Consider the following 126,437-nt stretch of genomic DNA (forward strand, 5'->3'; position numbering starts at 1 on the left):
CTATCACAAATGGCATTTCATTACTCCCTCCCTCCCTTGCCACACCCCATGCCTGCTCCAATGTGCTGCTGCTTTTTCATTATGGCATTTCTGTGACTTTTTTATTGTATGATCCATTTCAGTTAGGGATCACACTGTGATATGATGAAACCATGGTGCCACATAGCCAATCAGATTTAGCTACAGGACAGTGTCACTGAGAGCAAATGGATCCCTCTCATTGTCCTCACTCAGAAGGAGACAGGAGAAGTTTTCCTGTTGCACAGATTGCTAGGGAACACCCTCTGTCCTGCTCTACCATGATGTCAGTTTCATTCATAGCATCACCAGGAAAGTACACAGCAAATTTTCACTTTCTAATCAGACCTAGTTGCACATACTGGTAACTAGTTGGGGAAAATGAGGGTGGCCATGTCCATGCAGATGCCTATGCAGATGTACATCTAAATGCATTCTCCATCAGCATTCTGGTCTGTTGCACATGTCTGGGTGAGAGAAAGGAATTCTGGATTTGCTTTGCCAATGGCGACATGTTCCTCATCTTTCTAGGCAGCCACCCCTCGCAGATAGTTTGCCACTCTTTCCCAAAGATATGTGGGAAATGGCCAAAAAATGGACCTGATTCACAATAAACTTTCATAAAAGCACCCCTCGTTTCTGTTCTATATTTCCCCCTGCCCAAGAAGTCTTTTGCTATTGTAAACTATGAGACCTCATTCCCTCCCTGTTTTCTGTTTTCCTCATGTTTGTCTGCTGCTACCTTGGGACATTGTGGGAAAAGTAAATGGTGGGTGGGGGCAGGGGCATGTTATCCAGGACTGGCATCAGTAGCGAGTCCTGCAAGGAAACAGCTGCCCAAGGATACCAGGTGCTGACACTAACTTGGTACCGTCTGCCAGTCACATAGCTGTTAAACGTATATGGGCTCTCTAGAAGCTGGCAATCCTTAAGGTGCATTTACTCAAAACCCAACTGTTGTCCTACAAGCACCTCTGACACAGTGCACCTTTTCCTTTCCTGTTGAACATTATCTGGACATTAATGGATGATCTGTTAGAACTGTTGGGAGACAAAACAAGAGGGTAGGATTTCTATAGGATGGTGGTGAGTGACGAATGCCTCCAGTGCCCTTTGATTTAATTCCAATTTTAATTCTGCATAAGGTGGCCAGATGCCAAGGAGAAGAGCTTCCTTTATTGCAATGCATGTGTCAGTCAAAGGGCAGAATGATGTTCTTCTACTTTCTAAAGGAAGGCAAGATGTAAAATGGCAGGAGAGACCTTTGGACTGTCTTTCATCAGCTGCTGTAGTCCAGCATTAACCAAGGGAGAACACCAGTCCTCACGTAGCCCTGTTTGGAGCTTTGAACCTCCTCCCATGGAGAATTCCATAGATGTTTGAGGACTACTGAGCAACTAGGCTTCTGGAATCTGATTTCAAACATGGGAGGGGAGGCCTTTGCCACTTCAGAAGGTATTGACTTAACTGAGCATTCAAAGCTCAGCAGTTCCAAACTGAGGAGAGTCAAGTGAGTTCTGTAAGGAGATGTTTGCAAATTTTAGTTTCAGTTGAACATTCCAGTCTGGGAACATTGGCCCCACTTTTGACAGGCCTATTGTGTACCAAGTCACCATCCTCCTCTTTGGAACGACCTAACAATTAGTGACAGATTACAGCATGAGGAGAACACAGTCTGATTTCTATTCAGGGTGAGGCAAAGGTTGGGCATTTTCTGTTCCAGGAAAGTGGTTTTGAGAGGGCAGCAAAACATGAATGGGCTGGGACAGGTAGTCATAAGAAGCTTGCGAAAGGGCCACTCGCCCTCTTAGAGAAGAAAGTGTTTGTCAACACTGGCAGGGCCGCGGTTTTACCGTAACACGGAATGCAAAGCACTTCCTTTTGGCAGAAAATTCTAGAGGAGGGATTACTTCCCTACCTCCGATCTTTTTATTTTCCTTCTGTGGCTGGATGGCTGCTTACCTGGGATATTGTAGTCTTACACTGGCCCCATCTGCATGAACAATCATGGGGTGGAAATCAACTTTGAGCTATGATGAATGTTCCAACTGTGCAAGCATTGCAGCTTGCCAGGGTGAATGATCTGCCCTCTCTTTCCCCTGTGTGCTATTCTGGGAGATTCTCCCAACACCCTTTAGCCAATTTCGGGGGGCACATATAGGGAAGAGGGGACAAGCAGGGCTTCTGATCATGGGGCTCGTTAGATGAATCTCACCCATAGCTTCCTCTAAAGACTTCTGAGAACTGTAGTTTGTTAAGGGTGATGAGAGTTGTTCGGAGACACCTAATCACAAAGCTACAGTTCCCAGAGTTCCCTGGGAAGAGGAATTGGCTACTAAACCACTCTGAGAACTGTAGCTCTGTGAGGGGAATAGAGGCTTCCTAACATCAGAAGGTCAGAGGTTCGAATCCCTGCGATGGGGTGAGCTCCTGTTGCTCGGTCCCTGCTCCTGCCAACCTAGCAGTTCGAAAGCACATCAAAGTGCAAGTAGATAAATAGGTACCAATCCGGCAGGAAGGTAAACGGCGTTTCCGTGTGCCGCTCTGGTTCACCAGAAGCGGCTTAGTCATGCTGGCCACATGACCCGGAAGCTGTATGCCGGCTCCCTCAGCTAATAAAGTGAGATGAGCGCCGCAACCCCAGAGTTGGCCACGACTGGACCTACTGGTCAGGGGTCCCTTTACCTTTAACAACTCTCAGCAACGTTAAGAAACTGCAGTTCCAAGGATTGGGAATTGGTATGGTGTTGTTTTAAATGCACAGATCAGATGGGGCCATGGGAGCTGGATTGCCATTGCTCAAAACGCTAGATTAGATTACCTTTAAGGTAACTTCTATGATTTATTGATGTGAAATAATTTCTATGGCCAACACTGAAGGCCAGCCAGGATTTTTATTTATTTATTTTTTAAAGTAGATTTTGCTCCTGCACAAATTCTCCCACAAGGCACTTCACACCGAAAGTGAAGAAAAGCCAAATGAACACAAAGTGTGCTGGGGTCCTTGCTTGCACTCTGCGTTGGTGCTGCTCCACCCTCAGGCAGCAAGCGCTGAAGCAAGATTCAACTGCCCATCAACTGTTCCTGTGCATGGAGTTGGTGGGGATGACCTTGTCCTTCCTCTTAATCAACAAAGTACGGTACCTTGGGTCAGCCTGACTCTTACATACTTAAATCAGGGGGATGTAGATTTGGCTTTCCCCATGAAAGTTTGACCCAAGAGAATTTATTTACCACTCCCCCCCCCCAAATAAATGCTTTTAGTTCTACTTAATATCAGAACTATTGGGGGAAGGCTAAGGGGGGGAAAAAAAGAACAAACACCTCACAGGTTGATTCAGAATTAATAACCAGGTTTCTGGATGAGCATGATACCTGGTGGGAGATGAGACGTGACTGCTTTCTGAGAGATCTCTGCCAGCTAAGAATATGAATTGCATGTTGCCACGGCATTCCCCATATTCAATTGCCTCGGGACTTGTCTAGGGTGTGAAAATATAACAAGGGGAAGAAATGCATCTATGGCAGAGGAAGCATAGATTGTAATCTTTTTGATTTATGCACATGTACTGCTATTTAGATACTGCTACTTCTATTTAATTTGATTAGGTAGCAGCAGTAAGTTTGTCACTAAACAGAAACGGACCCTGCCCAGATAAATTACAGTTGGGAACATAAGAAGCTGCATTATAGCAAGCCAGGCCAGTATTGGCTCAGTATTGCCTACACTGGAAATGGGGAGTCTTTTTCAACCCAGGGGGCATGTTTCTTTCTGGCCAACCCTGCAGGGCCCACATGGTGAGTGAGGATTTAAAGTGGCTTGGACAAATTCATGGAGGAGAAGGCTAGCAATGCATCCTAGCCATAATGTCTATGCTCTCTGCCTTCATGGTTGGAGGCTGCAGTGCTTCTGAAGACCAGTTGCTGGAAGCCACGGGTGATGTTGTGCTCAAGTATTTCACACAGGAGGGTGGAACACAGGGCTGGTGGGGGAGATGGCCTGGGGAGAGAAGGCCAGAGAAAGAGGTTCAGAGGGCCACCTTGGTCCTGAGGTTTCCAACCCCCTACTCTACACTGGCTGGCAGGGATTCTGCACTGTTTCAGATCTTGCACTGTTTCAGTAATTGTACTAAAGATCTTCTGCATGCAGAACAGATGTTCCTTCAGTCAACTATGAACCCTTCTCACCAAGTTGGTGAGCATAGCGTTGCATGCCTAATACAGAACTAGCTAGACTACCAGTACTGGGAGCCACAATAAACTTGTTTTCATCCCCTTTCTTGACAGTTCAGCGAAGCCTCCAGCCATGGGTGCAGGGCACCATTGCAGTTACTGTCTTCTTGGTTTTGGCAATGGTTGCCTTTGTTGTCAATAGGTTATGGTGCCAGGACAACAAGTAAGTACCACCACCACTGTCATTATTCCAGCTAAAGATGGTTGTATAGCTTCTGTGTTGATGTATCGGGCCGCTTTGGGACAAAATGAGATGCGATGTCAGTAGATACCTGACTGGATTGCACCCTTTTAAAAATATGTAAAGCAAGTGCATTTACCCCTCTCCCCTCAAAAAAAATGGGTTGGGACTGCAGTGCTGGTGGAGTAGGGTTGAAAACTTCCTTCTACTGTCCCCACTATGTTTAAATCACACCAACATTTATATTGGTTCTTTTGGGAGGAAGGATGAGATGAAAAGTTAATAAATAAATTATAGTCAAATGTTTTCTTCCTTAAGTACCCCTTACCAGTCTGTCTGTATACTGAGATATTCCTCTGATACTTTTCTTCAGTAGCCCATGGCATCCAAGCTGAGGTGGGCAGTTACGTGGGAGAAATACTTTCAAGTGATGGCCCCTGGCCTGTGAGATGCCCTCCCCAGAGAAGGAAAAATCTTTTCTACTTCGCAAGCCTTTTTAACCTTGATGTGTTCTTATACTGATGATAGTGTGTTTTCATTGCTGTGCCTTATTGTGATAGCTGCTAGACTTTTATTGTTGTTTATCATTATTTTATTATAATGGGGGTGCTTTTGGGTCCTGAAGGCACAGGTTATAAATCTGAGAGAGAGAGAAAGAGAGAGAGAAGGGAGGAAAGAAAGAAAGAAAGAAAGAAAGAAAGAAAGAAAGAAAGAAAGAAGGAAGGAAGGAAGGAAGGAAGGAAGGAAGGAAGGAAGGAGAGGCATTCAAGTGTAGGATCTATGTGATTGAATTGAACACAAGACCTATCCTTCTGGTCTCCTTCTGATTATTTCCACAGTGATTCCCTTGAGGAGAAAAACAAAGCAATCTCCATGAGCAGCAACAAAGAAGAGATGCCCGTTTCAAATGGGTCAGAAGGGAGGTATTCAACAACTGCAGCGGACTTCAGGTTAGTTTCATATTTATATATATCAAAAAAGCATAACTAACTAAAAGCGGGATTCAGATTACTCCTTCCCCACATTTACAGATTGCATGAGGAGAGGCCACAGGGTCACCAGAGCGAACTCCTCCACCACCAATGCATGCAGCAGCCACACCCTCTCTCTCCACCTGTACATTTTAACAGCATGTGGAAGGGGTCTATGCACACGCTCATCACCTTCCATTTGCATGCAGCCTTTCCATAGCAGACCATGCTCACGGCAGTTCATGGCATCAGAAAGCGTGCATAATTCACTCCCAGTTACAAGATGTAACGTCTTGCAAATAGACATGAAAAACTGGCCTCTAAAAATGCTCCCCACCTTTCCACTCCGAGGTGCCACCCATTCCCATCGTGCTGCTGAAATCTCTCCACTGATCCTAATTATAACCCTCCTGGCTCACTTCTGAGCACCTCCTTGGTGTTGACAGCTCTCCTTTCCCTTAGCTCCATGAAGCTCTCAATGGAGGTTTCTGTGTGAGGCCATCTTCGTTCCCTTGCACCTAGTGTGGTGCCCGAGCATGACAAAAGGAGTACTGGGAAACACAGGATGTTTCCCAGGGTCTCTGGTTTCTGGGATACTAAAGGACCACCTTCCCCTACACAGACCCAGTAATCATTAAGCTCATCAGAGGAAACCTTGCTAATTACACTGTGTCTTACTGAGTGTCGTGCGGCAAGTGGAAGTGGCCCTCCCCATGCTGGTGTCTGCCTCTGAACATCCTCCCCACTATTATTCAGAAGACACAGGCTTCCACTGTTTAATAAAAGCTATTTTGTTGTTCAGGCTTTCTTGGAACTCTAGCACTGTACCCTTCTGCCCTATTATCTCTGTGTTGGTTTAATATGTATTTTACTTCTGCAAACAACTCTGAGAGTTCTTTTAATTAAAGAACATTATGTTAAAAAAGAAAATCCCCACGTGTCACTGCTTTGTCTTTCAAAACTGTGGCCTCCTCTACCCTGCAAATCTGAAACAGCTCTGTAATCCATGTTGCCTTTCCCAATAACAAATCACCACACCTTTCCTCATTCTCTTGTTTCCTTGACACGTGCCCTGCCAGTTTCAAGAACATGGAAGGAAAGCACATAGTATCAGCCACTGCTGACTCATTTTCTCTCTCTTTGTAGCCTGACTCCATTGGTTGACTCTGGACATCTGAAAAGAGTTTGAATAGCTTGGGGTGCAATAGGGGTGCCGTAGGCCACACTGGAAGTGGAATCCCAAAATGCATTGCTTGGCCTATGAGCCTCTTGTTTGACAGCCCTGCATTGGAACCATTGTTTCTAAAAAAGGATGAGTGTGCATAGCCATCCTTAGTGCATCTGTGCATCAGGCTTCAATTTCATAAAACAGATGCTTCAAACATCATGAAAACCACTTTTACTTGGCTCTGACTTGAGATGTAACAGTTACTTCAAGGGTTCAAATCCCTGCTCTGCTAGAAAATTTAACTGTGTGAACTTGGGTCTGCTGGGATCTTTCAGCCTGACTGCACAAAATTAGGATAAAAATAAGGAAAAAGAACCACGCGTACTCTGCCATTCTCCTTGGAAGCTGGGTATGATGCAGTGAAGTATATAAATAATATGTGTTTTCTGTCCCTTAATATTTCAGGAGTGAAGAAGGCCCACATGTTTATGAAAACAAAGTCGAGTTGGAGTGCAGAAACACAACTGAATGTCATAGTGAAAACAATATTCAAGTTCTTACCACTTGCATGTAGCATCTTTATCACCATCATCCTCACTCCTTGGTCTTTTCTTATCCTGCCCATATTATAGACTCCATACAAGAGACCAGTTCTGCACATCTGTTGTTGTGCATGGATTTAATCACTTTACTACAAGGCATTGGCTGCTGGCTGAGTGAAGCCCATGTTTTATTTCTTTTTATGTTAAAACTTTTCCACACCAGATTTCATGTTGCTGTTATAGTCCTGTGTTAAGTTTTGAGGTCATCTGTGCACCTCTCTGGGGCGGTGGGGGGTGGAATAAACTGGCACACCATGTCGAGTCCAACATCAGAATCTTTACCAAAGCTGATTGCTAGTATCATTCCATAATCACCACAGACATTGGGGGGGGGCTGAAACCAAGTCTCTTGCACTAGGCCCTGGATCTTCTGCCCCTCTCCCTTTTGAGCCCCCCCTCCCCGCAAAAAAACCCAAAAACCATTTAGCTTACAGGGCACCTAGTTGTGCTGCAAAGTCACTCACCATCATAATCTGCCCAGAAGATCCTGCCTGGAAACCCTTAGCACAAAGTAAAGGGCTGTGAAAACCAGTCTGAATTTGCATCTAACACATGCAAACTTCATACAGACTTTTGCCCCAAGTCTTCTAAGTACCCAGCAATGCCCCTAAGATTAATTATTATTTCTTCTTAGCAGCTCTTGCTGGATTGCCATAGACAGCAAACACAGACCTCCTTGAAAGTCCTCTGTAGCCCACTGCTATGTCCCACCTGGAAATTTCCTGGTGAGAAACTACTCTTTCTTCACAATAAAGCATCTACATGGGAACAGTAAATACTGTAGGTATTATCAACTCAAGCCTGTAATGCTCCACCAGATTGCTTCATTTGATTCTTGCTCTGCTATGGAATTGCCACAAGGACACACCAGCTACTAGGGCATGAATAAAGCCTATGTGGCTCAGATGCAAGCCTTAGATGTGAATCATCTGCTTTTCTTTCCATGTATGTATCAAATGAGCAGAGGATTTGTTACCTGCAAGTGAGTGTTGGCTGATACTTATTGATTTTTTTTTAAGTCAACAGTTTTATTGTGGGAACAAAATCCCAGGTATAATTTTCCAATGTAAAATGGATTACTGTGTGTATTTTTAATTGTTTAAATAATCAATAAAGATATTTTTAATTACAGTATGGGTGTTCAGCTAGTCACACCAGCTAGCCTGCAAAGCAGGATGTAACAAAATCCTGTTTTTCAAAAGTTCGCAGGATTTCTTTCACCATTTCTTCCCCAGTGATTCAAACCCAAACCTAGTTACTTTTCCTTCCTCAAATGACTACAGTGCTGGCAACCCTACCAGATCATTGCTCTTTGGGTTGTCTCCAGGTTATCCCATAGTATGGGTGAGTCTCTCTTCCTTAAGACCCGAGACTCTGTTGGTGCTGGCCACTGCTTCTATCCTTGAGTGAGGCTGGGAGAGAGGGCATATAGATGGAGATGATGGACAAGGCTGCTGCCCATTCATAATGGGGACTAGAAGTGTCCTTAAAGCTTCTTTCATTCAAATTTTGTGCAGCTCAAAATGCAGACAATGCATGCTAGAATATGGGAAAGAACTATTTCTAAAGTCAAAATCACATTGCATTTGAATTAATGATGTGGAATCTATTAAAAATTGTGGGGGGGGGGGCTTAAAATAGCTCAGGAACTACATTCCTGCTCTATCCACTCCTACACTATAGCCTTTTGAAGACACAGTATGTCCCATTTTATGGGAATGCATGACCAAGATTCACCCTCAACTCATAGCCTGCAATTCAGCAAATTCTTCTTAAAGTGTGTGCTTAGCTGCACTCTGACTCCCCTGTCCTCCCTTTTGTTACAAAAGTAACATGGGATGATAGGTGAGAGCCAGAGTCAATTGCTGCAAACAATTGATTTCTGTTTTGGCAATCGACACTTTTATGTAAGAAAAAATGTTTCCAATTGTACTGGGTTAAAAGTTACACTTGGAAATGTTTCAATGGTGCACGCCAAAGCGTCAAAAACCCGACAAGCGGTAGATGGAAGAGAACTAGATGCTCTAGAGTACTCAGTTGTTGATTTGGATGGGAGGGTAAACAAGGTCACATTTTCTTACATTCTATATATTATTGGTGGTGAACAAGGGTGAAAGGATCAGCCTATTTTCATTCCATGTCAGTTTTACACATACCAAATCATGGGTCCTTTGATACAATTTTTGTGGATTTTTTTTAAAAAATGCATTTAAATCGCATCTGATAAATCTGATAAAAAACATACTTTTGCATTCTTTGCAGTCATAAAATGTGCATTTTGTGCACACTTTAAACACGAAACACATGTTTTTGGGCATATTTTTAGAGGGATCCAAAACTGCATCACACAATACAATGAAGTGCATAAGCCAACTGATAGTTGCATCCCAGTCTACTGTACATAATAAGTTTGCGACCAGGACATCTGTTTGGCTTGCTGCAAAAAGTGGGCAAAACAAATTTCTCCTCCATCCCTAGCAGCATGACTGACCTTTCCCCAGTCTCTGGAGTTTCTAACAAGCACTTTCTACTTGGCTGTTTATTAACCAGTTCTCCTATGTGAGAAGTTTTATTGAACGTATTATGCTCAAGGACATACTAGACGTGACACAATCCTGGGACTAGAATTCCCAATCTTTTCTCTTGTCCAAAAATCAGCTGCAGGGACCCAAGATTTGCACCAGTACAAAGGAAATGGGTAACCCAGGGGCATAGCTAGCTGCTCCAGTACCTGGAGCTGCAGGAGTGGGGTGAGCTGCCCACGGGGGCACCGTGGTGATCCATGACGATCCGCCCAGGGAGGTGCCATGACGAGCTGCTCATGGCGGCTGCCCGTTTCGGGCAGTGTGGGGCCCTGAGCCACCGCGTCACCCCCTGCAGTGTGCCATTTTGTCACCCCCTCAGGCATGACACCCGGGGCGGGCTGCACCTCCCCGCACCTCCCTTCCTACGCCCCTGGGGTAACCTTGAGCTCCTATGGAAATCAGTCCCCAAATCTGCAAAGGGGAAAATATACAGGCACTTCCTGTGTCTCTGTGTGATCTATATATCCGTATCTTCATTGTGAAATTGACAAAGGAAAAAAAAGGTTACCCCCCACATGCTCTTCACCTAATTCAAAACAGTGAATTATGTGATATTTCATAAGCAATTTCAAAAAAATCCACAAACTTTGTGCACATCCCTGCCAGTCAATATTGATGGCCTTATTCTTCATGAGTCTGTTCCTCTGGCATTCCATGGGCATGTTAAGATTTTTCAGCATTTTTCTGATGCTACTTTTAGTTTATTGATTTGATTTTTATTGTTCTAAACTGCTTTAATTGCCTTGGTGCTGTTTTGCCAAAAGGGACATACAAGTCTGTTAAACAAGCAAAAGAGTACTCTTCTCTAGCCCATGAAGTAGTTGGTTCTACTCTAGAGAAAGGAGCTGGATAGACAAAGAGGATGCAAGTACCAAGGTGAGGTGGGATTTCCATCACAAATCATCAACTTTCATATATTTTTAAAAAATCCTTTCAGTAGCACCTTTGAAGTGTGCACTGAAGAAGTGTGCATGCACACAAAAGCTCATACCAATAACAAACTTATTTGGTCTCTAAGGTGCTACTGGAAGGAATTTTTAAATTTTGTTTTGACTATGGCAGACTAACACTGCTACCTACCTGTAACTTTCATATATTTAGTCAGTTATATACAGAAAATGAACTGTCACGTGAAGCTATGAAAAAGCCACTCTGTAAAACTTTCTTAATTTTTTTGTAATCCTATGAGACAGAGTGGGAGGAAGTCCAAGGTTCATGGATGAAAAAACATAAATATAAAGAATATTGGGCGGCCCCAGCGACAACACCCAGAATCTTAAAAAGAGTGGGAGTGCTGCCCTCTAGAGGTCAGAAGGGTGACTGAAATATCAAGGGTGTTGATAGATAACATAGCTTATAAAAGTCACAGGACTGAGACTAGGTAACCCGAAATGACTGATCATATATATAGGTCAATGAGAAGGCAAACTGTGGGCTGGGAATCTAAGTAAGTGTGAAGTGTGAGTTCATTGTCTGAAAGCCACATGCATGAATTTTAACTAACCAGCCAAGGTATTTGGCTTCAGGATTGATCTCTCTATCACTGCTCTCTCGCCACAACACGTCTTTTGAGTGGGGGGTGATTCCATGCCATTCCCTCATGTGACTCCATTCCCAAGCATTTCAGAAAGTGGAAGCCAATGCTGCAATGCAGGTTAGGAACAATCAGAGTGGATCACACAACATAGATACATTTACTTGGGGAGCTGGGAGAACTTGGCACATAACTGATTTTAGGCACCTGAAGTCATTTAATGGCATTGGTCAGCAACTACATACATATTGCTTTTCTTTTTCTTACATTTAGATGAAGAAGCCATTTAAATAAAGAGGTCACAGACAGACTTGCATGTATGTTATATCACAACTACAAATGCCACTTGAGGACTGTAGCTAGAAGCAGTAAAAGCAGTAAAAGACAGCAGAACTACAGCAGAGCCACACTCCTCTCATCCCAGTGCTGTGTACCAGTTACTGAGAAGAGAAAGGGGGAAGGCATGTGAGGTTGCAGCACTGAAGCCAATCCTATGTTCCTGATGCTGTGCTCACGGAAAGCCCACGCCCCTCCCGTTTCTTAACTCCCTTGCCCTTCCTCCTCTTGGTAAAAGGCAGTGGTCCTTGGAGGGCAGGAGAGCCAGGCAGACCCATCCATGCAGCCCTGCCTGCTGCTACTGGTTGGAAGCAGGGATGAGGGAGTAATTTGCATTCTCAAGTGAACCCTCCTTACCCACACTTCCAGAAACAATGCCTGGACCAAAATGCAACTATCCTTTGAAATTCACACTTCTCCAAATTTTGCAAAGCAGTTCCCCGACCAGATAGCATACCTATAACAATGCTAGCTTAATTTTTTTACCTTGCTTAATAGGAGAGAAATTGGTTTTCAGGGATAATTGGTGGTACAATATTGGGGCATTTTCTTTTTCTTTTCTCGAAGATGTCTTCTGCCATGGCTAGGATTTTACATGCTGCTATACCTTAAAGCAGCTGCCGTTTAGAACATCCCTCTTTTGTCCTCCACTGCAGTATTTGTAGACATAATAATAATATAATAATAATAATACTGTAATAATAATTTATTTCTACCCCGCCCATCTGGCTGGGTTTCCCCAGCCACTCGGGGCGGCTTCCAACAAAAGATTAAAAATACATTAAAACATCAGTCATTAAAAGCTTCCCTAAACAGAGCTGCCTTCTAAATGTCAAATAGTTATTTCTTTGACATCTGATGAGAGGGCATTCCACAAGGTGGGCACCACTACTGAGAAGGCCCTCTGCCTGGTTCCCTGTAACTTGGCTTCTCACAGTGAGGGAACCGCCAGAAGACCCTCGGTGCTGGACCTCAGCGTACAGGCAGAACGATGGGGGTGAAGACACTCCTTCAGGTATACCGGGCCGAGGCCGTTTAGGGCTTTAAAGGTCAGCACCAACACTGTGAATTGTGCTCGGAAACATACTGGGAGCCAATGTAGGTCTTTCAAGACCGGTGTTATGGGGTCTTGGCAGTCACTCCCAGTCACCAGTCTAGCTGCCGCATTCTGAATTCTGAACCCATGGGGGACATATTTAAGAGGTGGGGAGAGCCCTAATATTGTACCACAGATTTCCTATGGAACCCACAAATCCAACCAATCATTCATTCACCAGATTTGTAAGTTGAGAGCTTTCCCACATTTTAAAAACAGTTAATTTAATATTTTAGTGGAAAACATTCAGGTGGTAACTGCCTTATCGCCAAAATGTCATGTCTGCCTACCTAGTCTTAACACTGTGCTACCTACCAAGCATGGAAGATCCAATTGTCTCTGGTACAGCAAATAGGAAAATCAGTTTGAACGTTTGCGTCTTCATAAAGAAAAAGAGCAGTTTTGCAGCTGTGTGTGGTTGCCACTTTGTCAGAAAGCCTCTGCTGCTGGAGACACATGAATCGCTCCCCCCTGCCCAATGCCATGGAAATGGGCAAGCCTGCTGGTGGCCCAGGTGGTCTCTGGGCAAGAACTTGGCCAGCAGCAGTGTGTGTTTACAGACACAGAGTGGGCATGAAAGTTTTCCTAGTTTCTGCTGGTGCCAAGGAAAGACAGAAATAAAATGCCATCCTTTGTAGTTTGTACACCCAAAAGCAGTCAAACAAACATCCCCTGAGCCTCTCCTTATCACTTTATTACACCTGCTAGAATGAATAGATTAAAAGGCAGTGGAGGGAGTGGAGGCATAAGAATCCTGCAGAAAGACTGGCTTTTGGGATTGTTAATTATTCTCTGGGGTCTCTAATCTTTAACTAGCAAACAGCATCACTAACTGTCTTAAACCTCCTCCTGGAAGAGACTGATAATAAACCATCTGCATGAAGGCACCCAATTATCTAGCCCTCTGCAGCCGCGTCTGACATGGCTGCAGCAAGAGATAATAAATGCACAGTATGTAATAATGACACGTCGCTGACGATTATCTCACTGATACACGACCTTTTAGCTCTATTGTTTGCACTTCTAAAAAAATGCGAGAGAGAAAGAGAAAATTTGGCGCTAAGCACTCACATGCGCACATCCATCTTCCTCAATCCTGTGATGTAACCTTGTCATGAATGCAACTGGAACCTAGCAGGCTTGTTTAGCTGGATTTATGGCCCATCCCCTCAGACCTCTGTGAAAAATGGCTGCTGGAGTTGCAGCCATCGTTACCATGGTGATGCAGGGAGAAGGCGAAGAAGGTACAGAAATAGCACCAACCATGCTAAAAGGAGCCATTTGGGCCTAACACTTGAGTGATTAAAATTAGATGTCTATCTCCCATTCCAACCACCTCAATCTCTCACCCATTCCTTGCCCACAATAAGCATAAACTTTTCACTCAATTCTATGAGAGGGAAGGGGAAGGAGAGAAGCCTTTTTATGCCATTTCTGGGAGCAGAGGCTAGACCTGACAATTGCCTCGCTCTCATAAATGCTAGACTTTCAGCAAGGTAGTAGTAGTAGTAATAATAATAATAATAATAATAATAATAATAATAATAATAATTTATTTATTCCAGGTTTAAAAACCAGGCTCAGGGCGGCTAACAGCAAATATAAAACATTGATTAAAATGTGACTTTAAAACAGCATAAAACACAACATAAAATGTAGCATCTATATCAATAGAATTCAAAAATTCAGGGGTCATTTTTTTGGGGGGGGGGGGACGGGGACAAAAACCAGTTAGTAGACATCAAATGATCACCAGGGCTAACTGCCAAGTTAGTCCTACTAGGGCCAGCAAGGAGACCAGGGAAGAATTTAAATGTGGGGTCCCAGAAAGGGTTTATTCATAGAAGAGGAAAGGGAAAAGAGAATAGAGGATCAGGCTATTTCAAATTGAAGGCCAGGTGGAATAGCTCTGTCTTACAGGCCCTGCGGAAAGAGATCAAGTCCTGCAGGGCCCTAGTCTTGTGGGACAGAGCATTCTATCAGGTTGGAGCCGTCACTGAAAAAGCCCTGGCCCTGGTAGTCTGGCTTCCTTAGGGCCCGGGACCTTTAAGCTATTATTATTCATGGACCTTAGGTGTCCTCTGCAGGACAAACCATTTCCTAATGGAAATGACCCTCAGGATCCTCTAGTCTAATGCAGGAATATCCAGCTCTCCCATTACAGAGATCAAACCTACAACCTTGGCTTTATCAGCACCACGTTCTAACCAACTGAGCTTGGGTTGCTCAGGTATATATATATATATATTATATATAATATATTATATATATATATAATATATATATAATATATATATTATTCTCCATCAACTAATGAGAAAAGACTCAGCCAGCCAATGGCCAGGTATAAAAGCTAATTTCCTCATTAGATAAAAGGTATGGATGCACAATATATGGGTGAAGGGCCACAGCTTGGCATCTGCTTTGCATGAAAAAGGTCCCAGGTTCAACTCCCAGAGTCCTCAGCGAGGGCGTGCCTTAAACCCTGGACAAAGGCAGGTGTTGCCCACTGCATTTTGTTAATCTCTCTAGTTTATCTTCTGTCGTACTGCCAAGAGGTTGCTTTGCTTTGTAATCAGAAGAATGATGAAACCACCGCTTCCTCGGGGTGAAAGAGCAACAAAAGCTCGATCGTAACATTCTCCTCGTGATTCATTCCTAAATGGAAGGTTACGTTTTGCAAGTTTTCTCTTGCATCATGTCAAAGCTACTGACATCCTAGACATTAATGTATGAGATGCAACTTATGGGGAAAACACAAGAAGATGTGATAGATTTGGCCAGGGATCGGGAACCAGAGCCCCTTAGGATGTTCTTAGGGGGTAAAGGGGACCCCCGAACATTAGGTCCAATCGTGACCGACTCTGGGGTTGCGGCGCTCATCTCGCTTTATTAGCCGAGGGAGCCGGCGTACAACTTCCAGGTCATGTGGCCAGCATGACTAAGCCACTTCTGGCGAACCAGAGCAGCTCAAGGAAATGCCGTTTACCTTCCTGCCGGAGCAGTACCTATTTATCTACTTGCACTTTGACGTGCTTTCGAACTGCTAGGTTGGCAGGAGCAGGGACCGAGCAATGGGAGCTCACCCCATCACGAGGAATATTCTAATGCAGTACAATCCTATGCATCTTTATTTAGAGGTAAGTCCTATTGAGCTCAACAGGACTGATTCCTAATAAGCATTTTTAGGATTGCAGCCTCAGCTGAACAGTGTATTCTAGTGGGTTGAATCCAGAGATCTAGTGACCAGGGGGAAAGAGAGATTTTGGCCAGTCCCGTTTCCCCAACAGTCACTCGGTGGCTGCCCTAGGGAGCTGAAAGGGCAGCAAATTATTATTTAATTTGTTGGGAGAGGTGCTTGTGGGATGTCCTGCCTTGGGTGCCGAAGCAAATAAGCCAACCTTGCACTGTTATTTGTGGGGTGGGCTGTGATTCTCCGCTCTGCCTCAGGGAGCAAAATATCTTGGGACAGCTCTGTTTGATTGACTAGAAATGAAAATGTAATAAACCCAGTTCCTCATTTGCATAGGTTTGCTTGGATTTGTCACTTATTAAGAGATCCAAACCACTGTCAGATTATAATATTAATGCTACAAAGAAGCAGCTGAGTTTCCTCTGACTGCATTTCGAATGTACATCACAGGATTGTGCATTTTTAAGATGGCTGTATGTATCGTATTCCTTCTGATCAGATTTTTAAGGGTGCTGAGAGTTGCTGGGAGACCCCTATTCCCCTCACAGAACTGCAGTTTCCATAGTTGACTGGGATGAATGATTGGCTGCTAAACCACTCTGAGAGTTGTAGTTCTGTGTGTGTGGTGCAGAAGGGATCTCCTAACAACTCTCACCACCCATAACAACTACAGGCCCCAGGATATTTTTGAGCTTGCCAAGCCATGGAAGTGTAGAGCATTTAAACCTCATTTTATGCATGCATGCATGCAGGTATGTATTTATTTAGAGCATTTGTGCCTTGCTCTTCAGCCAAAATGACTCTCAGAGTGGCTTACATACAATAAAAACATACTAGTATAGTATAGTATAGTATAGTATAGTATAGTATAGTATAGTATAGTATAAACCATGGGTAGGCAAACTAAGGTTCGGGGGCCAGATCCGGCCCAACTGCCTTCTAAATCCGGCCCGCGGACGGTCCGGGAATCAGTGTTTTTTTACATGAGTAGAATGTGTGCTTTTATTTAAAATGCATCTCTGGGTTATTTGTGAGGCATAGGAATTCGTTCATTCCCCCCCCCCAAAAAAAATATAGTCCGGCCCCCCACAAGGTCTGAGGGACAGTGGACCGGCCCCCTGCTGAAAAAGTTTGCTGACTCCTGTACTAACTAATAGTATATATGTTAGTAAATAAACACAGAACAGATACAGGCAAGTTAGAAAAGAAAGCTAAACCTCAGCATTGGAGAGAGAGCGAGAGCGAGAGCGAGAGAGAGAGCGTGCCACACACCCTGACAAAGAAGGCTGAGAAATGAAAATGGTTAGCCACATGGTTAAGGATCATTGCAGGAAGGAAGCAGACATATTTAGGTGTTTACTTAAAGTATTTTAAAGTCCAAATTTAAAAGATTATAGCAGCGTTCCTGCCGGGATTTTGAGGTTAGATAGGAACAGCAGTCCTAACTATTAGGGCGAGAAGGAGTGGAGTCTCCATCCTTGGAGGTTTTAAAGCAGAGGTTGGACGGCCATCTGTCATGTATGATCTAGTTGAGATTCCTACATTGCAGGGGGTTGGAATAGATGATCCTTGGTATCCCTTCCAACTCTACAATGCCATGATTAGCCTGGCTATAAAAAAAACAAGTCACATTATTTAGCACTACCTGTATCTGAAAACAGGTCGGAGTTTTCCAAGATTAACATATCAAAGCATATTATATAAAACTTAACTTTTTTAAAAATTGCACTGCCAGCTGGTGTGTGTATGTTGATAATGAGTGTAAATAAAAGCCATGCAATTTACAATCATCTTTGTTTATGGGGCTTAACTGGATTTTATATAGCAGTTATTATAAAATCTAGCCCAGAATTCTTTAAGGGGGAAAGAAAGGTGATGTGTGTGCTCATTGTATGGATCAGTCCAAATAATTTGCACAAACAGCAGGAGAGATATCTTCGTGTCTATACACAGAGAGTGGATGCAACAGAACAAGATTTCTCTTTATAAAAGAACTATATGTCAGACCTCTTGGGCTACATTTCCCCTCCAAAGCAGCTCAGCAGGAATATATCTTCAATAGCCCGCAGTAACGGAAATCAGTTGCCCATGGCCTCTGACTATGAAGTTCTTTCAGACACCTATCAGCCCCATTCTGCCTTGCTGCAGGAGTTGGGTACCATGAAAATGAACCAGGGAGGGAGGAGGAAGAAAAGGAGCAGCAAAGCCTGCAATTGGTCATTCTGTCACCAGGGAAACCACTACCATGTTATCTGCTGAGTTCAGTGTGTTGGAGAGTTAACACACTCATGTGGCCAATCTGAAAACAGGGAAGGTGGTAGGAAAGGGTGTGTGTGTGGGGGGGGAAATAAGTACCGGTATGCAGTGCTGATATGAAAACTCTTCTCAGTCTGAATAAGCTAAGAGCATCTAGACCAGAGGCCAAGATGCGATGAGAGGGCTGAATCAATTCTTCACTGGCAAGATGAGTGATGTGTCAAGCCACCGCACAGGAAAGCTGAAGTGAGAACCTTGGTTCCAACCTCAAGCTCTGTCTCTCAACTAAGCCTGAGCTGCAGCCAAAGTCTTGGTTTATGGCTCCTGGTTAATCTGGGAGAGCTAAATCACAAGCCCACATTCAGATGACAAGCCATGGATTGACTCAGCTGACCAGCAGAACAACTGGGAAGGAGCAAAACGGCCACGATCCCCCACACCTGGAGAACCTGCCGTATTTTAGTAAGGTGTGAACCAGGCCACTATCTGATTGCTTCTTTAGTTTGTATCTAGCTCAGGAGCAGCGAACTTCTGGTCTTCCAGGCAGGGCCCAAACATAATTTTGTGTGAATACTGTTACGAAAAAGGAGCAATGCAGAAGCGAGCTCCAGGTGGCTGGAATGCAAAACAGGAAGCTGCTGTTATGGGACTGTACCGTGGGAACCAGGGACAGTCTATTCTGTGCACTGAGCGCTGGATGTTAGCTCAGAGTGGCACATGACCCTGTACTGGAAGTACATGGGTGGAGTTATTCTCTCTCTGCAGCTGGTGATGAGAGGGTACAGACATGATTTCTCTGTACTGCTGGAAAGACAGAAATAAAAGCATGTAAATATATTTCTGTCTGTCTCTATCCCCTCCCTGGGAATGGGAGGGGAGGAATGGTGTGTTCTTCTTCACGTTGGGAAGAATCGCCGATAAAGACCTCGCCCTGATCTTGCCGGGAGTCGCAGACAGGAGGTCAACAAGGATTCAAGCCGGGCACCTGGAGGGTGGCCAAATTCCTCTGAGCTCCGCTGGCTCTGCTGGCTTGAATTCGACATCTGGTAGCAATTTGCCGATGGTTATCTGATCCATGAGAATCAGCCTGAGAGGTGAGAGGTCGATGAATCGTTGCCATCCTCTGCACCTAAGGAGATAAAGGAAGCGTCTGCCTGCAGCCAGAAGCTGAACAGACAGCTGGACACCGAGAGGAGTGTTTTCAAGGCAACGGAGCCCCAAAAAGGTATGCTGAATTTTGGGCTAAAGAGAGTGAACGCAGAAAGGTTTAATTCTCTGGTTCACAAAAAAGAGCTACGTTTGAGAAAAACAGCTCTGAAAGCAAGCCTGCATACCAGGAATTCTTGTGGCTGATAAGATTTCCTGTCCCTAGAAAGGTTGCTAGGCAACGACCGTCAGTGCTTGGAAAGTTACTGACAAATGGGACTGGCTCAGAAAGAGCGTGAGAAGTCAAAGTTTGTTTTGACTACCTATGCAGCTGTTAAACAGCATGCGGTTTGCCTGCCAGTGAAGCAGTAAACAGCCACAAGAGAGACTTTTGGATTTTACTGGCTTGAGATTGAAAGCTGACACTTGGGTTCACAATGAATGCCAAGAAGGGGGGAGGCTTACCTTATCCACCTCCCCTGAGTGCCGTGGTTCTGGATGAACACAACCGGCTTGCTGCACTGGAAGTAAAGGACAGGGGGAGGGAGGAACGGAGTTCTAATTCCCCCACCGATGAGGCTACTGGAGAGGATGCTGTAGCTTTGAACGTTGTCCGATGTTACAATTGTGGACAGGCTGGGCATCTTCAGCGGAACTGTAAGAAGCCACGTCAGCCAAAAGGAGCGATGGGCCGCTCAAGAAAGCCTGAGGCGTCAGGCAAAGGTCATACCAAGCCTATGGTGAAACCTGCAAAGGCTTTGATGGCGAAAGGAACCACGCCAGATGTTGGCAACTCGTTTGTAATTGACACTGGGGCCACGGTTCATATGTCCCCACACCGAGAACTCTTTTCAACGTTTAGGAAGCAAAGCTTCGCTGTGAAACAGGCCAACGGTCAGGAGCTGGAAGCGACCGGGATAGGGACTGTGTATCTTAAGAGTCTGAACTTGACTACAAACAATGTTTACTTGGTTCCTGAATTGAAGTTCAATCTGCTGAGTGTTTCGCAGATTGCGAAGAGAGGACTGAGACTGTCCTATGATGCTGAGAGCTGCAAGATCTACAAAGATGGAGAGTTGTAACTTTCTGCCAGACAGAAAGATGGACTATATTTGTTGACTTTTGACCAAAGTGATTACATGGAATGTAATTCATCTGTGTCTAACCTAGTTTCTCTTGCAGGTGTGACCAAGAAGAAGACTGGGGTCAACAGAGCATTTCAGCGGGTGTATGCTGATGTGATTGGTCCTCTAGAACCATCTAGAGGCAATGCAAGATATTATCTTGTGTGTGTGTGGATCATTTCTCTAACTTTGTCTGGATTTATGTGTTGAGAAAGTCACACGAAGCCTTAGAGAGGTTTCAGGAGTTTTGTGACAAGGTTAAGAATATGCACGATGCTAACATTGATTGTCTATTCACAGACAAGAAGCAGATTTTTCTTTTACAGGATTTCCAGAGGTTCCCGCAGAAGAAAGGGATAAGACATAAGGTTGCTGTTTCAGCGGAAGCATGGAACAGGGGTATCTGTGTACAGGTGAACAAAGAATTGCAAAAGGGAATGAATGCGCAATTGCTTAGTTCACATCTGCCACATGAGTTCTGGGCGGAGTCATTAATGTCGTATAATTATACGAAGATGAGAAAGGTTTCAAAAGAGTTGGGAAGTTCTCCTTTTGAGAAACTGTTCCATAGAAAACCTTCTGTTGCCCATTTCAAGGTTTTTGGGTCTCATGTGAGGACAGAAGCTCCAGGTGGAGTAAAGAATGCCAGAGGCATTTTTGTGGGGTGTGAAAAGGGTCTCTACAGAGTAATTTTGTCTGAATCTGGTCAGGTGATTCTCACAAAATTTCTAGAGAGTGCTCCTGAACAGGAGAGAGTGATAGTACACACATTTCCCACTGAGGACGATTCAGATGATGATGATGTTGATTTTACAGAGTACAGTGGTACTGAGAGTGATGACAGTGATAGCTCGGAGAGCTCAGTTGTCACAGTCATTGAGAGGAAATCTCACACAATGGATAGGCCTTCACAGGTGAAGGATGAACCACTGTTTACCATTGGAACTGGTTCTCCAAAGAGTCCAGTGAGTCCAGTGAGCATAGAGGATCAGCACCTCATACGTAGGTCTGAGAGAGTTACAAAGGGTGCACCACCCAAGAGGTACTCAAAAGAGTTTGCTAACTTAGCTGTTGCATGTGTTGCTGTTGTACACAACCGAGGACAGGTTGGAGCTGTGTCTAAGTCAGAGACAAAGACACAACAGAGAGTTGCTAGCCAAGGTAATGCAGATGCACTCATTCCTTGGAAGCCAGAAAACCAGAGAGGTACACTGGGGAAACCAGTGGCGGGGAGTTCCAAGGGTGGAACTGAAACAACAGGGGAGTGTTATGTGTATAACAACTGTTTGTTTTCTTCTCTGGATCACGCTTTGCTTGCCGCAACACGCATTGATTCTTTTGGGGGAGGATGTTACGAAAAAGGAGCAATGCAGAAGCGAGCTCCAGGTGGCTGGAATGCAAAACAGGAAGCTGCTGTTATGGGACTGTACCGTGGGAACCAGGGACAGTCTATTCTGTGCACTGAGCGCCGGATGTTAGCTCAGAGTGGCACATGACCCTGTACTGGAAGTACATGGGTGGAGTTATTCTCTCTCTGCAGCTGGTGATGAGAGGGTACAGACATGATTTCTCTGTACTGCTGGAAAGACAGAAATAAAAGCATGTAAATATATTTCTGTCTGTCTCTATCCCCTCCCTGGGAATGGGAGGGGGAGGAATGGTGTGTTCTTCTTCACGTTGGGAAGAATCGCCGATAAAGACCTCGCCCTGGTCTTGCCGGGAGTCGCAGACAGGAGGTCAACAAGGATTCAAGCCGGGCACCTGGAGGGTGGCCAAATTCCTCTGAGCTCTGCTGGCTCTGCTGGCTTGAATTCGACAGAATACTTCTGTTTGAGGGCTGCTACCAGTCTGAACAGACAATACTGTGAGAACCTGGTTACTGGGCAGCTTGCTATGTTCCACCATCTCTTCCTCTTCCACCCATCTACACAGTGATTGTAATTAGGAATGGCCTAACATGCCAGATTTTTGTGGTGTGACTCAACTTGCTAAGATAAGGCTTTGCATGGGGCTAAAACACACAGAGGAGATGTCCATTTCTAGACTGCCTCTGTTCTTTGATCTGTGCTGCTGACCCTCTTTCCTTTGAAGTAGAATGGTACTCTCAGCTTGCATCTCTCTTCACTGCCAAAGCCCTCCTCACTTCTTCATTCAGATCTCGAGATGAGAAATTGTCTTGGGGACAAAAGAGCAAGAATGGCTTCCTTGGATTCTGGCTTAACAGGTTAGCTAAGAAGCAGACACCTCTTTCATATCCAAGTTATGCATTTCCTATAATAAACATATTTGTTACCTTCCCGCCTACTTTTCCAGATTCACAAGCTTATAATTTCCTGTTTCAATGGCTCAGTAGCAGTGCAGTTTTCTTATAACACTCTAACTCCTACATTATTTTGGGAATGACAACGGGATGTTGTTACAGGAAAAGCATCTTACTCTGTCAAAGGTTCTGGAGTTAAAGAATAAATGAAAGGTAGAATGCAAACCCCAAATATATTTTAGGCTAGGGCACAGAGCATTTCATCGCCTGGCTTCACTAAAAAACCTCGTATATTTTCGAAATCCCTTTGCTGCCACCTTGTGATTTGATTGAACATAACCACAATTCTACCAGCTGCTGGAAAATTAACTATGAAACTGAAAATTTGGGATCTCTACTGCCCCTCCTTCCTTCTCCCTCTCTTTTTGACAGGAAGAAACATAGAAAGCTGCTTTATACTGAGTCAGATCATTGGTCCAGCTAGTTGAATATGGCACACAGCCTGGAAGCTATTTTTCAGGGTTTCGGACAGGCGACATTCCCATATCTATGTGGAGATGTTGGGGATTGAACTGGGAATCCTCTACATGCAAAGCAAATGCTCTGCCCCTGAGCTACATCCTTTCCCTCCGTTGACCTGGAGCACATTCACACAGAACTTTGGAAATGCATTGTTCTGAGCACTCTCTGAATTGCTTTAAGCTATTACAGAGTGTGAAAATGCAACCTTTACATGCTTTCAGACTGAACTGAATAAAAGTAAGATTTATTGTGGGAGAGAAACAAAACAAAGAAGTTGTCCCATGTGAGCTGACCCTTAAGTTTTCAAAAGCAGGCAGAAATTCCATAGCATGACAGGGACACACCTTTTCCCCTCAGTGACCTAGGATCCTATGAACAAACATGGGGGTTTCAAACGTGTGGGGCTGCCAACCCTCTTCTTTGACACCTGATCAACCCCTCCTCTCGTTCCACATGTCTACCATTTATTTATTTATTTATTTATTTATTTATTTATTTATTTATTTATTTATTGTTATATTTACATCCCTTTTAAACCGATGACAGCCAATCAACTGACAGCACATTACTGCTGAGTCTTTCTGACTCAGCACTTCCATAGACAGTATTGCAGGCTGATTGCATCAGCCAGTTGCATCTGCTAGCAAACCCAAGCCTGCAGACTTACTATCTCACACAGCATTCTGTGAATCCCGACAAAGTGGCCCAAGGTCACCCAGTGAGTTTCATGGCTGAGTGGGGACTTAAACCTTGGGCTCCCACATCCTAGTCCAGCACTCCATCCATTACACTCAACTGGCTGAAGTGCATTTGCTGGATGTACAGAAAGCTTCCTCCTCCCCGACACCTTACATCTCACACCCAGCTCTGGTTTAATCCTTCATTAAATGACTTTCCCCCATATTGCCTTCTAAGGAGCTATATTCTTCTCTTGCCTTTGATGAACAGACTTTTTAAAAACGTTTTAAAAACAGGTGTGCCAAGTATTCCAATAAACTGGATGAGTAATGCATACAGGGGTGGAGGCTTGCTTGGAACAAAGCCACATTGACAAAATGAGAACATCAACTTTCACCTAGAAGAACATGAAAGATACATTGATGTATGACTATAGTGGCTTCACCACAGTATCAGGGACAACCTAGGGACATGGACAAACCGTGCACTGGGCATATTGGCTTAGATGGCTATAACAGGGAATTAGACAAATTCATGGAGGGTAAGTCTATCAGTGGTTAGGTGTCATGATGGGGTTTCCAACTTCAGGTATGCCACTAAATATGAATTGCTAGGGAGCAACAGAAGAAGTAGGCTAGTGCTGTCATCTCCTGCTGGTGGCCTTCCCAGAGGCATCTGGATGACCACTGTGGAGAAATAGGATACTAGACGAGATGAACCATTGGTCTAATCCAACAGCGCTTTTCTTATATTTTTATGTACTCGTTCTTACAGCCACATCGTAGTGACTGTTTTTGCACTGGTAGATTAAAATGCATTTCACATTTAATTAAGTGCACCAGTTCCAGGATCAATACTGTAGATTGACTCAGCAACCCACCCACTTTGGAAGATGAGGAAACACCACACTTTAGTCTTCTTGATTGTTAATCAAGATGCTAATTATCATTATGTGAGCATGTGGACTCCACACAACCCAACTGTTAGGGCTAGAAGAGTTGGTTAATTTATGAAAACAGAAAATAGAGTTTGTGGAATCGAGAAGGTACTGGTATAAGTGAAAATTGTACAAGGCCCTTCGTATAAACCCTCAACAACATGCAAACTAATTGTGGGTCAAGAAAGACACTGGGAAAACAGGCATGGAAAGGAATGTATATAAATTCATGCTCTGTTTTTGCAGGACTCTGCTGATTTCAAACAACATCTGATCTTCAGGATCTTCACTACAACAATAAGCCCTCATAGTACCATCAGCTCTGTAGCATGAAGGAATCACAGCTGATGCAATGCTACATTTTGTCAAGTTACAAATAAAGTAGGGCTGTGTACTAGATTGGGTAAGGGAAGCTGGATTGGGTAAGGATGCAGATTGCACTGTGGTCTAAACCACTGAGCCTCTTGGGCTTGCCGATCAGAAGGTCGAGAGTTCGAATCCACGCGATGGGGTGAGCTCCTGCTCTGTCCCAGCTCCTGCCAACCTAGCAGTTCGAACGCATACCAGTGCAAGTAGATAAATAGGTACTACTGTGGCGGGAAGGTAAACAGCATTTCTGTGCACTCGCCATGGTACTCCATGTGCCAGTAGTGGTTTAGTTATGCTGGCCACATGACTTGGGAAGCTGTCTGTGAACAAGGGCCGGCTTCCTTGGCCTGAAATGTGGGATGAGAGCTGCACTCCATAGTCACCTTTGAATGGACTTAACCATCCAGAGTTCCTTTACCTTTTACCTTTTACTCAAGTGGGACAAAGCTGGAATCCAAACTCAGTTGGGGGACGCAGGCTTGACCTAAGTTGGGAAGGTGCTGGTGAAGGAGCAGGATCAAATCCTCCTCACACCAGCCGGCGATTGGACGATTTGATCCTGCAGGCTGCAGTTCCTTGGCTAGGGCCTTCTCCATTCACCAGTCTTCCTTCTGTGAGAAAGAGAGAAAAAGGCATGAAGAAGCTTCTTCCCATCCACACCCCAGGTAGCAGCTCTCTTTTGCACTAGGACGAAGGGGGAGTCATGGCAGCACTTTCCTCACTACAGAAGCTCTTTTTGCTTAGGTTGTTTCTCACCTCAGAGTCACTGCTGTCTTCCTAACAGAGCCAGGCGTAGGAGTGGTCTGATTGTGCAGGGTGCTGCTCCTCCACATGGAAGGTGCTTGTGAAGGAGCAGCACCCTACAGGATTAAACCCTCCTGCTCTTAGTTGGGTGGGGTAGGGGGACAAAGGATACACAGGGTCTCCTCCTTCCCCTGCTACATCCTGACCGCATGTTTAATTAGGGTTTTTAAAAACCCAACTTAAACAATTAGCCTTGCTCCCAAATTGATTCAGGCCTGTTCCATGTGTCAGCTGGTGGACAGCGACTCCCAGGAATGAGCATGTTTTGCACTCCAAGGAAGGACCATGCTTTCCCCTTCCCTTTGCAATGGATGCAAATGCACAAAGAAACTCTGTATGTGTCTCAGGGTGACTCAGCGTAACAGATTAATTCAGGCTCACTACACACATGCCTCATTTGTGGTTCTAGGAAAACAAGCAACCCAAAGGTCAAATGCTGCAATTTTCCTTTAAAATCCTGACTCAGGTGGAATACTTATTGGAATACTTTCTTGCAGTTGTTTATGAGCTGCTTTCCCACAGTTGTAATTTAAATCCTATGCAATGGAATGAAAGTTACACAATAATATTATTATTATTCAAGCCAACACAAGATCCAAGGTTGATCCTTGGGTTGATCTCTCTCTCACGCACTTGCACACACACTGATTTCATATATACCTCTTCAAATGCTCTTGAGCCTTTCCCCTCAGTTAGTGTGCAGGTGTGAAAGACATAATGATCCTGTTCAGTTTTTTTACTTCAGTTTCTTTTTTAACTGAATAATGGCTGTAAAGAATGTTGGCTCCATAACCCAGCTGCAGCCCTCCTGCATATTTTGTGTCACCCATGAACAGATGCATTCTATCCGAAGCACATTTTTAGTTTTCCAGCCATCGTTTTTCATGTGGCTTTTTCATGTCTTAATGTTGTCTTCCTTTATAGAAATATATTTAATTACCACTGCTAACAGACAAATCTACTTTACTCAATTTCTCCTTCTCTCCCCTGAGCATAGCTGCCAGGGCTGGTTCCTTTACCACCACCAACTTCCCCTTTTTATGGTCTCCTGTGCAATTGACAAGGTTGGAGAAAATGTCTGTCGATTTCACTGACAATATTTTATTATGTTTTTAGATATGTTGGAAGCCACCCAGGCAACCCAGATAGATGGGTGGGATATAAATAATAAAATTATTATTATTATTACTATTACTATTGAATAGGACACCCCTGTTTTCATCAGAGAAATGTTGGAGGGTATGAGTTCTGGCAAGCAGAATTGAAAGCAAAAAATATTTCCCCCAAATCAAAATATATCTCAACGCAGCACTCTTTACTGTCCTCAAAACACTCACACCCTTCCATCTGAAATTAGAGAGACTCCTGGAGATATCTGAGACAATTTCTTTTGGCTAATCGGCTTTCTGTACCACTCAAATGATCCCAATCCAAAAGTATACTAATATGGCCAAGAGGTGCACCCTATCTATCTCCAGACATTAAAAAAAACATTTCCAAAAGCTTGGAAATCAACACCTGTTCAGGACTGCAGTGTATCAGTGCTATGTTCCTATATACTCTCACCTGTGTGTAATTCCAGTTGAACTGTATTTTGAGTAGACATTAGTATGGGGCTGCACTGTAAAACTACCACCCTTAACATACTTATAGTGCAGCCCATATCATGTCTATTCAGCGTTGTTGAATTCAAAGCAGTTTACTTCCAGATAAGTGGATTTCAGCCTTACTAAGGAATATGTCTCATGGAAAACAGTGGGAGTTGCTTCCTTTAAATGAACAGATAAGGGATTATGCTGCAAGGCTGAAATCCTATGTACAGTTACCTGGAAGTAAGTCCCATTGAAGTTACTCAGTTAGACATCTCAAGCCACAGTGTGAGACAGCCAGTGTGGTGTAGTGGTTAAGAGCGGTAGTCTTGTTATCTGGGGAACCGGGTTCGTGTCTCCACTCCTCCACATGCAGCTGCTGGGTGACCTTGGGCCAGTCACACTTCTTTGAAGTCTCTCAGCCCCACTCACCTCACAGAGTGTTTGTTGTGGGAGAGGAAGGGAAAGGAGAATGTTAGCCGCTTTGAGACTCCTTAGGGTAGTGGTAAAGCGGGATATCAAATCCAAACTCTTTTTTTTCTTCTTCACAGATCGAGATGCTTAAATATTTCAGTTCAATTGATTTGCAGATTGCACCCTTTAAGTATTTCCCTAGGGTTAAATAACCACCTACTTATTTCATGCAAGTCATCACATGGGTGTCTAAACAAAGAACAACTGTTTTGACTATTGGACACACTTGTATGAATCACCACTTTCTCAGTGTTATTACTTCAATGAGTTGCGGGTACAGGTTGAAAGGCTATATCAGAAGGCTATAAAGATAGGCCCATATACCTGTGGTTCAGGGTTGTAAGGCAAGATATATGGGCCTATCTTTATAGCCTTCTGATACTAAGTTATTGTGACACATAGACTTCTTGTTTATTGAAACCCATGGTGTGACTGGCAAGCAGATCTTTTGCTTGGAACATATCGTCTAGAGCACAGAGATGAGTTGTTACCTGCCTTGGAAGTTATGGCATGAAGGAACCAAACCATGTTGGCCACTTTTAACAAGTTGGATGTTGGAGAAGTAGCTTGCAGGAGTCAGGACATGGGCTTATATTACATTTCCAGTGAAACACATTCATAGAAATGAAGCAAACACATCAAAGGGTTGTGAGACCTAATGTAAAAATCTTCCTCTGTCACTGGCTTATTGTATGGTGTTGGACTCATTATTCTAGTACCCTTTCAATCCAAACTACCCAATAGGCTCGAGGTTGCCCACCAGTGATCCAGATGTCAGACAACAGGAGGTAGGGGATGATCCTTGAGCTGGCACCAACCCTCAAGCAAGGACCAGAAATACTGTGAAATGGTTTATCCTCTGCCCATTCCCATCATGAGAAAGATATCCTTGATTATCAAGTATTAAGCACAGCTGAAAGGTCTACCAAACCAAGAAGGAAGTACTCTCCATGTTCAGATCTCTTGGTGTGTATTGTCCAACAAGGTGACCAAAGTTTATGTTAGTCCCCAAACCAAATCTGAATCCCGATTGAAATGAATCTATATGCTCAGCTTTCACCTGAGATTAAAATCTGTGACCTGTAAGAAGCCAAGGGAAGCTCAGTATTCCAACTGGGTGAAGGAGCTCCTTGTGAATCCTAGAATGTGATTCATAACCATGGAATGTATACATAATTTTCTGTAATTGATATCCAACATACAGTGAAGTTTCACCCTTACTCTAGTTAATAAACTCTCTTAATTAAAGCAGGTCAAAGGCTAGATGAGATAGTAAACTGAAAATTTTCCTTCAGGGCTTCTTCAAGTCAAGTATTATGAATGGGGTGATTATTATGGCAGAAACAGCAAACAAGGTTGCAACAGGAGGCTTATGCAATAGCAAGTGTGAGCTTGTCATCTCTCTGACTATTGGCTACAGCAACTATTCTTGGAAGAATAAAAGGAGAAGGTGACACAAGACATCTCAAGCCACAGCTCTAGAGACGCTACCATCATGGTATTCACAACAGAGAAAACGGCAAGTCTCACTTTCCAGATCGTGCAACTATGTGCTGGCTTCTGTCTGGTTTATGTGGTGATTAAATCCACCCAGTTATATTTCAAGAGACAAAAATTGCTCAAAATTTTGGAGAGTTTCCCAGGTCCTCCCAGCCATTGGCTCTATGGTAATACCCATCAGGTAAGCAAAAAGATACAGTATATGTGTGTGGATAATTGAGCTTGGAAAAGATGCTAGATTTGGGTGAAATTTGAGTATAATGGGGACACAGTTTGACTTGTGTTTTAAAGACTTTTAAATTGGTCTCTTTTTAATGTATTTTTATTAAAGATTTCTTGGTTTACAAAATATGTGCAATGTCTCTTTTTACAAGTTACATTTTCCGCAGGTCAGTTTCATCTGTTGAGACATTAGTGTTACCTTAGGAAGAAAAGGGGGGAAGAGCTGGAGGGGGCCATGGTGGGTGGGGGTGGGCAATGTTTCTATTTTAAATTGGTCCCTTACATTACTGGAAATGTTGTTTGTGAGTGGTTGTGGCTTCCCTGAATCTATCAAATGGACAGGCTTCTTCAAACACTAGCAAGCATTTATGAAAAGCAAAACCTGTATACGGAGAGACTGTGCATGGAAACTGGCAGACCTCTTTGAGATGTGCTTGGTACCCCATTCATTTCCTACTGAAGAGAATTAGGTAGATGAAAGTTCTCAAATCATTTCCCCAGCTTAGGTCACATGTGACACTTGAAAGAGATGGGAGTGCAACTAAAAATGGAAATCCTATCACTGCAGATCACCAGTCATGCAGAGGACCAGAACATGATGGAGAAGTGGGCTGAAAAATTCCCTTACGCTTTCCCCAGATGGTTTGGGGGTTTTGTTCCTGCTGTAGTTATCACTCACCCTGATTACGCCAAAACTTTATTTAGCAGAAATGGTAAGTGTGTTTCATTGAGGATAATTCATTTTTTATATGTAGGGTAGCCATTTATGCAAAAACAAAAATGAGGAGATGCATAAAACTTGCATGTGCAACTTTAGAAATAATTACTATAATTTAAATAGAAATACATTTTGCCATAGTGGGGGAAAATTGTGACCAGGTGAATTATGTGTCTGCTCAGTCTGCTATCTGGGTGCCAGCTAATTGCTAACTTCCTGCTCTCCCTTCTCAAGATTCTTTGTCCTTAAACCACATTTGGACAAGAGAGCTGTTTAAATAGAGCTTGCTTTCAAATAGAGGACTATCCTCTGTAAAGGTCCACGTGGCCACTTTATTAATAAGTTTTAATGTTGGTTGTTTTTTATTATTATGTTTTTAGTATTTTGTTGGAAGCTATCCAGAGTGGCTGGGGCAACCCAGTCAGCTGGGTGGGGTAGAAATAATAAAATTATGATGTTGATGATGATGCACCTATAGATATAGAATGTTCTAGAGAACATGCTCCAGACTCTGCTTCATTTTATGAACATGTGTCTATTATACTAATACTAATAATTAATTTATACAGTAAACACCCCATTTATGCACATTTAATATGTGTGCAACTGTGCACATGCACACTGCACTGAACCCAGAAGTAACCTGAGACTATCACAAAACGGTCACAAAAGGGGTGGTGTGGAACGGGGTGTTTGCTGTTTCAAATGTACACAATTTCACTTAATTGCACAATGCCTTGGAATGTAACCTCCATGTAAATGGGGTGCTTGTGTGTGTTTTGCCTGTACCCCACCTTTTCCACTGATCAGTAAGTCCAAGGGGACTTACTGATGAAAGCAAAAACCTATATGAATCTTAATCACAGATAAAAGATTTCTAAAACCTTTATGTGGTTAGATTAATGGATGTAGAATTGCCATGATAAGGAAATGTCTCACAAGGCAAAGAATGAAAGGTCTATAGTTTCTTATGGTATCACAGAGGAGGAATACCACAGGCCTTAGACATGGCTTGCCATAGCATACATACATCTAAAGAATACTGATTGCCATGCGTAACGTGTAAATTTTTGTGGCTGAAGTTTACTGTGTCTCTCATCTTTTCATAAAAAAACACACAATTTAACAGATTTCCAACATGAGGGCTGAAAATGTTAACTCTTGCTGTAAATTTAAATTTGTGACACTGATTGATGTGTTTGACTTTTCTAATTTTCTAGATCCTAAAGCTAAAGATATCTATGAGCCCTTGCTTCCTTGGATTGGTATGTGTACGAGTTACTTGTCTACGCATCATTGTCATTTACAGAATACAAGGGCGTTGCAATCTTAACTGTCACCCAAGCCTTAACTTGATTTAATTTTGGAGAGTTTTAATTCTCCTTTCAGGAGGAATGGCTGGGAAAGTGAAGCATTGCCCTCTCGACAGCTGTGTCACCACCACTTAGGGGTATGGTACCATGGTATGGGGCATGGCGATGGCATTGTTTGGGTTCTATGGGTGTTCCTGCTGGTCTGGCTATGCAGTATGAACTTTACTACCCCGTGCCTTGTCCCCATCCCAGTACTGTCCCACATGACAAAGATTTTAGTCATATGGTACTGATTTTATGGGCAGTTGCACCTAGGTTTGTAATGTGCTACTTGTCTAAGGGATGAATTTAAGGATTATCCCATATAGCCCAATGGTGGCCATCAATTTCATCTGAATTAATTTTATAATGAAAATATTTTAGAATGTTGTATTATTTTATTGTTGTTAGCCGCCCTGAGCCCGGCTTCGGCTGGGGAGGGCGGGATATACATATATTATTATTATTATTATTATTATTATTATTATTATTATTATTATTATTATTATATCATGGCACCACAGCCTAACATTAGCTAATACCAATCCATTCATCTCTTTTTCCGCATTTTAATAATAATAATACCTTTATTGTCATTGTACAACCTGTGTACAATGAAATTAAACGAGCCTCCCCCCCAAAAACACACAATCTCTTATTCAACAACACACCACCTTACAAGTCAATTTCGCTATGTTATTTTTCATTCAACAGCCTAACAGCCCACGGATAGAAGCTATTTTTTAGCCTGATTATACTTCTACATCTCCTGCCCGAGGGTAGAAGATTAAAGAGGTGATGGCTGGGGTGTGAGTCATCCCTGAGAATTTTTCTCGCTCTCCTAAGGCAACGATCCCTTGCGATGTCATCTAGCGGACTCAAGGGACAGCCCATGATGCATTTTGCATAGAACATAATGGATTTATGTTATTTGGATACTATCTCTCTATTTATATTTAAGTTTAAAGTATCTCTTCTCTGCAATTTTTTGTTTCATAGCTCTTATTGGTATTTTGACGACAAACCTAAGTTTCTTTCTTCTGGCATTTCCTACATCTCTTGTTATTGCTGTTACACTGTTCTTGGAGTCATTGGCTTTTTCCCACTGATGAATTCTATAGTAATTAAACAGTATTCCACAGATCAGTGGGAGGTTCTTGCTACTTAGTACTATGCACTGCATAAAGGTGCAAAGGAAAATGACAATTTCTTTATGTTAACAAAGTTGACTAGAATCAATCTGTGAATATGCTTCAGCCCACAAATTGCTTTCTTAGGCTGTGATCTCATGCACATTTCCCATGAGTAAGACCCACTGAACACTTTGAATTATGGCACTGGAGGAGAGTCCCATTGACTGCAAGAAGATCAAACCTATCCATTCTTTCCCCCCCCTTTTTTTCTTTTTTTTATTGGAAAAAATGCTATTTAATTTACACTCATTTTCATGCTATATGGCAGTGAATCCAACCTCCATGCCTGTTAATGAAGAGGAAGCAGATGAGCTGTAGTCATGAACTAAGAATGATGAGACACCATTTCTTTTCTCCTGATTGTGAGAAGTTTGACACACATGATCAAGGAAAGAGGCATGGGGAGATTTTTTTTTTTTTAACTTACCAAGATCACTGGAAACTCTCACAAACTGGCTGAGAGCAGCTCCTGCATTTGTTGAAAGAAAAGTCTCATCATCAGGAGTCAGCTTCTCCCCAAGCTTCCTGAGAGCGGTGAGAATTTCCACTTTTTGCTGAGTATAGACGTCCCGTCCCAACTTTCCAACAATCAGATCTCTGTCCATCTCTGCCAATCTTGTCCGCAGCTGCCCTGGATGCTTTTTGGCAAACATCCTGATGACTTCGGGGGTTTTAAAAGCCTGGCTGATGGCCGCTTGTATAGCCAACTGCATCCCACTAAGTTCGTCTACCAATGTCATGTTTCCAGACATGATCTTCTTCAGGGAATCATTGAACTCACTCAGCTGCTCAAGGGTTTCTTTCTTGGTCTCTTCATACTCATCTGCACCCAGATCATCTCTACACTCCTCCAGATCTTGCAATTGCTGCATTAGTCTATCCAGTTGCTCTTCCAAGTTCTGTTTCAACTTACTGGTCTCAATTGCTCCCCTTGAAGCCATTTCAAATTTTGTGCATTACAGACCACCCCCAGATAATCCACACTCCTTCAGCCTTCTAGAAAACCTACATTCCCAACTCCCCCAATCACATCCTTTCTTCAGGCAATGGAGTCCTCTCAAACCTATCCATTCTTAAGGAAATCAGCCCTGAGTGCTCACTGGAAGGACAAATCCTAAAGCTGAGACTCCAACACTTTGGCCACTTCATGAGAAGAGAAGACTCCCCGGAAAAGACCCTGATGTTGGGAAAGATTGAGGGCACAAGGAGAAGGGGACGACAGAGGACAAGATGGTTGGACAGTGTTCTCAAAGCTATTGACATGAGTTTGACCAAACTGTGGGAGGCAGTGGAAGACAGGAGTGCCTGGCGTGCTCTGCTCCATGGGGTCATGAAGAGTCAGACATGACTAAACGACTAAACAACTAAACAACAACAACAACAACAAACATACTGAGCTTTGCACTGTGCAAATATCTTTGCAAGAGGATTTGAAAAATCAAAGGGAACAAATCAGATATGGCAAGAGTGGGTGTAATAACATGAATCCTCTGCTATGTACACTCTAACTAGTCTATTGCTATTTGTACCCATAGGGAGAGGACTGCTTATCTTAAATGGACCCAAGTGGCACCAGCACAGGCGACTGCTAACACCAGCTTTCCACTATGACATTTTGAAACCCTATGTGGCAAAAATTGCAGATTCAGTCAAAGTTATGCTGGTAATTAACCTATTCTCACATTGCAAAAGAAATGATATTATAAACACTCAATTCTGTATCAGTTATTACTGGGAAGAATTACCCCAGTCCAGTTTGTGTGTGCATTCAGCCAAATGGTAGCATGTCATTCAAAATACTGTCAATGAACTAATGGAGACTATGCCTTATCACTTCCATCAGTTCTGTGCCCAGGCACCTTAGACATGACCCACATTTCTCTACATGGTTGCCAGCAGAGAAGTCTGTCTTTGGTTTGAATTTCCAAAGACTCATCTATACCATGTGTGTTGCATGATTCCCTCCCCCATACATTTCATATACAGTACAGTAGCAATTTGTGCACAAGTAGCCCCATGGTCATCCTGAAACATAGTTGCACAAAAGAACATAGAAATCTGTTGCACACATATATAATGAGAACTCAACATATTGCATTTTTAAAGCATTAGGAATTGCATGCCATGAGATTACCTTACAGTGCTCCTGACATGATATATATTATCATAGCAACCACTAGTCACACTCATGTGTGGCACAAATTCAGTGGCATTGCTGTACACTAGTGCACAGGCGCATGGCTTGGTGCATGTTGCACAAGGGCACTTCACATTGCTACACAGGCGCAATGAAACTGAAGAATGGATTTGGGAAATATCAGATATGATGCTTTCAAAGCACTTCCACCTTTAAGGAAAAGATATAGAGCTTTCAGGTGGTGGGTGGTACTCAATGGAGTGCAAAAGCAAATATTCTGCCTACACAAGGATTTCTCCTAGGGCAATGGAACGTTCTCATCCTCTCCACCCCTGCCTTAAATTCCCCCAATCATTTGTAGCAGACTTGGGGATGATTCAGGGAATGCACAGGGGGAGGAGAGTAATCGTTGTTCTAGCATGATTATTTACTTGAATACTGCCCAAAGCAAGCAACTTAAGATTCTTCACCTGTTTCTCACATCAGGATAAATGGGAGAAGCTGATTGCAGAGGACCCCACAAAGTCTTTGGAGATGTTTGACCATGTCAGTTTAATGACTCTTGACAGCATCATGAAATGTGCATTCAGTTACAAGAGTAGCTGTCAGACAGACAAGTTAGTACTGTCAAATTAATATTATTGAAGGTTCTTGGTGGCATGGCCCATATCTGTTTCTCTGAAATATTCCATTTTTCTTCTCCTCCAGAGAGCAGGATTATTATGTCAATGCTGTGAAAGATATGACTCTCCTAGTGTTTCAGAGAGTCACCTCAGCATTTCTGCGGAATCAGCTCATCTATTCATGCACCCCGTCAGGACGGCGCTTTAAGGAAGCCTGCAGCTTGGCGCATCATCATACAGGTACCTTACAAACATTGGCAGATTCTTCTCTTCTTCCTATGCAAGCTTTACCGAAATGGACTACTGTAAGCAAGTCCTTTGGTTCAACAGGACATCTAACTAATAATGAGTGGCATAGGAGCCAACTCCTAGGAGCTTCCAATGAAATCTCTGAGGGGGCTCCCCCACCAAATACATAGGCATTGCCATTCAAGTGGTGTGTGTGAGCCACATCATGTGACTGATTACGTGCAGCGGGGCTTACCTGTCCACCCCACCAATATTTTATTCAAGTTGGCGCCCATGGTGAGTGGTGCCGAGGGTGGTCCCAACTGTGCAAGAGCTAATAGTTCTGTCCTTTATCCATTGCTTGATGTTGAAAATCGGTAGTGTTGGGATTCAAGCAAACCTGCCTGAGAGCATCTAAGCTGAAAGTTCTGGAATCTCTTTCTCAAATACTCTTTCGTACAGGGTCACTAAGTGCAGGAAAAGGGTCTCTGCTGGTGTTCAAGAGCACCTCTTCATTGTTGCTTTATAAGTTCTCCAAAATTATGCAGAAAGACAACTCAACCTTTGTAACCAGTATAAATTATGCAATTTAAGGACATTGCCATATTTTAGCATAATTTACACTGCAATCCAGTACATGTCTACTCAGAAATAAAACCCATGGCATTCAATGGGATACTATCAGGTAAATGAATATAAGACTGCAGTCTTATTTTCCTTCTGGTACTCATGGGAACAAGCCTTGCTACTCCTCGAGCATCTAGCATCCTCTGTCCAGCCCTAATAAGGCTTCAGTGTCCAGGGAGATTATCTACAATCAGATGGCACCTGCTAAATTACAGTTGGACCTAATGCAACATTTTAGGGTGCAATCCATACCCTCATGCTGGGAGAGCTGGATAGGACAGAGGTCTCCCTCCACCCTTGAAGGGGTGTAAGCATCACTCCACTGGTATCCACAGGATCCCATGCCAGTCCCACTTGATAGCCTCAGGCCCAGTCACTGGGTCAACTGCAGTCAGGTGTAACCCAAATCAGGCTTCTGCCTTGTGCTTGAAGGACGGCTGTGGATACCATGGTGGCTACATGACTCTCTCATGCCCCTCCATTGCCTGATTGCACTGCCAGTTGTATATTAGCTGCATTTTAAAGTAACCTTCATTTTGGATATTTTAAAATATTTGCCACCAGCCCTGAACTCAAGGGGTTAAAGAAATAATGAGAAAGAAATGTGATATGCTGATGTAATTTTATTTTGTAATGGTAGAAAAAGTAATTGCAGAGAGGAAGGAATCACTTAAGAATGAAAGGGAACTTGAAAAGATCCAGAAGAAGCGACGCTTGGATTTTTTGGACATTCTTCTTTGTGCCAAGGTAAGTATTTATATGAAGCACTTTAGCATCCTCTACCTTACACATCTTTTACAACTGGCTCACAAAGCAAACAGCTGGCCAGATATTTGTTTAAATATAGTTCACCTTGATCTTCTCTTTAAGAATTGCACCGAAAGGACATTTTTACCAGGTCCATTACTGTAGTACTAATGATGGGAAAAGGTGACAACTCTGCCTCTACTTTTCAGGGGACTACAGAAGTGTCAGCTTCCCCTTTGTCATCCTTTTGTATCATTTTGTGGGCCTTTTGAGTCCACAAGAGTTACAGATTAGGGGGGAAATGGACAGTGAGGTTGAACTGCAAAATTGTTAATCATGGCAAAACCAGATGGCTGTGGTCTCTTCCTGCTCAAGACATGGAGGAATAATCCACTATGTGGGCCACTGAAGCAGAAGCCAATCTGTAGAACAAATCTAAAAATTCCATTACTGTGACACTTTTTGGTCTGGTTTTTCATTTACATTTCCTCTTCATGTCTATTGATATAAAACACAACCACACTATTTTTCTTTGAATTCTCGAGTTAGCTGCTGATTACCTATCCCCTACTTTGTCAGGATGAAAACGGAGTTGGGTTGTCTGATGAAGACCTGCGCGCTGAAGTGGACACTTTCATGTTTGCAGGCCACGATACTACGGCCAGTGGAATCTCCTGGATCCTACTTTCTATGGCTCAGCACCCAGAGCACCAGCAGAAATGCAGAGATGAAATCAAAGACATTCTTGGGGATCGAGAGGACATCCATTGGTGAGATCAATATTGTTTGTCTTTGATCCCCCACCCCCGAGTGACTTAAACTGAGGGCCAAACTTGAAAACCTTGAGAAGAACATTATGGAAAGTGTTCTTACTCTTTTTAAAAACAACAACAGCAACAACAACAACAACAACTGAAAAGCAGCTGGGAGAGGCTGCCCGTTTCAGAGAAGGAAAGTTGGGTGGGAGGCACGTCTTAATCCATGGGTGGGGAATTTCCCACCCATGGGCTTTCCAATTTGGCCCTTGAAGCCATTCTGCCTAGGCCAGATCAACCTGTTACTCACCTGACATCACCCCCCAAATCCCCAAGAACTCAACTAAGATATGTGATATGAACTCTCTCCAGTGACCACTTGAGTTAGTGGTTTTTATTCCCATTATACAAGGTGGTAGACATAGCTGCCAACTCCTTGGGGACCTGGGTGCCCGAGCAACCATAATATTCCCCATGAAGGTGCCAGGCACCCACAAATTTCAGTGCTAGGGCCATGCACGCTGCATGACACCCATGGCCCTTGGCACCTATGGTCACGGGGCCAAGCTGCCACTCCTGGTGGTAGAAGGGAAAAGAAAACCCATGCCTGGACATTTGATAAGGTTAACAGAATGCTTTCCAGATATTGCACTGCTATCAACACCCAGTGTTTTGCCAGCAGAAAGATGAATGGCTTTATTTGCAACTTTCAGGGATGATCTTGGTAAGATGACCTATACTACAATGTGCATAAAGGAAAGTCTCCGACTGAATTCTCCAGTTCCAGTAGTGTCCCGACAGCTGAGCAAACCCATTACTTTTTTCGATGGACGCACTTTACCTGAAGGTTTGCATATTTTCTTTAAGAGCAAAGTACTGTTTTTCATTCCCTTCTACTCACTGTAGAACCCCTAACCCTGAAATTAGATTGCAGCTCAGAACTTCAGTATAAATGCAGGGTGACTAGACTGTGAGCCTTCAGATGTTGCTAGACTGCCAACTTCCATAAGCTGCATCCGTTATGGCCAGCCATGATAGGGGTTGCAAACCAACCAGAACCGGAGGACCGCAGATTAGCTACTACTATCATAGTAATACTGACTGAACTTCAGCAATTCCAGCTGATTTCAGATATCCCCAAGAAGCACCAAAAGAGGAAGTGCAAATAAATATAGATCATTTCTTCAATCACCACTTGGTTGGTAACATAGCAATGGACAACTTGTCTAAGTCCCTACCAGGGACTGGGCAGAGGAGGAATGGTGGAGACCACTTCCCCATCCTGACCCTTCCAGGGAGGAGGAAGAGGACGACAGTATAGATTTACAACAAGGGTTTGAGGGAGATCGCAACTAAGAGGCAGATGATGGTAAAAGTTGGGAAATCATGGGAAGAGCCAGAGCAACACCCGGCTGACACATTTTCATTAGAAAGCATTCCAGACCCACCATCTTCCATAACCTGGCAAGCCTTAAAAGTAGGAGAGCAAAGAGCTCATAGAGGAGATGATGAGAATGACAAATGAGGAAGTGGGAGAGACCGGTGGGGTGGGTGGGGGAAGAGTCATTCGGGACACCGCCATTATCCAAGAGGCTGGGTTCTATAGCCTCTCTCTGTAAAGATTGAAATAAAAAAGTTCTGTAAGAAACTTCCTCTTGTTTTTATACTTTCCTGGGCAACCAGCTGGGAGCCATTGACAGCATCCTGACAGTCCCTTGCAGGGGATATGTGCACATACCAACACAAGGGCAGAAGAAAGGCAGCAGAGGCGGGTGGCTTCCTTTCCCTGGAAAGGGGCGGGGGTGCCTTCAGCTACACCAGCATCCTCCTTGTGAGGAACCATATATGTGAAGCACAATAAAATGAGGTTTACCCGTATTTGTTAGTTTGCACTTTGATTGCAGATTTGCTAATTAACTGCTGATCCTGCAGTTTGTATGGGAAATCCATTGCTGAAACCACTGTATGCACATATAACCATCAACAACAGAAACATAAGCAAGAATCTGAAGAGCAATTTTAATTAAGCCCCTCGATGGTACAAGGTCCAAAACTCCTTGGGTGCATTGAATTAGTTGTTGGTTTGTGATCTTTTGGTGAGTTCCAGCTCACTACCAATTCTAAAATGTTGTAAACACTGTATTCTCCTGTTCTTTCTTTTACAGGATTTAGAGTTTCAGTTGCCATCCATTGTGTTCATAAAAACCCCAGTGTATGGCAAGACCCTGAGGTAAATAATTCCTTTTATATAAGGGAAAAGAATAAGCACAAAACCTGCCAATGTCCTGGAAAAAAGGAGACATCTTGTTTTTCCCTGCAAGAGCACAGCGGCCATTTTGGGCGTCATGATCTCACACCATTTCACCCTGAGATCTTGCACCAAAGAAGCATTTTGTGGGGCTGTGATCTTGTGTGGTGTCCTAAAATGCATTTTTGGGGAGCTGTGAGAGCACAGCCCCCCTGAAGCACGTCTTTTGGGCTCCATGGTCTTGTGAGGGTCATGTGACATGCATGGGAGCATGCCCTGGTTTGGGGTCTCAACCTGTTGGAGGGTATGTAACTATATAGTTAAATTCAAGCATCCAACTATGTTCTGAAGTTCTACAAGGCTCTAGGATGCACATGGGCCTCTATGTGATGCGGCAAATGCCCATTCACATAAATCTTCTTGTATAGTTTAATTGCGGATGGTTTGATTTTAATGTATATATAACTGGCTTTTAGTCTCTGTAAACCATATGGAAGCCTATATTGCCATTAAATAGTGGGCATGTATTTGGTATCTACGTGCATTTCAAACTGCACTTCCCACAAGCTTGCTCTCAATTCTTTTTAAAAGTAAAGGTAAAGGGACCCCTGACCATTAGGTCCAGTCGTGTATGACTCTCGGGTTGTGGCACTCATCTCGCTTTATTGGCCGAGGGAGCCGGCGTACAGCTTCTGGGTCATGTGGCCAGGATGACTAAGCCGCTTCTGGCGAACCAGAGCAGCGCACGGAAACTCCGTTTACCTTCCCGCCAGAGTGGTACAGTTGATCACTAAAACAATAGGTATGCTGCTGTGATTAATGAAACAGATTTATGTGGCAAAACATTTTGGCTTCCACCTTAAGAGCTGACAACAGCGGAAGCATTTTGCCACATAAATAAACCTGTTTTGTTAACCACAGTAACATATATCTAGCTGTGGATATAGATCATCATAATGATGGGGAAGTTCTGCATGCTTACTAGCTTTTCAGATCAATAGATCTTGCTCTTATTTTAGGAGGCTCCAACAGCTGCCTACAATGGTGCAATGGAAACCTAGAGGATGCAAATATATACACTTCCCCATCGCACTTGGAACAATGGTGTTTCTTTTTTATTGTTCCCTGAACAATATGGGTTGTTTAGCTCTCCTATAAATCCTTCTCCTCTTGTGTCAAAAGTAATGCTGCAGTTTAGCAAGCATAAACCATTAAAAAAGTACCTAAAACCTTGTTTACTTTAGGTATTTGATCCTACAAGATTCTCAGCGGACAACCCATCTCAAAGACATCCTCATTCATTCATCCCTTTTGCAGCTGGATCAAGGTGAGTCTGAAACACACCCTTTTTAATAGCATTGATTTTTTTAAAAAGGAGAAGAAAAGTTTGTGTTTTGTCCCCAGGCAAGGTCTACCGAGCATGACTTTAAGAATTATAGGAAGAACATGAGTGCGACAAATATAGAGAACGTTTTGTCTTTCAGAAGGCTGTACAATTCATACAGCTCTTTTCTCAGGTTGTGTGGGATTCGCAAGTTAGGCAGAAAGTAGGTGTCACCCATACTCAGTGTGCAAAAGATCACGGACTACTACTTTGACCTCATTTAATATAGACAGAGATGCATTTGAATTTGATCACTTGATGATATTCATAGCCACTTTCCTTTCCCACTCTGATTAGGAACTGTATCGGGCAACAATTTGCTATGAATGAGATGAAAGTAGCTCTTGCTCTAACGCTGCTTCGCTTTGAAATCCTGCCAGACCCATCAAAGGTGCCCATTCCTATCCCTCAGATGGTCCTGAACTCTGAGAATGGGATACACCTCTTCTTGAAGAAACTTGACTGATATATCAGAGAATTCTATCAGGAGGTGCTTCTTCCCCCCCACCTTAAAAATGATCTTTATTTTCCAAATTTCACCCTCATAATACATAATACGTACCTTATTTCTTTTAACCTTAATACTTTAACTCTAAACAAAATTGTACTTCCCTCCCTCCTTCTTCTGGTTTCTCTATATTTTCTTTATATTTACACATTTGTCATGTTTACATTCTATGTATACTTAATACTATGGAATAATACTATTCAAAATTTCATTAATGAAACAAAAGACGAGGAGGTGAAATCAGTTATGATTAAATGGGCACAAGATATAGGCCATAACATAATGTTTGAAGATTGGGAAAGACTGTGGAAAACTGACTTAAAATTTACAGACTGCTTTTTATTGAAAGGATAAGGATAAGTGTGTGTGTGTGTGAGAGAGAGAGCTGCCAAATAGATACCTCCAACCCTCAACCTTTGCTACAATGCCGATTGGCTAAAGGCCAGTGGCATAACTGTGGCACCACTGGTTTGGAGCGGGGCAAGCCGCACCCACAAGCCAGTTGGGGAAGAGTTTCAGGGGCCAAGCACAACATGGACCCTCCGTTAGGAGGATCCAACTTATCTCCAGAAAGCATGGAAAGTAAACACAGTCTGGGGCCCATATACTGTAGATTTTTTGTCTGGTAATGGTGCTGAGTTCAAAAACCACTGAATCCCAAAGTTTGTTTAAGGTAAAGGTAAAGGTACCCCTGCCCGTACGAGCCAGTCTTGACAGACTCTGGGGTTGTGCGCCCATCTCACTCAAGAGGCCGAGGGCCAGCGCTGTCCGGAGACACTTCCGGGTCACGTGGCCAGCGTGACAAAGCTGCATCTGGCGAGCCAGCGCAGCACATGGAAACGCCGTTTACATACACACAATTCCACCACAGGTAGTAAGAGCCTTACATGTTGCAACCCCACCAACAAAAGGGGGGGCATCCTTTTGGCATGCGGGGTTAAAAACCATTTATGTATTGTTTTAATGAATTTTCCCTAAGCAGGGCTGAAACAGAAATAAATGGTTTAGAGGATTAGATTCTAGACCACTGAAGGATCAATCCCCAAGGCTCGATCAGCCTCCCATGCTAGTTGAAGGTTTTTGAAGGGGAAAAATTGCAAATCTAGAAACAGAGCATAAACTGCCCCTTCTGAGAACCCTTGGGCACCAGAGGTTCAAACCCATAGATTGGGTTGAGCATCTTCTAGTGAAGATCTTCTGGGTAATGGCAGCCTGACCCAGCATCTCCAATACCCATGCGGCTAATTTATAGTTGAATGACTGCTAAATAAAAGCATTCTCCTCCTCTAATTTGTCTTCAGAAAGGTAATGTCACAGGAGATGTTGGGTCATAAAAATAAGCTGGTTAAGGAAGATTTACAAGAAGCATTGGAAGCTGATTGCCTGGTGCTGTTTGAAGAGATTAGGAAAGATGACATGATGTCTGGCCTTCAGCATCAGAAAGGAGTGAGGAAAAATGGAGGAATTTATAAACAAATTAAGGAAGGTTTCAGCAACAGACTGGGCTGCAGCATTGCAGGTCTTAGAAGCTGAAATGGAAACTTTACCAACAAAGTTCTCACATACTGCAAATGAAGCCCTTAATATGACTTTATCTACTCAATCAGAATTGCAACTATTGCAAAAGGCAAATGAAGAGCTTGAACTAAAGTGGGAGGAACATTCAAACTGGGACGGAAGAGAAATTTTTCCTCTTTCCGCAGTTCCGGAACAGGAGGAGGGAGCCGACATGATTTCTTTTATAGTGGAATGGATAAAAAGTTTAAATACAAATGTATCTATTTCTCTGACTGATACAGAAAGAGCATACAGAAGAGGTGGGCTATGCGCTTCATCACTATTACCTAGAAACGCAGTAATCCACTTTGAGAAATACTTTAAACTTTAAAGCTATGCACAATTTCAGGTTTCTGAAATATGGCTTGGTCACCCTAGAATTGTTTCAAGATATCTGTCCAGAGACCCTCTCTCAATGGAAATCATTCCTTATATATTGCTGCTCTAAGACAATGGGGTTCCCTTTTAAGTTGCTGGTTCTAATAAATGGCAAATACCAGGCAGTTTTGATGAGCAACAAATGGAGAGCATATTCAGAGATCTGAATATCCCGATTCCAGAAGCAACACTCAAAGATGGTGCTGTCCCCACTTCCTGTTGTTCGGCAAACCCAAAGAGGCAAAGGCAAGTTAAAACCTTCCACACTTCAGGCCTGTAATAAAACCTGGCAAGACCAAGCAAATAAATAAATAAAATACATCAGTAGTCATTATAATTTTTCAACAAGACATTAGGCTACCTTAATGCACCCCTGGGGGTAAGGAGGGGGTGGAGTATGGGAACAAACCCCCACCTTTGCTCCCAATTTTGTTTCTGGTGCACCAGGGAGAAGGTTTTCACAGCCCTCCCAGCTCTGAGGTGTCGTGGGGCTATGCACTTCAGACTTTTTGTTTTGTTAAAGTTGTTACACTCTTTTAGTTTTGTAGCGTCCTCTTCAAAGCAGTATACCGTAATGCATCTCCCCAGATTCAGCAATGAAGTATGCAAAAAGTCAAAGGACTCATGTCTCAAATGCCAGTGATATTTGATTGCCTACCCTTTGAATAGTTTTGTCCTTCTGAATCAAGGCAATATTGAAATGTTCCCTTTTCAGTAAAGCTTCAGTTCTTGCTCTCTTAACTGGTGATCCTAAACTTCTGGCATTAAGTGACATATTTTTTTACACTCAGCGGCATTATGTTATATTGCTTTGAAGAGTTGTGCACTCATTCAGTTAATGCTCTTTTTTTACATCCTTCCAGCGTGCCTTGGATTCTGATGATAAAAGATGCATTGCATGAATTAATGTAGGGTATTACCGGTATCTTCCCATCCCTCCGACCCATATCCTTTCCCCCCTTTTGTATCAGTATGTTTGATGATGTTTGTATTTTGTCTTTATTTAATTTTTTTAAATAAAGTTTCTTTAAAAAAGAAAAAAAGATCTTTGTTACCTCCCTATAAGTACTGCAGAAGGGGAAAGGGCACTCAGTAAGCTGCCTTTCATAAATAATTACAACTGGTCAACTATGACTGAAGGTAACAGCTTAACACTGTGATCCATTCATTGAACATAAACTTACTCAAGTTGTTGATTTCTCAGAGGTCATCAGAATCTTTGGTACTGAAAAACACGTGCTAAGTAATTTAGTCATATGTTGATGCCATTTGATCTACTTGGATATTGCTCTTTTTCAGAAAGATATGGGTATTGCTGAATATTGCTTTATTCATAAAGACTCTTTATTTCCCTATATGAACCCAGTTTGAACAGTTTGTTTAGCTGCTGCTATCACTTTTAAATGCTACTTTAATATATAAATGTTATTAACAATAAGTTGTTATATGCTCATGGTTTTTTGAAGTATTTACATGAAAGGAAGGTTAAAAATTTGTTCAATAAATACATCTTAAATTAAGACTGCAGTTTCAAAATAACTGTCCATATTGATAATATATGAGGACAAATAGCAGTTTAGAGCCAGGGTGGTATTCACATTTCCCAAAACAAAATGCAAACCAGCAAACAGGCACTTGATCGAATTTTACGATGCAGTTCTTCAATTTAAAAAGATGTGCAGAAAATGCATATGGGTGCACAAAAGTGTATTAGCAACATGGTAAAACTGCCTGCAAAAATGTGTATATTACACAAAATTGCATATATAAAAATATGTGCACTAAAACGCTGATGAATTTTTGTGAGGACTTTTAATAATAATAATAATAACAATAATCATCATCATCACAAACTGGTGCAGAAATGTGGTGAAGTGGAAGTGACATTGGGAAAAAGAGAAAGTGATTGTCAACCTGCAAGTGAGACCCATTGAACTCAATGGGACTACATTTTTGAATGGACATGTCTAGGATTGTACTGCAGGATTAAAAACCTTTGCACACTGACCTGCCCATTTCTCCCTCTGAAGTGGGAATGAACATGCACAGCGCTGGTATCAGTTGCACCAAGTATAGGGGGTGGAGGTGTCACCAGCCCCTTCAATATTCCTTAGCAGGGGGCTTAGCTCCCTCATATTGAGGTGGCAGAGGAGTCCGAACCACCGAGCCAAGTGGCAGGCTCCTCCTGAGCATGAGATAGGACAAGCATGTGATCTGTGTCATGTGTGTGCCATCACAGGTGCACGTCACACATTGCGCATGCAACCTCATGCACGCGCCATGACATTGGCCCCTCAGTCTTCAGCTCAAAGCAGTCAGGTATCACCTTACCAACATAGGCCATGGTACGTAAACATTTGAAGTACCAGTGCTATTCCAACTCAGGATGTTTTCTGGATTAACTAGGTGAAATGTTGTGGAATCACCTTTGCCCCTCCAAACTACAGAAGATATTTTGCTACCTTGCACAATTCCCTCTCAAACACTGGAGGGAAGCACTGGAGCGTTCCAGCCCACAGTTGTTACCCAAGAAGTGCCTCTGTGTGCATGTTAAATAGGAGGTTTCTGGTTACTTAAAGGCAGTCTCTATTCATACACATAACAAGGCAACACAAAGGCTGCTGGGAAAGGGCAGAGCCTGCTGAAGCATTATGCTTTTTCTGCTGGAAAAGATGGATACCCACTTTCTACAGGTCTTGCATCTTTTTATAGGGCTCATTGTTCTTTTTGGGCTCCTGCAAATCATTAAGTTGTACCGGAGGAAGAAAGAACTTCTCAAAAACTTCAAGAGTTTCCTAGGACCTTCCAGTCACTGGCTTTATGGTCATAACAGGGAGGTAAGGAAGAAGGCTTGGAAAAGGGAGGGGGAATATTTATTTGCAGTTGAAGGGGCAGATGCAAACGAAGATGGGCTTTCTTTCTACTTGGCAGGCAGATATAGCTTTTCTCAGCCTTTAAATGGATGGGAAGCTTCACTTGGCAGAAGGAACCCCTCTCCTCCAGCACAAGTGCAAAGTCACAATCTCCCTTTGCATCTGATCACACTATTGGTGAGAATTCAAGGAGAATACTGTACTTTTCCATGTATAAGGTGCACGCCTTATACACGGGGGCGTGTTATATATGGGAAAATACAGTATTAGGTTAAAAAGCAGAATGAGAATTGTGATTGCAAATGTAAGAAGAGAGAGAGTGTGAGTGTGTGCATGTGCATAAGTAGAGTGAATAAGAGGTGACTCTTCTTACTGTCCAATTCTCCTTCTGCTTTTTCACTCAGTCAGAACAGGATCACCTTGAAACATTTCCAGGATATTCTCCTCGAATTCTCACCAGTAGTGTGATTACAAGCTAGTTCTGGCTTTCATCAGATTTACTGAAAATATATTTCACTTGCCACCCATTTCTCTGTGCTTATGTGTCTGATGTGTGTTTTCTTTTGCTTGTATTGGTGCGTAGCTATCTTTTGTTTCTTCATCTTTGTCTTAAAAACAACAACAACCCTTCCTCACACGTAAGTTGTGCAATATGGTAGATGAACACCTTATAAAGGTGGCAGGAGGGGAAGAGGGAGGGCAAAACCAGCACCACCCAGAAGAGGTGACCATTGCAAGGTCATGTTGATAAGATCTTCAGTGTACTTTCTGTGAAAATTTTGACTACTAATCTTACATGCCATGCAAGTACCTTATTGTAGAACTCTCTTCAGAAACAAAGTGAAAGATAAATTCTCATTCACTGAATGAATGATTCTCTGGGATGGGTTCTCCGCCGTAACATCTACACACTCAGGACATGAATTAATAAACATTTTATATGGTTACTTTCTGTCATTGCAGATCCATCGAGGACAGGAACTGAAGAAAAGCTTGGAATGGGCAGAAAAATATCCTTATGCCTACCCTAGATGGTTTGGTGGCTTCGTGGCTGTTTTAGTAGTTAACCATCCAGATTATGCAAAAACTGTGTTTGGTCATGGAGGTAAGCTTACACACAGCTGCAAATTTCCCCTTACAGATGCCCCCAAAGCACAAATCCCGACTGCCACAGCCCACAGCTGCCTCATGCCCCATTCTCCCCATGGGGCCCTCAAGGGAAGCTTCCCGCTTTTCTTGAGGAGGAGCATTTTTCCAGCGGTAAATAGGCAGGACAAGTAGCAGAGGCTACACTCTTAACACTTCACAGTGAACTGGGCACAATATGCTTATTTCTAAATTGTACACTGATGCCTATTTCACAGAAAGCTGTTTGTTTATTAAAAGTGGTTCTTAGACTTTAAGGCAGTGTGTCAGGTGGCAGAGGAAACAACTCCCACAGCTGGTTGCCAGGAACGGATAAGACAAGGAAAAGTTCTTAAAATCTGCTTTTTTATTCAATATTTACAGCCTCTGGGAATAATGGCGTTGTCCCGAGTGACTCTCCACCCCTTTTTTCTCCCACTTGCTCATTCGTCATGGGTGGCGCTGAGGGCCCTTTGCTTCTGAGCCCTGTGCTCTCCTACTTTCACTGCTTGCCGGTTTCTGGGAGGGAGGGGTCTGGAATGCTTTGTAAAGACACAGTGTCTGTCAGCTGCCACCCCTCTGGTGCTTCTTCTTCCTCCTCTTCCATTATTTCTCAGCTTTCCCCCTCATCTGCCTCTGAGCTGTGACTTCCCTCATACCCCTGTTGTAATTCTGAACTGTCTTCTTCTTCTCTGGAAGGGTCGGGCTCCACCATTCCTCCTCTGCCCAGTCCATGACACAGTGGTTGGGGAGGGGGGGCACTTTCAGCCTGGAGGCCATATTTCCTTGTGGGTAAACTTCTGAACACCAGGTACCAGGAATGGAGATGGGGCCATGTGCAAAAGTAGATGGAGCAGCAAAAATTCCCCTATTGTAAAATAGACTGCATTCTGCACCCCCCTTCTATTCTCCATCCAGACAAGTAAGAGGCAAAAATACTGCAATTCAGGATCAGTGAGGAGTGTAACCAGGTGAAAGGGGTTGAGGCCTGGGGAGACTGAGATGCTACGAGGGCGCAGCCTGATGTTTCCACCCCTGCTTTAAGGTTTCAGTTGTGTTTCCTTTGTGGTTACATTCAGTTTTTAGTCCTATACGTCATGTCCTGAAACGGCTGGGCTGGATTTGCACCACAGCACCTTTCCCTTAATGATTATTCTTTTTGCAGCTCTGGATTTTGCTGGTCATCATGATTCTGCACGCTAGAGAGAGGCCAAAGTCCAAGCTAACTAGTAACAAGCTACTACTAGTGCTTGTGTCGGTGATGTAATACCAGCCTAGAGATATGAGAGCAGTCAATTGCGGCATCAAAGAGGGTGCCTTTCAAGCTGGATTTGGCAAGGAGCACAATCTTAAAGAAATAAACAGCACACTTGTCAGTTTTGTACAGGTTCATCAGTACCTCTTTGAAAACCAAATGCCATCTCAAAACAGATTGGTCTGCTTAAAATTTAAAAATAGCCAAAGTTTGGAATATTCACTACAGTTTGCCTTTGATTCCATCCTGTTTTTGTTTTTGTCTTGCTTTGAGCAATGAGCGTGTATAGGATTGCAACTTCAAAACAATATTTTCTGTTATATATATTTTCAGATCCCAAGGCTATGACGACCTATAAGTTCTTCCTCCCTTGGATTGGTAGGTAAAATGATGATCAGTTCAACCTGTCACCTGAAGTTGCTTCACATCAGTATAAGCAAAGGCAAAGAGCATTTATTCCATTTATCCCAGGTTTTGCTTTTAAGTGTGTCTCACACAGGATATGTAGTTAAATAGAGGGTGATGTTTTGCTCTTCTTTTTGTATAAAGAACAATCCTGTGCCTAAATATTTCAATCTCAAGCTTGCTTTATTGAATCAAGGTCAAGACCCACTATCCATAGTGCTTGTTCATATTATGCAGTTCCAAGCAGAATTTCATTCAGAACCTTTTACCTTGATATTTTATTTTTTTTAGCTGAATGGTAAGGTAGAGATTTTAAACAAATTGAACCAATCAGATGTGCAACTTGGAGGACCTTAGTTTTATAACAACAAGCAAAGAGAGTTCTCCTGTCCAAAATGAGCATTTTAAAGTGCTGTTGCTTTCTATGGAAGCATTTGTTGTTTAGTCGTTTAGTCGTGTCCGACTCTTCGTGACCCCATGGACCAGAGCACGCCAGGCACTTCTGTCCTCCACTGCCTCCCGCAGTTCGGTCAAACTCATGCTAGTAGCTTCGAGAACACTATCCAACCATCTCGTCCTCTGTCGTCCCCTTCTCCTTGTGCCCTCCATCTTTCCCAACATCAGGGTCTTTTCCAGGGAGTCTTCTCTTCTCATGAGGTGGCCAAAGTATGGAAGCATTTATCACATAGTTAATTCTCTTCTGTTAAATCAGTGAGACTTAGAAGTGCTTGACAGGATCCTGTCTCTGGGCTTCCAGTCCTCACTAAGGTTGCATTCCTAGCTAGTCTTACCTAGGAGTAAGTCCCACTTATTTTGGACTTATTTTTGAGTAGACATGGTTCATTCTTAGTCCTGTCAGAGAGATATGAAAATGTACAGAATGAGTCTCTGATTTAGGAAATATGGCTCTATTCGCCCCATGCCTGCCAATATTTCTGCCAGTATTCCCATTCTCAAAAAGCTATATGGCTCCTGAAATGGAACCTCTGTATATCCCCACCCACCCAACACCTTCACACAAAAAACCTTTCAGATTATGTAAATAGGTATTTTTGACTTGCAGAAATTGACATAAGAATAGTGCTGGTTTCTCCTTCTGCTTCTAGAGTAGCCCTTTTTGGAAAACCTGGTTGGACTCCAACTCCCATCAGCCCCAGCCAGAATGTCCAGCAGTCAGTGATGGCTGGCATTAGAGCAATATTTGGATGACCACAGGTTCCTTACCCCTGTTTAAATCTTGCATTCAGGTCTTTGTCTACCTATTGATATTTCCAGCACTTTGTCATTGCAAAGTCCTTCCCCAGTGGCGTCCTTCCCATTGCAATCCTCTCTGAATATGTACATGGATAGCTCAGTTGGTTAGAGCACGGTGCTGATAACGCCAAGGTCACAAATTTGACCCCCATTTGGGACAGCTGCATATTCCTGCAATGCAGGAAGTTGGACTAGATGATCCTCAGGGTCCCTTCCAGCTGTACAATTCCATGATTCTATGTCTAGAAACAGATGATTTTATTAGGAAAAGTCACATCCCAGAAATCCTGAGCTCTCTTTGGATCAACAGCTTGCTAAGCTCTGTAATGTTCTGAATGGCATCTTGTTCTTTGTGTCCACAGGAAAAGGACTTCTGATCCTGGATGGACCAAAGTGGTTTCAGCACCGCCGACTGTTAACTCCAGGGTTCCACTATGATATTTTGAAACCTTATGTAGCACTGATTGCAGATTCAACCAAAGTGATGCTAGTAAGTAGGATGGCTGATGCTGCTAAGGTGCTGAGATGCTGGTAAAATGTTGATGATACTAATGGGATAGTTGCCTCTCTCACAGTTAGGATTGGTCATAGTTCAGTGTAAGATGGAATAAGGGGCAGGTAAATGTTATGGTCTAATACTGGAATGCCCTGAACTTGAATGGCAAAATAATAACTGGCGATTTCTATATGCACTGAGTGGGCTCATCCAATCCACTCTTATCCCTTCAAAACAGAGAGGGCAAGTTCACATTATCCACTGATGGTTAGCAAGGATAAAGGTTATGGACACGTCATAAGTTTGGCCCTGTCTGCACTATACATTTAAAGCAGAATCAAAGTACTTTAAACAGTCATGGTTTCCCTCACATAAACTTGGGAAGTGGCGTTTGTTAAGGCTGCATAAATGTATAGTCCAGATGGAGTCTGCACTATAGAACTGTTCATATGATAAGAAAACTCTGATATTTGACCTGGGACAGCCATTCAGTAAAATGCTGTTCAGGATCTGGGAAGTTAACTCTCCTTATCTTTGATTTCTGTTCTAGGATAAATGGGAGAAGATGATTGACAAGGATGCCACAAAATCACTGGAGATGTTTGAACATGTCAGTCTGATGACTCTGGAAAGCATCATGAAATGTGCCTTCAGTTACCAGAGCAAAGGGCAGACTCACAGGTTCATGTCTTGTTTTATTTTTTATTCCCCCCCCCCCATAAAGCTGGTGTCAGGGAACTGCCATCAGAACGAGAGGAGGAGGAGGGGCTCCATGACGATGCTGGAGAGGGGCCAAGTAGGGAGAGAGGCAGGTCTCCTGTTGGGGAAGAAATTCAGCGCGACACCAGGGATGGAGGGGGGCCAATGGGGGAAGTGGAGAGCAGGCTCAGAGACTCTTCACTGGACACCAGCGGAGAGAGCACAGGTCCTCCGATACCCACGCCCACCCTGCGCAGAAGGCTTCCGCGCAGGGAGGCTAGGAGGAGACTGGGCATCAAACAACTTTTATGTTGGAAAAGGTTGAAGAAACGCCCACTGTCGGATTCTGCCAGCGACTGAGCAGCCACGAAGTGAGGGGCTGTCCAGCCAGGAAAGGTTTAACCAGGCCACCTACCCAGGAGTGGCGGCAACTTACGCACGAGCAACCCCATAACCATTAGAGCTGGCCTATAGTTTTTTTTTTTATGATGCCTATTTCCATTTAAACTGAAGGTGTTTTCACAAAACTGCACAACTGTCTGCAGCAGCAGCAACAGCAACAGCAACAGCAGCAGCAGCAGCAGCAGCAACAACAACTGTCTGCTTTTTCTTTCAGAGAGTTGGATTCTTACATAAAAGCAGTTTATGACCTGACCTATTTGGTGTCACAGAGAGTCCGTACCTTGTTGTATCGGATTGATCGCATCTATCAATGCACTGCAGCTGGGCGCAGTTTCCTGGAAGCCTGTAGAGTCGCACACCAACATACAGGTAACACCCCACCATCAGTTTCCTCCTTCATTTACAGGAGAACTAGCTAATGACAATTTGAGAGATATACTTTCCTCTAGCCCTTTGAGAAGAGTCACCATGGCTGCCTGGAGACAAAACACTCACTTGCGGAGACAGATGAACTTGACAGCAGCAAGACAAAGGAACAGTATCAGAAGGTTCTGGGGTTGGTAGTGAGCTCCTGGTGGGGCAAGGAGCCTTGGGACATGTCAGCTCTTGATAGAGGCCCTGAATCACTCCATATTTGTCCAGTGACTTCTGACATGTATGGAGTCTATCATACCCACCCAGTGTTTACTTCATCTGATTGTTGGGAACTTGGGGCAGTATTGCCTTTGCAGAAGTGTAAAGTCTCAGAGACTTAATTCCTTAATATTTGTCACACAGACAAAGTCATAGAAGAAAGAAAGAAATCTTTTAGGAAGGAGGGAGAACTTGAAAAAATCAAACAAAAACGGTACTTGGATTTTCTGGATATTCTTCTTTGTGCCAAGGTAAGAAACTTCAAAATGGCAATGCAATGGACAGTTTTTGCTATGTGGTATCAGTAGACACATGAATAACACTGACACTAACTATCCTGCAATAGAACATGAAGCATGACATCCAACCAAATAACAAAAGTATATTTAGAGATAATATTGAGAGCTAAAAGTTAGAAACATTTAGCTGCTAACCAGCTCTAGAAATAACTACATTGGCTTCCTTGTCTTCTACACTGGCTTTCTGGTCCTCCCTGTTCCCTTATAATCCTTGATGATGTATTAGTTTGAAGTAGGGATGCATCTGAAACTGCACCAATCACATAGGAATCTTCCAGACTGGTTGTTTACTGCAGCATTCCTCAACTTTCGGTTTCCAAATATTGTTAGCCTACAGCTCCTATCCCTCCAAGTTTGCTTAGCCATTGTTTGGGGATGACGGGAGTTGTAGACAGGCAACATCTCTGGGGAGCCAAGGCTGAAGAAAATTGATTTATTGAGCCTTCATGCTGATATGTTCACAGACAAAAAATAAAATAAAATAAAATAAAAGCTCTGTTATCCAGTATTATCTGTTTAATGGGCATTCATCCTGATAGGTTCATGTGGAGGCTATACGTCATTGCCTCCTAGTCAGGCTTTTGCAGTTTGAAACATTGAACCATAACATTGTAGAGTTGGAAGAGACCCTGAGGATCATCTAGTCCAACCCCCTGCAATGAAGGAATATGCAGCTGTCCCATATGAGTGACAGGATAGTTTCACCAGAAAGTGCAGAATAACTAGATTTTATATGAAATTTTTTTCCAACTGGAAGCACATGGAAAGAGTGTGGGGTATCTCAACTCTAGCAGCAAAAAGCATATGTAGGTGAAGAGTGATGAAGCCTTCCATCATCTGTGAATATTATACCCCTGATGAAGAAATAATCAAGTAAACGAGTAACAGGTTCTTTTTTTTTTTTTAAAAAAGAGTCTTAAGTCCTTTAACCATGGTAATCTTTTAAATCTCTAACCATTTCTAACTCATCAAATAGCTAATCTCCTTTTTTTCCTTCAGGATGAAAATGGTGTTGGGTTATCTGATGAAGATCTGCGTGCTGAAGTGGACACTTTCATGTTTGAAGGCCATGATACCACAGCGAGTGGGATCTCTTGGCTATTATATGCGATGGCCCAGAACCCAGAACACCAGCAAAGGTGCAGGGAGGAGATAAAGGAGACTCTGGGAGATCGAGACACAATTCAGTGGTGAGACCTCTAACTCTGTTTTTTCTATACTTGTATGGCCTGTTTGGAGGGGAAGGATAATTGCTTTCTCATTCTAGAATCAGAAGATCAGTTTAATATGCCAACCACAGAGATTCCTTTATCATTTCCTTTTTGCTCCTTTGTCTCCGACAAACACTTAGACCCCCAAGTTCTAAGTATGTTTACTTTCAAAAGATACAGGTGGGAGTTAGCAATTGTTGAGTTTTTCCATTATTTCACCAACCTGGTATTATTTTATTTTTTTGTCTATTTATGTACTTACATATTTATTAATTTTATATCCCGCCCTTCCTCCCATTATTATGTGATGAGTCTGCTGGGATCTTGCTTGTCTTCATCTTTTATGTCCTTCTGTTTATGTGCTTTCAGCTTTGATATGTAATGAAAAGCTTCCTTGTTTGGGGAAAAACTTGACTCATATAATTAGAATTCTGATAAAATCATAACATCTACTGAAATGAGTGGGACAAGTAAGTCATAACTAACTCAGCTCATTGATTTCAAAGGGACTAAAGCATCATTCCCCAACCAAGTGCCCTTCAGATAATCTGGACTACAACCATGCTAACTGGGGCTGGAGTTGTAGTTCAAGACATCTGGAAGGCACCATGTTGGTGAACGCTAGACTCAAGTATGACTAACTGACTTTGGATCCAACTCGCCATTTCCACATCTAGAGACCTGTTTAGACAATCAGTATCTGCTGGTACTGCAGTGGCAAGGGAGAGTCAAGCCCATGATTCCTCACTATTCCTCTCATCTGTTCAGTACACCTAGGTACCAAATATCTGAATAGGGCTTAGGTCTTCTAGCCATCAACTCTATTAGAGCAGTGTTGTCACTGGAGATTTGTGATAGAGAACGAGAACCAAGGTGTACAACACTGATATTTCAGACCCTTGCTACCTTGTTTGACCGGTTGCACAGCTGCTGAAAGATCCTATCATATTAGTTGGAAAAGTTGTTGCTCAAATGTGGTTTCATCTGAATTTTTCAGGGATGACCTGGGGAAGATTCCTTACACCACCATGTGTATTAAGGAGAGTCTCCGTCTTTACCCTCCAGTGCCTGGCATCTCCCGGCAGCTTAGTAAACCCATAACTTTTTGTGATGGACGCAGCTTACCTACAGGTTAGTTCAGATTGGGCCTTTTCTGTTGCCCATAGTCTACCTTCTCCTGTTGAAATCAAGGAGACTTAAAAATGTTGCATTGTATTCTTTGTAAACTGACTCAAAGTCAAAATTTGATGGTGAACTTCAGGTGTCAAAACCACATTCTAGATTACAGTAATGTTATGAAATTTTCATTTACAATGGAAGGTATTATTTGCAAACCAAAACGGAAAGGTTTGGAATATGTGCATTTGACCATTGTTTGCCCATTCAGAACTTACTGCAACGTCTCTTTCTAAATCAGTGTGGTGAACCTCTGGCCAGCAGAATTAATTAGGGCTATCAGATCCCAATTTGTCAGCGAGTCCACCTTTGCCAGCTGGCAGCCATGGCTTGATTCAAACCACACCTGCAAACAGGCTGCTGATCAACTGATCAGCAGTTACTGCAAGCCCATTTGAACTTTGACAGATGGGTGCCGGCTGGATCCAGTCCCCCCAAACCCCGTTATAAACAAACCCACTCTACTAGCTTCCTCCTGGCACCTGTGTATCTTCACAGAGAATACACTCAGTGCAGCTTTGAAATTAGTGGTTAAGATCACTCAGTTTTGAAATTAGTTTTGAAGTTAGTCGTTAAAATCTCTGTTTTGAAATGTTCAGTCCGCTATCTTGATTCAAAATTGCATCAAATTACATCTGGCACCCAAAATTTGGTTACTATATATATCTTAAGAGGCTCCATATGCAAAGTGAACGAACAACTTCCCAAAATATATAGAAGATAAGGATAACTTTCAGAACTCATGCCTGAGCTTGTTTTCCCCCTCTTCCCTCTCCACCCCCCTCCTTTCCTCTCATTTCATGAATTTATGAGGGCAGGTCTATGGATTTTTGTAAACTCTGGGAGCCTTTTCAATTAATGAACAGGGTAAAAATGCTTTAAATAACTAACACAGAAATGAATGCAACATTGACCCCATTTACTAATAGAAAGCAGCTTCAGAAAGTGCTCCTGTGAAGTGAAGCGAAGGCTACAATGGGAGGGTGCGCTTAACACTTTTCCTGCCACCATCTCTTGACTCTGAATTGCCCTCCCAAAATTTCTCCTCAGGTTTCCAAATATCAGGCTTGTTTGAGTAGAGTGCAATTTGGAGCAAAGAAGTGGCAAGACAGGAACATGTATATGTGTTGCAGCTTTATATTGCCTTTACTCAGTGTGGCTTTTTTTTGCAGGGGAACTATGATTATTGGTGTGTTGTGTAATCTCTAATTGTGTAAAATGTTTATGTGGGCCCTCTCAGAGGTGTGGCTAATATGTTCCATCAATTTGAGTAGGACATACATGCAAGTCCATTTAGCTGGATCAGAACCATAAGGTCCCTCTGCCCCCAACATTGCTTCTTTGTCTTCCTTCTCTGAGTTGAAATGTTAGCTCTGAGATAGGTCTTCGGTAATGGCAGTGCTTGGATATTGAAATTAATCATGTTAACACTTTATGTTACAGGTTCCCTGGTGGCAATTAATATTTATTGTATCCACCGAAACCCTAGTGTATGGCAAGACCCAGAGGTAATAATTTGTCGTTATAGATAAAGGCATGTGACAACATCTGCAACACATAGCTGGAATACATAGCTGGTGGATTTTAGCCAAACTGCATTTTTAAAAATAAAGGTGAAGTGATTGCATGGTACAGCAATTAGATAATCTCAGCTACTGAGGATGTTGCCCTTTGAGTCATACTAAGGGCTCATGCAGACTTTCCTTGTGCCACACTTTCCAGGCACAGGTCAGGGCTATAAAGCTCCATGTCTGTGTATGTGGTTTTTTGTCCTGGCGCTTTCCCTGGGAAAACCCATGTTTTACTGCTGAATTGAAGCAAATGGCAATCTGTGGGGAACCTGACTACCATTTCCTCCAATTAAAATGGTACAATGTGGGTTTTCTTAGGGAAAGTGCCAGGACAAAAAAAAAAAAAAACATCTACTCGGATACGGAGCTTGAACCCCCAGACCTGTGCCTAGAAACATGGCACAAAAGGATGTCTGGATGAGTACCAGTTGCTGGACAGCAATGGTGAGAGAGGGCTGTTGCCTTCAAAACCTGCCTGTAGGCTTCTCAAAGGCATCTAGTTGGCTACTCTGCAAAGCAGGATGCTGGATCTTTGGTCTGGTCCAGCAGGCCTTTTATGTTTTGAAAGCAGAACTCTAGCATGAATAAGGGAACAATTTGTAATCATGTTCCCCCCTTGCCATTTTCTGCTAAAAAGAATCGCTCCTAAATGCTTTTTGACTGTTGGTGTGAAATGGTGTGCAAAATATGTGTACATAATGATAATGCAGATAAATTTTCAAGAGACTCTTTTGTGTTAATGGTGTACAAATGTGGAGAACTAAACTTAAAATTGGGAAACTGAGAGAAATGGTAATGGACAGATTTGTCCATGCCTTCTCTTACACACACAAAATGTGGGTAGAATGGATGACAAGCAGACAGGATGCACCTGCCACTGCCCTGTTGCTTGCCACCAGAGGCAGATTTAGGGCTGTGAGGGTGGTGTGCATACACTGGGCACTGAGCTGAGGGGGCGCCCTCTCAAAGCCCGGTATGTGAGGTGCTGGGCTTTGGAAAATAAGCGTGAGACTCTTAAAGGGTCCTAGAGCCCCCGAACCTCCTTCTCAAAGTCAGACACCTCCTTATCTGCCTTTAGGAAGGCAGCGCTAAGGCAGGGCACCAAATATTGGCCTTGCACAGGGACCATAGTAGCCAAGTCTGCCACAATTGCCAAAATGTTGCTGTTGTTACTGTTGCCAAAATGTGGGGTGACCAGATGGGCATGCCACTGCTACCATCACCATGCTCTTCCTCTGCCACCACTGCACAACTCTACTTCCTGCTCACCTGCCAAGCCAATTGGGAGAACTGGAGGAGGTGGGTCAAAATGACAAGGAAAGGTGCAAGGGCCCTCAGCAGTAGTGACAGCAGTGGGTGGCCTGGAAATTGGGCCATTGGCCCAGAGACCTCAAGTTTGGATATTGTTGCATCCAAACCTACAGTCGAAATTCTGGCAACCTTATAGGAAGCATCAAAGCATTTTAAACATATATGTCTTAAGACTGGGCCCAAGATTATATAAAAGCTTCCAGACTGTGAAGCAAGACTATCAGTTGCTAGAGATGCTAATAAAAGACATCTGCCTTCTTTTCCTCCAGGTGTTTGACCCCACTAGATTCTCATCCGAGAAGTCATCTCAGAGGCATTCACATGCTTTTGTGCCTTTTGCAGCTGGACCAAGGTGAGGATATAGACAGTTGAGTGTCACGGTCTGATTTACTCTCGGCTTAATTAGGCAGCAAGCAGACACTTTCAGTGTTTCAAACAGTTTATGATGTACGGTAATTGCTCTCTGAGCCATTCACAGCGACTGACTGTCATTAACACATTGAGGCATCTGAACTATGTCCTCGCTTCCAACAGCATATCCTCCAGGAGCCCCCTCCCTCCCTTCTCTTTGATTGACACCTCTCTTTAACCCTCGTGAACCTATGAGCGTGAGCAGATTCATACTGATATACTGCTCCTTCCTCTGATGTATTTTCCTCCTTCTCAGTTGCTGCCTGATACTCCTTATCAGCGTCTGGGTTTTCTGCCAGCCCTGGCTCACTGTCATGAGAAATTGTCTCTTCCTCTCTGACATGAGAAGCCAAGGAGGATTGAGGGGGGCTGGATTCAAACTGCTGTGGAGGAATGAGAGGTTCCTTGCTGCCTCTCTGAAGATCCCTGTCTCTGCAGATCTCCTCTTCCTCCTCCCCATTGTCGCTCTGGGGCGCCATGTCTCTGACATTCAGGCCAGATGAGTGAGAGGTTGCTGATGAGCAATAGGGAGGAGAGAAAGAAGCTTGTCTTTGGAGTCTGGTGGAGAATCTGTTGCTGGGCTAGAAGTTTCATTGCCCCTGACCACTGGTCATACTGCTTGAAGGAAGCTGGAGTCTAACAACATCTGTAGGGCCACAGGTTCCCCACCAATGACCTAGAACATATTTGCAGGTGGCTACAGAAAGATTAGATTAATTGTCACATTTGAGTGATGTATTGCTACAGGAAGTAAAAGAAGTAAAAAAAAAAAAAAGAGCAGGGGCTTAGAAAGGGGCATGTATTTCTGTCCCACCCCTTCTGCTGGCTGGAGGCAATGTCCTCAAGAGGCTTGACTTGCTTTTTGGGAGAAACCAAAGCTATGATAATGGAGAGCCTATCGGGTTGCGGGTTGTTAGTGCTGTGAACCTTCCGCTATTGTAAAACACACACACACACACACACACACACACACACACCTCACATTGCAGAAGTGCCATAAGTATCCTGTGACCTTCATTCCAAGGAAACCAATCCTGGAGCACATTCAGGAACCCCTGAAATCTTTCAACACACTCAGGGATTGGGGGATGCATTCCAGCATGGATCAAGGTCCAAGGCTCCGAGAGGATTTGGGTTTCCTTGTTAATGGTTGGGAACCTATCCAGGCTGAAAGTTGGAATGAAAGTATTTTGACAGGCAGAGTCAGCATTTTCAGGTAACGCTCCTGCATTATGATTAACTGTGCTTCTTAATAGATTTTCCTGACTTTTCTCTCTTTCCTCAGGAATTGCATTGGGCAGCAGTTTGCCATGAACGAGATGAAAGTGGCACTTGCCCAAATCCTACTCCGGTTTGAAATCTTGCCAGATCCAGCAAAGCCTCCTGTTCCGATCCCCCAGGTTGTCTTAAAATCTCAAAATGGGATACACCTGTTGCTAAAGAAACTCAGCTGATAGCATATACAATTGTAGGGTTGGACAGGACCATGGGTCATCTAATCTAACCCTCTGCAATGCAGTAATTAATAAAATGGCATATTTAAAGGCAAGCTGTGAATCATTTGAAACTTCTTTGAGAGGAGTGTGTGGGGGGGGTGTCTGATGGAGCATATTAGTAAACGCTCAATTATGAAGAAGGAGCCCTGGGTCAGTCATGCCTCCATCTTCTGTCTCCAAAAACCCATCACCAGGACTACCTCCCAGTTCAAGAGGGCACCACTGCTACTGTGCCACTTCCAGGGGCATCAGACAGGTTCCCAGCCCCTCCAGAGTGTCTTCAGAACAGAGCTTTGACCCACCTAGACAGGAGTGGGTGGCATGGCAGTGCTGGGCTCTGTTGGGAAGAAGGGCGGGATATAAATTCAAAAAAATAAATGGAATAAATAAATGCAGTGGAGCTAGGCCGTAGGCTGAAACTCACAGATCATATCTAGTTTGTATCTTCGTCAAGAAAGTAATTGGCCATACCTGAATACAGGAACACTGCGAGATATTGTAGCTAAACATGCTGAGTAAGGTTTAATGATTATCCTAATCACTTCCATTACTCCAGAGCCATTTCAAACATGCCAGAAGGACACATGGCACATGCCTCATCTATTTGTGCCAAGGAGTGGTCAGCACAGAAGGGCAGTGCCACAAAGCCACCCTCACAACATACGTTTTGCTGCTACTTACAGGGCAGGGTTATGGCAAGGTTGCGAGTGTGCATCGTGGTGGGAGCAACAGATTAGCTCTGCCAATGTGGCTGCACAGTGCCAACCATGGTGCCTTCCTGCCCTGTCCAGGCACCATCCCAGGAAAGCATGCTATTTTTCTGGAAAAAGAGGTGCCAGAACTCACCATGAACAGGTCCCTTGTTTGCAATGGCACCCGCATGAGAAGTGCTGGAACAGAGTTCTGGTGAGTTCCAGCTGAAAAAAAGCCCTGCCACTAAGTGGCAGCAATACCAGAGCTGAGATTGGCAGCCCCATGGCCTTGCTCTATTCTATCAGCTACTCCAGCATATTTTGTAAAATATGCAAGGATTTATGTAAAATGAACCATGGAAAGAGAAGAAGGGAAGTCATTGATATCTTAAGGATGTAAAACGAGTATCTTAAATTGCAAAACAGAAAACTTGATAGAAATTATATACAGAATGGTAAAAAGAAAAAGAAAGAAAACAAGGAATAAAAAGTAAAAAAAAAAAAACCACATGGAGGCTATGCCAGCAATGATCGCTCCACCCTGCCATTCTCGCCTCCAGCTAAATTCTTTTCATTCAGGTATTTTACCTCTGCATGCATACTTTATTCATCATTGCCAAATACAGCTGGCAACTGGATTTACCCCTGCAAACATGCCCTGACAAATACATCTCAAGTTGTTCAATCAACAAAGAAGCAAAGCACTCTATGGACATAAAGGTTTCCAGTTTCATAGTGATTGCCCTACACTTTATTCACAACTGAATGGTGACTGGTAACACAACATTCAGTCAATTTTCAGTTCCTTATTGAGAAACACAGTTTTATAAAGAGACCCCCAACATCTCTCTTTTTTTTAAATAATATTTATTGCTTTTAAAGATTACAGGGGGAAAAAAGAAGAAAAGAGAAAATTTAAAGACAAACGAAGAAAGAAAAACAAAACAAACAAAAAAAATGAAAAAACACCACAATACAATACAGTATACAAATAATATAAACCCCAACCCAATCCCATTAAGCTAAACACATAAATCTAAACAAAACAGTTAAAATACATGTCTCCTTTTCCATATTCTATCCTTCATTTCCTTATTTCCTCGACTTCCTCACATCTCCCTTTTTGTATTCCCATTCTTCTAATTATTTCAGCAAATCCTTTCCATCTTTCTCTATTTTTTATCGTCTTGTAAATAACATATTTTTTAACCTTATTTGCCTTTAAGACTAAATTACTTATCTATTCTTAACTTCTTCTAACATTTCTACTAAATCCATATAATAACATTCCACGATTTTTCTAACAGTCATTAATTTTGCAAAATTTCTAAATATAAGCTTTAGCTTCCCAATCTTCCTCCACCCTCTCCTCTCCCTGGTTTCGGATTCTGCCAGTCCTTTCCGTCAAATCCATATATTCCATCAACCTGGAGATCTTATGTCCGAGGCTCTTAATTCTTTTCCAAGTCCCTTCTGCGGATCTTCTTCATATTCTTTGATGCTCAGGAGCAAATCTCGGGAAAACTCCAACCAAACAGAACTTTTGTTCCTTCTGAACAGCTCAGCCAAATTTCCATACTTGAAACTAAGGTCCATAGGGTATTTCAGGATGTATTTCAGGATCCCTCCAAGTCCATAGGCCCCCACAGCTTCAAGCTCCTCCAGGCCCCAACCCATGCCCCAGATGTCAGTTAATCCCTGGATGAAGGGGTCTTTCCAACTTTCGTTCTTCGGTCCAAGCCAGGGTCCCATCCTCAAGCTCTGGTTTTTGCTAAAATCAATCATGTAGGGCCTCCATTTGTAATCCTCGATTTGCCTCTGTAGAACTGAGGATCCTTCTTGAATTACTTTAAGTTTCACAACGGCATCTTTCTCCTTTTCCTCCACCATTTGTCTTGCCAAGATATTTTCCTGTACCAAGTCCATGTTGTTGTTTGCTTTTTGATTCAAGTTAGTCACTTTCTGTTCCCGGCTGTCAAGTTTGAAGATCATGTCATCTACATTTTTGTGCAGCTGTTCAAGTGAATGATTTATTTTGAGTAATGCAGTCACAATAACTTCTCCTATCAGCATTTTGAATAGTCCAAGGTCAATCTCTGATTCTCAGGAACTTTATCTTGCAGCTGGAGTTTACCCTGTTACACTCCTGTAACAGTTTCACATGCTCCCTCTAGAGGGAAGCAGTTTCAAATTGTATCAGTTCTTTCAGTCACAGAAACAGTTTCGATTTTCAGTTATTTTTCCTCCCTTTAATAAACTCAGAAGAGATCAATGGAAACAGTATCTTTCTAATTTTAAGTATCTGTCAAATCCGTTCTGTCAGTGAACCTTCCCCAAACGTCATCAGGCAGACCGTCCCCAGGTTCAAAGCAGTGGTAGTTTACTTTACCCTCTCTCCTGCAGGTTCTCCCTAGGCTTCCCCCCTCTTCTCCTGCTTCCAAGGGGGGTTTGATATTTTTAACCAGTGGAATTTTAATCCTTTATCCAAAAACTTTCAGAGACTTTAGTTTGTAATGCCTTTGCTTCAATCTATTTACAAAAACGGGAGGTGGACTTCCTGTTTAGAGCCTTCCCGCTACTTTGCCAAATTAGAATATTTGAAGATCCAAATTTTCCAGTCTACTCACGGGTAGTTGTTTAAAGTCCAATTGTCCACAGGAAAAAGTCAGCGCTCTCCGGCAACAGCAAAGCGGCTTCACTCCGTGAAAGAAGCAGTCGATTCAAAGCACCGCGCCACTCACCCCACATCGCTCCGGATCCCCAAAACAGGGTTTCCCCGCGAGTAGGGGAGGCGCAAGAGGTGCCAGCCGAATCCCAAGTTCACAGGCTTCTCCCGCCTGTGATTTCTGTGGGTCTCCGCCTTCGCCGTGGTGGTCAGACCCTGCTTTTCATGGAGCAAGTTCCTCCCGATCGGAGGAGCTCCGCCATTGCCGAAGGCATCAACCCGGAAGTCCCGAGACCCCCCCAACATCTCACTAGGTACCGTAAGTCAGAGAATCCCTTACCATGTGGACATGGCCATATAGTCAGTGGCTGGTGGGTCCTGGGAAACTCTTAAAACCCTTGATCAGTTTCTGCCTTGTCTGAAATAGCAGGATGGCTTTCAGAGCCATGCAGGTGAAGATCAATGCCACAGTCCAATAGAAAAACCAAGAGGGACTCACAGGTAGCCAGGACCATAAGGCATTGATTATAATTTCCATTGCCAGCTGCTTGCTGCTTGCTTTGCTCCAGCATCTAGAATAAGTCCTGAAAACCTTCTGGCTTGCTTGGCTTTGGTCTCTGTGCTGTGTCAAAATATCAGATCAAATCCTAGTACTGCAGGAATCTGGGAACTGCTTAAACCTCCACCCACACACTCTAAGTAGTTCCACCTGCTGGGCGCTGAATCTTCCCCTTTCCCCCACTTGGATCCAGATCACTGTTACTGGGAAATGTTTTAATTAACTGCATGCATCCCATCAGAAACTGAAGTCTTTATACCAGTAGCCTCAAAATCCCCAATAGGGATAGGGGACATATTTGATTCACTTTCCATTTAAATAAAAAATGACAAAATTCACAGCCTCTGAAACAATACAAGAACCGAAACAGACATACTTTGAAATTTGCCCTTTTCCAAATTTTACTGCGTAATTCTTCAGAATACACTGAGGCAAAGTGTGCATTAAAAAATGCATGTATTAGTGAATATAACATACAACAATATATTTTATTTACGGACATTGCTTTGCAAAAATGTGCATATTAGGCAAAATTGCATACTTTTGTATGCTAGGAAAAATGGCATGAAAATGATGGATTTTCATGAGGACAGAGTGCCAAGCTTCAACATTCTTCCACCTTGGGTCCACAGATGATGTTTGCCCACAGATGATGTTTGGAGAAAGTCCAAAAGATCAGGCTTTTCCCCGTACAATCCTTGGAACACAATAGTTATGACCTATTTATTATAAAGCTGACTAATGCATACTTTGTTTTACTAAAAACAAACAAACCCCATAGTATTCCTAGGTCTATAATATAAAACATATAAAAATTAAAATCCAGCCATATTAAGCCTTGATTTCAGAGTTTATATTGTAAATAACCAAAGCTCTGTAATGGGCATGTTCAATAAGCACAGGAGAGTTTGCCATAAAATCACAGAAAGATAGCAAATAATTCATGACAACTAAATACCCATTATCCCAACACCCCATCTGCCAGGGGCAAATACTCATCTGGAGCTCATTGTTATTAGCTCATCCTACTCTCGAGTAGGACCCTGGTAGAGACACATGCCTGGCTGGCATGTTCTCTCCCTTCTGGTCAATCGTTCGGGAGCTTCAAAAGCTTTCTTCTGCCCTAACATCACAGCGACTGATGCCAACAGACACCAGCACATTCAGGGATCCACAGAGTTTGTGCAGTCCGCATAACAGAACTCAGTAGCTCAGCATTTGGATAATCTACGTTTATTTATATATAAACACATATGGAGCATTCTGACTTAGCTCCTTCCTCTTTCTCATCAGATAGCAAAGAGAAAAAAACAATGGAAAATTGTAACACAAACATCCTGTCTCCGTCACTTCCCACACTGTGGAGTCAAAACATACACCGTTATGTGATAGACAACAATCCCATGACTGCAATCATGGAGCAGGAATTCTAACAATTAACAGGGTCATATATAGGTTGGTCTCACATCAGCTGTTCTGTGGGAAGGGTCCTGAACACTTTTTAATATGTCACAACTATCTGCTGTGTTTTTAAAATGTGTAATTTACCTGTAAACCTTCTTAGAAAAATATTTATTGGCAGGAATTGAGAGTCCAGAAGCAAGCATTACTACTCTGGTAACAGCAGCCATCAGTGGAGAGCCTTCAGCTTCAGATATATCCCATTTATGGATCGGGTGACAATTTGGGGCATGGGAATCGGGAGGTTGGCAGGATCAGGCAAAAGCTCAAAGCGCAGGAGTGTCAATGCAAGAGCAATCTTCATCTCATTCATGGCAAACTGCTGTCCAATGCAGTTCCTGAGTAGAATAAAGGGCAACATTACATTACAAACAGAAGAGCATTCTGCACATGGTCAAATCAGGGCCTTTTCGGTTGTTGCTCCTTCACTTTTAGATTTCCCTTCCCAGAAATGAATGTCTGGCACCATCTTTGTTCTCCTTTGTATGCCCTACCCTTTTAAGCTTTTGAGTATATATTGTTTTGTGCTGGCAGCTAATTCTGCCTTGCTGTGGACTCATTCACAATTTTATAAGCCTTGAACACAGTTGTGTCTTTCATGGAAGATTAATGTAAAAGTCTCCTTTTATGGAGGAAACAGTGCAAAATATAGGTGAGAAAATATTTACCTTGGCCCTGCAGAAAAAGGCAAGAAAGCATATGGGTGGCGATGCTTTGAATTCTCTGTGGAGAATCTTAGAGGATTAAACTCCTACAACAGAAATAAGTCATGGAATTTTGTATTAGAATGGCAACAGATATAGTGGCAAAAGAGCTAAAGGAAAAAGGGGCATTCACAAAAAAGAATACTGTTCTATACCCACTTACTGGGTCATAATGCCCACTGAGCTCCATGGGGCCTAGGTCTGTATAGGATTATAGGACTGCACTCTTAGCAACATGTTTTCCCCAATGTAATATGAAGGAAAATTCCTTCACATCTATAAATGCTTGGGCCAAATGAGACATGATGTTAATTGCATCAGTGTGCATGTTTTTAAAACTGTACACAGCCATTGGAGTGTCTGACCAGCAACAGGCCTGCAGGGGTTGGGAGGGAAATGCCAACCTTTCCCCCCTGCTGTGGTGCTGATGTTGCTCCTGAAGTTGCTCTTTGAATGGAGAGGGAAGCCTACACAGATTTTGTAAGCAGCACTTTAGGGACTGGTGGGTGGGTGGATTTTTGGCAGAATACTTCCATAGCTCCTGAGGTGGATTAGGAATGTTTTCTGGATTAGGATTCCACAGCAGCTTTGCCAATATATTTTTGCAATGATTTTCTTTTCGCAATAGATTTTTGCCATTTTGTAAGTGCATTAGCAAAATTTTAAGAATCATAACTACATAATATGTGGCCTGTCCTTCTACTTAATTAGTACAGTATCTTCCTCCTACTGTTCTTATCCAATTCTGTAGAGGGACACACTAAGCTAGATAGTTTGGCATTAGGCCATTGATATGAGGCAATGGACTAAATCAGCCTTTCTCACCTCCAAACTGGAATACTTCTGGATGTGTTTAGTAAGCTAAAACAAGCAAGAAACTGGTAAAACAAAACACTGGGATAAATCCACACATCTAGTCACACAGTGTTAGTGTGACAAACAATTGGCCTCTTTTCTTAAAGAAATTGTATGTGTCTATGGCACTTATTCCACCATCTTTTCCTCAAAACATGTCAACTTCTCTCAGTCTCACCAGAAAGGTCTTGCTTAGGCTTTTCTCCTTTTATTATTACCTCAGGATTGTCCCAAATCTCAGGATTTCTGTGAAGACCATAAACATCCAATGCAGTTAGAAAGCCTGTGGAAAAAAAGAGACGCATCATCTATTATCATTTCATCAGCAGTGGCATTTACCAAAACATTCATTCTCAATAACTTGCTGCAAAGACAGGCAGATTTTCAGAATTGTTGCACTGATAACCAGGATGATCCTGCACAGAGTACAGGAAGGCAGCTGGAAAGCATACGACTGTGCTTTCCTGGTCATGTAATATTTGTTTGTTTGCCCAAGGAATTCATTTAGGTGTAGGTGGGGCCTCAAGAGATAGTCCATCTAAGGCCTAGCAGCTCCAGAAATTGTCCATCTGAACACAGGGGCTGTGTACCTCTGTGTCGGCATGCACACCTGTGTGTGTCCTCCGCATATTCCCTGTGTGCACAAATGTGAGTGTGTGCATGCAAGAGTGTGGGGTGGCCGCGTCATAGTTGTCAGTAGCCCCACAAGGTAGGCCAAGGGTGAATGTGGTCCATAAAAGGTTAGAAACCCTTGATGGAAGTTTAAGAGACAGTGGAATTGAATAATGAGAACAGTGTAAGAATGAAGATGGAAGAGGATGAGGAAGGGACGAGTTCAAAGGAAGTCTGCAGAAGGGAGAGAGGGGAAGCCTACCTTTTGGTAAGGTTTGTCCATCAGCAAAAGTCACAGGAGAATTCAGTTCTCGTGCTATAAGAGGTACTGGAGGATAAAGCCGAAGGCTCTCCTTAATGCACATGGTGCTGTACGTCATCTTTCCCAAGTCGTCCCTTAAAGACACCGCCCAAAATGACTGGAGTTAAGTCGCATAACGTTTTATTAAGATGAAGGAAAAAGGAGACAGGGTGGAATCCAGTACCTACGCTTTCCTTGCTCAATACAAGTGTTGGGGAGAGGGGAGAAATTTGATTCAGTTCATATTTAAAGGTGAACGTACCTTACTCACACTTTCTGGAACAAGATGTGAACTGAACACAGCCACCCTTGAAAATTTGCACTTCTCCAGCCAAATAACAAGTGCAAAAATGCACATGCTAGCTTAAAGCATGCATAGAGATGCATATATTAGTGAAAAATGCAATTCTTTTAGCAGGGTTATGCAATCAAAAATTATATTGATTGTGGGGGTTTTAGGTTTATTTAATTTAACTTATTCTGTTCGACACCTTGTTTTGTTATAGTGTGAGAAAGGCAGTAAATAAGTTAAATGATTGATTGAATGAAATACAGCATACAAAACTGGGTTGTTGTTTTTTGTTTTTATGGGAAATTAAACCATGCAGGAAGTCTACCTCGAAAACAAATCATGCAGGAATCCCACCTGAATAGAGGAGGCTCCCCTCTTTAGAAGTTATCAGGACATTAGAGACCAGGAGTATTGGTGGGCTCAGTCCACAGCCCATCTGTTGTAACTGTGTTACCTCTTCATGCAAGTAATGGGTGAGGGTGGCTAATTGTGTCCTACTTTTTGAAGAGCTGTCTCTTTTTGATAATAGATTTTGATTTTTGCATTATTTTTGGCGATACAAGCATGACCACACTTGCTACAGTACATCCTTCAGCAGCCATAGCAGTGATTTAAATATAGAAATAGAAATCAGAGCTTCTTTTCCTACAGTATAGGTCTGGCCCATCTTCCCTGGAACTTACTCAACCTGAGGCATTGTGGTCAGACTACTATGATCCTAAACTACTCTGCAGTGTTGCTCTCCTTCAGAAACCTCATAACATGACCCAGGAAATAAACATTTAAAGTTGAACAATAATTTAGTCTGACCATTGTATCTCTTCCTGTTGCCCAAGAAGCTCCATGATCTCCTCTCTGCATCTCTGCTGATGTTCAGGGTTCTGAGCCATACAATAAAAGAGCCAAGAGATTCCACTAGCTGTGGTATCATGACCTTCGAACATGAATGTGTCCACTTCTGCACGTATGTCTTCATCTGACAATGGATTTCCATTTTCATCCTAACCGCACAGGGAACATAGTGTTTTATAGGATTAGTGAGATCCAATATTTAAAGTTCTTCAAGACCTCCTTCCTCTCCCAGCTCACATCAAAGAAGGGGGAAGTGCTTCAGAACAGTGGCGTAGCGTGGGTTGTCAGCACCTGGGGCAAGGCAAGTAATTTGTGCCCCCTAACCCGTGGATTTGCGCCCCCTAACCCTAACCCCCAGATGTTGCGCCCGGTGCGGCCGGCACCCCTGCACCCCCCACGCTACGCCACTGCTTCAGAAAGCAGTTTGCCAAACTGCTATCTGAAGCACCACCCCCTCAATTAAACAACTCACCTGGACCACCTGCCACCCATGGTGCTTGCTCACTCATGTGCCCACCATCCATTCTGCCATCATGCTGGAGTTGACAGGACCACCTGTCAGCAGCCACACAAACTGCAGTGTGATGACAGCCTTACAATTTTATGTATATATTGCAGACCATGGGAGTTTTGCTTGGGCTTTGTCATCTGAACAGAATAGTGATGGCTGGAAAAGCCCTTAGCAATATAGCATGGCAGGCATAGGTGCATTATTTTTACAGTGTTCACCTTTGCGCAAAGAAGAATATCCAGAAAGTCCAAATGCCTCTTCTTCAGAATCTTTTCAAGCTCTTTCTCATTGTTGAGGGAATCCTTCCTCTCTCTTATTACCTTCTCTGCATTGAAAACAAACAGTATGAAATGGATAAAGCTATACCCAAGAGGCAAGCAGATATATTCAACCTTTTTAGATTTCTCTAACTTTCCTAATAAGTCCACTGTGTTACTAATCATTTAACCCATATTAATTTTTTAATTTTTTTTTCTTCTTTTCACACCTACATTTTATATGCCCTTAGTACATCATACCAACACTTTTACAGTTTTTAATTTTCCTGATGGTACTGAAACATCATGTTTTTACTTTTGAATTTTCTATTATGAAAAAAAATTATATATTAGCTCAGAAGAAGAAGAGGAGGGGGACGAGGAGGAAGAAGAACTTGTTGCCAGGAAGTAAAAGATACATACCTGTGTGATGATGGGCTATTTTGCAAGCTTTGTAAAACTGACGCCCTTTGGAGCTCAACCGGTAAATGAGATCATTGTGATGCCAAGGTGTTTTCAGTCTCTGATGAACCATGAAGCTGAGATCAAATACAGTTTGAATGTAGGAATTGTCTCTGTGGACAGTAGGAAAGTGGAAACAAATATAAGCACAAAATGAAGACAAAAAAGGTTAGATGACATGTTTATTAAAAGTCCCATTTCTAGATCCATTTCTATTTGAGATTGGAGGCTAGGGGAGAGTGGCATTGTTTTGTACTAGTTCCACTCCTTCTTTGATGGTTGTTTACAGAGGGTGATGCTTGGGGAGTTCTTCTCAGCTCCATAGAGCCTTTAATGTGGGGTTCATCAGGTTGAATTTTATCCCCCACAACATCTGCATAACACTCCTGAGTGGAGTTATCCAGAGTTTTGGAGTATGTTGTCAGCAATATGCTGATTGAACACAGTTCTGCTTCTCCTTTACATCTGCAGGTGTGGCAGTGTTGGGGCATTAAATTGCCTTGGTATGAGCACCAAGAAATTGAAGCTCAATTCAGATAAGAGTGAAGCACTGTTAGTGAGTGGTTCCTTGGACTGGATGGATGGGAGGTTGCTTGCTCTTGATGGGGTTACACACCCTCTGAAGGAACGGATACATAATTTGGGGGTACTTCTGGATCATTTGCTGTCACTTGAGGCCTAGGTGGCATCAGTGGCAAGGAGTTCCTTCCATCAACTACGGCTAGTGGCCAAGCTGTATCCCTATCTGGATACACAACTTCTGTTGTGTATACTTTGGGAACCTCTATATTAGAATATTGCAACATGTTATACATATGTCTACCTCTGAAGAAAGCTCAGAAAGTTCAGCTGGTGCAGAATTCAGCAGCCAGGTCGCTCAAGAGGGCAAGATGGTTTGATCATGTTACACCTGACTGCGCTGGCAGTCTTATACTCTTATAATCTTATACTCACCTGTCTGTTTCAGCATTTTTCTGGTAGCTGAAGGCACATTTCATAATAGTATCAAGAGTCATCAGACTGACATGTTCGAACATCTCCACTGATGCTGTGCCATTCTTTGGTACCAGCTTTCCCCATATATCCTAATATTTTAGAAAAGGGACAGAAATGAGAAGTCTCATTCTGGGAAAGTCTCTAGAATGATTAGATGATTTGTTATTAGATACTGGAACAATATATGATCTGCTGTGGTCAATATATGAAAACTTTAGATTGTCCAGTATGTCAGTGACTGCCCAACTATGGATTTTGATAGTTAATTGCAGAATAAGTTATATTTATTTTCTGAGGTGCTTTGATTAGTTCTTATTCTGGGTCCTTTCATGTACTCACATCACTGAAGGTGAAATTGCACATTACAAGGTAATGACAGTGATGCTTACCCCATAATACTAAGGCATGGGATGGCAGAGAGCATTTCCAAAGGATAATCATTGGGTGAGAAGTACAGGTGCTTAACCCTTTCCCCATACATCAATTTGCCTAGACCCCTCCTAGCAGTGGAGGCTGGTTCATTGGGATGACTGGAGCACTGACCCCACCCACATGCCTTTTTACTTATAACCAGTCAAAGGCATTCCTGTGTCTTTAGCCTCAGTGTTGCATTTCTAGAACTCAGCATGGAGTAAGATTAGTTGGCTCTGCCTGTCATTTGCTCTGGCGCCACTTATTTTTGACCACCCTGCCTTCTACCCTCCTGGTCGCAATGTGCATCAGCCACCACTGTCTGCTGGGCAGTTTCCTCTACTGGCTCGTAAGCCTAGTTCAGGAACACACATAAAGCCTGTGGGGAGGAAATGTGGAGAAGAATGAAGAGGCGTGAGACAGAATTGAGCATTCTCCATGCTGCCCATTAACTTTCCCCTGCAAATGATCCTTGTATTTGGGAAATGGTTTTGCTAAGATTATGTGCAGCTGTCCTCTGAGAGAGACTCGACTGTGTGCTTCAGGATTGGGTGGCTGAATGTGTACCCTGAAACAAAGAAGGCACATCAGGAGATTCTCAGGGGCTAATGAACTGATCATTAATTCACAGGACTATAAAGGGTGATAGCAGGCATTCTAGTCAAAAACACTGTCTACAAATGTAAACAGGGTTTTGACATACAATTCTAGCTAATACAACACTGAACAACCCTTCAAAGTGATACATTTTAATATTCCACAAAGAAAGCTAATGGTAGTCAGCATCTGTTTATCTTGAGAAAGTGAATGAACTAATTAAGACAATATTAAGGTCCACAGGTTTATGAAGGAATTTTAGAATTCGATACTGCTGCAAACTCATTGCCTGAGACCCAAGAGGCTGCTAAACTAGCTTCACACTTTGATGGGGGCTTCTGACTCAAACTTCTCAAAATATCTTGGTGATATGTCAGAGGAGGCTTTCAGGTCAAAGAAAGCAAAAAATAAAGGCCCTCTGAGTCTGCTCAAAGCAGGACTGAGATCATGAAGGTGGATGAGCAACTTCTTAGACTGGAGCTGACCTCCTGAACATATCAATGGGGTTTCTTACCAGCATCTCCTTGACTGATTCTGCCATAAGAGTCACATAAGGCTTCAGAATATTGTAATGGAATCCGGGAGTCAGCAGTTTCCGGTGCTGCTGCCACTTTGGCCCATTCAGGACGAGAAGCCCCTTTCCTGCCAGGAAAAGGAAGGAAAACGAGGAACAGAAGCCCAAGATAATGTTGTCTTTCATAGGCACATACACCAGGGTCAGGGTCACATGGTAAATTATCCACCACAGATGACAGGGTTTACAGCACTATATTTGACCCATTGAAGTAGGCACTTAATTGCTGGAACAATTCAAGTTAAAAATCTATTTACCTACTAAAAGATTTCTGAAGCATGGAATGCAGTGTGTATATTTCCTTACAACCCGAGAAGTCCATCTTCTTCTTTTTTTTAATTTCTTTTTATTGAGTTCTTTTTTTTTAAGACAAGAAAACAGCATAACCAAAAACATACAAAGTAAAAAAACAAAAACTTATGAACGAAAAGAAAAAGACATTACATCCCATGAAAAAAAAAACATCACAAAACAAACCACATATCAAATTACAACATAACATTAATTGACTTCCCTCCATTTCAGTTATGAGCTATATCACCACATTATCTTTCTGCGGTATCTTTTTACAACCTCTATCTATACATCGCCGGTTTTATATTACACCTACTGTGATTTTATTGTTTCCTAAATTTGTTTCTATGTATGTTATAAATTTATTCCAATCATTAATAAATTTTACGTTTTTTTGCTGCCTGATTTTTTGTGTCATCTTTGCTAATTCTATAAATTCAAATAACTTGATTTGCCATTCTCTAACAGTTGGGATATTAGGGGTTTTCCAATTTTGCGCTAGCAATATCCTGGCGGCTACCGTTGCGTATTGGAACATTGTTTGGTCTTCTTTCCTAATCTCCTCTCCAACCATTCCCAGAAGGAAGGCTTCGGGTTTTTTGGGAAAAGTGTATTTCAGAAATTTTTTTAGTTCATCGTAAATAAGTCCCCAAAACCTCTTCACTTCTTCACAGGCCCACCACATGTGGTAAAAGTCACCCTCTTTTGTTTTGCATTTCCAGCAGGATTTGTCCCCGGTCTTATACATTTTCCCCAATTTCACGGGGGTGATGTACCATCTGTACATCATTTTTTCCATATTTTCTCGGAGCCCCACACATGCTGTGAATTTCATATCCTTATTCCAAAGTTTCACCCACCTGTCGTAATCTAGATTATATCCAAGGTCTATGGCCCATTTGACCATAACCTCCTTTATCTCTTCATCCTTGGTATCCCAATCTAATAATTGATTGTACATTTTGGATAAAAGTTTGGTATTTCCTTCTAATATTTCCACCTGATATCTGGACTTTTTCTCATTCATCCCTGTTTTTTTATGTTCATTCCATAAAGCATTAATCTGGTGAAATTGTAGCCAACCCGTTAATTTATCCTTTAAATCTTCATATGTTCTGATTTTCCATCCTTTATCTGATCTTACCAGGAGGTCTTCATACGTCCATCTTTGGCTTTCCATGTTTAATTTCTTAATTGCTAAAATATCGATTGGTGATAACCACCAGGGGGTGTCTTTTTCTATAAGTCTTTTATTTCTGTTCCATACCTCAAGCAACGCTCCTCTTATAATGTGGTTAGAGAATCCTTTGTGAGCCCTCTCTTTCTCATGCCATAGACATGCATGCCAACCAAATCTGGTGTCAAATCCCTCTAAATCCAACAAATCTGTGTTTTTCAATACAACCCATTCTTTGATCCAACACAGGCACGAGGCCTCATAGTATAATTTCAAGTTCGGGACGGCAAACCCTCCTCTATCTCTCCAGTCTGTAAGTAGTTTATATTTAATTCTAGCTCTTTTGCCCTGCCAGATGAATCTGGAAAGGGTTTTCTGCCAATCTTTGAACACTGTCGTACCTCTGATCACCGGAATGTTCTGGAATAGAAATAGCAATCTCGGAAGAGTACTCATCTTAATTGCAGCCATTCTACCCGACCAGGAGAGTTTTATTCTACTCCAGGTGTCTAGGTCTTTTTTAATCTCTCTCCAGGTCCTAGTATAGTTATCTTCTACTAAGTTTATGTTTTTTGTGGAGACCCAGATACCCAAATATTTCACCCTTTTCACCACCTTGATTCCTGTTTGTACCTCTAACTGATTTCTTAAATCTTCAGCCAAGTTCTTTGTCAGCATCTTGGTTTTGACTTTATTTAACTTAAAACCAGACAGTTTTCCGAATTCTTCTAATAATTCTAGAACTTTACCGATACCTTTAATTGGGTCTTCTAACGATATTACCAAATCATCGGCGTAAGCCTTTAATTTATATTCTTTTACTCCAATTCAGATTCCTCTTATTTCTGAAGTTTTCCTTATTTTATTTGCAATTATTTCCAGCACCATAATAAATAAGAGAGGGGACAGGGGGCACCCCTGTCTAGTACCCTTCGAGATCACAAACGAGTTAGTTAGATTATTATTGATAATTAATTTAGCCCTTTGGCTTGTATAAATCGCTTTTATACCTTCCATGGAGGGCCCCTCTATCCCTACCCTCCGAGAAGTCCATCTTCACAGACTCTATAAGGACAGACTTTTGAGATTGTAGGGAAACATACTATAGAGTCTGATTCCTGAGTAAAATGGGCAGAAATCAGTTGGCCAAAGGAGTAAAGCTGGCACTGAAGCCTCCTGGAAGGCACCAGTGGGGAAGGCACCAGCTTAACAAATACTAGCAGCTTCCCGTAGACCCAAAGGAACGTTGAACTTCGAAAGCTGAGAATATCTGTATATGCTCGATACAAGAATATCACAGAAAATATAAGGGTGCATAAAATTAGTGAGAGAAAATACATACCAATCCATGGAATTAGGAAGCTGTATGTTACAAGAGATTTAGGATCTGAATAGTTTGATAAAAGAGAGAAAATGAGCTTAGCAGGAGACGGTAAAAAACTATTTATGAGAACAAATTTAAATGTTTAATTTGCTGAATTGTACTCTGTTGCCTCAATCTAGGGGATTCCTATGGGCAGCCAGAGCTCCCTCACTTGCGTCTCCTTGCTTTTCAGCAGCCAGATCCAAGGCACAACCCCACATCTTTGCACATGCGAATTAAGAGGAACAACCTTTGCAGGCCCAGCTTACTCCAAGGTGTGACCATTTCCCTGACCAGCCTTGGGGACTCCAGCCATTTGTTGGGCAAATAGTTGTGCTTCCCCCAATTTCCAAAATGAAATATCCAGTTCTCTAATGTACCTGTTGAACTTTGTAGCCTGCAATGTGCCTTCTCTACCAATCTGATTTGAGCATTAAAGACGGGTAGAAGTAGAGCTGGGAGCTGGGAGTTCTTTGCCTGGGAGTGAGGGACTGATGAGAGTTGGAGTTCAAAACATCTTGAAGGCATCAGGTTGGGGTAGGTTGCTTTAGGATGCCCTTGAAATATGAATCACTTACATTTATTTCTTGGCTTACAAAGAGCAATGCAACTTACTGCATGAATAATTCTGACAGCCTCTAGCATACTCATGTAACTGCACGATGAGAGGGACATAAGATACAAATTTCTTACCGCCTCTGCTGTAGATGGCCTTTGCATATTCGGGGTGGTTGATGCACAGGAAAGCCAAGAAATTTCCATACCAACGTGGATAACAGTGCGGGTACTTTTCTGTCCATGCAGCTGCGTTCAGGAATTCTTCCTCAGGTTTCATCTGTATTGGTAACCAATTTACATCTTAGTTATTGTAATTATATGTTTAGTTCAGGATGAAAACAGATAATCAGGTAATGTAATAGTGTATAACTTTCAGCTGGGATGCATATGTAACAAAGGAATAATTCACCCACTTGGCTCAATTCTAAAACCACAGTCTTTTTAAACCTGTTTCTTTCTATTCTGCATTGGCCTCCCCTTATCAATTTCATTTCAGACTCTCAGGTGTAGAAGAACACACACTGGTTGAGCATGAATAAGCCTTTGAACTATAAATGTTAAGAAGAAAAAACAGCCACCAAAGAGTACATTTAGAAAAGCATTTTTTCTTGTTGGAATAAATTGAAACATTATACATAAAATTATAATATAATATTTATGCCTGAATCTGTGATTCATTCTTCAACTTTAGGTAAAATTGGATAAGAGAAACAGGTCCATCAAAAATGCAAACTGTTGCATGCCAAATATGGGAGTCAGGGAGTAGAGGTTGAATATGGAATTAGAGATCAGCATATTGGGGAGGCCACAATACGTGGCAATGCCCTGTTCAAAATTTCAGCACTCCAACAGGAAAATGAAATGGATATAGATGTGAACCAAAGTCCACCTACACCTGAAATCAATAAAGTTGTAGCCTTCCCCCTCCCAAATTGTTGTCTTGTCAAGTATGTTCCTTTACACCATAGCTATTGCCTTCACACAGTAGGGAGGGCGCTATGACTAGGCCAACAATGGCCGTGTACGCTGCTCCTAGTGGGCGGCAGTTGTGGCTTCTTGTTGGTGGCCTTCCATTCAGAAGGTGCCATGAGTCACGTCCCAGTGACTAGCTTGGCCAAATCTAAAATTCCAACAGTCCAATCATGTGCAGCCAATGTGTAGCCAACAGTCCAATCATGTGGAGCCCAGTCTGCTGAACCAGCACAGTTGCCAGCTGCCTTGCAGGTGCCAGGAGACTGAATGACAACATTAATGAAACAGCACATTTGATAGAAAATATCCTTTCAGAATGTGACATGAAGCTGAGAAAGCACTCAGCAAGAAATAATTATTCTGTGTCACATCATAAAGTTTAAATCCATTGATTTCATCTATCTTTCTGATATCTATCTTTCCTGATGTAGTCTTTGCATGCCAACAACAATAAAAACCAGATTTATCCTTGTTTATGGTGAGTCCCGCAACACTTCCCAAGTTTGTCTATAGCTTATATTGTGTTTTAATAGCTTCACTTCTGGGTATAAGAAAATAGCTGTATCATCAGTAAATGCAATTTTACAAAGAGAGACCCAACACCTCACTAGGAAAGTCAGATTCCCTTACCATGTGGACATGGCCATACAGCCAGTGGCTGGGAGGTCCTGGGAAACTCCTGAAACCCTTGATCAGTTTCTGCCTTGTCTGAAATAGCTGGATGGCTTTCAGAACGACGCAGATGAAGATCAATGCCACAGTCCAATGGAGAAACTGAGAGGGACTCGCCGGTAGCCAGGACCACAAGAGATTGATGACAATTTCCATAATCAGCTGCCTGCTGCTTGCTTTGCTCCAGTAGCTAGAATACGTCCTCAAAAGGTTTGCTGTTTTCCTGGCTTTGTCTTGTGAGCTGCATCAAATTACTAAAACAACTTTGTGGCAGGTGTTGCTGCAGGAATCTGGGAACTGTTTAAACCTCCACCCACACACTCTAAGTAGTTTCACCCGCTGGGTGCTGAATCGTCCCCATTTCCTCACTTCAGAGCTGTACCAGATCACTGTTATTGGGAAATGTTGTTTTAATTAACTGCATGCAGGGTAATAATGTACTTTATCAATGGGAATATTTGGTATACCCAGAATTCACTGATATTCAGAGAAGATATCACAGTGACTTCAAGGAGGACTGATATAGAGAAGGGCAATTGATAGAGAAGAAAATATTCTTTCGGTTTTACGTTTGCCTCTTATTTTGTGCAGTGTTTCTACTGAGCAATAGCAACTGCTTCCAGTTTGAATAAATATTGTCAGCCAACCCCTGCTTGAGTTGGGCTTCCCTGATCTGCATGGACTGAATCCTATACTTCTGGAAAAGGGTCTATCAAGCCAGAGGCATCCCATGAGCCAGTCTCCTCTCAGGAACTGAAGTCTTTATACCAGTAGCTGCAAATTCCCCAATAGTGATAGGGGACATATTGGATTCAATTTCCGTTTTGATGTTTGTTTTTTAAAATTCAAACAATAAAATACAAGAAACAAAGCACATTATTCAAGATTTCCCCTTCTCCGAATTTTGCGCTGTAGTTCTCCAACATACACTGCATGTATTTGGGAAAATGAAACCGAACAACACATTCTATTAATGACATTGCTTTGCAAAAATATGCTTTGGGTCCCCAGATGATGTTCGCACACAACTCCCATAATTTTCCACCATTTTAGTCAATGGTCAGGGATGATGGGAGTTGTAGGCCAACAACTCCTGGCTACCCAAGGTGGAAAAGAGCACTGCTCTGGGTTTGGTTGGAGGATGTTAGCAGCTTGGAGCTCTTCAAGGCCCTGCTACTGCACTAAGCCATGGGCTCCCAGCTGAGGTTAGGTTAGCTCAAGAAAGGAAAAAATACATGGGTTATATCTAAAAAGTGTCTCCTTTTCTATAAAATTATTGTTTTAGTCATATGGTAGTTTGTGTAAATTTAGATTGCTTAGTTAACCTTTTTTAAAAAATGGTTAATACAGTCATACCTCATGTTACGTCCACTTCATGTTACGTTCTTTCAGGTTACAGTGGTGCCTTGCAAGACGAAATTAATTCGTTCCGCGAGTCTTTTCGTCTTGCGCGGTTTTTCGTGTTGCGAAGCACGGTCAGTCACAACTGCACCTCTTCAAGTGGTTTTAAGAAAAAAGGAAACAAACTCGCAAGACGTTTTCATCTTGTGAAGCAAGCCCATAGAAAAAATCGTCTTGCAAAGCAACTCAAAAAACGAAAAACTCTTTCGTCTTGCGAGTTTTTCATCTTCCGAGGCATTCGTCTTGCGAGGTACCACTGTACGTCCCGCGGCAACCCGGAAGTACCGGAAAGTGTTACTTCCAGGTTTTGCTGCTCGCGCATGCGCAGAAGTGCAAAATGACATCATGTGTATGCGCAGAAGCAGCGAATCACAACCTGCATGTGCGTAGACACGCCGCTGTTGGTTGCGCTCTTTTCATGTTGCGAAGGGGCCTCCGGAACGGATCCCGTTCGCAAACAGAGGTACCACTGTACATTTCCGTAAGTTGTACAAAAAGTCAATGTGATATTTTTTCTTATTTGCAACTTCTAGATTTATTATTCATTCTTCTCTTATCACAGTAATTTATATTCCATAGTTCAGGAAATCAGTATTTCCAAGAAGGCTTACAATTAAATTACATATTTAATAGCTACAACAAATATTTGTTACATATTTAAAAAGTCAAGTAGAAGACATGTAAAGGTAGCCCTGTACAGGGAAGTTTTTATTGATAGATGTTTTATTATGCTTCTGTATATGCTGGAAGCTGCCCAGAGAGGCTGGGGTGACCTAGTCTGATAGGTGGGGACAATTATTATTATTATTATTATTATTATTATTATTATTATTATTATATAACCTTTGTGTTAGATTATTGTGACATGTTATATATAGGGTATGTCTCTGAATATAGTTACAGTACCTCACCAGGTTGCAACCATATTGCAGCAATCCTGGCCTGACTGCACTGGCTACCAATTAATTTGGGATTACCTAGTCCCTCCCAATGTGAGCTAAGCCTTGCAAGACAGCTAACATTATGGGCTTCATGCATTAATCAGATTTAAGCATGCTAGTTATATGAGGTTAGTCATCCCACAATAAGGACAAACAATTGGGTCCAGGGGCTAGAGGAAGGAACGTAGGGCCATCTATTGAAGCTGACTGTTGGAAGATTCAGCACAGACAAAATAAAGTATTTCTTTGCACAGTTAAACTATAAAATTTACTCCCCAAAGATACAATGATGACTGTCATTCTGAATGGCTTCCTTAACCATATGCAGGTTGCAGAGCTGACTGCAACTGTGGGTTTGCTTCTCATGCCTGCTGGTCCATGGCACAGGAAAAAAAGACTGTATCTGCATGGAGCTGCCACCTTGTCTAAAATAGGCATCTTATACTGACCTACAGCAGCTTCCTGTAGACCCAAAGGAAGTTTGAACTTTGAAAGCTGGGCATATATGTATATGCTGGATGCAAGAATATCACAGTAACTACAGGGATGCATAAAAGAAGTGAAGGAAAATATAGGCCAATCCATTGAATTAGGAAGCTGTATATTGCAAGAGGTTAAGGAACTGAATAGTTTAATGAGAGAAGATGAGGTTAGCATGACATGGTAAACAGTATTTGTAAGAACACACTTAAATGCTTTGCTAAATTGCACTACGTTGCCTCATTCTGGGCAATTCCTATGGGCACTCAGAGCGCCCACATTTGCTTTTCTTTGCTTTTCAGCAGCCAGATCCAATGCACACTCCCACATCTTTGCAAATGCAGATTAAGACAAACAAGCTTTGCAGGCCCAGCTTACTTCAAGCTGTGCCCAGTTCTTTGCCCAGCCTTGGGGACTCCGGCCATTTATGGGAGAAATAGTTGCACTCCCCACACTTTCCCAAAGGAAGTATCCAAGTCTCTTATGTACCTGTTGAACCTTGTAGCCTGTAATGGGCTTTATCTACCAATCTGATTTTGCTGAGCCATGGCAAGAATTGGAGGTGCAATAACATACTTGCCAGCAACAGAGGAGTGGCAGCCTCAATTACCTGGCTGGCAATGTAGCCGCATGACAATGAAAAGAACAGCAAAAGATTGCCCAACGCACCTGGACCGTGGCTGGCTAGGCTTCATCCACCAGAGAACTGAGTTTCATTACATTCTTAACTGGCTTTGATATTATTCTCATCCAGGAATCTTGGCACACTGGGGAGCTGTCCTTAAATGGCTCTCATACCTTCTCCCACGGGTTAGTAAAAAGGGGCAGATTTGGATGAGCAAGAAAAGGGCTCCAAATTCTCATTTATTTGACTTTACGAGTTCTTTTCTCCTCAGGTTTCATCTGAATCATTAATCAGATTTTAAACCTGCTTTCTTTCTGTTTCTTTCTGTTCTGCACAGTTTTACAATGGGAGACCAAACATATCACCAGGAAAGTCAGGGATTCCCTTACCATGTGAACATGGCCATATAGCCAGTGGCTGGGAGGTCACAGTCCAATAGAAAAACTGAGAGAAACTCCCCGGCAGCCAGGACCACAAGGGATTGATTAGATTCTCCATCACCAGCTGACTGCTGTTTTGTTCTGCTCACTGTCTAGAATAAGTCCTGAAGTCTTTCTGGTTCGGCTGGCACTGCTGGCTCAAAATGCCAGAACAAGTTTGTGGCAGCTGGAGCTGTAGGAATCTGGGAATTGCTTGGACCTCAGCCCCCAAATTCTATTTTGTTTCTCCCTGTGGGCCCAGAATCTTCCCCCATTCCCCACTTTAGATATTGATTAGGATCACTGTTATTGGGAAATGTACTTTTAACTGTCTTCGTATAAGATGCTTAAGATATTTTATCAGGGGAAGTACCTAGTATGCCTAGAATTAACTGATACTCAGAGAAGAAGGCCACAAGGTACAAAGGAGCACATTTGAGGCAGATATTCTCATAGGGAAGAAAATAGTCTCTGGATTTTTAAAAAACAGTTTACACATTTCCACAAGATGTAGAAGAAGTCAATGCATTTTTTTTTATTTGCAACATCTAGAGTTATTTATTTATTCTTCTCTTATGACAGTTATTTATATCCCAGAGTACAGGAAATAAATCCTTCCAAGATGATTTACAGGTAAATTACATATTTTAAAATACAAGAAATAATCGTGACATATTAAAAGGTCTTCAGGACTCCTCCCCCAGAACAGCTGATGTGAGAACATGGAGGGGGAATGAGAAAGTCTAAACAATCAGCCTTTTCCCTGTATAATCCTTGTAATACCATAGTTATGACATATATATTATTAAGCTGAATGATATATATACTTTGTTTTATGGGGGGGACCCAAAGTATTTCTAGGTCTGTGATATAAAATGTGCAAAAAAATAAATCCATTCATATTAAGCCCTGGTATCAGAGTTTATATTGTAAATAACCCAAGCTCTCCGTTCCAAGCCACAAAGTCAGTGAAACCAATGGATTTAAGTTAATCAACTGCATTTATTTCCACAAGTCTATTCTGAACATGACCTGGTTGGACTGAGAGCATAAAAGGAATTGCCAAACAATATAATTACAATCACAGCAGTCTCAAAATACTGAAAGAATCTATATTTGGAAATGGTGCTGGATCTTGAACCAGCCTTGTATGCCTAGAGAGGACAACAATTCCCTTCATAAAAAGAGCAAAAGTGCACTGCATGATATTAATATTAATGGTGCCTACCAATATTTATTGGTCCCTCACAGGTGGTGAGAGATGTCACGTCCCAGTGTCTGGCCATTCTACATTCCCTGGCCAGCCACATTACAGGGCAGGATAGCCCACCCAAACTAAAGTTCTAAGAGCCTGGTCTCTCAAACCAGTGCCGTGGTACCTAAGCCAGTTGCCTTGCAGGTGCAAACAAACTGCATGACAACAATAATAAACAGCACATTTCATAGAAAATATCCTTTCAGAATATGATATGAAGCAGAGAAAGCACTGTGGTTGGATTCCTCTGATCACACAATATGAATTGGAACCAATGCTCCAGAAAGTAGTTATTCTGTGCCCTACTCTTTAGGCACAACTGAATGGTGGCTGGTAACACAGAATCCAGTCAATCTCCAGTTCTTTATCGAGAAATGCAATTTTACAAAGAGAGACCCACCTTCCCACCAGGAAAGTCAGAGATCCCTTACCATATGGACATGGCCATAGAGCCACTGGCTGGGAGGTCCTGGGAAACTCCTAAAACCCTTGATCAGTTTCTGCCTTGTCTGAAATAGCTGGATGGCTTTCAGAGCCACACAGGTGAAGATCAACATCACAGTCCAATAGAAAAACAAAGAAACTCCTGGGGAGCCAGGACCACAAGGGATTGACTAGATTCTACATCGCCAGCTGACTGCTGCTTTGTCTTTGCTCACTGTCTAGAGTATGTCCTGAAGACTTTCTGATTCAGCTGGAGCTGCTGGCTCAAAATGACGGAACAACTTTGTGGCAGCTGGTGCTTATAGTTATATGGGAACAGCTGGAACCTTCACTCACACATTCTAATATATTCCCCCCATGGGCGCTAAATCCCCACCTTTTCCCCACGTCATGGCTGGATCCAGATCAATGTTATTGGAAAATACAGTAATAATAATTCTTTGTATGTAGGATGTTTACATATTTTATCAGGGACAGTATGTATGTATTTATTGGCAGGAATTGAGAGTCCAGAAGCAAGCATTACTACTCTGGTAAAAGCAGCTATCAGTGGAGAGCCTTCAGCTTCAGATATATCCCATTTATGGATCGGGTGACAACTTGCAGCATGGGAATCGGGAGGTTGGCAGGATCAGGCAAAAGCTCAAAGCGCAGGAGTGTCAATGCAAGAGCAACCTTCATCTCATTCATGGCAAACTGCTGTCCAATGCAGTTCCTGAGTAGAATAAAGGGCAACATTACATTACAAACAGAAGAGCATTCTGGAGAGGGTCAAATCAGGGCCTTTCCGGTTGTTGCTCCTTCACTTTTAGGTTTCGCTTCCCAGAAATGAATGTCTGGCATCATCTTTGTTCTCCTTTGTATGCCCAACCCTTTTAGGCTTTTGAGTATATATTGTTTTATGCTGGCAGTTAATTCTGCTTTGCTGTGGACTCATTCACAGTTTTATAAGCCTTGAACACAGTTGTGTCTTTCATTGAAGCTTAATGTCAAAGTCTCCTTTTATGGAGGGAACAGTGCAAAGTATAGGTGAGAAAATATTTACCTTGGCCCTGCAGCAAAAGGCAAGAAAGCATATGGGTGGCGATGCTTTGAATTCTCTGTGGAGAATCTTAGAGGATTAAATTCCTAAAGCAGAAAATAAGTCGTGGAATTTTGTATTAGAATGGCAACAGATGTAGTGGCAAAAGAGCTAAAGGAAAAAGGGGCATTCCCAAAAAAGAATACTGTTCTATACCCACTTACCAGGTCATAATGCCCATTGAGCTCCATGGGGCCTAGTTCTGTATAGGATTATAGGATTGCACTCTTAGCAATATGTTTTCCCCAGTGTAATCTGAAGGAAAATTCCTTCACATCTATAAATGCCTGGGCCAAATGAGACATGATGTTAATTGCATCAGTGTGCATGTTTTTAAAAATGTACACAGCCATTGGGGTGTCTGACCAGCAACAGGCCTGCAGGGGTTGGGAGGGAAATGCTAACCTTTTCCCCCTGCTGTGGTGCTGAAGTTTCTCCTGAAGTTGCTCTTTGAATGGAGAGGGAAGCCTACACAGTTTTTGTAAGCAGCACTTTAGGGACTGGTGGGTGGGTGGATTTTTGGCAGAATACTTCCATAGCTCCTGAGGTGGATTAGGAATGTTTTCTGGATTAGGATTCTACAGCAGCTTTGCCAATACATTTTGCAATGGTTTTCTTTTCGCAATAGATTTTTGCCATTTTGTAAGTGCTTAAGCAACATTTTAAGAATCATAACTACATAATATGTGGCCTGTCCTTCTACTTAATTAGTACAGTATCTTCCTCCTACTGTTCTTATCCAATTCTGTAGAGGGACACACTAAGCTAGATAGTTTGGCATTAGGCCATTGATACGGGGCAATCAGCCTTTCTCACCTCCAAACTGGAATACTTCTGGATGTGTTTACTAAGGTAAAACAAGCAAGAAACTGGTAAAACAAAACGCTGGGATAAATCCACACATCTAGTCACACAGTGTTAGTGTGACAAACAATTGGCCTCTTTTCTTAAAGAAATAGTATGTGTCTATGGCACTTATTCCACCATCTTTTCCTCAAAACATGTCAACTTCTCTCAGTCTCACCAGAAAGGTCTTGCTTAGGCTTTTCTTCTTTTATTATTACCTCAGGATTGTCCCAAATCTCAGGATTTCTGTGAAGACCATAAACATCCAATGCAGTTAGAAAGCCTGTGGGGGGGAAAGAGACACATCATCTATTATCATTTCATCAGCAGTGATATTATGTAATGAGAATTAATTGCTATCCAGTGGCATTTACCAAAACATTCATTCTCAATAACTTGCTGCAAAGACAGGCATACGACTGTGCTTTCCTGGTCATGTGATATTTGTTTGTTTGCCCAAGGAATTCATTTAGGTGTAGGTGGAGCCTCAAGAGATGGTCCATCTAAGGCCTAGCAGCTCCAGAAATTGTCCCTCTGAACACAGGGGCTGTGCACCTCTGTGTCGGCATGCACACCTGTGTGTGTCCTCCACATATTCCCTGTGTGCACGAATGTGAGTGTGTGCATGCAAGAGTGTGGGGTGGCCGCATCACAGTTGGCAGGGTGAATGTGGACCACAAAAGGTTAGCCAACCTTGATGGAAGTTAAGAGACAGTGGAACTGAATAATGAGAACAGTGTAAGAATGAAGATGGAAGAGGAAGGGATGAGTTCAAAGGAAGTCTGCAGAAGGGAGAGAGGGGAAACCTACCTTTTGGTAAGGTTCGTCCATCAGCAAAAGTCACAGGAGAATTCAGTTCTCGTGCTATAAGAGGTACTGGAGGATAAAGCCGAAGGCTCTCCTTAATGCACATGGTGCTGTACGTCATCTTTCCCAAGTCGTCCCTTAAAGACACCGCCCAAAATGACTGGAGTTAAGTCGCATAAAGTTTTATTAAGATGAAGGAAAAAGGAGACAGGGTGGAATCCAGTACCTACTCTTTCCTTGCTCAATACAAGTGTTGGGGAGAGGGGAGAAATTTGATTCAGTTCATATTTAAAGGTGAACTTACCTTACTCACACTTTCTGGAACAAGATGTGAACTGAACACAGCCACCCTTGAAAATTTGCACTTCTCCAGCCAAAGAACAAGTGCAAAAATGCACATGCTAGCTTAAAGCATGCATGGAGATGCATATATTAGTGAATATCTGTGCTTTTAGGGCTGTTTTTAGCAGGGTTATGCACTTTTTTAAAAAAAAACATTTATATTGATTGTGGGGGTTTTAGGCGTATTTATTTTAATTTATTCTGTTAGACACCTTGTTTCTTATAGTGTGAGAAAGGCAGTAAAAAAGTTAAATGATTGATTGATTGATTGAATGAATGAATGAAATACAGCATACAAAACTGGGGTGTGTGTGTGTGTTGTTATGGGAAATTAAACCATGCAGGAACTCTACCTGGAAAGCAAATCATGCAGGAATCCCACCTGAATAGAGGAGGCTCCCCTCTTTAGAAGTTATCAGGACATTAGAGACCAGGCGTATTGGTGGGCTCACTCCAGAGCCCATCTGCTGTAACTGTGTTACCTCTTCACGCAAGTAATGGGTGAGGGTGGCTAAGTGTGTCCTACTTTTCGAAGAGCTGTCTCTTTTTGATAATAGATTTTGATTTTTGCATTATTTTTGGCAATACAAGCATGACTACACTAGCTACAGTACATCCGTGCAGCAGCCATAGCAGTGATTTAAATATAGAAATAGAAATCAGAGCTTCTTTTCCTACAGTATAGGACTGGCCCATCTTCCCTGGAACTTACTCAACCTGAGGCCTGTGGTCAGACTACTATGATCCTAAACTACTCTGCAGTGTTGCTCTCCTTCAGAAACCTCATAACATGACCCAGGAAATAAACATTTAAAGTTGAACAATAATTTAGTCTGACCATTGTATCTCTTCCTGTTGTCCAAGAAGCTCCATGATCTCCTCTCTGCATCTCTGCTGATGTTCAGGGTTCTGAGCCATACAATAAAAGAGCCAAGAGATTCCACTAGCTGTGGTATCATGACCTTCGAACATGAATGTGTCCACTTCTGCACGTATGTCTTCATCTGACAGTGGATTTCCATTTTCATCCTAACCGCACAGAGAACATAGTGTTTTATAGGATTAGTGAGATCCAATATTTAAAGTTCTCCAAGACCCTCCTCCCTCTCCCAGCTCACATCAAAGAAGGGGGAGGTGCTTCAGAAAGCAGTTTGCCAAACTGCTATCTGAAGCACCACCCCCTCAATTAAACAACTCACCTGGGCCACCTGCCACCCATGGTGCTTGCTCACTCATGTGCCCACCATCCATTCTGCCATCATGCTGAAGTTGACAGGGCCACCTGTCAGCAGCCACACAAACTGCAGTGTGATGACAGCCTTACAATTTTATGTATATATTGCAGACCATGGGAGTTTTGCTTGGGCTTTGTCATCTGAACAGAATAGTGATGGCTGGAAAAGCCCTTAGCAATATAGCATGGCAGGCATAGGTGCATTATTTTTACAGTGTTCACCTTTGCGCAAAGAAGAATATCCAGAAAGTCCAAATGCCTCTTCTTCAGAATCTTTTCAAGCTCTTTCTCATTCTTGAGGGAATCCTTCCTCTCGCTTATTACCTTCTCTGCATTGAAAACATACAGTATGAAATGAATAAAGCTATACCCAAGAGGCAAGCAAATATATTCAACCTTTTTAGATTTCTCATTTCTCTAACTTTCCTAATAAGTCCACTGTGTTACTAATCATTTAACCCATATTAAATTGTTTTTTTCCCATCTTCTTCTTTTCACACCTACATTTTATATGCCCTTAGTTCATCAAACTGACACTGTTACAATTTTTAATTTTCCTAATGGTACTGAAACAGTATCTTTTTGCTTTTGAATTTTCTATTATGAAATAAATTTATATATTAGCTCAGAAGAAGAGGAGAGGGATGAGGAGGAAGAATAAGATGTTGCTAGGAAGTAAAAGGTACATACCTGTGTGATGATGGGCTATTTTGCAAGCTTTGTAAAACTGACGCCCTTTGGAGCTCAATCGGTAAATGAGATCATTGTGATGCCAAGGTGTTTTCAGTCTCTGATAGAACAGATAGCTGAGATCAAATACAGTTTGAATGTAGGAATTGTCTCTGTGGACAGTAGGAAAATGGAAACAAATATAAGCAGAAAATGAAGACGTCAAAGGTAAGATGACATGTTTATTAAGAGTCCCATTTCTTGATCCATTTTTATTTGAGATTGGAGGCTAGGGGAGAGTGGCATTGTTTTGTAGTGGTTCCACTCCTTCTTTGATGGTTGTTTACAGAGGGTGATGCTTGGGGAGTTCTTCTCAGCTCCATAGAGCCTTTAATGTGGGGTTCATCAGGGTTGAATTTTATCCCCCACAACATCTGCATGAAACTCCTGAGTGGAGTTTTCCAGAGTTTTGGAGTATGTTGTCAGCAATATGCTGATTGAACACAGTTCTGCTTCTCCTTTGCATCTGCAGGTGTGGCAGTGTTGGGGCATTAAATTGCCTTGGTATGAGCACCAAGAAATTGAAGCTCAATCCAGATAAGACTGAAGCACTGTTAGTGAGTGGTTCCTTGGACTGGATGGATGGGAGGTTGCCTGCTCTTGATGGGGTTACACGCCCTCTGAAGGAACGGATACATAATTTGGGGGTACTTCTGGATCATTTGCTGTCACTTGAGGCCTAGGTGGCATCAGTGGCAAGGAGTTCCTTCCATCAACTTCGGCTAGTGGCCAAGCTATATCCCTATCTGGATACACAACTTCTGTTGTGTATACTTTGGGAACCTCTATATTAAAATATTGCAACACGTTATACATATGTCTACCTCTGAAGAAAGCTCAGAAAGTTCAGCTGGTGCAGAATTCAGCAGCCAGGTTGCTCAAGAGGGCAAGATGGTTTGAGCATGTTCCCCATGACTCCGCTGGCAGTCTTATACTCTTATAATCTTATACTCACCTGTCTGTTTCAGCATTTTTCTGGTAGCTGAAGGCACATTTCATAATAGTATCAAGAGTCATCAGACTGACATGTTCGAACATCTCCACTGATGCTGTGCCATTCTTTGGTACCAGCTTTCCCCATATATCCTAATATTTTAGAAAAGGGACAGAAATGAGAAGTCTCATTCTGGGAAAGTCTCTAGAATGATTAGATGATTCGTTATTAGATACTGGAACAATATATGATCTGCTATGGTCAATATATGAAAACTTTAGATTGTCCAGTATGTCAGTGACTGCCCAACTATGGATTTTGCTAGTTAATTGCAGAATAAGTTATATTTATTTTTTGAGGTGCTTTGATTATTTCTTATTCTGGGTCCTTTCATGTACTCACATCACTGAAGGTGAAATTGCACATTACAAGGTAATGACAGTGATGTTTACCCCATAATACTAAGGCATGGCATGGCAGAGAGCATTTCCAAAGGAGAATCATTGGGTGAGAAGTACAGGTGCTTAACCCTTTCCCCATACATCAATTTGCCTAGACCCCCCCCCTAGCAGTGGAGGCTGGTTCATTGGGATGACTGGAGCACTGTCCCCACCCACATGCCTTTTTACTTATAACCAGTCAAAGGCATGCCTGTGTCTTTAGCCTCAGTGTTGCATTTCTAGAACTCGGCATGGAGTAAGATTAGTTGGCTCTGCCTGTCATTTGCTCTGGCGCCACTTATTTTTGACCACCCTGCCTTCTACCCTCCTGGTCGCAATGTGCATCAGCCACCACTGTCTGCTGGGCAGTTTCCTCTACTGGCTCGTAAGCCTAGTTCAGGAACACACATAAAGCCTGTGGGGAGGAAATGTGGAGAAGAATGAAGAGGCGTGAGACAGATTGAGCATTCTCCATGCTGCCCATTAACTTTCCCCTGCAAATGATCCTTGCATTTGGGAAATGGTTTTGCTAAGATTATGTGCAGCTGTCCTCTGAGAGAGACTCGACTGTGTGCTTCAGGATTGGGTGGCTGAATGTGTACCCTGAAACAAAGAAGGCAGATCAGGAGATTCTCAGGGGCTAATGAACTGATCATTAATTCACAGGACTATAAAGGAAAGGGTGATAGCAGGCATTCTAGTCAAAAACACTGTCTGCAAATGTAAACAGGGTTTTGACATACAATTCTAGCTAATACAACACTGAACAACCCTTCAAAGTGATACATTTTAATATTCCACAAAGAAAGCTAATGGTAGTCAGCATCTGTTTATCTTGAGAAAGTGAATGAACTAATTAAGACAATATTAAGGTTCACAGGTTTATGAAGGAATTTTAGAATTCAATACTGCTGCAAACTCATTGCCTGAGACCCAAAGGGCTGCTCAACTAGCTTCACACTTTGATGGGGGCTTCTGACTCAAACTTTTCAAAAGATCTTTGTGGTATGTCAGAGGAGGCTTTCAGGTCGCAGAAAGAGTCTGCTCTGGCCCTCTGAGTCTGCTCAAAGCAGGACTGAGATCATGAAGGTGGATGAGCAACTTCTTAGACTGGAGCTGACCTCCTGAAAGTAGCAATGGGGTTTCTTACCAGCATCTCCTTGACTGATTCTGCCATAAGAGTCACATAAGGCTTCAGAATATTGTAATGGAATCCGGGAGTCAGCAGTTTCCGGTGCTGCTGCCACTTTGGCCCATTCAGGACGAGAAGCCCCCTTCCTGCCAGGGAAAGGAAGGAAAACGAGGAACAGAAGCCCAAGATAATGTTGTCTTTCATAGGCACATACACCAGGGTCAGGGTCACATGGTAAATTATCCACCATAGATGGCAGGATTTACAGCACTATATTTGACCCGTTGAAGTAGGCACTTAATTGCTGGAACAATTCAAGTTAAGAATCTATTTACCTACTAAAGGATTTCTGAAACATGGAATGCAGTGTGTATATTTCCTTACAACCCGAGAAGTCCATCTTCACAGACTCTATAAGGACAGACTTTTGAGATTGTAGGGAAACATACTATAGAGTTTGATTCCTGAGTAAAATGGGCAGAAATCAGTTGGCCAAAGGAATAAAGCTGGCACTGAAGCCTCCTGGAAGGCACCAGTGGGGAAGGCACCAGCTTAACAAATACTAGCAGCTTCCCAAAGTTTGAACTTTGAAAGTTGAGAATATCTGTATATGCTTGATACAAGAATATCACAGTAAGTACAGGAATACATAAAATTAGTGAGAGAAAATACATACCAATCCATGGAATTAGGAAGTCGTATGCTACAAGAGCTTTAGGATCTGAATAGTGTGATAAATGAGAGAAAATGAGCTTAGCATAAGATGGTAAAAAACTATTTGTGAGAACAAATTTAAATGTTTAATTTGCTAAATTGCACTATGTTGCCTCAAGCCAGGCGATTCCTATGGGCACCCAGAGCTCCTTCATTTGCTTTTCTTTGCTTTTCAGCAGCCAGATCCAAGGCACACTCCCACATCTTTGCACATGAGAATTAAGACAAACAACCTTTTCTTTGCCCATTGGGCAAATAATCATGCTTCCCCCACTTTCCAAAAGGAAGTATCCAAGTCTCCAGGGTTACCGAGTGGGGGAGCAGGTGGCCAGGATCCCCAATATTGAAAGGGCCGCCCCCCAAATTCTGCAGTGGGCGCACCCACCCACCGCATAGCATGCCATGTTGACATCATGTGCACACGCTGCTGGGCATGCGTGCACAGTGTGCTGATGTCACATAGCCCCAATCCCACTCAATCATAGTGCAAGGCGTTGCATGTGCAAGTCTCTAATATACCTGTTGAACTTTGTAGCCTGCAATGTGCCTTCTCTATTAATCTGATCTGAGCATTACAGACTTGGGGGGAACTAGACCTGAGAGTTGGAGCTCTTTGCCTGGCAGTGAGGGCCAGGCCACTGACTGGGACTGATGGGAGTTGTAGTTCAAAACATCTTAAAGGCACCAGCTTGGGGATGCCCTCAAAATATGAATACTTACATTTGTATCTCAATAAAAGCAAAGAGCAGCGCAACTTAGTGCACAGAGATAAATGCATGGATAATTTTTACAACCTCTAGCATATTCATGTAACTTCACGATGAGAGGGACATAAGATACAATTTTCTTACCACCTCTGCTGTACACTGCCTTTGCATATTCAGGGTGGTTGAGGGCCAGGAAAGCCAAGAAAGTTCCATACCAAAGTGGATGGCAGTGTGGGTACTTTTCTGTCCATGCTGCTATGTTCAGGAATTCTTCTTCTGGTTTCATCTGCATTATTATTATTTTTTTTTAAAAGATCAGTAGTCAGTTTACATCTCGGACACCGTGATTAAACGTTTAGTTCAGGATGAAATCAGACTTAGATGGTTATATAATGCAATGGTTTATAACTTTAAGCTAGGATGCATATTTAACAATGGAATTATTCACCCCCTTGGCTCTGTCCTAACACCCCAGTCTTTTAAAACCTGCTTTCTTTCTGTTCTGCACTGAACCTCACAGGTGTAGAAGAACATACACTGCTTAAGAATGATAAAGCCACTGATGTCTAAATTTTAAGAAGAAGAAAACAGCCACCAAATAATACAGTTAGAAAAACCATTGTTTCCTAATTGAAATAAATTGAACCATTATAATAACATTATTATATAGCATTTATGATTGATTATGCTTCTTTATGTGTGCAAATCTTTCCTCTGTTTTAGGTAAGATTGCATAAGAGAAATAGATCAATCACAAATGCAAAGATTTGCACGTCCAATAGGGGAGCCAGGGAGTAGAGGCCGAATGTGGGACTAGAGATTTATGTCTTGGGGAGTCCACAATACATGGCATGACCCTGTTCAAAATTTCAGTCCTCCAGTAGGAGGCTAATATAGATATACACCCAATGCCTGAGCCAAAGTCTACCTATACCTGTAATCAATAAAGTTGTGACCACTTTTTACCCCAGATCGTTGTCTTGACATGTTTGTTCCTTTACACCATAGCTATTGCTATTGCACAGGGGTGGAGGGTGCTGTGACTGGACCCACAGTAGGATTTTACAGAGAACATAATAGGGCAAGTGCAGAGAACCTTTGGCTCTCTTGAATTTGGTGAACTACAACTCCCATCAGCCTTAGCAAGCATGAGCAGTGGCTATGGCTGATGGGAGTTGTAGCTGAACAACATCTAGCAAGCCAAAGGTACCTTGGACCTATTGTGGGACATATAAGTGTATAGAAACTAACAAGAGAGAGACTGGGATATGCCTGTGATAAATGTGTGCACACATTTTGAGTTTTCCATCATAAGCATGAGTATTAGAGGAGAGAGGCTCTTTTAAAAACATTGAAAACTAGGGTTTTCCAAGATAACTCTCTCTCTTGAGGAAAGAAAATGTGTTGTTTCCCCTCCACCTGCCAAGCAATCATCTGAGCCAGCAAAAGGTTGCAGAGTCCTCGGCATACATGAACAATGTCTCGTGGAAGACTTCGGTGGTATGCTGAAGTTGCATCATTGATTTTCAATTTTAAATAAGCAATGGTAATTTAATAATTGCTTGTTGGCTGTCAGTTTCTTGACCTAGTTATGGATCAGGCTTTTATTTTCAGAGTAAAATAAACTCTGTATGCCAGTCTTCTGTTTAGGAAAAAGAAAATATGGCCCCCCTCTGAATTTAAAAGCTTGAGATTCCATAACACAAGAGTCACAACTGTGCAATTTTGCACTCAGAATCCTTCTCATTTTTTCATAATGGAATGGCATTCCAAATTGGCACTTTACTGAAAGTGTATTTCTCCCCCGACCACAAGTGCCTAATGATAAGAAAATATTCAGCAGGTATCAGTCAAGACCAAGTTAATGTTATACTTCGAGAACGTACGATGGATGTGGAATAATCATATCACCATAAAGTCCTTAAGTCATGAGCAGGTAACATGCTGTTTACGCTGCTCTTCGTGTTCAGCACAGATTATATGAGGTTCTCTATTATTTTCCTTCAAAGTGCTCTCAGGAAGAAATGTTTGCTTCTACTGGCTGAGTAGATTGTTTGGTTTCTGAATGTTGACTTAAATGTTCGCAGTTCAGCCCTGTATCTGGCAATGACTGAAAGCTTTTAGTACAAACATGATGAGAAATTCCATCATTTGTCGCTTCCTTGCATTTCAAAAAGTATGAAACAAACAAGATATGAAGAAGTAATGGCATGAAGCACTCCTTACAGCTTGGCTTAGCATAATGGCTGGCAGATCTGCTATAGCTGATCTCTAGTGCTGTTGCTGCAGTTTGCAATCATTTACCTTGGATCTAGTTACAGGCAGGTAGCCGTGTTAGTCTGCTGTAGTCAAAACAAAATAAAAATAATTGATCCAGTAGCACCTTATCTTCAGATAACAGAAGTGTGCGTGCACACGAAAGCTCATGCCAATAACAAACTTAGCTGGTCTCTAAGGTGCTACTGGAAGGATTTTTTTTATTTATTTACCTTGGAATATGACTTAGTTTAAAGTTCAGCAATGCTCTGAACTGAGCACAATGTCCCCCAAAAGCTCTTCTCTAGCTTGGAATGTAAACTGAACTCCTGAGTAGGGATGCTGATTCAGTTCACATTTAAAGGTGGATATGCAAAATTCCCATGTTCCAAAACAATATGAGAATCAAAACACAACCGTCCTGTGAAATTCACACTTACCTGAATTTTGTGGTGCAGTTCTCCAAGCAAATAATGTTTAGAAAAATGTATATATTAGGTAAAGGTGTGCATAAAAATAAACATATGTAAAAATAATGTACAAAGATGCACAGTATAGGAAAAAAAATGTTTGCAAAAACGTGTGTACAGTGGTACCTCTGGTTACAAACTTAATTCGTTCCGGAGGTCCGTTCTTAACCTGGAACTGTTCTTAACCTCAGGTACCACTTTAGCTAATGGGGCCTCCCGCTACCACCACGCCGCCACCGTGCCATTTCTGTTCTCACCCTGAGGTAAAGTTCTTAACCCGAGGTACTACTTCCAGGTTAGCGGAGTCTGTAACCCAAAGTGTTTGTAACCCGAGGTGTTTGTAACCCGAGGTACCACTGTATTAGTTAAAAGTGCATTAAAAATGTGTTTCTTAGGAGACATTTACAGTAAAATGCTAAATAATTTGCATGAAGATTTAAAAAAATAATAATAATCACAATCTGCAAGTTACTGCAGAAATGTGGAGAACCAAATTTAAGTTTGGACAAATAAGCATAGCTGTCAACGTTTCCCTTTTTTAAAGGGAAATTCCCTTATTCCGAATTGGATTCCTCGCAAGAAAGGGAAAAGTTGACAGCTATGCAAATAAGAAACAGACAGTACTGAGACTGAGAGATTATTCATCCCTATTTCTGAATATACACAGTCAGTATTCAACAGACCAGGTACAGTACCCCAAGTCAGCTGTCTTGTAGGTTTAAACAGACTGAATGACAACATTAATGAAACAGCACATTTGATATAAAATATCCTTTCAGAATGTGACATGAAGCTGAGAAAACGCTGTGGCTGGATTCCTCTTATCACAAAATATGAATTGGAACCAATGCTCAAGAAAGCAGTTAAAATTGTGCTGTTTTATGTGTTGTTTTATGTCTCTATTTTGTTTCTGGACTAACAGGCAGCAGAAGTTCACAAGCATCCTTAGACTCTACCTGCCTTGGTACAACAAATTGCATTCTGCAAGATGCCTCTTTTAGCCAGGCTGTCAAGAGTGTTACACATGTTTTACTACAAATATATGGGGCCGATGGTTTGTCTTGATCACCTACCACAATACCAAAATAAAGTGTGCGTGCCTTTCAAACAAGTGGAGTGAAACTTTGTTTCTGAGATTTAAATGTTAATTCTCCACACACATAGCAGAAACTTTTTGGGTGATTTAACATATTGCTGTGGCATGAGGACAAAGAAAGTACTACTGTATTTTTCGCTTTATAAGACGCACCAGACCATAAGACGCACCTAGTTTTTGGAGGAGGAAAACAAGAAAAAAAAATATTCTGAATTTCAGAAGCCAGAACAACAAGAAGGATTGCTGTGCAGTGAAATCAGCGATCCTGCTTGCTGTTCTGGCTTCTGGGATAGCTATGCAGCCTGCATTCACTCCATAAGATGCGCACACATTTCCCCTTACTTTTTAGGAGGGAAAAGTGAGTCTTATAGAGCAGAAAATACGGTATGTGGAGAAGCCATATTGGAAAAGGGAATGTTTTGCTTACTTGATACAGCAAACATGTATGAAATAATCATAATTAAAATACAGATAAAATCACTAAAACTTTTTAAAAAGATATATGTCACTAAATCATATGGTTGAGTAGGCTTGGTGAAATAAAGATGTGTTCAGTCAGTGTCCAAACCACTGCGGTGAGGGTGCCTGCCTAGTGTCAATAAATAGGGAGGGAGTCCCAAAGCACACAAAAATATTTACTTATCGCAAATGTGGACAAACATTACACAGCACTTTTAAAAGTGCAAGCAGACTTTTCCTTGCATTTGAAAGGAAAAAGACCTTCTCCTAAATCTCTGTTAGTAGAAAAAGCAAGCGAAAAGCACTTTTCTTACTATGTTTACATAACACAGAAGAACGTGGGCATCAATCCGTTACTTTCTTAGCATAAAGCTTAGCAAATACATAGATAAAGACACTCTCTTCACCACCCTCGCTCTGCCACACACAGCCACCTTACCATTTTGACATGGCCATATAGCCAGTGAGCGGGAGGTCCTGGAAAACTGCTGAGAACTTTGACCAGGTACTGTTTTTTCCGATACAGCTGAACAGCTTTCAGGGCCACATAGGCAAAGCTCAAAATAATTGTCAAGTGGAAAATATGAGATAAATCCCAAGGCAGCCAAGACCAAGAAGAATTTAGGACCATCTCTCGAACAGTTTTGACACTCCCACCTTGGTTTACCGTGCCTTCTTCCACTGAGCTCCTATTCCTAAAAGTGCCAGGTCTAGAAGGAGTTCTAGTACTAATACTGAACACTATCTTTTTGCAAATTGTTGTAATCTCTGGTACATTACCAGGGATATCAGAAGTATTCGCCTGCAAGAACCACCCACGTACTTTCCCTCAAAGATTAAACTTAGTGACTAGAGGAACTGTAATTTGAGTCCAGCCAAAGTCTACTGGGTGGGGCCAACAACCAATAACGTTCTCCCTTTCAGCTTTCCTTTTTCCCTGCCAAGAAACAGTGTAACAACTATTGTGCCCTTTAATATCTATTCAGTCATAAAAAATGCACTTCCTAGATGTGACAGTGTTGGATGCGAATGCATGTGTGTGTGTATTGAGGTCATATAATTACAATCTGTAAGCATTAACCTGAGTTTTATTGTATGAAAGTACAATTATTTATCTAACGTATTGCCATGTCACAAGGTCCCAGATTGCACAGCTCAAGCTTCTGATAGCAGGAGCTGAGAAGCACAAGATTTATGTAGGAGAAAACAAAATTTAAAAAACCAAATAAACAAAACAAATACAGAAATTCTGCAAATTTGACTGGAGCTATGAATCACGGTAGGGACGCGGATGGTGCTGTGGGTTAAACCACAGAGCCTAGGGCTTGCCAATCAGAAGGCCGGTGGTTCAAATACCCGCGACGGCGTGAGCTCCCGTTGCTCGGTCCCTGCTCCTGACAACCTAGCAGTTCCAAAGCATGTCAAAGTGCAAGTAGATAAATAGGTACCGCTCCGGCAGGAAGGTAAACGGCATTTCCGTGTGCTGCTTTGGTTCACCAGAAGCGGCTTAGTCATGCTGGCCACATGACCCGGAAGCTGTACGCCGGCTCCCTCGGCCAATAAAGTGAGATGAGCACCGCAACCCCAGAGTCGGCCATGACTGGACCTAATGGTCAGGTGTCCCTTTACCTTTTTATGAATCAGGGTAAGGGGACTTCAGGTTTTTCCATGGGACATTCTGCCAATCAAAATCACTTCCCAATGATATATACAGTGCTATTTTTCTAGAAAAAGAGTTGCTGGAACTCACTATGAGCACCTCCCTTGTTTTCTTAGAATAGCAGTGGTGCCGGAACTGAGTTCCTGTTAATTCCCTCTGGGAAAAAAGCCCTGGATATATGGAACCAGGGGATCCTTAAGGTATCCTGCGTCCATGTTGTTTGGGGCCCTGTAAATTAATGCAGTAACTTTCAACTTGGTCCAGTGGTGTATGGGTATCCAGTGAAAGCTTTTAAGCCCCAGAGTTATGTACAGGCTGTAGTCTGTCCCCACCATCAGTCTAGCTGCAGCGTTTTGCACCAGCTGGGAGAATTTCCAGATCAGGAGCAACGGTAATCTCAGAGATGTCAACAGGATTTCCTGGGCCTGGTACATTGTATGTGGATTGGGCCCCCTGCTGCTGCTTATGTATCTATATTAACATAACCTAGCCCACCTCACAGGGCTGCTGCAAATATAGAAGCAGGTAGGGGAGGAAAATGTACACATTTGAGCTGCTGGGTAGAAAAACAAGTTGCAGATATGCTACACAGTGCATAGTTGTACTATGGAATCAAACACGCCACCTGGCGATTGAGGGGGCCAGGGACATGTGATGTCTTGACTTGTTCTTACTGATGGTGGCTTAGACGGTCATTGGAACAATTGAAGTCATGTCTGATGCTACCTAAAGAGGAATGGTTCAATAATGTCCTGGATATAGCCTTATCTGAATGTCTTACACAACACAGATGAGTGCTGAGAGAAGTAAAGCAAAGAAATATTGGCTCAAGGAAGTTTGGGTTGGGTTTTTTCCCCTTTTATTACTAAGGACACAAAATTCTCAGGCCCTCCCAATATCCATGCTTCACTGTGGGGGGCGGTGTCGCACAATACAACTCTTCTAAGATAATTTAACTATTTAACCAGCTACTCTGGCACTGTACTAGGTATTATTATAATCTGTGCCTGTAACTGGATTCTGTTATGCATGTTTACTTGAAGTTGTTCAACACCATGGCTGCTTCTCATAGACGCTTTTCCTTCCTTCCTTCCTTCCTTCCTTCCTTCCTTCCTTCCTTCCTTCCTTCCATCTTACCCTTCCTCCCAATGGAGCCCAGGGAGGCAAACACTCAAGCAATTTTTTAAATTCAAACACATTGGGGATTCCAATACAAGTGCAGGCTAGGAAAGATTTCTACTTAAAAGGTTTGTTGGAAGAGAAAGGTCTTTGACAGGTACTGAAAAACAGCAGGGATGGCAGTATCATAGCTCTTTAAATGTATAAAGTCAAACCTCGGTCGTCAAACGTAATCTGTTCCGGAAGCCCATTAAGCTTCCGAAACGTTTGACAACTGAGACACGGCTTCCAATTGGTTGCAAGAGCTTCCTGCACTCAAGCGGAAGTCGCGTCAGATGTTTGGCTTCTGAAAAATGTGTGAAAGCCGGAGCATTTACTTCCAGGTTTTTGGCGTTCAGGATCTGAAACATTTGAAAATGGAGCCGTTTGGGAGCCGAGGTTTGACTGTAATATGTTTCTTCTGATCTACCAAATAGCGATAAAGTTAACGCATCTTAGCAGCTCCATAAGTTTTATTATTTACAAGAGTCATGTTCTGTGGTTGACAGAGAATCTATGCAAGCTTCTTTAAATATAAGTGAATTCCATTCCAAGAGCGCATTATGAGCTGAGGTTTCTCAAGGGGAGGATTAGCAGGATCTGGTGCAACTTGGAAGCGCAGCAAAGTCAGAGCAACCGCCAGTTTCAACTCCATCATAGCAAACTGTTGCCCAATGCAATTCCTGAGGAAGAAAAAACATTCAAGCTGAAACTTGAACAGGCTCATAATAATTTTTTATTTAGTATTTCATGTCATAAGAATCATATATAAGCGTCGCCACACTTACACGGGGGCCCCCGCGTGCATAAGGCACAGAGCCCCCCAAACGCCTTTTCTGTCACTCTCTCTTTAATCCATACCAAAAATACGGTATCCAAAAATATCCTGGGGCTGGCAGGATGCTGGAGGACACACAGGAAAGCAGCAGCTACATCAGCTGTTAGATGGAGAGGCTGGGCAGCACAAACAAAGCCTTGCTGCACCTCTGGCCTTCTTTGAGGCTTCCTCTGCCCTCGCTGAGGGTCTCCTCATGAATTATGAGGACTCTACAGCTCTCTCCTGCCATTTCCAGGCATGAATTGGATTATTTAATTATCTCCCAGTACTTCATGTATGGGGAGTCACCTGTTCTGCTTGATTGTAGAAATAAATCTCAAAGTGGTTTACATACAAGATAAAACAATAAAAATTTACAACCATGATTTAAAACATACAGGAAGCTGGTAACAGAATAGCCCACAAACAAATTAAAACTCATACAAACTTTCTAAACATTTCGGTACGCGTGTCTAAACAAGAATGCAGGTGCTGAAAACCCATAAACCCTGAACCTGTGTGGTTTCTGCAATTTGCAACCAGCTCCTCAGCTGTCCTTGTTTATTCCAGCTGCAGAACTAATGGGTTACTAGAATATGAAATGAATGAAGAAGTGATGGTACATGGGAAATGGGATATTTTGGTGTGGGGGTGGGAATACCTCTAGAGAAGCCTTTCCCAATCTACAGCTGCCCTACAGCCGCTTTGAACCTCAGCTCCCCTCAGCTCCAGCCAGAAAATTCATGCTGATGGGAACTGTTTTGCCAGCTTGGCAAAACCTGTTCTGAAGCAATGGGGCGTTTCCACAGAGGGCTTAAATAAAGAAGAATTTGGATTGTAGTGCAGGATTCCTGATCCTCAGTTATGACCATCTAAGTCATTACAATAATCCATTCATACTAACCACATTTTGAGTTTATTTTTAATCTTGGGTGTTTGTTGTCATCACAGGCAGAATATATCCACAGTAAAACAATTTCTTAAGGATCCATGAATCCATGTACTAAGGGCAATAGTGTGCTAAATTAAGAGCAAGATCTGTGGTGTGTTCAGACATCTGCTTCACTATGAATGCATTTAACCCATAGAAAACCCCCCACATGGATTACCCTGGACGTGGGGGCAGAGGCAACCCAAAGAGTGTGGATTGGTCCTAAAGCCTCAGTAAACAGAACACTCACACAGGGACCCCTTTATCAGGGGGGGAAAGCTAATCTTTCTGGAAAGATGGCTCTGCTCATTCCTTTAAAAAAGAGAGAACAAACCTTCTGTCCCATGGAAGGGGGCTGTTCCGTTCTCCTTGTCACAATATAAGTGAGAACCAGACACAGGTAAGCAGCAATCCATAATTCTGAGGATGAACTTCACTCATTGATCATATAAATCAAGTTTTGCTTTGGCTGACTATCTTTCATCTTGCTTCTGTCTATTTTCAGTGAACAGCTTTACATCATTAGTTGTATTACCTGGGTCCAGCAGCAAACGGCAAAAATGCATAGGAATGTCTTTGAGATGAATTATCGGGTGAAAACCTTAGAGGATCAAACACCTGAAAGAGAGTAAGACTGTAGTTATCAGCAGCTTGCATCAGCAACGAGATGTACTTGGACCTGCTTCATGCATGCATGCTGATCATTGGATTACTGCAGTATCAAGTGATATTGCACAGTCACAACACCACAAGAGGAGCTTTCACTCTTGTAAAGCACAGTGGTTTTCACTGAGGTCACTTGATGCATTCAGATGCCACTGCCAGACATCAAAGACAGAATTCAAGTGATGTACATGTATATGCGGGCTAGCCTTCAGTTTGGCAACATGGATGTGCATAGACATGTAGAAAGTTGCCGGGGGTTGAACCCAGCATGTACTGCATCCCAAACTTGTGATCTGAGGGAGAAAATGAGACTTCAGTGCCCTAGATAAATGCTCCCCATGGCCAACAGAAGCAATGTACATTATGCAAGTTCAATTAAGCAAGAGTACAATGTGTATCATTTGCAGAAAAAATAAAGGTTGCAGAATTCTTCTTTTGTGGTCTAGAGAGTCAGTGTGGTCTAGTGGTTAAGAGCAGTAGACTCGTAATCTGGGGAACCGGGTTCGCATCTCTGCTCCTTCACATGCAGCTGCTGGGTGACCTTGGGCTTGTCACACTTCTCTGAAGACTCTCAGCCCCACTCACCTCACAGAGTGTTTGTTGTGGGGGAGGAAGGGAAAGGAGAATGTTAGCCGCTTTGAGACTCCTTCGGGTAGTGATAAAGTGGGATATCAAATCCAAGCTCTTCTTCTTTTCAGAGTTACTCTGGCTAAGAATTTTTATTGTTATTTATTTTTCCTTCCTGTATTTTCAATCACAGAATGTTCATTGCTCTGAATATGCATCCATGCTGCATCTGCTTGATATTGTCTGTACATCAACACAGGGCAATCAATGCAGACCCTCCAAGTGTCCCTATTTTCCAGGCACATCCCTGATTTAGAGAAGTTTCAGATTTTATCCCAGAATGTCCCACTTTCCCTTAGGATGTCTCTATTTTCACTGGAGAAATGTTGGAGGGTATGGAGTTTTCTGACCCCAGAGCCGTCTGAAGGCAATCCTGTATAGGGGTTTTTAAAAAAAATGCTGAATGTTTTATTATGATTTTATATATGTTGGAAGCTGCCCAGAATGGCTGGGACAACCCAGTAAGATGTGTGGGGTATAAACAGTAAAATTATCATTATGGAATGGGATGTCCCTATTTTTATCAGACAAATGTTGGCAGGTATGTCAACATTAGGCTGTGGAATGCTAAGTTGTCCCAAGTTGCAGCAAATTTTCATGCTCCAACTCTTGCCATTTTGCACAATTCTCAAGGGATCCCCCCCAAAAAAGTGGGGCACAATACCAGAAGCCCAGATCCTAGAGCATCCACAAAGTCTCCACCTCACACACCAGGAACTGAGCAACTGTACATTTATCTCATTTTGCATGCAACGCTGCTGTGGTACTGTGATTCTAAGTGCACATCCATGCTACACATTTAAAACATATTCAGTGCACAGTCAAAGCACATGATTTCCCCCAAAGAATCCTGGGAGCTGTAGTATATTAAGGGTTCTGGAAATGGAAGCTCTGTGAGGCAGAAACAACAGTTCTCATTATTCTTGGGGGAGGAGTCAGCTGCTTTTAGTGTGCAATAAACACACTTTAAATGTGCATCCAACATGCTCTAAACCATTGACCAAACAATGCTCCAGAGCATAAATACCTGAGGATCCTCCCACACGTCAGGATTTTTGTGAAGAGCAAAAATATTCAGGGATATCAAAGCACCTGTTAAGGATTGGAGGGAAAGGAGAGAAATATCTGATTAGTAAATGGAAGGTGGAACACACCACAAAGTTGTGTTTTCAGTGCTGCATTGCTGGATTGCAGAAAGGCCCCAGGGAAGGATTGCTTAAGATGCAGCTGTTATAGCATCCCAATGCATTTTGTGGTATTTGTTGCTGAGTTACTTGCATGTTGGTTACAATGCCTTAGTGAGGATTTGAGTCTGCTTTCATTAAGACATGGTCATTCTCTGAGGTGACAAAGAGTTTTGCCAGAACTCATGAAGCAGATAGATGAATCTGGAAGTCCTCAGGGTGACTTTAAACTTCATTTTTATTTATTTTGTCATTCCTTGACCACAGTCAGTTTTACAAACTTCCTCCGAAGTGGTGCATAGTTTAATATGTAAATATTCTGCAGAGGAAGATATGAAGATGCCTTATCCTGGCATTGGCTTGTCTAATTCAAACTTGTCTTCAGTGAGGCAAGAATCTTAGCCAGCCATACTTTAAAATTTGGATATGGCATACTTAGGAGCCTGACAGAGGATGTGTATTTCCCACACATAGATATTTCCTATTCAGCTTAGAAGTTCTTAATGTTGTAGTTTAATGAAGTTTGCCCTAGTAACATCCCAAACCTTGTGCCTTGCCTCTTTAGTTCCAGTGTCTGAACACAAAGAACTTTTGTAGTACAACTTCTAAGCCTCTCAACAGCCTTTAGGGGCACATGACTCCAAAGTCAGATAGAGAATTATATCCTTCAAGACAACTGAGTAAGTCAACCCTATCACCCCATCATGCCAGATACTTGTCACAAAACCAACAATCGGGACACCGTTGCCACTCTTTCAGTTTCCATCCTTCATGTCTGTCATTGAAAATACTGTGAAATGTAATCAAACATAATGAGGCAGACCTGCAGGCAATGTCTTTCCATCAGGAAATGTGACTGGTTTGTTGAGCTCTCGGTACACCTGAGGAACAGGAGGATAAACACGGAGGCTTTCCTTAATACACATCGTAGTGTAAGTCATCTTACTAAGGTCATCCCTGGGAGAAACAAACAAACAAACTGTGAGGAAGATTCACAAGTGACAAGAAGACAAAAATATTCCACAGACAGTGGAAAAAAGATGTGACAAAAAAGGAGATTTGAGCATCCTTGCATATTCTGCATTTATACTTGCAATGAAATAACTGAAGGGGAACTTGAATATGAGACACATGTACCTCTCCCAAACAAAGTAACCTTCAGCGTTAACTATGAATCTCAAAATGCTGAAGCATGACACACTCTCACATTCATGGGGGTCAGCACTATTTGCAATTTCTGAAGCAAATGGAAAATTTTTGTGGCATCTTACCTCTCCAAAGAGTTCCCAGGTATTAACCAGGGTTTTCAAAAATCTAAAACTTTTCCACTTCAGGTCTGACAAGAGAGTCACAGATTTGCTTAGAAAACAGTAAAATTTGCCCTGCTTCAGCAGGGATCCTCACAAAAGAAAAACAGATAGCGAGCGAAGGACCTTCTCACCATCGCAGAGTCTCTCGCTCTCCAAGAATCTCCTTTATCTCCTCCCTGCATTTTTGCTGGTGCTCTGGATTCTGGGCCATGGCATATAAGGTCCAGGAAATCCCGCTGGTGGTGGTATCGTGACCCTCAAAGAGGAAAGTGTCCACCTCAGAACGTATGTCTTCATCAGATAATCCCTCACCATTTACATCCTGAAAAATGGAGAATGATCACGGTCAAAAGCCACGGATGACTTGCTTTGTTTTCCGTCACATGCAACCACTTGCCTCCTTCATGGGATTATTGATTATTTTAAGTAAGCCATTCTGGAAGCCCTTTTTGGCTGGGCAGTGAGATAGAAACACTGTAAACCGATGTATCTAAGGGACAGGACTGTTGGCTGCATGCGTGCATATATCCCTTATCTGGAAATACATGGTGTGGATTTTACTCACCCTGGCACAGAGAAGAATATCCAGAAAGTCTAGATATCTCTTCTTTTGGATCTTCTCAAGTTCCCGTTCATCTTTGAGGAGTGCCTTTCTTTCCCTAATCACCTTTTCTGTGTCAAAAAAGTAATAAATCTAATAATCTCCCCAAACAGACGTCATGACATTCACTGCTTCTATGTAATTTTCTGTATGTTACTAACTTTAAAAGGATGAAGAAATTCCCATAGTGGGACAGGACTTAAGGGTGGAATCTACACACATTAAAAAAATTCTGAAAATGTTTCTTTTTAAAAACATTTTTAAAAATACATTGAACTTTCCATAAGGCTTGCCATCACCATCTAGTGTCACATTGTATATTGCACTTAAAACATTTTCTTTGCAGCTGTATAGCTGAATCCACGGTTAGGACTGTTGTTACTAGACCTGCTGGAACAAATATTTGCAAACATTGCTATTTAACTTTGGATGTGACATTTTGAGTTTGAAATGTAAAACCTTAACCTAAAAATTGGAAACTCACATTCTTTAGACTTGCTAGCATGTTTTGATTGACTTGATTTTGTCAGAAATCATATATGAAACCTGACATGTTATCAACTATCAAATATTCTTTTTTTTTTAAGTCTGCACATTAGTTTATTGGGTGGCATCTAACTAAGCCATTCTCAGAGCAAACCCAGGGTTTTAGGTTTTTGACAGCAATAAAGACATCCTTACATAAAGAAAGCATAAAATAGTTTATGGTCCAGATTTACAACACAGGTAAAAAATGTGGGTGAATAAAAAAGATCTTCTGGTATTGAAAAGACTGTAAAGCAGGTGCCAGGCGAGTCTCTCTGGAGAAGCTATTACATATCTGAAGTGCCACTGTTGAAAAGTCAAGGGTTTAGGAAACCCCTGAGAGGCATCAGAATTGCTCAGCATCCCCCCACCCCCCCCAGGAGAGCCCAGGTTGACTTTCTGCAGATTAAATTTTGCAGTTGGGTTCTGCTTGGGGCCTGGCAGCTGGCTATCCATGCCCTTGGGGTGTTATTGCACAAGCCTAACCATATCTGCTCAAAAGATCCATTTAATTCAATAGGGCTTACTCCCAGGTAAGTGGGGTTAGGCTTGCTGCCTTAGCTATGTACATACAGGTGTAGATCCCTCCACTGAAGAGAAGAACCAAAGGAAATACCTGTGTGGCGATGGGCTATTCTGCAAGCCTTGAAGAAACGGTATCCATGAGGACAGATGCGATAGATTAGATCATTGTGATAAAGAAATGTCTGTATTCTTTCCTGCATCAAACAACTGAGGTCACTAATTGCTTGGACATATGTATTCTTACTAGAGGAGTCAAAGAAAGAGTTTAATTGAGAGGTGATTATTTTTAACAGGCACAATACAAAACAATGTAGTTTATTTATCACATTCAGTCTAACCCCACCTGTCCTCTAAGAAATAGATAGTCTTGCCCACCATCACCATGTTATACTCATAACAACCTTCTGAGGCAAATTAGTCGGAGAGAGCAAATTATCGTGGCTGAGTCCTAACCTAATCACTACACCAAGGAAGTGATGCCTCCTGTCCCTAAGGAGGCAGAATTGTGACTACACCTGAAAAAAACTACCCTGGAACCAACAGTTTCTAGACAACTTCTTTCCGGTCACTAAACCCCATTTTTGTCCAAAGTAACTGTTAGTACAACTGTCAGTAGTGGCAGCACAACTGCAAGCATTCTTGGTGATTAGTTAGACCCATTACACTCTGGATTGTAACATGGGACTTGTGAGAGACTGCCCATAGGCCTGGAAAGAACAGGTGCAGGGGTTTCAAGCAGTTTCTGTGCACCTGATGCTCACGTGAATTGGTTCTCACTAGACAATGATTTATACGAGAAGTGATTCCACACACCCCAATGGTTCTCTGGTTCATCTATAAACTGGAGTTAAATTTTCCCTTGCCTTTACTATAAGTAATAATAATAATAACAATTTATTATTTAGACACCGCCCATCTGCCTGGGTTTCCCCAGCCACTCTGGGCGGCACCCAACCGAATGTTAAAAACGCAATACAGCATTAAACATTAAAAACTTCCCTAAACAGGGCTGCCTTCAGAAGACTTTAAAAGTAAGATAGTTGCTTATTTCCTTGACATCTGATGGGAGGGCATTCCACAGGGCAGGCGCCACTACCAAGAAGGCTCTGTAACGTCACTTCTCGCAGAAGGCCCTTGGCACTGGACCTCAGTGTCCGGGTGGAACGATGGGGGTGGAGATGCTCCTAAGTCTCTCCCCTCCCCCCCCCCCCAGTTCTCATGATACCTGTCAAGCTGGCAATTGCTTTGATAACTGAAGATACACTTCAGCATGCTGTCCAGTGTCATGGACCCAACATGCTGGAAAATATCCAGTGATTTATCTTCTGAGATCAGCCTTTCCCATTTATCCTAATGTAAGAGAGAAAGGTTTCACATGTCAAAAGTAAATTCCTCAGATGATTAGATTTCTGGCATCCACATTTGAGCCATCCACCCATGCTGCTGCAATGTCCATATAACCATATGGAGAATGAGCAGGGCACACCATCCATTTCTTTATTTAGTACATTTACAATTCACGGTAAAAACATTTAGGCAGATCATTTGACACCCGGGTGATTTCCCCCACAACCACAAATACCACAAAATCCCTTCTTGCAATTATAGATTGGAGAGAGAACGTGGCAGTCATCTAAACACTAGTGGAGCAATCAGATTTGCGTGATTATGATCATGTACAAACCAACCTAGCATGTGTAGTAAGCAATGAATTCTTATTTTTATATATTGTGGTAGGATGGTTTCCATTTATTTGTAATGTGGAAGCCCTGGCAATGCCCATCAACCTGGGGTGCATGGCCCCCTCAAATATTTTATTGGGTGGGCCGAAGGGACTTGTGCCCCTAGGAGTTGGCACCTCTGGTGCCTATATTTTTTTCCTGTTTATGATTCCCCCCCCCCCAAAAAAATATTATGCAACATACAATGTACGTATGATCACTTAGTGAGTTAATAGACTATGTTTATGGCACAAGTAAGGATGGCAGCTGGTGAGCTTGTGGTGTTGTTTGTGTGTGTTGTGGCCTGTATTTTTAACACTATGTCTAAATATAATTCCATGAGACCCATTTCCTTTGTTAGGCAGATTTCTGGCTAATACTCCATGACTGTCAGCTTTTCCTCAGTGAGAGCTAATTGAGAATCAATGTTTGTGCTTGTATGAGGTACCCATCTCAGCTTGGAGGTAGTGGTGACACTCATCCTCTAGCTAAGGGAAGGGTGTGTGTGTTTGGAAGAGGCAGAGGCAAAGCTATGAATTTGTTGAAGGCAGAGTCTCTTTAGGGTGATCTGACGTGGAGCCACATATATGGTACCTTGCAGGACTGTCTCGTTGCTTTCCCTGATGCTTTACTTATGTACCGTATTTTTTGCTCTATAAGACTCACTTTTTCCCTCCTAAAAAGTAAGGGGAAATGTGTGTGCATCTTATGGAGCGAATGCAGACTGCACAGCTATCCCAGAAGCCAGAACAGCAAGAGTTATTGCTGATTTCACTGCGTAGCAATCCCTCTTGCTGTTCTGGCTTCTGAGATTCAGAATATTTTTTTTCTTGTTTTCCTCCTCCAAAAACTAGGTGTGTCTTGTGGTCTGGTGCATCTTATAGAGCGAAAAATACAATATTTGAAAATAAAGCAAAGGATTTTGAAATTTATTTGAAACTAAAGCAATGCTTGAATCCTTTAATAGTGCTAGTCCAAGACATTTTGCTGAATGAAATAGAACTATAGAATCCCAAGCCAAACCTCAGGGCCAATACTAAACAGCTACAAATTCATGTCTTCATCTCACCATCAGGTTGATACCTGAAGCAGGTACATTCATCTTGCTGCATGAAAGTGCTGGGCTTGTACTCCCTCATCCAAAGGAAATCAAACCTGGTGCTGCTGCCCCTGGAAGTTCCCAAGGCTCAGAGGAGTACAAGAAGATGGTTTAAGTTTGTGAATAAGCTATGAGCAGGATCAACATTTCTGATCAAGGTTTCCAAATTCTTGGTTGGTTGGTACCTGGGCACAAAGTGCAATTGCCATGCTGGAATAGTTTAACCCAGTGCTTTTTTTTCCTTAAAAAAATGTTTTGACTCAAGAAAATCACCATTTTATAGTTCAAAGTGGGGGAAATAAATATAGTAAATGGACAAAAGTGCAAAGATTCACAAAATGTTTAGGGGTATGTGTACCCCTGCATACCCCCAGAAAAAAGAACTGGTTTAACCACAATACTATTGGCTTAGATCTTCTATTAGATATAAGAGAGAGGTATTTTTGGTGTGTGTGTTTTTTAAAAAAAGCCCTTACCAGCATCACTTTGGTGGAATTGACCATCAGTACCACATATGACTTTAAAATATCACTGTGAAATGCAGGAGTCAACAGTCGCCGGTGCTGGAACCATTTGGGCCCATCTAATACCAGTAGCCCTTTCCCTAATATGGAACAAAAAAGCTAGTCAAATCTCCTTTTTGTTAGTAATCTCTGCAGAACATGTCTGAACAGAGGCATGCTAAGAAGATTTAAAATTCCATGCCCAAACCCATCTAATCCTGCAACTAATACATCTGCATTTTGTACTCTCAATAAATGGTATACAGAGATTGTTGGCATTAATGTGAATCATCACGTTGATCTCCACCCTGCTACTACAAAGAATTCAACCATGGCAATTTCTGGAATTGCAGAAGAAAGGAGTGGCACAGACAAAAGGAGACACAGCAGTCATGATGGCGGACTTTAACACAGGAAACAAAGGGGTATACTTTAATAGGAATTGGATCTATGCTTGCATTGCAGTAGGGGCTTCAATCTGAACAGGGCATTATTATACAAGATACTTAGCATAATGGTTAGTGACATGCACTGCAACCTTATCCAAAGTTGCTCATACATTGTCTTCCCAAGAAGATTACTCAGTTCTTTAGAAGAAATGCTAGTGGTCTAACATAAACAAAACGCATTGCATTAATGGAATGTGAATAGCTGCCCTTCCCCTAATGAGGTCAGCCAAGGGACAGAAAGTCCAATATTTGCTTGAAAGAGCAGTAAGAGCTTAAATCCCCTTGGCACTTCTGAGGTATGTTGCTGTCACTTACATTAAATGCAAGGACCAATGCAATAACCAGTTGTACATATTCACAGCAGTGACTGGAGGAGGAATGACTGCTGGGAGGAGCGCAGAAAGAAGAAAAGCCATTGTACACCTGCATCAGCACAACCGGACATCTTCGTCTGCCCCAGCTGCAGCAAAACATGTCTCTCCTGTCTTGGTCTCTACGGCCACAGCAGGCTCTGTAACTCCAACAGTTTGACTTCATCCCCAAAGGTGCCCTCTTCCATTGCCTCCCGAGACAGATGGATCCCAATCAACGTTTCTCTTATTTGGCTGTTCTTTGGAACTGTGTTCTGATTTTATGGTATAGATTGATAGTATGCCATGGGTAGAGTACCGGTACATCGCATGAGGAAACTCCTTGTTCAGGGATAGCACCATAAGAAGAATCCCTAAGTTAAGTTAATTAATCTAACTCTGGAGTCCCCAGTGTGACACCTGTGGGCACTATCGGACCATTGGTGCCTGCTAGAGCTCCCTCACCATCCCATACTTGCTTGCTTTTTTTAAAAAGGGATAACCTCCCCCCCCCCTTTTCTTTGTGTGTTCCTTGTTTTAGGCTCTGTGCAGGTCATTTCAAGGTTGTTCTTTTCTTTTTTGGAGGGACTGTTCTGAGCACCTTCAAATTTTTCTTCTGTGAAATGGGTATTTGGGAGCACTCACTACCAGTTTCTTACAATTTCCAGATGTGCCCCAGGGCCTAAAGAAGTTGGAGATTCCTGATCAAAATGTAATAACCAAAAGCATAATGCTACTTACCGATCCATGGGAGAAAAAAATTGTAGAAATCAAGAGCCTTCGGATCTGCAACATTCAAAAAGGATGAGTGCATTGAGCAATGCAGAAAAAGAGAGCAGGATATTTTAATTTTTTTTAAAAAAATTAATCAGTGGGTCTATTCTGAGTATGGCTAACATTGGTTGGCTACAACCATTAGCAGACAAGTAGCACAGGGAAAGCATAGGAAAATGGAATAAAGGACACAAAATGCTGAGGGCTGGCTAAACTAGTAGAAATATTTTTATTTTTATTTAAGGAACTCTTATGAAACTGCAAAAAAAAATTAAAATATTATCATGGAAAAATCATGGCTTATTATTGCCCTTCCTCCTTTCGTTATTGTAGTTTCATTCCCCCCCTCTTGTTGTTGTCGTCCTTAAATCTATATTTTTAAAGTTTTTTTAAAAAAACCACACAAAAATAAGTTATAATTAGTACCCCTCCAATTTAACATTCTATTTTGGGTTGCTTTCTAAATATCATGTTGACACACATGCTGAATTAATGACTAAGGATATGGCTTTTTTTTTTAAAGTGCACACACATGATGCTGATCATGATGCTCTTGTACATCTGTTTTCATCACAAGGTGGACAAGCATCAGAGCCAGAAGTAGGAAGTTCTGCTTCCAGAAACACTAACTAATTTTCTTCTTCCACACTCATACATTATTTCACGCATGTCCAAAGTCTGTTTTGGAGGCCTAATCTGTTTTGGGGGCCTAATCTGTTTTGGGGGTTCCTCCCTGTAGCAGTGGCGGAGCTTCGTGCTCCAGCACCGGGGGGGGGGGGCGGAGAGCAGGCAGGCAGGGACGGGGCTGGTGCACGTCCCGGGGGCATGGTGTGCCGCCTGCAGGGGTGTGGCACCCAGCGTGGGCAGGGGGGCAGTCGCAATGGCACCCCACCAGGATCGCGCTGCCGGGGCCGGTGTGCTCCCCCCCTTCCTCCGCCAGTGCCCCGTGGTTCTCAAAAAAGTTCAACAACTTTGGTCGGCCCTCATGCATGTTCATTTCATCAAATCTGGCCCTCTTTGAAAAAAGTTTGGACTCCCCTGCATTATCACCTCCCTCTCTCCCTCCCTCTATCACACACACTCAAAATACTCATACATGTTGTCATGGGCCTATGCCACACATGCACTTCCAAGAATAAATAGGGAGAATGAAATGCTGTGTCCAGATCTTTAACATTGTTTCTCCCTCCCTTTGCATCTCCTCAGTGAAATGAGAAGAGCAAAAGATCGCTGAAGATAAACAGAGAACTTTTCTCCTTTCCTCTCCTGCAAAACTTCCGTACTGAGCTATGAAGGCATGAAAAATGTTGTTGCCTGCTCTTCAAGAAACACATAGAGACAATGTTTCCCTTCCCTTCCAACCATCTCCATGCTGATATGAGGAGCAGGAAATGTAGGCTCCAATCTGAAATGTAGGCTCCAATAATCAATCTATGCTCTCTCTCTTTTTCCATCTTTCCTCTCTGGCCTTCACTTTCCACATTTAAATATATCTCTGTTACATTCCTGAGTTCATTTTGGACTTTTACCATCAAGTTTAATCAACTTAAGCTGTTGTTTTTAATCCCTGGGATACTTAGAAAAAACGGTTTTATTTTTCAGAATTGGCTGTTCTGAGTTGGATGGGGTCTCAGCTCTGCTGCTACTTCTGCTGGCTAGAGAGGGAAGGATCTGTCAAGTTTGGTTCTCTCCATGTTTCATTTTTCCAATCTGACATTCAGTTATCCACACATTGCTGCTATTTGCATTTTTATTTTTAAAAAGAAAAATCCTCATGAAACTTCATCAACATTTTAGTGCAACTTTCTCAGAATAAACAAATTTTATATGTACTTTTGATGAACGTACACATTTCTGCAAGCCATCCCCTAACATTATGCATCCTTGTTGTTATTTTCACTAATACCTTCTCTTTTATGCACACTTTCTCCTAATATATATTTTTAATAAACATTTGTTAGAATACTGCATTGCAGAAATTCAGATACCTGCAAATTTCAAAGGATAGCCATGTTTTGGTTCACAAATTCGGAAATTGCGAAATTGATAGTTTGGTTTTAAATGCCTGCAGAATCCAATTTCTTCAGCATCTCTATAACTAGCTCCCACTGTCTTGCTGGAATGCAAGATCTTATCAACCAAAGGCAGAAGTAACAGTGAAAACAGCTGGAGGCAACAGAGGAAAGTGCCAACTGCTGCTACAGAAGTTCTGTTAATTAAGAACTAGGAATTGAAACCAAACAGAATTTGGGAGACAGCTCTCCAGAAACTCCTCAAAATACATAATAAGTAAGGGGCACCTGGAAAGTGCTAGGAAAGCTGTGTTGGTTGTTGTTTAAATGAAAACCATTTTGCCACCTCATATATTTAGTAAGGAGCTGAAAACTAATATACGACGCCCACTGATTATTCCTACAAATAAATGTTAAGAATAATAATGTTGTAGAAGGTATAAAAGACTCAAGAGCTGAAGTGACCTTCAGCTAAAGTAGTGGATTGGAATCCTTCTGTTATCACACCACTTCATAACAGAGTCAGGTTTCTTCTCAGAAAACCTTATTATAAAGCTTTCTTTCAAAAGCTGTTGAAGTGGTCTGGCAAACATTTTCCAAGCACACAAAGTATTAGCTTTCTACTCAGGGCCAGAGGCAGCAGTTGGTATCACACCCCAGTAAAAGGCCTGCTGCCAGTTCCTGGAGCCTCCTGGCCATCTTCCTCCTCCTCCTCCTCCTCCTCCTCCTCCTCCTCCTCCTCCTTGCTATTACTGCCTGATCATCTGATATCTCCAAACAAGCAGTTTAGGATTAAGGACAAGGAACATGCCTTGTGTTCTCTTTCTCTGGAAGATGGTGCCAACTGAGCCCAGAAGCACAGGGAAGTGAGAGGACAATAGTGAAAAGGAAGAGCAGGTGGGCACACTCAAGGAGCAAAGCCCAAGGGTTCCCACAAAACCCAGAACTGGCACTAATTTTACTGAGCGATATAGCAGATACAAGAAGCATATCAAGGAACACATAAAACATCAGTCTTCTGTTGCTCTAGCCAAACCCACTGAAGGCCTAGTCAACCTGGCCTGATATGAGTGAAGCTCTTGCTCTGAATCTGTGTAAACTATTATGCTTTTAGCTAACATGGAGGTAGAGAACGGTGGAATATGCGAGTTACACCTTGATTAGATGCCGACAAGTCAAACCTAAAAAGGCCACACGGCATTGGCATGACCTGGAAGGAACCCTAAGAAAAAGACAAAGTGCCATCAACAGGGGGAAATGTCGGAAGAATCACAGGATGATATTTAAGCCAGGCAAACTGATGTTTCAGTACGATAAGTTAAAATCATGGCTTTGTTCCATGTTTTAGAGAGACTTTCCGCTTTTAGCCAGATGCTTAAGAAAAACATTTTCCACATGGCATTTATGTAGCAACTATAGCATGTGTAAACAAAGAAAGAATGTAAGGGCACACTGGGACCATCAATCATTTGTTTTGCAAGCGCAAGAGAGAAAAAAATATTGCATATGGAGAAAAGGGGGGAAGAAAAGCAGATGAGAACCATCAGACACAGTTAGCTCCAACTGTGCTAACTGTAGACAGAGCTTTAATAAAAACTCACTGAACAATAAATAGGCAGCAGGATGGATAGCTCAGCTGGTTAGGATGTGGTGCTGATAGGGCCAAGGTTGCAGGTTCAGTCCCCATATGGGACAGTTGCATATTTCTGCATTGCAGGGGTTCAACTAGATGATCCTCAGGGTCCCTTCCAACTCTATGATTCGATGATCAGACTGGTGCATGTTCCAAGGATGAAGCCTTGGGCTGATTTCTGGCTTGTTTCCGCCTGGAAATTGAAGGGCTGGTCATCACCCCTCCTCTGCTGAAGATGTCACATTTGGTTGTCATAAGCCCTTGCTGATCCATAAATATTTTTCCTGTTACGGCTGTCACACTATGGGCAGGTGTTTTTTAACTATAGGCATTTACATTGCCTCTGTAATCACTGAAATAAAACCTTTGAGGTCTGGATTTCTGTTCCTGATCTGTACAATCCTAGTCAACCTTTCATGTTGAGCTGTGTTGGGTATGTGGCGTTTCATAACCATTGGCTGGTAGGAACACTTGGTAGTTCTACCATTGACCTAGACCAGGGAGGAGGGGGAAAAGAAGACTCAGCATCGATGCCAATAGAACAAATTAGAGGGTTGCAATAGAAGAGTGCCAGGCCTACTCTTCTTTTATTATAAAATACCAACTTCTATGCCTTTCAGGTAAGGTTGGGCTTGCTGAAAGTTTAAGGCAAGTTTAACAAGTAAAAACCTGCAAAATGGTATGAGAAAATATGATAGTAAGTGCAAAACACAGAGACTAACACTCAGAATGATTCAAAGAAGTGACATGGTTATGGCTTCCCCTGAACAACAAGCTCTTTCTGGAGCTTCAGCACCATGTGCAACCCCTGTATCTCAGAGGTAATTTCCCTCTCAATCGATTAGCATTTGTGAGACAAGTTAATGTTTGCTATATCACATATAATTCTATAGTGATACTTGCAATACTTTTCACACCTTCCTGGGTTTCCTAGGCTAAAATGGCTGTTGGTTTTGTTTTATTTGGTTTTGTTTGGTTTACAATATAGTTGTTGGTTTTGTTTGGTTTGCCAAATAGAAAAACGAGTCAGGCTACTGGCCTAAAGGGAACAACTTCAGAGGGGAGTGATGAGTACAGACATACCTAAGGGAAGGGTAATAGCTCAATGGTGGGGCATCTGCTTCACATGCAGAAGGTCCCATGTTCAATCCTTGGCATCTCCAGTTAGGATTGAGAGAGACCCAAGTCTGAGACCCTGGAGAACCACTGACAGTCGATGTAGACAATGCTGAGCTAGATGGGCCAATGGTCTTACTCAGTATAAGCAGCTTCCTATGTTTCTACAGCTAAGCTCTTACAACATAACAGTGATGAGAAACCTGGGCTGCTCCAGATGTTGGACTACAACTCCCATCATCCCTGACCATTGGAAATGTTGACTGGGGCTGATGGCAACAGAAGTCCAAGAACATCTGCAGGGCCAGAGGTCCCCCATCAATAGAGCTTAGCTACCAAATGACACTGAGTGTACAGATAGGAGATGTACAGGTATTGCCTTAAAATGGACCATTTCATTACCTCCTCTGCTGTATACAGCCTTGGCGTAATCTGGATGGTAGATATTGAGAAACCCCAAGAAAGCTCCAAACCACAAGGAATGACCCTTGGGATATCTCTCCGACCAAGACACCATTGTGGTAAGTTCTCCAATTCGACCGAGCTGTGGCAATTGGGGACAAAAATCAAATCAATGCTATTATAGTCAACTAGGTGTGGACTTCCCACTGTCCAGGCCATCTCAGGGTCTTAAGTCAGCCTGATAAACATTACATATAAAGATGGTCTCAGAAGCTTTACACTGGTATAACCAATTCTACCCAGCCTATATCCACCTAAAATATCATGAAGTAACAAACAAGTTTTTTAGTTTTCCAAAGTCTTTGATCAGGCATGAGATGAAGCTAATTCCTAATTCCCAGCTCTGTATCTGATGCAGATCCGCATGAGCAATCAGGACAAAGAAGTGCATACGCTCTTAGACCCCTAAACAAGTTTTGGGCTACTGCATAACATAGATCTCCATGACCAGGGCTCCATTTCCTTGGAGAGTCAGCATTCTCTCTGATCAAAAACATTTCAAACCTGCTTTAAAACACAAAGTCCCCAGGCCATCGGGGATCTCTCACTCCACAATAAGCATTGGGCTGCTTCATAGCATGCTTATCAGATACCTTCCAAAACTATCCCCTTCATCCTGTAATTTGTACCCCATTTAAGTTTCTCTCCTAAACCTAGTAAAGGTAAAGGGACCCCTGACCATTAGGTCCAGTCGTGACCGACTCTGGGGTTGTGGCGCTCATCTCACTTTATTGGCCGAGGGAGCCAGCATACAACTTCCGGGTCATGTGGCCAGCATGACTAAGCCGCTTCTGGCAAACCAGAGCAGCGCACGGAAACGCCGTTTACCTTCCCGCCAGAGCGGTACCTATTTATCTACTTGCACTTTGACGCGCTTTCGAACTGCTAGGTTGGCAGGAGCTAGGACCGAGCAACAGGAGCTCACCCCATTGCAGGGATTCAAACCGCCGACCTTCTGATCAGCAAGTCCTAGGCTCTGTGGTTTAACCCACAGCGCCACCCGCGTCCCTAAACCTAAACCTAGTACTTTCCCCCAAATAGCAACAGCCTGGAAGCAACCTCAGGGTCATGGCGACATATCCCTGTGTTAGAATCAAATCACCAAATTCCTATAATGTGATAATTGGCTGATTTCAGGTAGTGTATGGGTGGGTTGAATAGGAAGTGGGTGCTGAACGAGAAGGCGACAGCACCATGGTTAGGGACAAGCAGCTTCTGGGGTAAAGTACAGACAGGCACTTCTAGCATTCATCTCATGCCTGCCTCTCTGTACGTGAAATTACATCCTGCTTTATAGGAATCTAGCTCACATTCTAACACATGGGTCATGGCACCATAATGCCTACTTTGCCCTTTGCCGCCCGCATTGTAGTTGCTCACGAAAAGTCTGATGTACCAGCAATGGCAACAGCACTACATTTGTTTGGCACAAAACATTACAATCACTCACTTTTTTTCTGAGTTCTACTAGATGGGATGAAGAAGTCCTACCTCATTGGTGTGTCCATAAAACCAATGCTTTGGTGGCCCTGGGAAGCTCTCCAAAGATCTGATCAGCTTTTGCCTCCTTTGGTATAGCCGGGTGACTTTCAGGAGCACACTGACCAGACAGAAGGTAGCAGCTGCATAAAAAAACAGGTAAAGGTTTAACCCCAGTCCAGGCAAGGTGAGCTGCATTTTGCTCAGTATGAATTCCCTGGAAGCAGCTTCTGGGGCTCTTGGTTGAAGTATGGCTGGATGCAGCTCGTATGCAATCCTGTAGTAATGCTATATATGAAACAAATAGGCGGGGACTCCTTAGATATCGTATTTCAGCAGGCTGGAATGAAGTGCAGCACCACTTCCAAAGTGAGCAAACAAATGGAGGGTGGGGGAACAAAACACAGGGGTGGAGATCAGCATTTTACCGATTATGCTATAAATAATATCACTACAGCTCAGCTGATTAACCTGAGTTAATCCACCAGCCTTTATAAAGCAAGGGCTCTTGGTTTCTATGCCTAAGGTATGGAATCTCAGCCACTGAATCAGACAAGAGCTAATTGCAAAAGCATTTTGTTTGATTTTAGGGTTCAAGTTGGCAGATAAACGATCCATTGTGATCCAAGGCTCTGCTTAAGTTCTAGCGCAGTGTGAATGAGCTAAGCAATGTAAGGTGCAAGAGGCTGATCTCTATTCTTATCATTTACCATGCCCTCCTCCACCCAAGAATCAGATTGGGTGGGTGTTGGAGTGTGGTTGCAAAGGATATAGGTGCATCCATCCGTTAAGGCTGAACTCAGCAACATTGCCTTATAAGTCCATGCCTATGTATGTGTATGTGTATGTGTATGTGTTCTACCTGGAATGCCAGAGGCATTAATCTTTCAGGGGCAATGTGTCTGCTATCCCATTAATGGGTTCAACCTACCTTTCTGGTCAAATGATTGCCAAAGTAGCCTTCTTTTTATCTGGATTGAGTTTCAGTTTATTGGCCCTCAACCAGCCTATTAGTGGCTCCATTGCAAATGAGACATGGAACTGGATATAATCTGCATATTGATGACACCTCATTAAGATTTCTGACCTATTCCGGGGGCCACTAGGGGCGCATCAGAAGATGGCTGACAATAACATCTCTCCGACCCACACGAGGTAATTTGGAGGCTGTGATGGTAGTAATAGCCTCCCTACCCCCCAGGATTGTGGGGGGGGGGGCTGCCCTTGCCTGCTGTGCCCTATACCACCCCCGAATTTGAGGGGATGGGGGCACTAGGCAGAATGCCCTTCTGTGGATATCGGCGCTCCTGGACGCTGCCTCTGATCCACGCCTCTAGCTGCAAGAACTTCAAAAGAAACGATTAGGATGAAGCGAATGCACATATTTCAAGGAAGGAGGGGGAGTAAAGACTGCTAACAGAAGAGATCTCTGATAAATGAGACGAGTCGGAAGAACAAGAATTAACCAGATGAAGACACACCAAGACTCGGTATGGCAAAAGGACTGGATGGGGGCCGGGGAACAAAACTTTCCTTTCTTTCCTCTATGTGATTAAACAAGAATCCCCCCCCCCACAAGTCAGAAATGTCATTTGAAGGACTTAAGCTGTGTATTTATGTCTGTGTGGAGATAAACTTTCTAACCAAAGCATGCTTTAAGAAGAGCATGGAATGTATAAGGGCTTTGGAATGACACAGTTAAAAATACCGTCGCCATATTTGGAAGTTCTGTCGGAGGACTTAAGTCTGGGAGGAGAAATAGAGAAATAGAGCTGTTTTTATACAGTGGTACCTTGGTTTAAGAACAGTCCAGTTTAAGAACAATTTGGTTTACAAACTCCGCAAAACTGGAAATAGTGTCTTGGTTTGAGAACTTTACCTTGGTCTAAGAATGGAATCCGAACGGTAGAAGGGCACCGGTGGCGGGAGGCCTCATTAGGGAAAGCGCGCCTCGGTTTAAGAATGGTTTCAGTTTAAGAACGGACTTCCGGAATGGATTAAGTTCATAAACCGAGGTACCAGAGTATTTCTAGTTCCCAAACCAGCCAATTTGTCAAGAAGGAATGCAGCTGATGAGAGACCAAGGAGAAATTTCAGAGCCACATGCCCCCTCTTTCTCTCCTGTGATAAGTCATCCATCAGAGCAGCTAAACCAGTTTCTGTGCTGAACCCAGACTGAAATAAATCTAGATTATCAGGTTCATCTAGCAGTTTTACATAGGGTTGACAGGTTTGAGGATGTAACGTGAAATTTCAGGGCTTTATCCTCTTTCATCTTACTTCTAGAGGAAGAAGGAAAAGCTTAGTTGAGGACAAAAACTTTGAGGACAGAATAGTTTTGTTTGGCTTGGCGATTTTTTGCTATATCTCTGTCCCCATGTTCATAAGGCTCTATCCTGAGCCACCAGACTCTGCTCCCTGACCCAATAGCTGCCATATTCCAAACACATTAACCAGGATATGCCCTTGGATTGGTTGGTTGGTTGGTTGGTTGGTTGGTTGATCCACCCTGGGATGCTGGTGTTCCCAGGCTCCAATGGTGATTCTCAGAATCTGAGCCTCAGGGAACAGGGTGACCTAATTTCATACCAGGCTCTAGCAGTTTTCAAAGCAATTTATCCTGCGGTTTTTCCTGAAGAACACTATTTAGACAGCATTGATCTCATGTTGTTAGTGTGTAGGTAAACCTATAAAGTTATATATAGTTCGTTGAGGATGAGTTCTTGCCTGCTTAATTCATGAAAGGAGGCCAGAGAGCTCAAAACAGATGAGAAAAGGGTTTTACAGGAATATGCACCCAACACCCCATATGAGCTATTAGAGCTAGTGCTGAGCAGGCTCTCTCTTGCTTCATGCAGAAAGTCACCAGAGCTAATTTGGCTCACATTATTATCTCATTTAAGATCAGCACCATTTTAAGCAAAGGCCAGGGGAAGCAACCTGGAGGCCTGCTAATGCTAACTCCCCCCCCCCCCACACTTTTCAAAAACATGGGGCGGCAGCTTTTCTCTGTTTATGCTATCAGTAGTAATGGGTGCATGGAGTGTTAGGGGATGGGCAGTACCTCTGGTGGGGGATATGTTGTGCTCCTTCTAGGGTAGTTTGTCTAACTTAGGTCTCCACTCTACACTCAGCTCCTAGAAGCTGTCAGCATGTGACAGTGGCCACACCCCAGGAAATAGCTTCAACTGGCCGGCTAAACCAGAGGAAAGTAGCCAATGAGTCTCAAACCCTCTGTGAGTTAGGGTCTTCGCCTGCATGCAAAGACAGGCTCCAGTGGATTGAGCCAATGAAACCAATAATATGTTCAATAGTCGAGAATGTGGTTACTGCACGGGCCATAGAGGTAAATGAGGGGAAGAGGGGGCTTATCAGTCTGGGAAGATATTCCATCTTGGAGAAGGAAAACACTGATCCTAAACCTCCACTGCCTTCTGGCTATACTCATTCATGAGAAAGACCCCAAGGAAAAACCCATACCTGCTGCCTTGCACAACCTCTTCAGGAGAAGAAAAGGCTAAGGAGTAAACCCTACACAAATCCAGAGTGGAGCCCCTAAGATGATTGAATGGTGTATTGTCCACTTCCTTCTGGCAATTCCTGCACCCAAACTGGTGCTCTGCTTTGGGCCATATCAGTGAGGCCAAGGGGGTGGGTCTTGTTGGTCACTTCAGGGCTGCTAATACAGCAAAAACAACATGGTAGGCAGCAGTTAAGAGTTACTGGTTTCAGCAGCCATAGCAAGTGCTGTGATTCTCCAGCCATTTGACTTCACCTTTGTCTCTTGAGACAGACTGATGCCAACACAGCAATAAAACTATCAGTACAACTCAGCTAGCTAACCTGAGTTAATCATTAAGCCTTTATAAAGCAAGTGCCCCTGATGGCTATGCCTAAGGTATGGAATCTCAGCCATCTTGTCCAGTTGGACAAGAGCTAAATTGCAAAAGCTTTCTGTTTGCTTTTGGGGTTCAAACTGGTGGATAATGTGATCCATTGTGATCTGAGGCTCTGCTTAAGTTCTAGTGCAGAGCTAAGCAATGAAAGGTGCAAGAGGCCATTTTTTATTCCTGTCATTTGCCATGCTATGAAGAATATACATGAATTTGTAAGATAGGGCTGAACACAGCAACACTGTCCTCTAAGCTCATGTGTATGTAGGATAGCCAGGGTGAAAAATAAGGAATTTGCTCTTGCACCTTTAATAGCTGTGTAGAAGAGGGGATTCAGCAGGTATAGGGTGTCCTGAACAATTATGTAGAGGAGACCTGTTATTTCTTTCTTCTTTTGAACTTGGCCACCCTAAACTCACATGTTACAAGTTCAGCCACTGTCTGAACTTGTAACACTGACTGTCAGTGCAGTCCTTTGCATGTTTACTCAGGAATGATTATTACTAGGTTCAACTGAGTTTATGCGTTAAAAGCACATTTAGAATTGCAGCATTGTGAAGCAAATCACCAATGGGAAGTACATCCCATTAAAATCGGGAAGGTTTATTTCTGAGTAACATCCTTAGGAGGATAACAAAGCATGTGAAAAGCATGTTGTTGACTTTTACTGGGGAAACTGCCAACCTCTCCAAACAGCCCAATATCCTCAGTTCCAGAATTCTGGATCTTACGCAAGACTGATCTGGCAACCGTTTCAGAGGCAAATACAAACAAAACAAAAAATAGGCTGAGTTTAAAAGGGTGAGGGAGTGAGCTTGTTTGTGTGTACCGGTATGTGGTTGCTTGCCAATTATAAAGTGTCAGGTTCTGGCATTGTCTTCTAATATTGAATCAGATTTCACATATCAAACAGAGGGCATATTTCCACACAAATTCATTCATTCCAGCCATGTACAGTCGTACCTTGGAAGTTGAACGGAATCCGTTCCGGAGGTCTGTTTGACTTCCAAAACCCAAAAGCAGCTTCTGATTGGCTGCAGGAAGCTCCTGCAGTCAATATGAAGCCGTGGAAGCCCCATCGGATGTTTGGCTTCCAAAAATAGTTTGCAAACCAGAACACTCACTTCTGGGTTTGCGGTGTTCAGGAGCCAAAACGTTTGAGTAATAAGCTGTTCAGAAACCAAGGTACGATTGTATCTCAAAAGGTTAATTGAGGGTATTGGATGGAGTCATCTAGACTAACTCCCTGCAATGCAGGAATCCTGCCCGCAGCTGTCTCCAGGTGGGCTTGAATCACCAATGTGTCTGATTAACAGCTTTGTAAAATGCAGTTATGTATGGAAGTGAGAGCTGGACCATAAAGAAGGCTGATCACCGAAGAATTGATGCTTCTGAATTATGGTGCTGGAGGAGACTCTTGAGAGTCCCATGGACTGCAAGAAGATCAAACACATCCATTCTGAAGGAAATCAGCCCTGAGTGCTCACTGGAAGGACAGAACCTGAAGCTGAGGCTCCAATACTTTGGACACCTCATGAGAAGAGAAGACTCCCTGGAAAAGACCCTGATGTTGGGAAAGATGGAGGGCACAAGGAGAAGGGGACGACTGAGGACGAGGTGGTTGGACAGTGTTCTCGAAGCTACCAGCATGAGTTTGACCAAACTGCAGGAGGCAGTGGAAGGCAGGAGTGCCTGGTATGCTCTGGTCCATGGGGTCACGAAGAGTCGGACACGACTAAACGACTAAACAACAACAAAAATGCAGTTATTGTTTGCATATTATGGATTGAGAAGAGAAACCAAATGAATATGGCTTGGATACAGTTACCCATGGAACATTTGACAATAGCATATTCCTTTCAAGCCAATCCTATACATGTCTACTCAAAAGTAAGCAGCACTGAGTTCAATGGGACTCACTCTCAGATAAATGCATAGAAGACAATGTTCTTTGGTTGGTACGCAGCCAAATCATACTTAGAGTAGACCTGCTGAAATAATAGACTAAAGTTCAATTGGTCTACTGTAAGTAGGACCTAGTTGGACACCGGCCTCTCAATTCTAGGCTCAACATGTTCACATTAACTTACATGAAAACAATACTATAGCATTTGAATAACTTCATACCCCTTGAATGCAGTGGGAATGCAGCTCTACTGCATCTCCATTGCTCTGCAAGAAGGAAAAAATTCAAAACATTGAACCCTTTAACATTGCTCCGTTCAAAAGAATAACTGACACCTCTTCATATATTCTCTTGTACAAACATGTCCAGCTGTTTCGTTTCTCCCTACTCTGTTGCTTCCAAATGAGATTAAGCAATTTTTTCATTACAGCAGAGTAAAATTGGTTTCATCTGCTTATCTTCTTCCTGAGTGTTTTGTTTTGTTGCAGGGCATCACAGCGCAGCACAGCATAAGTACACTGGAAGAACTGCTGAAGAAGAGACCTCAAAGGCCTAAAACATTTCAGTCATCAGACTCTTTTTCAGGGACAACTGTAAAGCAAAAACACATACACAGCTCATGTAACAGATCAGGGACCAAACTGCTGGAAAAAGGAGAGAAGGGTGGGGGGATAGCTAACCTGGCACACTCCAGATGTTGCTGGACCACAACTCCCATCATCTTTGACCTCCTGGAAAGAGTTGCTGAGACTACTAGGCCTAGGCTGTGGTTTGTTTCCTTCAATAAAGAGTTAACTTCACTGGCCTCAGTAGATTTATTGTTTCATTGCTGACCTACTCCTAGCTCCAACCCTGACAGATGGCTTTTGTGTAGGAGAAGCCTGTTTGGTCACATAAGTTCGGGAGGGGGGTGGTCTATCTGTTGCTGTAACCAGTGCTATTTTTCCTCTTTAAAACGTTTAGGGATACTCTCATTTTCCTACTCATATTGAAATACTGCATCTCAATGTGGCCAAACTTAGATTTACAAAATGTTTAGGGGCACGCGTCCCCCCCAGAAAAAAAGCACTGGCTGTAAATGCTCTGCAGGGCACAAATCTGGGGACAGCTGGACAGCTGCCTAGAGGCTATTGGTGTGTACACATTAGCGAGTTGCTGTACATGTGTGTTTTTGTCAATAATGAATTAAGTATTAGACATGTGCCTTCCTAGGTTGGGGGTGCCTAGGTCAAGGGATACATCAAAACAACGAAAGAACAAAAACAAAAATTTAGAATTAGGAATAATTCCATAGGTCAAACTGAGATAATATATCATTCTGACACACGTACCAGTTTCACTTTATAAAACCAGGGAGTCTTTGACTCCTTCAAATATAGTCCAGTCCTTCCCCTACACATGCTATTGGGTGTGCATATAGCCTTCCTGAAAATTCAGCTCTCCATGAACAGGAAGGCTAGTGATCATAGAATAGAATCATAGAATCATAGAGTTGGAAGAGACCACAAGGGCCATCG

The 126,437-nt window shown here is 42.5% G+C and overlaps 7 protein-coding genes across 12 annotated transcripts in view; 3 read left to right on the forward strand and 4 right to left on the reverse strand.

The window, feature by feature from the left end:
* Nucleotides 1-7,401, forward strand: part of PDZK1IP1 (PDZK1 interacting protein 1) — a 10,285-nt gene extending 2,884 nt beyond the window's left edge. The window contains exons 3-5 of the mRNA XM_053392517.1: nt 4,306-4,414; nt 5,272-5,382; nt 7,037-7,401. Of these exons, the coding sequence (XP_053248492.1) occupies nt 4,306-4,414; nt 5,272-5,382; nt 7,037-7,145 (329 nt within the window). The 3' untranslated portion in view covers nt 7,146-7,401. The remainder of the gene's footprint in view (nt 1-4,305; nt 4,415-5,271; nt 5,383-7,036) is intronic.
* Nucleotides 7,402-29,558: 22,157 nt separating this feature from the next.
* On the forward strand, nt 29,559-42,288 carry LOC128415813 (cytochrome P450 4A2-like). Of its 3 annotated transcripts, none has more exons than XM_053392523.1 (12): nt 29,559-29,784; nt 30,403-30,511; nt 31,737-31,781; nt 34,597-34,724; nt 35,685-35,819; nt 35,914-36,061; nt 37,317-37,423; nt 38,003-38,193; nt 38,892-39,025; nt 40,344-40,408; nt 41,671-41,753; nt 42,108-42,288. In XM_053392523.1, the coding sequence occupies exons 1-12, from the start codon at nt 29,572-29,574 to the stop codon at nt 42,274-42,276; spliced, it is 1,527 nt and encodes a 508-aa protein (XP_053248498.1). In that variant the 5' UTR covers nt 29,559-29,571; the 3' UTR covers nt 42,277-42,288. The 3 variants fall into 3 exon arrangements, with proteins under 3 accessions (XP_053248498.1, XP_053248497.1, XP_053248496.1); XM_053392522.1 differs by having other exon boundaries at nt 29,559-29,757; nt 30,367-30,511; XM_053392521.1 differs by having other exon boundaries at nt 29,559-29,757; nt 30,367-30,511; nt 35,685-35,815; nt 35,907-36,061.
* Nucleotides 33,303-34,113, reverse strand: LOC128415814 (protein LZIC-like). The gene has a single exon (XM_053392524.1). It carries the CDS (start codon nt 34,000-34,002, stop codon nt 33,319-33,321), a length of 684 nt encoding a protein of 227 aa, XP_053248499.1. The 5' UTR covers nt 34,003-34,113; the 3' UTR covers nt 33,303-33,318.
* Nucleotides 42,289-46,762: 4,474 nt separating the features above from the next.
* On the forward strand, nt 46,763-60,923 carry LOC128415812 (cytochrome P450 4A11-like). Of its 3 annotated transcripts, none has more exons than XM_053392519.1 (12): nt 46,763-46,946; nt 48,090-48,231; nt 49,840-49,884; nt 51,528-51,655; nt 52,212-52,342; nt 52,977-53,131; nt 53,540-53,646; nt 54,694-54,884; nt 55,903-56,036; nt 57,525-57,589; nt 59,233-59,315; nt 60,660-60,923. In XM_053392519.1, the coding sequence occupies exons 1-12, from the start codon at nt 46,905-46,907 to the stop codon at nt 60,826-60,828; spliced, it is 1,392 nt and encodes a 463-aa protein (XP_053248494.1). In that variant the 5' UTR covers nt 46,763-46,904; the 3' UTR covers nt 60,829-60,923. The 3 variants fall into 3 exon arrangements, with proteins under 3 accessions (XP_053248494.1, XP_053248493.1, XP_053248495.1); XM_053392518.1 differs by having other exon boundaries at nt 46,764-47,090; XM_053392520.1 differs by lacking the exons at nt 46,763-46,946; nt 48,090-48,231 and adding an exon at nt 49,538-49,623.
* Nucleotides 60,924-65,458: 4,535 nt separating this feature from the next.
* On the reverse strand, nt 65,459-79,103 carry LOC128415815 (cytochrome P450 4B1-like). The gene is made up of 12 exons (XM_053392526.1): nt 78,666-79,103; nt 77,199-77,340; nt 76,485-76,529; nt 73,612-73,739; nt 72,048-72,178; nt 71,055-71,206; nt 70,593-70,699; nt 69,822-70,012; nt 68,681-68,814; nt 68,025-68,089; nt 66,916-66,998; nt 65,459-66,585 (listed from the first exon to the last, which is right to left on the reverse strand). The coding sequence occupies exons 1-12, from the start codon at nt 78,861-78,863 to the stop codon at nt 66,417-66,419; spliced, it is 1,545 nt and encodes a 514-aa protein (XP_053248501.1). The 5' UTR covers nt 78,864-79,103; the 3' UTR covers nt 65,459-66,416.
* A 5,347-nt stretch (nt 79,104-84,450) lies between these two features.
* On the reverse strand, nt 84,451-98,369 carry LOC128415816 (cytochrome P450 4B1-like). The gene is made up of 12 exons (XM_053392527.1): nt 97,959-98,369; nt 93,383-93,524; nt 92,494-92,538; nt 91,836-91,963; nt 90,267-90,397; nt 89,273-89,424; nt 88,805-88,911; nt 88,187-88,377; nt 87,010-87,143; nt 86,418-86,482; nt 85,318-85,400; nt 84,451-84,987 (listed from the first exon to the last, which is right to left on the reverse strand). Exons 1-12 carry the CDS (start codon nt 98,148-98,150, stop codon nt 84,819-84,821), a joined length of 1,539 nt encoding a protein of 512 aa, XP_053248502.1. The 5' UTR covers nt 98,151-98,369; the 3' UTR covers nt 84,451-84,818.
* Nucleotides 98,370-100,792: 2,423 nt separating this feature from the next.
* On the reverse strand, nt 100,793-119,481 carry LOC128415817 (cytochrome P450 4B1-like). 2 transcript variants are annotated; one of them, XM_053392528.1, is made up of 12 exons: nt 119,134-119,481; nt 117,583-117,724; nt 112,387-112,431; nt 110,820-110,947; nt 108,749-108,873; nt 107,615-107,766; nt 106,438-106,544; nt 106,004-106,194; nt 105,386-105,519; nt 104,406-104,470; nt 102,621-102,703; nt 100,793-101,020 (listed from the first exon to the last, which is right to left on the reverse strand). In XM_053392528.1, exons 1-12 carry the CDS (start codon nt 119,317-119,319, stop codon nt 100,852-100,854), a joined length of 1,527 nt encoding a protein of 508 aa, XP_053248503.1. In that variant the 5' UTR covers nt 119,320-119,481; the 3' UTR covers nt 100,793-100,851. The 2 variants fall into 2 exon arrangements, 1 of the variants encoding a protein (XP_053248503.1); XR_008331080.1 differs by having other exon boundaries at nt 100,922-101,020; nt 102,420-102,703; nt 119,134-119,480.
* Nucleotides 119,482-126,437: the final 6,956 nt, after the last annotated feature.

The sequence above is a fragment of the Podarcis raffonei genome, chromosome 6, assembly GCF_027172205.1.
Source record: "Podarcis raffonei isolate rPodRaf1 chromosome 6, rPodRaf1.pri, whole genome shotgun sequence".
NCBI classification, from domain to species: domain Eukaryota; kingdom Metazoa; phylum Chordata; class Lepidosauria; order Squamata; family Lacertidae; genus Podarcis; species Podarcis raffonei.

What these genes read in the sequence shown, in the direction of transcription:
- LOC128415813 (XM_053392521.1), top strand. Translation starts at nt 29,572, where the DNA reads ATGGTATTCACAACAGAGAAAACGGCAAGTCTCACTTTCCAGATCGTG. An exon ending in AACTTTATTTAGCAGAAATG is followed by an intron (nt 30,512 to 31,736) that starts GTAAGTGTGTTT and finishes CTAATTTTCTAG; the next exon opens with ATCCTAAAGCTAAAGATATC. An exon ending in AGTAGCTGTCAGACAGACAA is followed by an intron (nt 35,816 to 35,906) that starts GTTAGTACTGTC and finishes CTTCTCCTCCAG; the next exon opens with AGAGCAGGATTATTATGTCA.
- LOC128415814 (XM_053392524.1), bottom strand. Translation starts at nt 34,002, where the DNA reads ATGGCTTCAAGGGGAGCAATTGAGACCAGTAAGTTGAAACAGAACTTG.
- LOC128415812 (XM_053392518.1), top strand. Translation starts at nt 46,905, where the DNA reads ATGCTTTTTCTGCTGGAAAAGATGGATACCCACTTTCTACAGGTCTTG. An exon ending in TTTATGGTCATAACAGGGAG is followed by an intron (nt 47,091 to 48,089) that starts GTAAGGAAGAAG and finishes CTGTCATTGCAG; the next exon opens with ATCCATCGAGGACAGGAACT. An exon ending in GTGTATGGCAAGACCCAGAG is followed by an intron (nt 57,590 to 59,232) that starts GTAATAATTTGT and finishes CTTTTCCTCCAG; the next exon opens with GTGTTTGACCCCACTAGATT.
- LOC128415815 (XM_053392526.1), bottom strand. Translation starts at nt 78,863, where the DNA reads ATGGAAATTGTCATCAATCTCTTGTGGTCCTGGCTACCGGCGAGTCCC. An exon ending in TGTATGGCCATGTCCACATG is followed by an intron (nt 77,341 to 78,665) that starts GTAAGGGAATCT and finishes TTACCAATACAG; the next exon opens with ATGAAACCTGAGGAAGAATT. An exon ending in GGCCATCTACAGCAGAGGCG is followed by an intron (nt 76,530 to 77,198) that starts GTAAGAAATTTG and finishes CAAACTATTCAG; the next exon opens with ATCCTAAATCTCTTGTAACA.
- LOC128415816 (XM_053392527.1), bottom strand. Translation starts at nt 98,150, where the DNA reads ATGGTCCTAAATTCTTCTTGGTCTTGGCTGCCTTGGGATTTATCTCAT. An exon ending in GGCAGTGTACAGCAGAGGTG is followed by an intron (nt 92,539 to 93,382) that starts GTAAGAAAATTG and finishes CACACTATTCAG; the next exon opens with ATCCTAAAGCTCTTGTAGCA. An exon ending in CAACAGGAAGAGATACAATG is followed by an intron (nt 87,144 to 88,186) that starts GTCAGACTAAAT and finishes GGTGTCTTTAAG; the next exon opens with GGACGACTTGGGAAAGATGA.
- LOC128415817 (XM_053392528.1), bottom strand. Translation starts at nt 119,319, where the DNA reads ATGCAGCTCACCTTGCCTGGACTGGGGTTAAACCTTTACCTGTTTTTT. An exon ending in ATTCCACCAAAGTGATGCTG is followed by an intron (nt 108,874 to 110,819) that starts GTAAGGGCTTTT and finishes CTCTTACATTAG; the next exon opens with GATAAATGGGAAAGGCTGAT. An exon ending in GAGCGAGAGACTCTGCGATG is followed by an intron (nt 105,520 to 106,003) that starts GTGAGAAGGTCC and finishes TGTTTCTCCCAG; the next exon opens with GGATGACCTTAGTAAGATGA.